Source organism: Anabrus simplex, chromosome X (genome assembly GCF_040414725.1).
Source record: "Anabrus simplex isolate iqAnaSimp1 chromosome X, ASM4041472v1, whole genome shotgun sequence".
NCBI classification, from domain to species: domain Eukaryota; kingdom Metazoa; phylum Arthropoda; class Insecta; order Orthoptera; family Tettigoniidae; genus Anabrus; species Anabrus simplex.
In genome coordinates, this window is record NC_090279.1 from 120,621,715 (window position 1) to 120,752,704 (window position 130,990).

Sequence of the window (130,990 nt, forward strand, 5' to 3'; positions counted from 1 at the left end):
AAAGGTGTTATTAGCCCATCAAAGTCTTCCTGATTGTGATGTCGTTATCCCTGCAAGTGGTTTCAGTTCTCTTCAGAATGCAATCGACAACAGATTTATGTTAAATGCACTGGAACTGGATCATGACTATTTTAGTCGTAACTATGATTCAATTAGTATATATGTTGATAATGTAGTTGAGTACGGTACATTGCAGGGAGTGTAGTTTGTCAGGCATCTAAGAAGTTGAAATGCTTACAATGTTTGGAGGTTCTATTGGCTAATAGTAGTACATACGGAAGTAGATTAGCAGTAGAAAGGAATGTGAATGGTTCTCTTGCCATCTCAAGATGTAGTAAAACTATGTAAAATTGCTGAAACAGTTTTAGAAATAATTATGAACTACTGGGAAAGCAGGAAAGAAAAGTAATGTTAAAACTGCAGACTGAGGTGTTAAGTTTATTGCCGAATTGTTTATTTTTCGAATTTGACCATTTGTTCACTGCCGTGGAACCAGGTGAGGAATCTCATTATGCCTCGCTCATTAAATTAATTTTGCATCAGTATTTTACCTGTAGACTGCATCATGTTTGTAGAAGCAGATCTGAGAAAGAAGGAGGAAAGCAAGTGAGACAGATGTTTACAAAATTAATATTATTTAAAGGGCAGTAGCTTGGCCTGTACCATGTGAAATGAGATAGATTTTCTTTTTCTGTAATATCTTCTATGCTTTTACAGTCTTTGTTAAAATACAGGCGAAGTTTATTAATTCTTTATGAAATAAACTGTTACCAGTCACAAGTTCTACGGAGGATCCAAAAAATGTAGAAACGTTTTGATAGTTAATACCTTTGGAACAAATGACATATTGCGATTCTTGCACAGTAGCTAGTCCATTGTATTCTCAACAGATGATGATCACGTGAATGGCGCAATAATCTTGGCGCGCGTTTTCCAGCAGATGACAGTGCAGCAATAAATGAAGTAAGATTGTCGTTTGAACAACGCGAGGCCATATTGAAGTGGTACTGGAGGTACAGCGGCAATGGCGTACTCGGCCGCCAACACGTACAGCAATTTATCGCACTCGGGATAAATTTGAAGCCGACGGTACTGTTCAGGATGTGCATAAGAAAAGGTCTGGCTGACAAATCCAGCTTCCAGCGCTGCTGTGTTGCAACATTTTACCAGGTCTATGAAGCAGGGTGCACGTGGAAGCGGGGTAAGCCGATTAACCGTACGATGAATTCTGAAGGCTGTAAAGTGGAAAGTGTACGTTCCAAGATCGTTGCATGCTATGAACGAGGGCGACCCGGATCGAAGTATGGAGTACTGCGAGTGGTTTGAAGGCATGCTTCATGAAGATGAACGGTTTGCAGGGATGATTGTCTGGTCAGACGAGGCGCAATTCAAACTGAACGGTACTGTAAACCGCCACAACTGCGTGTACTGCGCTCGTCACGTTCACGTGGACAACATGTTAATGTGTGGTATGGTCTGTCATCGTGTGGTTTGATTGGCCTGTTCTTCTTTGAAAATACCGTAACTGGTGAGGTGTATCTTCATATGCTACGAACATCAGTTTTGCCTGCCTTCCAAGAGGTGTTTGGAAATGAAAGATATTACCTACAACAAGGTGGCGATCCATCTTTCTACCACAGAGATGTCAAAGCCTACTCACCACGGCCTTCAGACCTTGCACCTCTTCTACGTATGGGGGATGTTGAAAATTGAAGTTTATCGACAGAAGCCAGCTACACTGAACGAGCTACGAGAAGCCATCCTGTGTGGCTATCACACTGGCAACCCTGACGGCCGTAGTTCGGTCAGCAGTTCAGCGGCTTCGACGTGGTTTGGCTGGTAATGGGGGTCAATTTGAACACGGAAAATGAACTTTCCTCCATGCAAGGATTGTAAGATGTGTCATTTTGTTCATTAATATTGACTATCAAAGAGTGTCTACATTTTTCCGGACCCCTCACTCTGAAAAGATTTGCTTAAAGTCTTTGAAATACATAGGGGAGTAAATCATTTAAGAAAACTTGTGGCTGGAAACAGATTTTTATTATTTTATAAGAATAAATTCACGGACGAGGCCTTTCCTAAAAACATGTTTATGTTTAAGATTAAAATTATTTATCTTTTGAAATACTTTGAATCAATAATGGCTCCATCAATTCAGTAGAGCGAATGTATTCACTTTTCATGCCCCTTTTCAACAGAGACTGTCATGTTTTTGCTCACTTTCATCTTTGAATCTGTAGTTTCTGAAACCAATCAATCAATCAATCAATCAATCAATCAATCAATCAATCAATCAATCAATCAATCAATCAATCAATCAATCAATCAATCAATCAATCAATCAATCAATCAATCAATCAATCAATCAATCAATCAATCAATCAATCAATCAATCAATCAATCAATCAATCAATCAATCAATCAATCGATCAATCAATCAATCAATCAATCAATCAATCAATCAATCAATACTGATCTGCATTTAGGGCAGTAGCCCAGGTGGCAGATTCCCTATCTGTTGTTTTCCTAGCCTTTTCCTAAATGATTTCAAAGAAATTGGAAATTTCTTGAACGTCTCCCTTGGTAAGTTATTCCAATCCCTAACTCCCCTTCCTATAAATGAATATTTGTCCCAGTTTGTCCTCTTGAATTCCAACTTTATCTTCATATTGTGATCTTTCCTACTATTATAAATGCCACTCAAACTTATTCGTCTACTAATGTCATTCCACGCCATCTCTCCGCTGACAGCTCGGAACATACCACTTAGTCGAGCAGCTCTTCTTCTTTCTCTCAATTCTTCCCAACCCAAACATTGCAACATTTTTGTAACGCTACTCTTTTGTCGGAAATCACCCAGAACAAATCGAGCTGCTTTTCTTTGGATTTTTTCCAGTTCTTGAATCAGGTAATCCTGGTGAGGGTCCCATACACTGGAACCGTACTCTAGTTGGGGTCTTACCAGAGACTTATATGCCCTCTCCTTTACATCCTTACTACAACCCCTAAACACCATCATAACCATGTGCAGAGATCTGTATCCTTTATTTACAATCCCATTTATGTGATTACCCCAATGAAAATCTTTCCTTATATTAACACCCAGCCATTATTCAACTCCTATTACAATATCTGGTAAATATATATCTATTAAATTACTTAATTCTATTCCTTTCGTTACAATACTTCTACAGTTCAACATTAACAATTTTGTCATCCCTTCTTAATTTCCAGTTTCCTTTTCCCTTATCAACGCTCCCTAGGCCACCCTGTTTCCCTGAATGTACCTCCCTATTACCCTTCCAAACAAATTTCCTAACTTATACGTACCACTGCGGTTTAAGTGAAGGCCATCTGAGCGCAGATCCTCATATACATTAACACAGTACCTGTTTATTTCCTTGACTGTAATGTGTGTGAAATTAGAAACTGCTCTAGATTTCTAACAGTCAAACGTTGAGACTCAGCTGATTGAGAAACCGATTGTGTGTTTTCTTTGCAACTCTCTTAGTACTTTTATGCACTTTTATTGGCAACTAGCTGCTGTACCCGTGCTTCGCTACGGGATTCTCAGAAAGACTGACTTTGTGGGTTTCCTTACTGAAATCAACATAGGTCATTACAAAAACGTAAGTATTAATGTAGCGATTAAAAGCAATGCTATCATATAAAATACTCGATCAAATGGAAAGTCGCACGTTTTATTACTTTTAACGAACAGTGCTGCGGTTAGATTGCGGTGCCAATCTAATAGTCCAAAGTTCCAGAGCTGGGATGACCAGGCCGCAGATTGCCATGAACACTCATCCGCCATTATTCCGCTAAATATGCACACTGTTCATTCCAATCAGTGCCTCAGAGTAGGGATTGAATAGCCCGAATGCTATGATGATCCAGTGTGTTACGTACCAGTAGTATCAGAAAATTTATAAACCAGGGGAATGGCATGCTAAAGAAGAAAGTTATCTAACTCCCCAGCTACTTCCCATCAATATTCAGGCAGGCTGTTACACTCTGTACGACTGGGCGAGTTGACCGTGTGGTTAGTGGTGCGCAGCTGTGAGCTTGCATCCGAGAGATAGTGGATTCGAACCCCCATTGTCGACAGCGCTGAAGATGGTATTCCGTGGTTTCCCACATTCACACCAGTCAAATGCTGGGCCTGTACCTGAATTAAGGCCTAAGGCACTCCTAGCCCTTTCCTATCCCATCGTCGCCATAAAACCTATCTATGTCGGTGCGACGTAAATCAAATAAAAATACTCTGTACACAGCAGTAATCCTATCTACCGGAGATGAGGGGCAACAGAAGACACAAAGCACATCACGACAAACAATGGTCAATGTAATGTTATTGTTAATCAATGTTATGAGCTTTCTCTATTGTAGGCCTACACATTTAGGTTTCTTTCGACTCTGTGATTTGTAAAATATTTTATACCGTAAACTGTAGTTTCTTATTCTCCGACTTTAGATACCGATTTTCATTAAATACTGTTTACCCATTTTCTCGTTACTCGGCGCTGATATGGACTGAGTAACAAAAATCCAAATTCATGAATATCTTTGTGATCATAGCCAGTACGGTAACAATGTATAAGACATGAATAATAGGAAATGTAATACTATATAACCTTAGTTATGTAGCATTCATCGATTACACCTCTAATAAGAAATATTTGAGAATTGCATTTTACGCCTTCCCCTAAACTACCATTTCACTCAGCGTGAATAAAATATTTTACAGCCTAGACTATAGCGACTTATTTCCTGACTTTGCATACCGATTTTCATCAAGGTAGGACTACTAATAACAACAATATTTGAGAATTAAATTTTAGGCCTTCCCCTAAACTACCATATTTCTCAGTGTGAATACAATTATTGACAGCCTAGATTGTAGAAATTTATTCCCCAACTTTGCATACCCATTTTCTTTAAAATACGACCAATAATAACATAAATATTTGAGAATTCAATTTTAGGCCTTCCCCTAAACTACCATTTCACTCAGTGTGAGTAAAATGATGTATAGCCTAGATTGTAGAGGCTCATCCCCCGACTTCACATACCGATTTTCATTAAATTCTCTTCAACCGTTTTCTCGTGATGCGTGTACATACATACATACATACATACATACATACATTCATACATACATACATACATACATACATACATACATACATACATACAGACAGACAGACAGACAGGCAGACAGACAGACAGGCAGACAGACAGACAGACAGACAGACAGACAGACAGACAGACAGACAGACAGACAGACAGACAGACAGACAGAAATTTCGGAAAAGTAAAAAGTGCATTTTCTTGTTACTATGGACATGACCGATACAGAAATACCATTATTTTCAAATTCTGAGCAATGTACAGACAAAACTCTTAATTTATATATATAGATTTTCTGTGACTATTTTGGCATGTTTTTGTTATTCCAACAAGTTGATTTTCACACTTAAATTATTGTTGCCTTTGAGAGGTATACGAAGTATTATGCTGAGGATAAGTGGCCTCCCCCGACATTCTTTGTAGGATTTAATTGGCTTTTGAATATATGGGATGGTTGGTAACAAAGTGAACCAGGTTCATGAGCATTATAGTATTGGTCATACTGATAAATAATATCATATTCCTCACTGTTGTCAATTTAGGAGCTGCCGAAGTTAGCAAATCAATCACGTCATGGGCAAATTCAAATGGGCTTTAGGAGAGGGTGTTACTAAATCTGCACATGGTTAAGGCCAGTTTTGACAGCACCAGTTGATGAATCGATGCTGACTGGACGGCGGTAGACACTGACTAGGTTTGCGTTACAGTGCGAGTCCATGTCCACTACTGCTCAATGAACATTTTATATTGCCCCTCAGGTACCGATGATGAGCAATCAGCATCAAAGACAAACACACCATGGATTCAGCTGGTGTCACTTTAGCATACTTGCTATGGTCCGCTCAGAGTTTCAGGGTCTAATTCCTCCCCTGGTGATTTTTTTATTCGATTGGTGCTTTCAAGCAGTATCAAGTCGTGTGCAGATTTAGCGACACTGCCTCGTATAGCCCATTTGAATTTGCTTGCGAAGTGACCTTCAACAGCTGATAAAAGGACTACGTGAGAGACTGAATTACTTTTTTCAAAATATTTATCAGGTTGACCAACACTCAAATGCTCATGTTCCCGGTTCATGTTGTTTTCGACCACCCTGTGGTATATCTCATGTAGGCATTACCTGGCAGCAGTATAAAGTGTTACCAGAATGCTTGCAGGGAATGAAAAACATTGCACCTGTGAGGAGCTGAATAACTGGTTATTGTACGCCTGTCACCACCTGACCTTTTCCTCTTATTTCGATTGCCTTTATGTCACACCGACACAGATAGGTCTTATGGCGACGATGAGATAGAAAAGGGCTAGTAGTGGGAAGGAAGGGGCCGTGGCCTTAATTAAAGTATATCCCCAGCATTTGCCTGGTGTTAAAATGGAAAACCAGAGAAAAACCATCTTGTGGGCTGCCGGCAGTAAGGTTTGAACCCACTACCTCCCGAATGCAAGCTCACAGCTGCGCGCCCCTAACCACACGGCCAACTTGCTCAGTCCCTCTTTCATTTTCCTGCTTCCTGTATTAGCTTCGCTTATTAAATCAAGAGCAGAAATTTCAACCCGCCTGGACACCAGGCACCTCAATTGCCACAATGTGGTGATTCAATTGCAGTCCAAAAGACTGTTAACTCAAAGCTAGGTGTAACCGAAAACATGCCCGTTTGATTGAAATATTGCCTTTACTGTATTTTCTAGCGGATAATCATGTTTAAAATCAAAGTAAGCTCACAAGTTGAAAGTCCTTAATAAGCTGAAAATAATGTTGTACATTACTGCTTCTTTTTTTTCAAATATTATTTTTGGGAGAAAATATTATTTGAATGTTCGCTCCCCGTGTGCATTTAACAGTTGGTTATTGGCAGGTGTGATATATTTTTTGTTTGTAAATGTATTGTATGTATATTTGAACTTTCATGTTTGCTGTAATATTTTCATTCTCTGTAAATATTGTATTGCTGAATGTACTTAATGCTAGAGTATTCGGATTGCTTTTGTAATTAATTATAATGTATGTATGTATAATATATATATTATTAATGTCCCTGTAATACACCCGTCAAAAATGTTCAGTGTATACCAGTTTCTGTTGCTTTCAAGTAGAACCGATATCATATTGCTTCATGTGAAACTTAGAATAATAAGTACAATGAAAATATACTCAATAACTTAGGATCCAGTGTTAAAATTAAAACATTTGGTATGCTACTAAACCCCACAAATTAGAGACAGTTTTTAATGCACCCACAAGTCAATAGTGTTTTTGTCCTCTACGAAACTTGTGGCACTCTTGAATACAGCGGGACATGTTTAGTACCAAATTATTGAACATTTCTTGAGGCAAACAATCCCACCTCTTGATGGCAGCATGTTTTAGGACCTGAATCGTTAGTGGTGGATGTTGATGGTTTGAAATTGTTACTCTAAGAAGAGTCCTGAATCGTTAGTGGTGGATGTTGATGGTTTGAAATTGTTACTCTAAGAAGGGTCCTGAATCGGTAGTGGTGGATGTTGATGGTTTGAAATTCCTACTCTTAAGAAGGGTACACGCACGCTGTATGCAGTTCATGTCCAGGGAAGATGCTGGCCAGTCCATTCTGCCGATCACATATCCTTCCAGCTATGTTCACAGCTGCTGCACGATGTGGACAAGCATTATCGTCTTATAGAGTAAATACATCTCCTACAGTCTCTGCAAAATGACTTGCTATGGGTCGGAGAGTGTTGCGTTGTACACATCAGCCGTCACGTTGAATGTGAACCAGTGGTGAAACAATGCCTGTCCAGGATAGCGCCGAACCTCCAAGATGTTGGTGACATTCTACCGAGAACAATTCATTGTAGCGTTCCTCTCTTGCCGTCCACACACGCGGGGAGGTACCAATTCTCACTTCATCAGTGAACCATGTTCTGGATCATTGATCTCGTGCCCAACTCTAATTTGCTCTAGCCCATTGAATGCAATCCACCAAGTGGAGGAGTCCTGAGGGGGGTTATCTTGATTAGCTCCCCTTCATGGTGTCTCTTGTGCACAGTTTGGGTACTTACAATAACTCTTCTGTTGTCTCAAAGCTCGTGCCACAGAGTAACAGCTATGTGTATAGGGTGTTTCCATGCTTAAATTCATATATATTGCTCTTGGGGTGGTGGTGTTTTGCGTGAATGGCCTGTGCAATGCACACCTGTTACTGAATGAGGGTCTTGGAACTTTTCCCGCAACTTGGAACCGACACTTTGATTCATGTCAACAATGTTATCGTCAGCTTATCTAGTGTGATACGATCTGCCGTAGACAGTGTAGGATGAGGTATTTCAGTTCATAGAAGCGTGTCACACTGACAAGTTTGCTTGTACGCCACTTCAGTTCTAGTGTACTGGATTTGTTTACCAATTCTGAGTCAAATGCCCCTAGCTGTGAAGAAGGCAGGGCTGCCATGATTCAGAGGTGCCAACTATTACGGATTGTCCGTAATTATTACGGATTTCACCTCACGATTACGGAGTTATGGTCAAAGGGGAAATTATTACGGAAAAGCTGACATTATCACGAAAATATAATTTCCGACGGAAACAAAAGAAAAGGAAAAATGTTGAGTCCTTTCGAGGCTTTCTCCTAAATCGACTTTATTTCAACACTTATGAGTTGGCAACGATACTTATTCGATCGTGACTTCCTTTTGCTACCCATAACCGTTGTAAAATTAATTGTGAATGAAGGAGCTCAGGCGCTGTTCTTCTCCACTACAAATCCTTCAGTAATGTTGTATTTGCTGTGTTAAGTGTATCTGACAGTTGACAGAAATATTGAGAAAGAAGTGAGGCCTACATTAAGCACATCTGCACTGGTATCGCTTATAGTTCAGAAAACGAAAATGTCATCACAGTTGGAAGGATGCTTCAAGAAAAACTACACTGAAAAGCAGCTGCTGCTTGAGAAACAAGCCACAAGGAATGTTTTATCACAGCACCAACAGGTTGCGTGCAAATGTTATTGTGTAATATGATATACTTTTCGATAGATTGCTAGAGGGAAGGGCAATTACTGATAATCCACTTCAAAGTTGGCACCTCTGATGATATAAACAATGCACGTAATAACAATTATGTTGTGTGGCCTCCGAAGAGGCCTGATGCAGGTCTTTTAACTTGATGCCTGTTAGGCGATTCGCGTATCTGCAAGAATGGGGCCTTACCTATGATGAATACTAATGCTGGAGACGGCACACACATGCCCATCCCCCGAATAATGGGAATTAACTGTTGAAGGTTAACACCCCGGCCCATCTGGGAATCAAACCCGGACCCTTTGGATCTTGAAAACTATTTTGTCGTGGAGCTGGACAATGTACTTTATAAATATTTAAATCCATTGCCAGTCACAATTTTTACTGAATCTTCTTCACAATGCATTTCAGAGTCTAACCATAAATACAGCATAAATGTTACATTGGTAGGTAAACTGCAAATATCCTTAACATTTTTGGTGAGTATATTATGATTTTTCTTTATTTAATAAGCAATTTTGTATTGTTACTGCCTTTCTAAAAATATATTAGAGACTTTAGTGATTTCCTAATGAAGAAAATTGAGTACTATTCATTTTTCCTGCACCTTGTGTCCTTGATTCATCACCACGCCCATTTGTTTTAGGCCCTTAAAATACTGATGCGCCTGTGCGTATGGGTAGGTTGTCAACTGTTTCACAGTGTCAGAATCAGGATTAAAGTTGATAACCTTCTTTCAGTAGATTCCAGTCATTTTACCACTGTTGTAATTCACATTTTACTTTGAAATAAGTTCACGGTCCAAATAACACCTGTCTTGGAATATTTTGCTATATGAATATCTGTGTATGAAACAAGCAATTATCTTCCTCTTTCTGAAAAGTACTTTTTGCTTGGACATTGACTGCCTCTGTGGCATTCTCTATGTAAAACTAGCAGTATCTTGTTGAAGTACTAGATAGGTGTACCAAATAAAACTGCATGTCTTTATTAATAATATTTATACATACTTGCAGACAGATGTGTCAGTTGTAAGAACACATGCTGACTGACTTACTTTCTCCTTAATACATTACATTAAAAAATCATATTGATCAATACAGAAAATGTAAAATTTTCACAAGACTTTGAATCTCATGATTGTAAGATCATCAAGCTACAGTTTCATTGACAATCTTGCATGTTACTGGCTCAAGATTTGAATGGCAGCTGCAAAGGTGAGTGAAAAACTTATGTCAAAACTGAGCCAATAGGCACTGCTCAAAATGAGCAGCATGTCCCTGCAATAAACAGCTGTAAATTATGAAATTATGAATATTATGTTACAATTATGGCCATCAGTCTGATGACTTCTGCTTAAGTGGTTTGGGATTTGCTGTTAACTAGGGTAAGTAGTAGGAAGGAAACAGTCATAATGTATTAGCAGATTATTATAAGGGCACCATGCTTTCACTGGGGATGACATTGGGAATCATTCTAATCCATTACATGATGTTATGTGGTCTCTGGAGAGGTCAGAAGCAGGCAGGACTTTGTAGCTTATGCTCATGGGCGATTGTGCATCTGCGTATGACGGAGGTAGGGAGAGGATGAAACCCGGTGTTGGCACTTATCTTACTCCTATCAAGGGGTCTGTGCAAGCCTGACATCCCCATCCAACAGATGAGTCACCATCAGCAGTATCATATGCCCTCACTCCACATACAAACTGCTCTAAATGCAAATTAATGATGAAGTCTCCACAGCCCAGTAGTTGGATTGGTTCATCATGATCTGCACTGCATTGAAATAAATTTACTGAAAGGAAATATAGATGAAGGAATATTTGTTCATGGCTCAAAATGGTTTTACATTGATTTAACATGGTGTAGGTCATGGTACCTCGGACGTATTTACAGTATGTACTATAGGCCAATATCTGAGATACACTGAGAATCTAACCCCAGATCAGGTTTGATATTTGTCTTGTCCATCAGTTTAACATCATTGCTTGTAAGGTTGGTGGTATATAGACAGCATGTGTAGGACTTGGGTAAGCACGGCAAGAGTACCATTTCTGCTACTGACCATATTCAAATTGTGACACGGATGTGAAAGTGTGTGTCGCTAGTGTTGGAGTGAGTGAGAGTGATTCCTCCAAAATTTTAAAAAGTTTCAGCGAGAAATAAACTGTTGCTGGTCGACAAAGTGAAACAACTCGCTGAAAGGATCGGTATTTGTTGCTTTCGGCATGTCAAATGCCCATCCTACTGCCACCTTATTCCATGAGGATCTTCAGAGCTGCACGCGAGTGAAGGTGTTAGATCGCCCAGGTGGCAGCTTCCCTATCAACAGTATATCTAACCATTTGTCCAATGTTTTCAAAGAACTTGGAAATTTATTGAACATTTCCCTTTTGCCCGAGTCCTAACGTGCCGCACATTTCACAGCTTTGAATGTATGAGCGACAGAAGTTTGCCTTTGTAATAAACCACCTAAACCATGACCAGGCAATTTATAATATTTAAAAAGATAGACCTATGTCCGTTTAAGAGATTTAAATATAAAACCATTTTTCTGGAGAACTTCAAAATGAACATGAAACGGCAGTTTTACTTGCGAAGAAGGAAGTACATTCCATATTTTGTAAAAAAGAAAATAAAAATACATTTACGTGTCAGTTATTGACAGGCACAACGAGGTATAAAGAGTTTCCTCTTTCCAAATCGTTGGACTGGCCTAATGTACATTTAACACCGGTAATTCGTTTGTTGCGGGGCGCGCGGCTCTGAGCTCGTATCCGGGAGATAGTGGGTTCGAATCCCACTGTCGGCAGCCTTGAAGATGGTTTTCCATGTTCACACCAGGCAAATGCTGGGGCTGTACCTTAATTAAGGCCACGGCCGCATCTTTCCAACTCCTAGGCCTTTCCTATCCAATCGTCGCCATAAGACCTATCTGTGTCGGTGCGACGTAAAGCCACTAGCAAAAAAAGTTTTATTGCAGCTAATGTACATTTAGAGTGTATGTATTTCGTACCTTCAGTGATTCCTGTTCTATTATTTTCATTCTCCATGTGTTGTAATGCTTAATGACAGAGTAGGCCTAATCTGATTCCTCTTGTAATTATGGAACCGTACTGGAAATTCGTTGATGTCTCTTCTATGTTTAATACGTAATTATGTATGCACTTGTAGAATACATTATGCTCCTTTGAGTACTTTCGCAATGAAGAAAATGTGACGATTATTTTTCGTGCACTTTGTGTTCTCAATCACGAACGAGTTGTAGCCCGATGGCGACGCCCACTTGTTTTGATCGCTAATAGTATGGCGGACGCGGCGTTCAAGAAGATTCAAATGCGGCGGTCGAATAGCCACTCTACAGTCCTCTTTGTAGCTCGTTGAAAGAAATGTAAGAACGAGTTTAGATGTTAGGTTATATTTATGTTTAGACAACTTCAGTTTATATAGAATGAATAGTTGATTTAATTGATATTACTGATTGTATTGGATGCAAGCGATGGGTTATTCGGAGCAGACGAGCAGGCCTAGATTATATATTCAAAAGTGATGGACCAGAACATTTTAAAAATAAGAAACAAGAATTTATTAAATCTGGGGTGAGTATTTCGAACACATTAGGATTTGAGATTATGTAGACTTTTTATAAGATAGCTTTATTACTTTTTAATTCTTAATTGATCTTCTCAGACTTTGGCTTGGATCTGACCCCTCATTTCTGCCATCTGTGAAGGAAATCAATCCCAGGAGAAGCCCAAAGAATAGGAAGAGAGAGGAGGAACTGGAGTCAGAAACAACAGTGGATGGTGAAAGTGATGTGTTGAGTAATGACACTTTCAGGTTTAGGAAGAGTGCACAAAGTGTTCACAAATTGCAAAAAAGTGCAGAGCATTGCAAAGAACGGTGTCCAGATATAAGAAATAGAATTGTGTGTTTAAAGCTAGGCTAAGTAGTTTAAATCATTCTAAATTGAAAAGTAAAACTACAGAAAAGAATATTATTAGTAATTGAGAAGGTAATTTTTGCAGTGATTTAGCTGATAACTTTATAAAACTGCACACTATACTTAAGGGCAGAAAGGCTCAGGGGAGGAGATACTCAGATAAAGATAAGAGTTTTGCTTTGGTCCTGCATTTCTGTCCTCCAAAATCATACAGGTTCTTGAAACTTACCTACTACTAGGTCATTGAGAAGTTGGCTACACAATTCAGAGGTAAAGCCTGGCATGAATGGCATGGTTCTTGATTTGTTACAAATTATGTGTGAAAATATGAAACCCAAAGAAAAAGTTGTATCTGTGGTAATCGACGAAATGTCTCTTAAGTGTCTGTTAACCTATAAAGCTCAAAATGACTTGTTCAAAGGGTTTATAGACACAGGTTCAGAAATCTTGTCTGAATTAAATGTCACTGAAAAAAAGTTATGTAATCAGGCTATGGTCATAATGCTTAAATGCCTGTACCTCAATTTCAAGCAAATTATACGATATAATTTGACAAGAGATGCTATGTCATAGCAGAGCTGTAAATATACCGGTATGTTAATTAACGCATTAGTGAAAATTCAGGACACTGGACTAATATCCAAGACTGTAGTTTGTGATCAAGGGGCAAGCAATGTTAAAATGTAGAAAATTTGGGGGCCAGTTCAGAAAAACAGTACCGTATATTGAAATGAATGATGAAAAAGTATAGTTTTTCTATGATGCCCCTCACTTGATTAAATCACTCAAGAACAATCTAGAGAAGTATGATTTCAATGTAAGGAGGAGACATTTGTAGCAAGTCTCATACTGAAGAATTTTATAACAAAGATTCAACCATTGTTACCAAACTAGCCACAACATTAACAAAACACTGTATTTCACTTGCCCCCATTTCATCAATGAGAGTGTGTTTAGCCTTTCGGACTGTGAGTCATTCTATTGCTTGTGGCATAAAGGTGGATGTTCAGTTTAATTCACTACAACCCTCTGCAGCTATTAGAACTGATGTAATTGAAATATGTGACAAACCTTTTGAGATCTTCAATTCCTCAAAATGTAGTATCCCTAGCCCTAAGCAGAATAGAAAATATCTTTGCAGTAATTTTAATCATTTAGAAACATTGGTAGAAATTGGAAAATGCCTAAGGCAGATCATTGTGTTGAACAGAGGTGCTAATAGTAAACTCAGCCCAAAATGTATTCAAGGTTGGGTAGATAATATTACTGCTATTAATATTTTGTGGTCAGAATTGATGGAGGGGTTTGATTTTCAATTTCTCTTCACTAGAAGACCGACACAAAATTGTCTGGAAAATGCATTTGTCACTGTCGGGGGTAAAGAGGGCAATAATGTCGCTCCAGATGCATCTAAATTTCACAGTGCATTAAGAACTGTTAGATAAATAACTTACTACCCCATCACAAGACAGCAATTGTGAGGCAGATGCTGCAGTATTTCTAACCAAATGAAATTATTTGAAAATGAGTTACACTGTGAATGAAAGATTAAATATTAGTGATAAGAGGCCTAATTGTAATAAAAAATGAGATCATCGACAGTAATGTGCAAACTACACAGGCAAATGCAGACAAGTATGTTATTGGTTGGGCAATCCCAAGACTGCCACACAACGAGTGTAAAAATGTTTTAATGTCCCTTGAACTTAATTCCCATAACCCTGAAAACTTCCTCATATTAGAGAAGAAATATGAAGCAAGTAACATGATTTTCCTCAATGAATGTTCTCTCATGTTGTGTTATAAAATGTACGGTGTTTTCCAGAATAATCTAAATTAATTCATATGTGAAAGTACTCAGGATGTCAAAGACACATTAGTGAAGATCTTAATGAATGAATATGTTAGTGTAGAAGCTATGTATGACAATTATTATTCCTTGTTGGCCCATACATACTTTGCAGATCTCAATAAAATTTTGTAAATAAAACAAATGTTTTCTTCACATGCGAGTAGAAAAAGAAAATGCCAAATTACAGAAAGTAACGCACATAGAATTTCATGGTCACGTACATTGGGATGTACATAATATAATACACACACATATATATATATATTTATGGTATGTGCATGGTCGTCAGTACATATGGTTGCCTGGCCTGTCATTGTATGCAAATTATTACGGAAATCTGTCATGACTAAACTAAGCTGCCTAGCTTTTGCATTATTATTTTTCTCCTTAATAGATCAATAAGGCTTCAATGCTGTAGATCGGAGGAAAAAATAAAGACATCTATCTATCTAAAATGGATATTACTTTGCATGCCTTATTTCGTGACTAATAAAATGCTATAACCACAGATCAAACATATTGTACTTGAAAAGCTATTCCATACTTCGTTTAAAACTTAACACAATACATTTTTGTGTACAGGTGAAATTTCTAGATCTCTGGTTTAGTTATTATGTCATAGCAGCCACAAGGAGCAGTCGACAGCGAGCCGCTAGATAGTGGTAGTGGCGCTGCCTCGTCGAAAAGCTATGCACCTTCGAGAGTGCTTCTGCTATCAGCTTCATATCCTAACTGATATGGCCATGCAATGCGTAGAGAAGCTTCGTCTATTGTACAGACGGCATTTCACATCACACCATCTGAAAACAGGCTGCGTGGTCGGTCCTAGAAACACTGGCTTGATCGCCTTCAAGAAGACATGAGGGATGTTCATGTTGTTTCAAATGATGCTCTCATATAACCAAATGAAGATTGGCTTACAAAAGACAGCAGCCCCTGCTCCATTGCGGGACAAGCGCTAGGACGATGGTGATGGAATCCGTAGAACAGGTATGACTAGCCTATGAAGTGCTCTGTGACAATCAGGATGTAACAATACAGTAAACTGTACACTGGTCCGACATCAGTACCGTTAACACGTAGTAATACGAGCTTGTGTCATGAGCACGAATATCTTACTTATAGAGTTGGCAAGTAATTGAATTACTTGTAACGACTACATTCTTAGTAACTTTTACTAGTAATTTACTTCTGAAAATAAAATTGTAATCCATACATTGTAGTAATCAATATACATCGCATCGAGAGCTTGGTAACTTTGGAGCCTCAGCACCCGTTCATTTACTCACAGCTTGTTGATATTTAGGTAATCGTGAGACGGTGGTGGTGATTATTGTTCTAAGAGGAAGTACAACTGGGCAACCATCCTCTATTAACACTAATCAGAGGGAAATGGAGGAGAAGTGAAGGTATCGGCAAAAGAGAGGGAGAACTCCCTAAGACTCGTGCACCTCAAACCGTGGAGGAGCCTAATACCAGACTCAGCTAGCGGAACCGTTGTCACCAAACGACACTCCCAAGTTGGCAGTTCTTGGTCCCCCTTAAGGTCGCCTCATTCTACGTCGTGGAGAATAGAGCCGGAATAAACACGTGACAGTGAACGTGTTAAGGCACTTCCACTCCCCTATTTGAATAAGTTACCCTGAAAATTCGAAGGTGACATTCTAATTTCGCTCGGGAGCTCTTGTTTTGAATGTCTGTTTAGTCTAACGCACCAATGATAGCCACTTAATGTCCTTATACTAAAAGGTACAAAACAGATTAATGTATTTCCCTCTGGCATACCTATGTGAAAAACTCAGTGGTTCTCTGAAGACTCACGTTCTACGATGATTGTAACTTTACTGATTACATTCAGAAAGTAATTTTTTTCTGGGGTAACTAACTGAGCCCAATCACTTTTATTTTTCACTTCTCCCATCACAGCTTAGTTACAGCATGACTAAAATGTTTCCACAGAACTAATGACCACATAACTGTCGGGAGAAAATGGGATCAAACCCCACCTCAGCAAACTTGAATATTGATTTCTGTGGTTTCCAAATTCCACACCAGGCAACCTAAAGGCCAGAGTGGCTTCCTTCCCTGTCTTATTGTCACCGTAGGACCTGTCCATGTCGGCTTGAGAAAATACTGGGGGAACATCTAATAGTGAACCTGCCACCTGGTGAGTGCCCTAAATGCAGATCAATGGTGACTGACTGAAGGTTGCACCTTCCTTTTCCCATACCATGGTTATTCCTAAATGCATCAAGGAATCAAATGAGGCTTTTCTTGTTGGAAGATTCGCAAAGGATTTGTTGCAAGTAAGAGTTAAAATGTTAAAATGTTTGGCTTGAACTACATAATATCGCATAGTGCAACTAGTGACCCACTCAAGTTTCGTATGGGATCAATAGTTTCTTTGTAGCGACAGGCCTCTTATGTCATTGGCCGTTATCCCCCTGTGCATAGCTCAGTATGACAGCCGTCAGCTCAGTCCGTTCAACCTGTGTTGTGTTCAAACCAATTCTGCCATTTCAATGAAACCACGGCAGAATAATATTTAGCTCGGGTCCCATTCCAGGTATGCGGTTAAAAAGGTATATGCGGCTCCATTGGGGGTGTGCCTGAAATTAGCTGCACTACTTCAGGGTGAGGACGCGAGTTTACTGAGCCAACGGCTTTCAAACCAAATATTCACTGCAAAAGGTATTTTATCGTCATAAGTTAATTGACATCATTAATTATTATTTTGATAAATACTATGTAATTATCTCAGAATATGGTTTCTAATTTCAAGCCTGATTTTATACTCTGGTAAAGTCGCATTTCAAGCACTGGGATAAGTGGAACATTAGTCTGTCTCACTCTTCGCTGACACAGCCACTTGCTTCAACCTTCACTTTCACCACTGTTTAAAAAATAATTCAAATACTTCTGCAGGGATCAATGCTGAAAGCATAAATGTAGTGGTGAGGAGGGAAAACATGAAAATTATAAGATGACTGAAGTGCTTGTCATCTGTGTGATGGGAAAATTACGTACACTACTTCAAGTTTCCCATCTCTGCCTCATCTGAAGGCCACCTATCTTTGTGAGATCATGCTGCATATTTCGTTGCCAGTGTCTTCAACGGAAACGTTTCTCGAGACCACCTACCTGGATGATCTATGGTGCTGACTATCCACACTGTCTTCAGCCTGTAGAGCGGCTTCACCAATTAATTGGACGATACTGTGCAAGTATATTACTCTAGTCAACTCCCAATTAGGGAGAGTCATATGGTCTGCACCCCTCGCGAACAAAGGAGGAGGGAGATGCTAATTTAATCACAAGGAAGATGGGGCTGGGGCCAATACTAACTCACATTTAACAGTTTTATTACCTTGAAATAATTTATTTGCATTGGTACAAACCTTAGCACATAATACCATTCGCTTCCAGGCAACGACACAACACAGAGTTCTTTGTTACCGGCAGGATCCCTCACTGTTGTAGCACCGAACCTCCTGAGAGAATGAAGGGCTCCTCCTCACCTGCAAGGCGAAGGTAAGGATCGTACTACGGATAGAGGGACACACACTAGATTACTGTTGTGTGTCCAAATAACTTACCTGTTCAGTGAGTACTGCTCTAGGAAGCGTACCACCTCATGGTGCCTTCCCCCCTCCGTTTGGCAAGGGTCAGGAGTGCGCAACAATTAGTGTTAGCATTGAGACTAGTAGGGTCCAGTGTGGTGAGGTACTTCGCTACTTCAAAGTGACCTCCAAGTGCAGCCCAGTGTAATGGTGTGTAAACATTACTAGTCTTAACATTGAGACTAGTGGAGTCTAGTGTGCTGAGGTACCTCACTATATCGAGGTGACCCCAGTGAGCAGCTTGTACAAGAGTAGTACCCAGCAACTCCCCAGTAATACCTCCCTCCTCCACCAGGTACATCACCACCTCCACTTGGCCCTCTATGGCTGACAAGGTCAGTGCAGGCACTTCTTGTCTGTGGGTACCAATGTTCACATCAATGTCACTCCTTCCAAAGGAGAGATAGTCCTCTCGACCTCGATTTTCTCCTTTCCTACCAGAGCCTCCACAACATGCAGCTGTCCCCTTCTTCAGCATGGTTCAAATCGGTGCGCTTCAAGTCCACACAGGGATTTCTTGCAAGAAGGAAATTCATCAATTCGCTTAATAAGGAATTTGCTGAAAGAATTCGTGATCTGGTTCGTACTTGACGAGCAGTTCCCGCCACCGTGGACCTTCCCCTCTGTTCCGCCAGCCCCTCTCTCTCTGGGGAGGAAGTTTCTCTCTCATCCCGCACGCAAGCTCTCTCTTCTCAACAACCTTCTCTCCATCCTTAAATGCTCTTTCCATTTCCTCCTCTCTCTGTTTACGTGCTCTCTCCACCTCCTCTTCTCTGTCCTTACGTGCTTTCTCCGCATCCTTTGCTTTCTTCTCAAATGCCTTCTCCCTCTGTTCTATCCCCATCTCACTCTTTTTCAGCATTTCTTCCCATAAACTCGGGCTGTTGTCTGTCTCCTTAAGGGTTCTCTCCAATTCTTCCACCACTCTGGTGTCTTCTCTCAGCTGCAGTTCCCTCATCCCCACATGTTCCGCCATTGACCCATAGAGTGCCGCACACAGTCGCACCGAGTTTGGAACACACAATAACACCACAAATTAACAGAGAGTCCTCCTTAGAGCCGGTTTACATAGGATCATGTTAATGAAACTGGCCACCATGAGAATTACCTGAAAGGAAATTGATTAGGTTACGAAGTGCTGCAGACATGGCAACCCTATTATAATATTCAAGAAACATACTTCGTCAGCTGAGTGGCACTGTAGTCAGGTTGCCAACAAAGAAAGAAAGAACAAATTTCACGATAAAAGGATGACTTAAACATTGAATGTATTTTGTAATGTAATGTAGCCCCTCACCTGCCATTTTGAATGCCACTCGTATTGTATTAAATTACCTGTATTTTTCAATTTTGACGGTTGAATGTTTACTTCCAGGGTTGTTACGACCTGTCAATTATCTATGATCTGAATTTTTGGGAATTTCTTTACTGTGAGAGTAATTGATATTCTTCACTCTTTAATTTTAGTTTTAAGTTATTAAATTTTTATTTAAAAATTGAATATGCTGTCTTAGGTTTTTTGACTGCTCAGTTTATCTAGGGAATAGTTCATCCTTTCAAATTAATAGCAACCCTCGATTCCCTATTCAAAGTAAGTTAAACAACTATAATTAATGCCAGACTCAGCTTGAGGTTCTGTAGCCGCTAATACAACACTCGGAAGCTAAGAGCTCATAACACCCCTTTTTAGTCGTTTCAAACAGCAGTATTCCATCTCCCTCCTACGTATGTTACATCACTCGACCGAGAGTCGCAAGTTAGAAAGGGCATCCGGTTAGGAGAATTCAACCTCGAATTAGGGTAATACGTGAAAGAAGCCCTAGCACAGCCTCCGCCGGGTTAGTGCCATAAGAGCCCATGTATACGTGTGCTTCTACTTACTTGTGTTAGGCCACTCACTTTTATCTATCCTATCCGACCTTCCTCGGTTAACTCTTGTTCTTTTCCGAGCCCCCACGCTATTAGGTTTACGAGGGCTAAGAAGTCTTTAATTTTCACGCCTTTCGTAGCGTTTGCCTTCCTTTGGCTGATACCTTGCGCAGATGGTCAACTCTCCAAGACATAAGGTCGCTTTTCAGCGTTACGCCTCAATATATAGAGCATATGTATTAAGTCTTACACCATCTCCCTGGTACCATGTCAAGTCCTTTGGAGGTTAACGCGTGGTCAACGCAACGTTAGGCCTTCAGGGGCATCGAACGTGAAGTGTAGGTAGGGATTTTATTCTGTATTCGGGATTTCTGACAATACGCGAAATCCTGCAGAGCTAAATTCCGGCACTACATTATTTCTTACGCATTATATCGGGTATTCAGTATGAGGATAGGTTGTACCTAAGTTACGAACTTGTAGAGAAAATTAACTTTGCATTCCATGTGTCAGCAAATACATCCAAAGCTAATCAACTTGCACGTGCAGTTATTTTTTGCTGATATGTGCATGCTAGGCTCTCCGTTTCTAGAACTTCGAAGATGCTTCCCAATATTACACACCCTATGAATAAAGCATTTATTACACTATATCCCTAGTCCTATGTGTAGCCATCAGCTTCCACCAATCTGAGCATCAAAGTCCCTGGATCATGTCTCATCTCGTCTATTGATCGTAGGATCGAATATCAAACTTGAGACTGTAACACCCTTGTAAATTTAAGCCTGGTGTCAAATGTATGGGTTAACCTAGAACTTTTGACCATAATCACGTCAGCAGTTAGGTCTTGAGAGGTTAACGCGTGGATGAGGCGGGGTGAGGTTCCTGGTCACCCTCCTCAGTTGTATCCCCCGACCCCCAGAGTCTGTAGCTCCAGTACACTGCGATTGAGGCGGTAGAGGTAGGATTCCTCGCTAAGGACGATGGAAAAGCCGATCCTGAAGGGTAAACATAAAGAAAAAGGAGAAGAAGGAATTAGGGAATGCTTCCATAAGGCTCTGTGTATGCCTATTTACCTATGTGTCGTAGCACAGCTCTTCCCTGAGTTAGGCCTCACTTTTAGTCACCCTCACGACTGACAGTACACCATTGATGCAATTCTACTCCTCCACCTCACCTCATAAAAAATGAGGATCTGAGTGGAATGACGTCATCATAGTAGCAAGAGTTGTAGTGACGTCACAGCGAACAAGCTTTGACCTGTAGTTGAAGACTCCGAGTTCTCTCAAGTAAGGTGTCTTGCGCCCTAACACGCTGTCTTTTTCCTTTACAACACCAGATCGGAAAAATACAGCTTAGCTCGCAAAGTCAATTTTCTGCTGATATGTACACGTCTCCACATTTACTGAGAAAGTTCACCTTCATCGTACACATATTTCAGTCAGGGTGAGGATATTTGAATTGAACATACGCTCTTTAGTTTTTGAGTTTATGTCAACTCCACGTTCGAATCCTTAGGAGTGGCATTTACTCTGCTCACCTAGGGCTGAAGTGCCCCTTACAAGAGTTAGCCAAGGAGGTTAGATAGACTCAGCTAAAGATCCCCGCAATTTCGCCAATGCAGACACAACAACAGCAAATGTTGCTCGGCTCGCACGTGAGGCAAGGGTGCCCCTGGAGGAGCTTTATTCTGCTCGATCTCCACCACACCAGAATAAAGTGTCCTACAAGAGTTGGCCAAGGGAGGTTAGATAGACAACAACTTAGAATACATAATGCCTAGACTCAGCTAAAGCCCCGTAGTTCGCTAACCCATGTTCTCTCAAGTCAGGTGCCCCCTTATAATAGCCTCCTTCGACAGTATTCCATAAAATAACGGCCTCCTATTGTCTGAAGTTGTCAGAGGACGTAACGCGTGGCTAGAGGTGGATTGCGCGTCGCGGACATCTTGCGCCGTAGCCCCTGGGCCAGCTCCGCCTATTTTCCCTACTCAGGGCATTTGTTATTTTATGAGCCCCAGCGGAAAAGGTTTTCATATTTATTTTCTCGCGTTTATCATACCTTTTAATAATACTTTCCTCTTATCTTTAGACATGGCAGATATAGTTTACACTGTACCCGCGGATACACAACGTAAAATGCCCTCATGTAGGAAAAAGTCGTATTTATTGTTTCTATATCCTTGTTGGATAATGTTTATTTGTATATTCAGTAGTAAGTTTCCCTGCGCAACACGTTCTTTCTTGTTGTCCCCTGTAGGGACGTCTTAACGAAGTTTTTTCTGTCATAAATGTCATAAAAGAATATTTAAACTACACTATTCATAATTCATAAAATGAACACATCTGTAAGTTCAACAGTAAATTTTAGAAATAGTCCAACCTATTTGATGGCAAATTTTATCCAGTTTTTTAAAGAAATATGTTATGTTCACTTTGACAGCTGTACTCAACAACAAAATTGTATTTTGCAACAGAACCAAGGATTCTGAATTAGAGGAAAGTAACACAAAGTAACTTATAAGTAACATAAAAGACGTATGTGCTAACTTATCAATTTCTCAAACAATAGATATAATAAGTGATAGGAATCCGTCTGATGATGAGTAGCAAGAGAAAGATGTGCCTCAAAGTGTTCAACAGAGTTTGACTCTTGTGCAGGCAGCAAACATGGCACGTAGTCTTCAGGATTTTCTTCTGGAACGATGTGATGTGCCAGAACCTGTGTTAAATTCACGTGCAATCGTTGCTGACTGCCTTGAATATTCGTTTGTGTCTGGGAGTGTTCAGAAGAAATTCGCAGACTTTTTCATAATACACTGACTGACAGTGACAATGCAACACCAAGGAGGAGTGGTTCGAAAGGGATGAAAGTTGGGGAAAAACAGAGACGGCACGGATGAATAATTGATGTTTATTTCAAACCGATATGCAGGTTACACAATGCGCACGGCATCGACTCAGTAGGATGTAGGACCACCGCGAGCGGCGATGCACGCAGAAACACGTCGAGGTACAGAGTCAATAAGAGTGCGGATGGTGTCCTGAGGGATGGTTCTCCATTCTCTGTCAACCATTTGCCACAGTTGGTCGTCCGTACGAGGCTGGGGCAGAGTTTGCAAACGGCGTCCAATGAGATCCCACACGTGTTCGATTGGTGAGAGATCCGGAGAGTACGCTGGCCACGGAAGCATCTGTACACCTCGTAGAGCCTGTTGGGAGATGCGAGCAGTGTGTGGGCGGGCATTATCCTGCTGAAACAGAGCATTGGGCAGCCCCTGAAGGTACGGGAGTGCCACCGGCCGCAGCACATAGTGCACGTAGCGGTGGGCATTTAACGTGCCTTGAATACGCACTAGAGGTGACGTGGAATCATACGCAATAGCGCCCCAAATCATGACGCCGCGTTGTCTAGCGGTAGGGCGCTCCACAGTTACTGCCGGATTTGACCTTTCTCCACGCCGACGCCACACTCGTCTGCGGTGACTATCACTGACAGAACAGAAGCGTGACTCATCGGAGAACACGACGTTCCGCCATTCCCTCATCCAAGTCGCTCTAGACCGGCACCATGCCAGGCGTGCACGTCTATGCTGTGGAGTCAATGGTAGTCTTCTGAGCGGACGCCGGGAGTGCAGGCCTCCTTCAACCAATCGACGGGAAATTGTTCTGGTCGATATTGGAACAGCCAGGGTGTCTTGCACATGCTGAAGAATGGCGGTTGACGTGGCGTGCGGGGCTGCCACCGCTTGGCGGCGGATGCGCCGATCCTCGCGTGCTGACGTCACTCGGGCTTAGCCTGGACCCCTCGCACGTGCCACATGTCCCTGCGCCAACCATCTTCGCCACAGGCGCTGCACCGTGGACACATCCCTATGGGTATCGGCTGCGATTTGACGAAGCGACCAACCTGCCCTTCTCAGCCCGATCACCATACCCCTCGTAAAGTCGTCTGTCTGCTGGAAATGCCTCCGTTGACGGCAGCCTGGCATTCTTAGCTATACACGTGTCCTGTGGCACACGACAACACGTTCTACAATGACTGTCGGCTGAGAAATCACGGTACGAAGTGGGCCATTCGCCAACGCCGTATCCCATTTATCGTTCGCTACGTGCGCAGCACAGCGGCGCATTTCACATCATGAGCATACCTCAGTGACGTCAGTCTACCCTGCAATTGGCATAAAGTTCTGACCACTCCTTCTTGGTGTTGCATTTGCTCTGTCAGTCAGTGTATAAAGCCCAGGAGATAATGTACTGATTCAGGGTAAAATTTGAGATGCTGAAAACTTTTAATTGCAACATTAACACATACTTATTCCTGACAGAAAGCTACACAAACACTGCTTCCTACCGAGAGAGACCGGAATAGATTTATGTTTATACTTCTTATCTCTAACATCCTCTATTGGTTTTTCAACTACATAACGGTTGGTTATGAAAATAATTCTCAGGCCCCTCTATAGATGACAGATGTGTACATTAAGTGTCCACTGCAGCATCTGCCTCAGTACTGGTAAGTATCACTTCACTGTTCTCTTCTTCTCCTTGTTATGCTACAAACTCCTCCACACTTCTTTCCTCTGCAGTTATCACAGAATCCTCCCCACGAAAGAAGTCCTCAACAGTGCAGTTTGACTGCAGCATACTCTATATATCAGGAAGCAGGCCTCCTTCTTTCACTGGCAGGCAAGAGTTGAAATTGTAGTCTGCTTCACAACTTTCCAAGACTTTTGAATAAAGTGAAGCGCACCCACGATTGAAACTTAAAATGATAAGGAATTAAATATGCTTCACATGGTTCTCCCTATATATTACTTAAATCCGGCTCACTCCCAGGGGATTTACCCCATTGAATAAAATATGTATTTACTTGCGTAGAAACAATCTTAGACTGAAACGAACTATAGAAGTGCCCTAAGACAAATATCTATTTGAATATAGTGTATTTAATAGTTGAAAAATCCTATTGTAATTTTTCAATCCTTTACGCAAGAAGTTCTAAGAGCTTTCACACTGTGATACAGAGCTTGTTTCTCCATAATAGTTGAGCTCTGTTTTTTTAAATAGTAACTTATACCTAAATATTTTAGGCAGTTTACTAACAATCTACGCATGGAAATAAATTTTATGTACTTGTAAATTGTAGATTTACAATGTTTATATGAACTTGAATGGAATAAATTATAATAGTCACGGCATTTTCTATGTTGGTTAGCTCTTTTGAGGGATCCAATTTATATAGGCCTACCTACAATTCATAAGTGACATACACGGACTATATTACACTACAGGTAATACTTAAAGTATTTAAAGTCTTCACAGTGTTATGTCGTTTACAGCTGTTCATTATGATACACACACACAAGCAGAACATGTTCATCCCGATATCGCATCATTTTTAAGATTCAGTTCCGAAACACGGTCGTTTGCTTGGTACGTGAACTTTCCACCCTGGCCACCATTACCATAATACGTGGTTCTCATCAAATGATACTTTGCCATCAAGAATAAAAGCTTCCAAACATTTTTCTATCAGGTGGTTAATATTAAGGAGTTCAACGACATGAGGAAACTTATACGGTATATTGGTGATAAGATGTCAGTTTCTACCATGACACTGTCAACAACTGTCCAATTACTGAGCAGGAAGCTCTGCATGAAGAAGAATTCTGATCCTCTTACAGAGAAGCTACTTGCAGTTCTTATTTTCTATTCTTAACCTACGGTCAGGGACTATAATTCATTCTTTACAATGTTTACAAGGTCAGTTCTTGATAAGAGAACATGAACCGTATTGAACAATATAATATCCTATAACACGGAATGAACATGCTTGGAGATTTTGTTTGTCAGAACTACAATATGTGCTTTGTTTGTAATCACTTCATAATTCTCTAATTTCTAAATGTTGATTGAAAAGAGACATTGTAATGATAAAATCGAATTAAAAACAAAATTAAGGGACAGGTATGAAAATTTATTTTTCATTTTCTAAGAAAACTCAGTTCACTCGGAATACTGTACGCATCCAGAAAAAAATTTGTTTCCCTACCATCAGGCATGGAATCTGAAATCCGTATTATAGGAATAAATGGCCTTTTACTATTTATAGTCCTCGGACACTCCCGGCACTAAAAGCCATACGCCATTTCATTTACTATTTATATGCAATTTCGATAATTTCAAGCTTCATTCCATTTTGTGTCTCCCCTGTTAAATGTAATTTTGTGGACGTGTCCCCTTTTCCAGACGACCGACTCAGTTTGTGCCAATTGCTCAGCTTGACTTACGTCAGGAGACTTTGCTGTCCACCACAGAAGCTGACACCAGAGATGAGAACTCAGTTCGTTAGCAGTAGAACGAGGAACTCTCAGTAACGTTATCAAGTCTAGCCGTTACTAGAAACGAACAACTTACGGAAGTTCCATGGAAATGTATACATCATCGCGCTAAGGAATGAACAATACCAATTACACTTCGCCAGTGTTGAGTCTCTGCATTTGGGTAATACGTTGAATCAACTGTACGGTATATTAATTTTAGTCGATACAGTACCTAAGTTCTCTTTGAATGACAATCCAAGTGCTTTTAAAAGTTTCCTGTTCGTTGAGATATGGGTATAAATGTGCTCCATCAACAGTGAGAGAAATTTGGCTACAGGTGAACGAAACGCAGAGTGCCCTCCTCATTTCAGCACATTAAGAAGAGTCAATAGTTATCTTTTAATAATATGGGTCAAAACGGACTGAATTCATTCACTGTTTATTCAGTTCGTAAGGACGAATCTAGTGAAATGCCCAACTTCAACAACAGAGTCATTGAAATGTTTGCCAGTCAGAAGAACAGGCGTGCTCAACTGTTGGATAAGTAATGTGCCATTTGGTGAGTTCACTTCTATGTCTTCATTATTAACTACTAGCTACTGTAGCCGTGCTTCGATACGGGATTCTCCGAAAGACTGTCTCTGTGGTTTTCCTTACTACAGTGAACTTAGACCATTAAAAAAACGTCAGTAGGAATGTAGGGATTAAAAACAATGTTATCATATAAAATATTCGCTCAAATGAAAAAGCGCACATTTTCTCACTTTTATCAAACAGTACTACGATGCCGATCTAACAGTCCAAAGTTCCAGTACTGGAATGACCAGGCTGCAGACTGCCGTGAATACTCCTCTGCCCTTGTTCCGTTAAATATACACTCTGCTCATTCCAATCAGTGCCTCAGGGCAGGGATTGAACAGCTCGAATGCTATGATGAAACAGTTAGTTACGTACCAGTAGTATCAGAAAATGTATGAACCAGAGGAATTGCATGCTTAAGAAGAAAGTTGTCTAACACCCCAGCTACTTCCCGCCAATGTTCAGGCTGGCTGTTATACTCGGTACGACCGGGCGAGATGGCCGTGCGGTTAGGGGCGCGCAGCTGTGAGTTTGCGTCCGGGAGGTAGTGGGTTCGAAAACCACTATCGTCAGCCATGAAGATGGATTTCCGTGGTCTCCCATTTTCACACCAGGCAAATGCTGGAACTGTACCGTAATTAACGCCAGGGCCGCTTCCTTTCCACTCCTAGCCATTTGCTATTCCATCGTCGCCATAATATCTGTGTGTGTCGGTGCGACATAAAGCAAATTTTAAAAAAATACTCGGTATACAGCAGTAATCCCATCTATCGGACATGACTCGCAACAGAACACACAAAGCTCATCAAAACAAACAATGGTCAATGTAATGTTATTGTTGTTCAATGTTATGAGCTTTCGGTATTGGAGGCCTTAACATTGAGTTTTCTTTCGACTCTGTGATATTATGGCGCCTTACGAAATTATTTATAGCGTAGACTGTAGTTCCTTATTCCCCGAATTTACATAACGATTTTCATTAAATTATATTTACCCATTTTCTCGTGACTTGGCACTGATATGGACTTTGCAACAAAAATCCAAATTCATGAATATCTCTGTTATCATAACCGGTACAGTAAAATTGTATGATGTAAATGATCGGAAATTTATTACTATATAACTTCAGTAATGTAGTATTTGTCGACAGGATCATTAATAACACAAATATTTGAGAATTAAATTTAGGCCTTCCCCTAAACTACCATTCCACTCAGAGTGAATAACATTATTTACGGCCTAGACTGTAGCGACTCATTTCCTGACTGTGCATGCCGATTTTCATTAAGATAGGACACTAATATAAAAATTTGAGAATTAAAATTTAGGCCTTCCCCTAAACTACCATTTCTTTCTGCATGAATAAGATTATTTATGGCCGAGATTGTAGCAACTTCTTTCTCGACTTTGCATACCGATTTTCATTAAGATAAGACCACTAATAACATACATATTTGAGAATTAAATTTTTGGCCTTCCCCTAAACTACATTTTTCAGCGTGAATAGGATTGTTTATGGTCTAGATTGTAGCGACTTGTTCCCGGACACTACATAACCATTTTGATCAAATTCTCTTCAGCCGTTTTCTCGTGAGGCGTGTACATACATAAAGACAGACAGACAGACAGACAGACAGACAGACAGACAGACAGACAGACAGACAGACAGACAGACAGACAGACAGACAGACAGACAGACAGACAGACAGACAGAGAGAAATTACGGAAAATTAAATAGTGCATTTCCTTGCTACTATGGACACGACCGATACAGAAATGCCATTCTTTTTATATTCCGAGCAATGTACAGACACAACTCTTATTTTATGTATGTAGATTTAGTGTATATATTTAGGCTGATATATTTTGGTATACGTACTCTCTTCTGGAGTTTTGTGGTACAGGATAGTACTGCACACTTCGCAATGTGTTGTCTGCGACGACTCGAACTTCCTGGGATCTGCCACAGCTGCTTCTTAAAAAAGAATATACTCACCGCAGATGACTCTCTTCTTCAGGGGCGGTCACGTTCTCTTGACTGTCTAGGTGCTTCGCTACAAAGGGGATACGCTAAGCTATACTACTGAAATAAATAAACGACTGGGGTTAAATATGTATATCATTTATTATAAAAGAAAACTGGTGATTATCATTCTTACGCGCGCGCGCGCGCGTGTGTATCTCTGTGTGAGAGAGACCAGTGTAAATAGCGGTGAAATCAACCACAAACATAAACAAAGACGAGTGAATCGGTACCAGATAAATTCAAAGTGGAATAATCACGGCTAAAATGACTTTTCTCACTGATTAAATACACTCAAAAGTAATTGAATCAAATGCAAATGTTTTCTATAATATCACGTGATTAGAAATGAATGACACTCACCAACTCAATGGCTACTCACTCATCTGAATCATATATGTAAATTGATCAGAACGCTTTGTTATTCTCCTTCACCATTAAAATGTTAATATTGTTGCACATAAGATCCTATAACTCAGAACATTGCCGGGATTCACATATTTCATGTTATAAATTCAAGTAATCTTTAATGGCTGGATGTCTCTATCGGACATTTAGAATTTTTACTCAGGACATTACTAGCTAACTTATTATCATAATACCTTTACAAATTTACTGCTAACTTTACTGTCAAAATAAAATGGTAGGATGTCAATTACCTTAAGCTAAATTAATTCACCTAATCATCTGAACAGCTATTACGTCTGACATCTTTATTGATAAGAAGTTGTAGATCATACTGGGTCCCTCACGAAACCGTAAATTAGCGTGCCTAAACATGACAAAATACGTCTCTTACTTTCACAATTACAGGATCAACAGATCTTAATCTAACACAAATACAGTTTCCAATTTATAAGGTGCGCTGTTCAGTGATGTTAACATTTATTATGTTTGCTGTTTGCTATGATTTATCCATGAAATGAATCTTACATGTCGCTTGGTTTAGTTAACGCGAGCTCTCGTTACCCTAACATTTAAATTTAAGGCTTCCGTCTTAACCCGCCATCGGTATCGTTGTTAGGTAGCCCCTAACAAAAACATTCCTTATTAAGAAAAGTTTTTTGGTTTAAGACTCAAACTTTTCAAACTCCAGGTATTCTCAAATGAGTTTATGAGTCACATGTTTTCCTTCGTTACGCGATGATTCAAACCAAAAAACTTTTCTTAATAAGGAATGTTTTTGTTAGGGGCTACCTAACAACGATACCGATGGCGGGTTAAAGAAAATCTATTACAATGCGCATCACAGTCGGCCACTGCGTGCCCTACGACAAAATCAAAATAGAAAGAAAATATATCTGAAACACTAATACAATAAATGTGCTAATACCCTTTACTAATGTATTTACATCCGATTCACGCACATCGTTGTAAGCCACAAGATATCTATGTCCATGGGTACCTTCATTGAAATCAGCCGCGACCATGTCCAAGATCAAGTTATTAATGGCTGTCTCCTGCTTCACATAACTCGAGTAACCTCTCATGGTAAAACAAAGCCTATTAATCAATCATACTTCACGCAAGAAAGATCACCGGATGACGCTACTCCACATCAAATTATAGTGGATCACGGCGACATCATATACCCAACAAAGATCACATTGGGAACCACTTGATATTATTTAAAATTAAATGAACTTAGCCATACTGCACGGCCAGTGTGCTTCACTTACGCCTCACATAAGTAAACATCCGATAATTTCTTGTGTAGTTTGTATTATTCAAATTTTGTCTTTATCTAGCACTTTCAACACTACCATATTTTAACATGGATCCTGGCTGTGAACTGGGTCTTTTTGCTAATTTTAACACGTTATTATGGATCAGCGAAACATATTGCAGGCCTAAATTTTGTACCGTATGAAGGTGTCAACCATCCAAAATGAATGTGTTAATCAACAAGTGAATATCTGAAGTAATTTAATTATACTAGTCTTATGAAAAACGTGAAAAAATAGTACGGAAAAAATTACATTGAGGTTATACCAATAAGCTTGCTCAAACAATAAAAAATAATCATTTGATGCGACTACTTGGCCACAAATAAAGACAAATGCAGGGGAATAAAATATTTTTCTATTTAGGAATAGTTTGTTCTCGTATGGTAGTCCTCAAAACATTGGACTATACACAGTCCTTGCACCAACATCTACTCTCTTTTCTGACGCTCTTACCACTTTCCTTCTTGCCCCTGTCTGAGCATACCTTGCAATAACGAGTAGCATTCAGTTTATTGTTCGTTGGAGGAACCTTTTCTAGAAAATGGCGAGTACGTTCCAGCCTTGAGATGTCTCGTTCTCCTTTAGCTGCTAACCGCGAACTGATCACTCTCATGTAATCCACAAAAGGTATCTTTGAGTTTGAGATATCTTTATATAGAATGAAACCATTCACAACAGACATAAGGAACAAATGGAAGAAGAGCTTTTCCCACCATTTCATTGTCTTCCGTGCAAATGGGCAATAACTGTTCAGTTGATCTGCTCTATCAACACCAGTTTTATTTATATTGTAATCGATGACTACGTCAGTCTTTAGTTTCTGTACGACACCATCCTTCGATCTACCAGAAACAAGTGTAGTGGAAGCCTTATGTTTCGTTGAAAGGCATAAAACATCCCGCTTGCTCTTCCACTTCACAGCAAGAAGGTGCCCTTTTCTCAAAAATATCATCTCGTCCTTCTTCAATTTCTTTGCCATTTGCTTTACGTCGCACCGACACAGATATGTCTTATGGCGACGATGGGAGAGGAAAGGCCTAGGAATTGGAAGAAAGCGGCCGTAGCCTTAATTAAGGTACAGAACCAGCATTTGCCTGGTGTGAAAATGGGAAACCCCGGAAAACCATCTTCAGCTTCAATTTCTTTGTCTTGAACTTTGGTAGTAAACCTTTCCTGTTTTTCATGACAGTTCCAACATCCAGGGTTTTCTTTTGCCACAGCATATTCAGTAGGGAGGGGCTAGTATAGTACCTGTCCATGTAAATACAGTGGCCCTTACCGAAAAACTGTGAGCATAATCTATCTACAAGAGCCTGAATGCTGTTGTCAACGTTCCCTGCGGATCCCGTATATATTTCACAATTCAGTACGTAGCCTGTTGTCGCATCGCAAAGTACATACATTCTCATACCGTACTTATTGGGCTTATTCTTCATTTAAACCCTAAAACCTACTCCACCACGAAAGGTACATATTGCCTCATCTATTGTTAGGTTCTCATAAGGCTGAAAACTGGCAATGCATTTGTGCACAAAAAATCAAAGAAAGGCCTGAGTTTATGTAGTGGGTCATGATTAGGTTCCCCCTTCTTGATGAAGGTGGCATTGTCATTTAAGTGCAACATAAATAAAATTCCGGAAAATCTATCACGACTCAACAATCGACTGGCAAATCGTGTCTGATAGAAGGGATCAGTAGACCAATAATCACTAAGTTTGGGTAGCTTCACCACACACATTTGCAAAATTGTTGCAAAAACCAACAAATTTCGTGAAGTTTTACTGCCGACCACCGATGCCATATGGAATTTTCCTTCAATTTGCCCTGACGTTTCATTGCCGCAATTGTCGTACCTGCATTTCTGTTAGTTTCTGTTTTTATATTTTTGATCACATCGTCACTAAAAAGTTACTGAAACAATCCATTTCGTCACTCCCCGCGCAAAACTGAGTAGAACCAGATGCCGATTGGAAGACAGGTAGCTGTGGTTGGTCATCTGTTTCTGACCACTCATCATCAGGTTCAGATGATCTAGCAGATGTTCCCGGCACAGGTGAATCATCAGCCTGCGTCTCTTCGCCTAAACAAAAAAATTAACACAAATTTCTGTAGGCGGAGTATTTCAATTTTTGTATTCGGAGTAAAATAATACATACATATCTTTATTACCCACCCTAGTGTACACCACCGGTTTACAGGTAATAAAGACAGAGACAGAGCGAAACACAAAACAAACAAACAATAGGCACTACATCTCTCCTAAAACTACTTAACTAAATTATCTACCTGTACATCTACCCAGTGTCCTCCCATACGTACGCGGATAGCCAGCATACGTGCAGGAAGCACCGCACTACAAACTACCCCAATCCCCTACTCCAACCTACCACCTAAAAAAGAAAACTAGTAGACTGGTCGCTGCGTCAGCCCTGGTATGGAATACATGCCCACCAACCCGTTGACCGCAGCAACCAGCCTGGCCACATCAGAACTGATTTCATATCTCACCCACACTTGCTGACAATGTATTCCTACCCTACCATGTGTGAGAAGCCAGCTGGCGGAAACCGGACCTAACACATAGCCTGTCACACACTTCCGCTAAGTACGTCACACCTACTCTGTTCATCGTCAGCTGTCTATCTTCCCTCCCCTTTTTCTTCCCGTGCAGACATGCTCGAACATTACTTCTTTGGGTTGGGTCAAGGCCCAACCCCTCCCTCTTCCCTCGATACGTCACCTTCTCCTCTCTCCACATTTACATCAAACTATTACTTATCCCATTTCTTCCATCTTATTAAACATAGTACATAAACATCAAGAATCCAATCAATTTTACACCCCTCATCAAGGCATCTACACTATTTAACTTTTTTTATATGACTTACTTTCATAATGTCCATACTGCCAACATTTTCTCCTTAACTCCAGGCCCACTTAATCTCTCTCAATTCTATTACATACACCTTCTTTATACTCCCTCACACAAATACACTTGAACAACACTTAAACAATATTTTTTTTACTCCTCATTTACACACAAACAGACAGTACTCCATTCCAGGTCCATTAGTTCACTTAGTCATCTCACAATTTTTTTTTTCATTTCAACTATCCACTTAAACTATACACCAGCCTTCTTAAATTTACAATACCCTCAAGCCTACTCTCAACCTCCCCTTTTCTCAACTCTTATCTAATTTTCTCAAGACTTAAACATCAACTACCAACCATTTTACATCCCACATCATAACACTTTAAATAACTTTCTTTTTCATCTCACTTGCACACAACAAACAGTTTCCATTCCAAGTCCATTAGTTCACTGTCTTCTCAATCTACAGCACCACATTTACCTAAAACTGTTAAATTTATCCCATTTGTTCCATCCTATTAAACTTAGTACATAAACATCAAGAATCCAATCAATTTTACACCCCTCATCAAGGCATCTACACCATTTAACTTTTTTTATATGACTTACTTTCATAATGTCCATACTGCCAACATTTTCTCCTTAACTCCCGTCCCACTTAATCTATCTCAATTCTACTACATACACCTTCTTTATACTCCCTCCTCACACAAATACACTTAAGCGACACTTAAACAATCTTTTACTCCTCATTTACACACAAACAGACAGTACTCCATTCCTGGTCCATTAGTTCACTCAGTCATCTCACAAGTTTTTTTTTACTATCCACTTACACTATATATCAGCTTCTTAAATTCACACTACCCTCAAGCCTACTCAACCTCCCCTTTTCTAAACTCTTCCCTAATTCTCTCAGGCTTTCCATTGTTACCAACTCTTCTCATAAACACATCCACTCTCATATTCCTCAAGTCATTAATCAATCACCTCCTCCCATCCTACTACGTCTCTATCTACTTCCCAACAACTTGCCCCAGGCGGGTCTTTTTTCCACAGGGCAAGGTGTTCTCCCCTTTTCCCTAATACTACAGCCCCCTCTTCTGGTACCATGGTTACCCTGATACCCTTCCCGCATCTGCTCAAGGCGGATATCCATTCCTCTGAGCAGAATGCCTACCCCCTTTCTCCCTCGGCAAGAACCACATTATCTGCACAACCCCTGTTACTCCCTCAATTTCTGTATAAATCTAGCTCTGGCCACATTTAAGAATTTCGCTATATTCGTTCCTTTCTTCCACTCTCTACATAACCAAGATGTCATCTTATAGTTCCCCCTACCATGTCAGCTCCTTCTTACTTAGTAATTTGATCTTTATCTCCGCCAAAGCTCGGCATTGATTAAAAATATGCAGGTCCTCCCACTTCTCTCCACATAACACACATCTATCACTATTCTCACTACCTACCCATCCCCTGTTCCTCGGAATATCCAATACACACCAATACAAACCTCTCTTATCCCTTCTACCCTCAAACTCCGTTTTCGGGTTTATTACTTCCACCAATTTATTTAATACTGATAAAGAGACTCTCTCTCTACATTCCCCTATTAAGCTCTGTCTTTCAATAGCTAGTTGTTTTCCCTTTATCCTTTCCCATACCCATTTATTTCTACCACCCCTCCAGACCTCACCATATACCCCCAATCCAAACTTTTGTAACCATTTTTTGCACTTATTCACCCAGTAACCTTCATTCGTCATACTTTTCTGAAAACGAAACTTTTCTTGTACTAATGTTCCCCCTTCCCTTCCTCCAATCTAATCCAATACTTGAACACCCTCTTAGCTATTTCAACCTCTATCGATTCTTTACAGACTAATCTAGCACCGACATTGGCAGTACAGTTCGGAAAGTCCATCATGATCTTACAAAATTTCGCCACCACCTGGTTAAGTTCACCCCTGCCCTCCTCCATTCCCCATACTTCGACCCCAAATAGCATTTTGCCAATTACAAGTGATTTAAACACCGTTTTCTGAATTTTATATTTAATATCTGGAAATTTCTTTTCTAATACCCCTACTGCCGCAAGCGCCCCTCTTCCTTTAAATTTTGCCCTCTTACACTGATTTTTCCAAGAAGCATTCTTAATAATTATTACACCTAGATACTCAATTTTTCCCCCTGGTCTAATTTCTTCCTGATCTAGCCTCCAGACTTCCTTATTCTTTCTCCCACCCCTTTTCCTACACACCATTATCTGAGTCTTTCTTACATTTACTCTGAGAGACCATTTCCTAGTATACTCAACTACCTTGTCCAACCCTTTTTGCAACCCATTTGCAGTCAAAGCCAAAATCAATAGGTCATCTGCGAATAGCAACCCCAGAACCTCCATTTTCCCTACCCAAGGACATTGCCATGCCTCTCCACCATGACCCTCTAAAATATTATTTATAGATAATATAAATAATATCGGGGATAGCTTACATCCCTGTCTCACCCCGCTTTTTGATTCAAAACACTCAACCTTCCATCCTGCAATTTAATAATCACCAACACTTCCTCATAAATTGTTTCTATTGCCACCCTCATTTTCTTCGACATTCCAATCTCCCTTAATCTCAAAAATAACGCCCCCCCCTGCTGACCGTATCGAATGCTTTTTCTAAATCGATTGCTGCTATATATAATTTACGCCCTGCTATCCGCACATACTTTGTAATCAAAGTGTCCAGAATCCAAACATTATCGACTGTGTTCCTTCCTTTCCTGAATCCATTTTGGAACTCAGATATCCTACCGTACTGTTCCGCCCAATTTGTTATCCTATTCGCCAAGACCCCTGTGTACACCTTCGACAACGAGTCTAGGAGTGTAATTCCTCTATAGTTGTTAGGATCACTACTAGCTCCTTTATTTTTATAAATAGGGCATAATATCCCTTTCCTCCATTCTCTAGGAAATTTCCCCGTTTCCAGCAACCTATTAAAGAATTTCACAATCCCCCTCAACATCGGTTCATTCGCCCCAACCTCCTCCATACACTATTGGAAATACCATTCACACCTCCTACAGCCTTGGGTCTAGCATTTTTTTATACTCTAATTACCTCCTGCCTTGTTATCTCCCCATCCAATATTGTAATGACTACTTCCAATTCCTTTCCCATATGTGTCTTGTCTATTTCTCTACCCAATTTCCCCTCCCCTTCTAAAAAGCCTTTTAAAATGCCTAACCCACTCGTTTTCTCCTATTTTTCAGCCTTCCCCACCGGTTTCGTTCTTCTGATCTTGTTTATTGACTCCTAAATCCTCTCGAATTTCTTCTCTCTACAATATCTATTTATTTTTTCAGCTTCCGCCTCCTTCCATCCTTTTTTCTTCTCATTCAATACCTCCTTATATTCCCTTCTCAATCTACAATATTCCTTCCTTTTTTCTTGCACACCCTCCTTCCTAAACTCCGCTAGGGCTCTCATTACAACCTCACTTTTTCTCCTGCAGTCTTCATCAAACCATCCATTCATTTTACTCTTCTTTCCCTCTACCGTTCTCCTCACTTTCTTCCCCACCCTCCATACAGGTTGTTCTATTAATTTTAGCACGTCATCCATATCATTCCCTTCTGCCGCACTTTCAATTCCTACCCTTAATATATCTCCCTCCTCTCTCAAATGCCGTCTCAATTTCTCTTTAGTATTATCATCCCATACATACTTCCATCCTCCATTCCTGTATCTCTCCCTACTTTCCTCCATCTTTCCCTTCTCATCTGCAACCACAGTTCTCAATTTTATTTTGATAGGCATATGTTCCGTTAACCCACATTCTAACACCTCAAAACTTATTATTCTCCTTAACGCTATCTCTGAGCTTATTCCTGTATCCACTACACTCCCTCCATTTGTTGTAATATACGTCAACTCTCCCACACTATCCCCCTTCATCCACCCATTTAAAATAAATAAATGTTCTATAGCACATAACTCTAATAACCTTTCTCCATAACTATTTACACTATTATCATTACTCTTTCTTTGCAGTTCCCCGTCTACTTTTACTTCTTTACCGTACACCGGTACCCTATTGCTCACTCTCGCATTCCAATCCCCCAATAAAATCATCCCATCTTCAACATACATCCCTTTAATTGTGTTTATTTCTTCAATCAGTTCGTCAAAAAATGTTTATTTGCATAAACTGAATCGCTTGGATGGTTATAAAGCAGTGCCAGACAAATTGCTTCCGCTGCCCCCTTCCCCATTTTTACTCTCAACCACACTACCCCTTCTACCCTAGTCTGTAACGTCTCCACCCATTCAGCTATCTCATTTCTTATTAAACCTACTATGCCCCCTGGGTTTCGGCCTCTCTTCCCTATTTTTTTCTTAACACGTTAACTACTCTATAGCCGTCCCATGTAATTTCAACCCCCTTCCCTAACCACGTCTCTACTAGAGCAATAAATTCAAAATCTTTCACTAAATCCACAATTTCCTTATTCCCTAACTTCCCCATCAACCCCTCAATATTCAGCACCCCTATCACCATCTCTAGTTATTTATTTCCTTCCCCTCCCTCCCTATACTTATGCATTTCACCACTTCCCCCCTTACTTCTCGTGATTCTTCCTTTTGGCTCCAACCCATCCTTCTCTCCTTCCCTCTCTTTCTTCTCCCCCCATCTTTCCCCTTTTCCGTGCCAGAGCCTTTTTCCCACCCCATAGATCTTTTAAACTTAACGATCCTGCCTTATTCAACGCCTGCTTTCTTTCCAGGTTTCTTTCTGCATTTCTCTTATTCGGGGAGGTTGAGTCACTAACCTGACTCGTTTCCCTTCCCGCCATCTCTTCACTACCTATATCCACTTCACTTCGGTTTAGTGTCGTACTTGTTGATTCACTCCTTCCTGGGTTGTTCTGACTCACCAAGGACTCTGCTGTCTCCGCTAACTGCCCACTGACACCGCAGTCCCGTCTTCTCTCTTTCTTCTCCGTACTGATGTCGCCCTGCTCTCGATTTCTGCAACTCATTTCCTCCTCACATTTTTCCATCCTCAGCAGTTCTTCTTGTGTCCACGATCGCGACCAATTTCTGCCTGAAGTTACCAGACACCTCCCCACTATCTTGACTCGCAATCCCTGAGTTCTAGCACGCCACATATGCCGTATATAGACATCCAACCGCATCCTGTCTTCTTTCTCTATCTCAGCCTTCAAATAAATGTTCGGTCCTTTCAAATTTCCAGCATTCCTCAGAATTATATCAACCATCAGTGTTGATATTAATCTTAACTTCACCGGCCTATGTCCCTTGTTCCTTCCCACTCTACATATATCATCTATATCAACCTCAGAGAAGTTTATCTTCATTTTATTCGAAACTATGTCTACCACTTTCAATACTAATTCCACTTTTGATTCTGTTCCTTCCTCAGGTACACCATACACAAACACATTTTTTCTTGCTGATTCGTTCCTCGCTAACCTCACTTCTCTCTTCATTGCTGTTAATTACTCTTCCAGTACACCACCTTCTTTTTCAAGCTCCCTACCTCATCTTCTATCTCCGCTAACTTGTCATTTATCCCTCCAATTTCTTCTTTTATAAAAATGTTTAAGTCCTTCATCTCCTTCATTTGGGTTGCCTGATGTTCCTGCATCATTTCCTTTATTTCTTCTCCTTTGCTCGCTTCTTTCACCACTCTCTTGATCTCTTCAAGCTCCTCCCAACCGAACGGTCCCTGGTTTGGACCTGGGTTCTTTTCTATACCTCTACCTCCTACCACCAGCAACGTCGCAATAACCGTCACACACAATATAATCTCCAGCAGTCCTTTATAACCACTAATTTCTCTTCCTCTCTCAGCTCCACCTTCCTTCCAGCACCGCCTTGCACCATGCCATCTTCCAATTCTTAGCCTTTATTGCTGTAGCGTTATTCCCATATTGCGCACCTCAGCTCACTCACACGTCCGCACTTCCCGATGTCTCGTTCGTGACTAAAATAATACAGCTAAACACTTACGTTCCAAACTGACGTAATAAATAATAATCTTACCTGAACTATCGCTTGATACGTTATACGATTCGTAAGCAGAGTCGTCATCCCTTTCATCCATCTCTGAACCCGCTTCATCCCGATAAAATATCAAAAATATTACTAACACTGAGCCGGCACGGCGTGAAGACATGTTTACACAGTAACACAGCTGACAGCGTGACACGGCACACCGAGTGCTTCGGTTGAGATCACGGCAAGGAGAAAGTACACTGTTTATCGTTTCAGTTCGAAATTCTATATAACTGCTGCATTCTAGTGGTCACTAGAAGAACTATTACCTCCAACCAAGGGACGGAAACAGTACCTGATACGTGCAGCTGGATATAAACACAGGAGAAAATCACGTCCAGATGCAGGAAAGCAGCGCGCCCGCATCCCTTACGGGCATAGTGTTGAAAGTGCTAGTTGTAGTGAGCAATGTCTTTACACGTTAACCCTCTACATATTTTATTTATCCTCATTTATATCGTTGAATGCCTCAAATTATTCTCATAACCTCGATATACCATATTACTGCGCTATTCCATCATTTAGCGCACTTTTTGATTATTTCCTTCTACATTCTCATTATTCATCATATACGTCTAAGCTAAACCCACTGATATAACAACACCTCTATTCTTTTGCTCAGGATAAATTTCCCAATAAATGCTCGTAATTTTCCTTATGACGGACAAGTCGACGTTAAACCCATTCACAACCAATTTATCAGCTTCGATGTAGCAACAATGGCTTCATTACTCGTTGCTCTAATAAAATGCAATAAAACAATCTCAACTGGATTTCAAGGGTAACGATGCGGATATGATTAAAAAATGAAATCTCAACAGGCTGAGTAGCATATCACAACAACAACAAAAACATCTCCCTGCACACAACAAATGTTATTATCACCAACTACTTGGTGACACCATGAGAATAAAAACTCCTGCTGATTGCGATACATGAATATGTTGTCAAATAATAACTTCACCAACGTGAACTGTACATAACTCTGCATATTAAAATCTGATCTAAATGCTGGCATAGAAAAATAAATATCACCAACACCTCAAAGAAATAAACACAACCATTGTGCGCGAATGGTAAACAACTCTATTTACAGTGGCGGCGACTGCGATGTACACGTTATACGCCTAAACTTACAAGAAAATTAAACTTACACAGCTATAATTTCTGACAATTCGCGTCCAAAACAAATATATTACATAATTAAGAGAAACAACATGTGAGATTGGTATGATCACTTTGCCGGCTGTTCCTCTGTCGTCCCCTGGCCAGTGGAATTTAAGCCATGGCTCCAGTGATGTAGGACGTGGTCACTAACTTGCTGTATCCGGTCATGATTGATGAGCACCAGTTTTACACACGACACTTGATTCTTCTTATATACTAATTATATCTGAAATTAGCACTATAACTGGCAATATTGGGCTTGGCACACGACTTCATTAATACTCCAATAATGAACTCTACCGCAAACTGCAAGACCCTTTCCAGGAAGTAACGGTATCTCGACTGCACCATCCCTTAGCACGAGATTTCTGAATGTTTGTGGACATTTGAGGTCGACCACTTTGCCATTCCATGAACTGATTGGTAATTACACATTCCCTTCCTGGCCACTACCTAGGCTTAACCAAACAAGTAAGCAAAGTCTGTCCTTCAGTAAATCTCTGCTTTCCCGCCCACTTCGTAATGTATCTGTTTTGTAGTCATTTAAGAAAACTGGCAATGTGAAATACTGCCGCGTCACACTTTATATGATAAGGCCTGAATTCAATAACATGTAAGTCAGATATAATGTTCATTATCCCACTGGAATTCCTAGCTCTGACTCTCACTGAGCACTGCGTTCTAATAATCTATGTTACTCTGAATGTTTGGAAGTTACTGTTTCCATCACTGTCTATGCGTTAACACCGCGGAATCAAAGATATTGTTTCCCATAACATCCAATTCAAGATTTGCAATTGACTTACTCAGTTGGTTGACGACTCAAGATGAACTGACACAGCAAAGTCTGCGTCCGTAGAAATGCAGAAATAACTGCGCGTCCGTTGAATATTGAAGACTACTCGGCACTAATCTTAGCGACTCATGTAATGATTAATGTTGGTGCGACATTACGCGACGAAGAGCTCGCGAACACTGAGAACTGACGTACACTCTGAGTGAGACTAAGAACTGATTCTGCATGACTCCCCTCGAGCTGGGCTGTGAGCTTCCTTATATGGCTGCTAATGCCCATCTGGACTGCACTGAAAATATTAATTTTGACTGCTTTCAGGAGCACCAAGAGTATGTGTTAATATTTGTCTGATGTCGACGATCAGCTATATTATTTTGAGCGCTAGAAATGAAAGAATAATTTTTCGCTCTCTGATTGGCTGGATATCGCCTCAGGATATGCGCTTTTCGTCTGTTCGGAACGAACCATCTCTGTCTGAGGGAGGTCTTTCATCACTCCAACTCTCTCGCACAAAACATGCCTTTTCCCCTCTATTTCTGTCACCGTTGTTCAGTTACTGGGTGCAGTCATGGTACCCGTGAGAAAGCGCTGACCCAAGCACTAAGCTGTCGGCTTCAAAGTTTTACTTGACAGTAGTTTTGAGTGCAATTATCTTCGCTGCACCCTGGAACGTGCCTTAAGCTTGGTGACAGGACTCGAATTTGTGTCACCAACTTTTATTAGACTTGCCGTGCCGCCTGCCGAAATATCTACCGCAGTGGTTGCCTCATGTGCACAAATGTTGCATAAAATAATTCATTACCGTTATTTAATGCTAATTCGTCATATGGGTGCAGTACAGTATAGAAAACCAATTTTCAAAAATGCCTGCCTCAGTCCCACATTCATGGCCAAACACTTTATATCGGGCCCCACTGGCGGAATTGATCACGAGCCGCAACTGTATGCATTCAGGTCTGATAATATTGTACTTGGTCTTGATTCACGCTCGGGGACTGGGTGTTTGTGTTTGTCCCAGCACTCTTCTCTTGATATTTACGCAACACTACCAACACGCAATAGTGATTACATCCCATCACGTAGGCTTGGCGTCGGGAAGAGCATCAGATCATAAAACAGAGTCAAATCCACCTGTGAGAGATATCTCGCACCCACTGGTGTGGGAAAAGCGACAGAACATAACAGATCCATGCCATGGTTACAACTTACTTATCGCCAAGAAGCAACAGCAGCAGGGAATACACAATTATTATTTGCCACGCGTCGCGTATGCTCCTTAGCAGGATGACGACGAAGTGATGTGATTGCACGTATGGAACGTGGTATCGGATTGGTCGGGAATTTGAGTACGTGAAATTAAATGGTTTAAATTCCCTTGCATTGTATTCAATACCTTAGGCACTTGAATGTACACTGAAGCATTACACAAAAAATGGAAGGAGAGGTAACTTATCCGATTACAGGGTTCATCTGTAGACAGAGCGACAACTCAAACGCTTGGATCCGGCTTATTACTTCCTGAGCCACTAAAACAAACATTGTCGTACTTCACTCCTCTGAGACACACGTCAGGTTCCATATGTTCCCAGATGACATCTAAGGGGTTCGGATACGGTTTCCTGCCGACCACGCAAGGGGCCATGAACGCCCATTCCTCCTCTGCAGATAGTTGTTATCCAGGTGCGGGAAGGACACACCAGTAATGTTCTCAGCATTCACCTCACAGTTTGGGAACTGTTCTTCTCTTACACATCCGCCTTATGGAGACCTCGTTTGTGAACAAGGTACAACCGTAGATGGAGCATAGTCTCTCTCAACAGGCTGCAGTGTCCTGCCATAGGATGTTCGTCGGCAAGTTCTGTTGCACGAAGAGAGCGTGTACACCTCCAATCGGAGCAGATGTCATCCCTCCTGTGGGCCCATCGTGTAGGTCACTTGGCACATGTTGTGATGTGATGGCTTTAATATTTCTGTACTTAACTACGACTAAACACTTTGAGGTACAATAATGCGGCTCATGTTCCGAGGTATGAACACGGTGGTTATCTGCCAACACTTGAGAATAATCTGCACTCCTGCGTGACGGTATAAACTACAGGGATGTATCCACTCTGAATGTTCATAAACGAAAACAATTCTTTTATATATATCACAGGAGGCGTCTGTGGATCACCTCACATTTATACCGTAGAGTGTGCTTCGAAACACAGAGCCAGCGCAATAAACGCTCCACTGTTTCGAAGCAGTGAGATTACTTCGTGTGTCGTGTGAACAGGTACCCACACACGTCAACTACGTCGATGCTTCGGAACAGAAAAGCTTTGAAACAGTGCCGGAGCTTTGTTTATCCCCTCGCCTCACACAGCGTGAGACTGCCCTGAAGATGAGCCGATGTTTGTTAATAGGCTTCGTATACCGAATCGTGAGTCAAGTTATTAAAAGAACAATGTACTCCATAATGCAGGGCGTTTCACATGGAAAAAGCATTTATTGTTTTCAAAGCAGGGTCATATTATAACAGAAAGTCGCTTCCATTTGTCAAGTGCAAACGTTTCTAAAATTACGTTTTAAAACTTCAATTTGACGTAAATTTTTAAACTGGAATAGGTCAAGTCTGTTACTGTACACATAATACCGATCCTGGGCTCTTCTGAGATTTAATTAATCATTTTATATTTAATTATTGAAGTTATTCCACTCACTTAGAATAGGTATACATAAAATACATATTTTGAACTCTTCTTAAATTTAGTTAATCATTTAATAATTATTCAAATTAGTTACTGTTTTTGTGTTCATTTAACGGCAAATTTGATTCCTTTTAATACCAATGTAAGCGCTTAAGGAAGGAGGAAACGCTGTTTATTACCTGTACTCTATACTGGTACTATTATACTGTGCATCATATATTTATCATACTGTACGTTGTACATTTGCTCATTAAATATTTCACGAACCTCATATTTTATCTGTATCAGAACATTGAACGTTTTAGTCAGTGAATTGGAAGCGTGGTTCATGTTCCGCCACGCCATCGCGAAGCAATGTTTCTCTTGCATGTGTCGACACACTGCTTCCAAAAATGCGCTACCGTGTGAATGTTTCGAACATTCAGCAGTGACAGTTAGGCCTTGTCTATTAATAAAACTGTATTTGACCCACACGAGGCGGAATAATTCAGGCTTATCACATGCTACGTTGGACAGGACTTTTGCCTTGGCGTTGATGCATTGATACTTGCAAAGAGTGACATCAGATACTCAGGTGTATCAATGTGTTCCAGTAAATTTCCCAATCACTTCACTTGCAACTTTAAAGATGCTTCTTTATTCCTCACACGAAAAGCATGTGCCTGGGTGTTTGATGGATTTGGTTTGAAATTATTATTCTCTAAACGTATAAACCACTTCACTAGCTCATAATTTCGAATGACATGACCAAAGTACTCTACTTTCTGATATTGTACATGAATACTGTAGCCCCACATCTCGAAGGTTGGTGTTCAGACCTCATACAGGACATACACAACACCGAAGTAAACAGGGGCGAAGAACATGGAGTACCTGTGACAGAGGATTTAAATCATTCTCTTGACAGCAGTTCTTAGAACCTAGATTCGACAGAACTGCTCAGGTTGTGATCAAGTACCCAGGTGAAATACCTAAAGCACTGGACTTGCTTCAGTGATGTGCCAGCTACGGTCAAGTTCATAGGTTGAATTACATGTTTTCTTCTTCTTCTTCTTCTTCTTCTTCTTCTTCTTTTATGACCACATAGGATCACTTTAGTCAGTCCGTCGTTCAGGTCTCTTTGAAGGGATTGTTCGGGCTTTGCGGTCCTCCCAGTACTTCTTCAGACGCTCCGATCTTCGTGCCCTTTCCTCAGTTGAAAATGTGCGTGTTGTTGGTTTGTTTTGTGTAAGGGTAAAGCGGAGGTTTGTATTCTTGAGTTTTGTATTCAATTTTATCTTATTTTTGGTGTCTTCTGTTGTAAGGCCTATTTCCTTCAGATCCTCTCTTACTTCTCTGATCCATTTACATCCTGTTGTGGTATTTTTTGAGACGAGATTGTGTTGTACTAGTTGCTTCAGAAGTCTCGAGTCCTGCATCCTCATGATATGTCCAAAGAATCCCAGTCTCCTCTTACGCATAGTATCTGTAATGGGTTCTAGCTCTTTGTACACGACTTTGTTAGGTATTAACCGCCACTGTCCATCTTTCTGATATTTTTTGTTGATACAGGTTCTTCCAATCCTCCTTTCAATTTTCTGAAGTCTGTCAGTCTTTGATTGTTTATTCAGGTAAAAGAGTGTTTCTGCTGCATATGTAGCTTCCGGTTTTATAACTGTGTTGTAGTGTTTTATTTTTGTATTTATTGATAGACATTTCTTTTTGTAGATATCCCATGTTAATTTTTGTGCTTTAGCTAATCTATTTGTTCTTACTTGGATTGAGATTTTTTCATTTAAGTTATGTGTTATTACTTCTCCAAGATATTTAAACTGAGTTACTATTTTGATTTTATTACCATTTATGGTGACTTCTTTTAGCTGTGTTGGTTTTTGGGGCATAATTTCTGTTTTTTCAAATGATATTTTGAGGCCAATTTTATTTGCAATGTTTTGAAGTTCTGATATCTGGGTTTTATTACGATCATTAAATTAGTATTTTTCGTGTTTAAACGCAAAACTGTGTTTGACTACACAGTTCGCTAATATCTGTGGACCTTCAGCACTTATTGCAAACAGAAAAGTATCATATGCATATGACAGATTATTTATTACGATTCCTTTAATAATGCAGATATCCTGTTTCCGTTGCTGTGCTTCAGAAAAAACCACCCTTTCACAGCAGTTATTGAAGAGGAGTGGAGCCTTGCCTCATCCCTTGCTTTATTTCAATAGCACAGGTGTTGGTGTTATCAACCTTAACAAATGCGGGCAGATTTTAATACAGTTTGGCGACGGTTCGTATATCTTTTCCATCAAGATCAATACCACAAAATATAGTCAATTTACCGTGTATACAAAAAAGGTCTCTGGACAACTGGGAATAAAGCAACACCAAGATGAATTAGTCTTTTCTGCAAGGAAACATCCTGCCTTTCATGAACAGTGATAACTTGATCATGACCATTGGTTTCTAGTTTAATATGGAATCCGAACAAAAGGCTGTCTTCTTCATCTCATAATTCACATATTCCGTGGCCGCAACTCCAACCGCAGCCAGCTCAGTGACAATGATACTAGACTATCGTGCCCCCTGATCTTTATCGTCAGATTAGGTCGGCAATACTCTTATGATAGGAACATCGGTCCTGGTCGAAATGGGCTCTACTTTGTGTCGAACTTGGATGTCGTCATCTAAGGCACCATTTGGATGGTCCACTGACAGAACACTAGCAAGGGAGATGTGGAGCTACAGGCAAGAGACCAAGAGTATTTAGAGAATTGGGTAAATGTATAAGGAAGATATTTTAAGATGTCCTTGGTGATGCGGGCAGTCACTTCACCACTGCCTGCTCCTTAGGCTCGATAGCTTCCTGAACTCTTTGAGATTGTCGTTTAGTCTTTCACGGCCGGTGCCTTCACTGAATGCCGTGGTCGAATTTCGTTATTAGCTGCCAATGTTTCGCCAAAAACTGAGCGAGGTATTTCCAAGGAATCCACTCTGTATGAAGGTCAGTAGTGTACTGATGGTGTGGAAGAGCAACCCGAAGCCGCAAGAAATTTCTCTGAAAGTAAACATAAAACATATTGTTGGTGTAGCTCTGAAGATGTAGCAGAATGAAACTGCGGTGAAAGTGTAAATCTGGCAACGCTTGTGGCCGTCGAGTGGAATGACGTGTTCCTACAAGCTGGGGCTCAGCTTACCTCGCCTGTCCGTTCACTACTCAGCCATGTGTAGATACTTGAAACTGCACTCAACATACAACAGCCAAACCCAGAAGTCTCCTGAGCTGTATAGTGACTACCTTCTTCATGACGGAACTACAACGTGTGTAACAATCAGCCAAGTCTACTCCTACACTTCGTGATGTGATGATGATGATTGTTGTTTAAAGGGGCCTAGCATCCAGCTCTTCGGCCCCTAAAGCTACAAAATGTAAAAACAATTAAAAGTCCAAAAATTCATCTACTGACCAGAATTTAAATCTTGATTGTGAATAATGAATGGATGAATACGAATGTAAGATAATCAGCGGATCCAACTCAAAATATTCAAAATTAAAAACTCCAAAATCAATCCTCAGACTATAATTCAAAAAGCACGACGATGAACAACGATTATGAACATAAAACAATCAGCGAAATCGATACGCAACGGCCCACCTTCCCTCATGCTAACTTATAACATTGGTATGTGCTCCAAAGCACATCCCTGAATCAATGGTGCTTTTGGTCTAAAGAGGTAAAATACAGGTCAGCGGCAGCTCATAAATGTACGCATCGCTAGTAAAGCAGAACCATGTTATTTCTCACGTAGCGGTACTCATTACAAGTAACGTAGACTCACGGTGTTTTTTAAACATAAGAGTGCAACCCAAAGGCAACGCAAACCAATGGCTTCCTCAGATAAGTGTACGAATCTTAGGGACGCGTAATATCCCGTGGTGTTCCTCACATTGTGGGTACTAATCACAGGTACCAGTATTATCCCGCGGTGTTCCTCACATTGTGGGTACTAATCACAGTATCCCGTACTATCCCGCGGTATTCCTCGCATAAGGGTACAAAACTCAGGGACTGGTAAAATTCCGTGGTGTTCCTCACATTGTGGGTACTATTGACAGTAACCCGTCCTATCGCGTGGTGTCCCTCACATTGTGGGTACTAATCTGTCCCAGTGGGGACACGTTTTAAGCCTTTCCCTTCAACATTTTAGACCTGACTTGGTCCGCTAGTGAGCCCTATGCTCTGTTGGTGTAACTCGCCTTGTTGGCGTGATTCAGTGCATTGTCGGGAGCCATGCTGTTTGCAAGCTTACTGCGGTCGCTCTTCATAAGAGCATTTGCCCACCGCAATATGCCTGGGTAACGTGTAATGAATAGGGGATACGGCCCTGAAGTGCCTTATTCTTTTAATGTACTATTATCTTCTTCAAAGGAGTGGACATGCATTATTCAATTAACTTGTTTTGAGCTCTTCAAGAATGTATGTAAGCTGCTTTTCTATCTGACGTCATGCGTTAGCTGGGCTTCAAAGACCAAATGTAAGTTATGTTATTCAAATATATTTTATTTAATTTTTCTACTGGAGCTGGACTGAATCGTCTCGAAACCCAAACTTAATTCGTGGACATTACTACGTTCTACGATCTCCTATTGTGGTAATCCTTCATTTGGAGCCTGCTTAAAAATTTCATTACATAAAATATTTTGGCTTACTGATTGCTCGGTTAAAACCGCATCTGTGTGGGAGTAATACCTTTCGGCTAAGTGTTTATCGGACTAAAAGACTTTTCTGTTTCAACGGTGTTAAAGAAGTTTGGAGTAATGTAAACTTTATTTAAAAAAAGGAATTATGTAATGCTATCTTTTATATAGTATGAGATTGCGAGATTATCTCTGTGGAACGGAATGTGTTTCTGCATAATTCTTTTGACCTTGTTTTTCTTGGTGTTAATTTTACTTATTGCTGGGGTAACGCTCTCTCTTGTTTACGTTTGTATGGTTACTGTCGCCCATAGGAACTATTGTTCGAGGTAATTTAAAAATGTTTGAATATTATGGATCTAGAATATTAATTGGTGATGTGCACGTATTTATGTTGAGAGCTGTGGGCTATTTATTCTTCTTCCTAAGTGATCTGTGATTTATTTTCAGGAACTTTTCCTGGTGGATTGAGCTACCTGGCGTTTAAAGCCCATTTGATTTAATGTGTGTTTACTCTGTTATGATTTGAGCTGCTTGCCCTGTTAACTAACGTTTGAACTCTGATTTGGTAGGCGCGTAATCCACCTGGGTGCTATCTTGTCCTATTTTGAAGTGTGGTGGATTTTTGAGGTCATTTGGTGCCCTGTTTCGTGTCTGTTTGGTTTGACGTGTGCCTTCCGATTTGGATATGCCTTTCGGGCGTGTTAATTCTGTTTTCCACTTGTATCCGTTGTGAACCCGTTTAAGAGAAGAATCTCGCGGTCTCACCTTACCATATTTAACCTGATGTACAAATAATTCCTGGAGAAAGTGTTCCTTTTTAAATTATTAATTTTCAAGTAAATCCTTGTACGTTTAAGGTACCTTCTTGAGCCCTTCTGACGGTCAGTAATAGATGTGACCATGGACATTCTTGACTTTTAACTACCTTGTATTTGATTTTCTTTCAAGTTTAACTTTAATTTTGAAATCTAGCGACGTCGCACTACTCCAAATACCTATTGATTTTTCAAATCTAATCTATTTTTTAAACAATTTATTGTTACATTAATTTAGTTCAAAGTTTATTTTATTAATCTATTGACCTTTAGGCAATTAATTGGATAGTGTTTTAGAGGTGCACCTCCTAGTCAATGTAGGTTTGTTCTATTATCATGTGTCAATGTTTTTAAATCACAGCAATTAAATAATCTAGGTTTTTAAAAGTAATTAAGCAGTGTTTTTCTTTCTTTCTTCTGTTATTTACCACCGCGAAAACCGCTGGGTTACGATCCGAGTTGCCTCTGTTTTACAGTCCCGTTGCTGCATTTTGGTGAGTGTTGACGTTTCCTGTTTAAATATTTTTCCTTGTTGTGCTATTTCATGGCCTTGTTTACTTGTACCAGTGAGTGCCGGTACGAGCTGGTACAAATCACATTCCCCGTACTATCCAGTGGTGTTCCTCACATAATGGGTACTAATCAAGGGACTCGTACTATCCCGTGGTGTTCCTCACATAGTGGGTACTAATCCCAGAGACCCGTACTATCGCGTGGTGTTCCTCACATAGTGGGAACTAATGACAGGCAAACCCCAGACCCGTGAAGTTCCCGGGAACGCAAACCCATGGTGTTTCTCACATGGTAGTACTAATCACAGGGACCTGTACTATCCCGTGGTGTTCCTCAATAATGTGTACTAGTCGCAGTCACCCGTACTATCCAGAGACTCGCAGTATTGCGTGGTGTTCCTCACATAGTGCGAACTAATGACAGGCAAATCCCAGACCGGCGAAGTTCCTCGGAACGCAAACCCATGGTGTTCCTCACATGGTGGTACTAATCACAGGGACCTGTACTATCCCGTGGTGTTCCTCAATATTGGGTACTAGTCGCAGTCACCCGTACTATCCAGTGGTGTTCCTCACATAGTGTTACTAATCAAGGGGACCCGTACTATCCCGTGGTGTTCCTCATATAGTTGTACATGTCTCAGGGACCCGAACTGTGCCGTGGTGTTGCTCTCATAATGGTACTAATCACAGGGACCCGTACTATCCCGTGGTGTTTCTCACATAGTCCTACAACTCGCAGTGACCCGTACTATCCCGTGGTGTTCCTCATATAGTTGTGTACGCGTCTCAGGCAGCCGTACTACACCGTATTGTTCCTCACATAGTGGTACCAGTCACAGTGATCCGTACAATCCCGTGGTGTTCCTCACAAAGTGTTACAAATCTCAGCGACCTGTACTATCCCGTTGTGTTCCTCGGAAGGCGGACTCATGGTGTTCCTCACTATGTTGTAGAAATCTCAGGGACCCGTACTTTCCCGTGGTGTTCCTCGGAACGGAGACCCATGACGTTCACAGATGATGCTGAAACACACGAGCGAGATTAGCCAACCTAATGCGGGCAAAGGGATAGCCTCCTCCATAATGGTGCGTACTATACACTGGCACATTAAACCAATAGTCATCCCCCATCAGACCCATGGTATTCGTCTCTTTGTCGTATTAATCACAAAGATAATGGATCAAAACACAGGTAATTTGGTTCCAAATTCAGCATCCCTTGGTGTCGTCTCCCACCCACAGGTGTTTGTGTGTTTGGTACACGAGAGCTATTTTATTTCGCTCATGTCGACCGGAAAACGAGGTGGGACAACCTACTCGCCACCTGGGACGGAGCTCGTGGGAGTCACACCTCTGCCCCCTGCTACGACAGCCTAGCAGGTTCGTGGTTAATCTGATGTTATCTAATGTCGTCTATCCATCCTGGCTCACCGCTCTTACAAATGTCAATGGCTGCCATTCAGAAGAGCCGCATAAGATGACTATACTCTATTTCTTCTGACCGTAACATCTTTAAGTCTGATGGTGAGGTTGTCCCGGGCAGGTTGAACGAGAGGCCGTTCCCAGCTGGATGTGCGAGCACACCGCAGTGCACAGAGCTGGTTCTCTAGTCCCTTCGACTGCTGCTGTTTTGGTTTCAGATGAGGCATAGAGATTAATTCATGTAAAACATCTTGCATTCATATTTCAAAACAATGACGGACTTGGGAGAGAAATGGAATGCTAGGGATCCTTGGAGTTACACGCTTTACCGTATTTTTGAACTATTTCACTCTTCAAGGAAATTTTATCTTCCTGTGCCTGTCTTTACTCCTATCGGAACTCTTTTCGCGTCAATCGTGTCTCCCGGTTCCCTCATTCCCGTCCTGCCTCCACCCTTCATCTTCTTTGAAATTTTGTACGATTGTACGGTATTAGGTATTTGAAATTTACACCCGACTTGTAATGAACTAAACTATCGCTTGATCAATCTCACTGTTGATTATTTTGAATCGTGTTACTCATTCAGTTAAATTTATATCACTTGTTAACGATTTGAAATAAGAGTTTCCATGTCTATGAATCTGTATTAACTATATAATGTATTTAAATTAAACACGTACCATACACTGTCAATATTTGTCCCAGTATACATGGAATTATATTTGTTACGCTTTGTACCCGCTGGTCGGTTGTGTACGCACACGTATATATTGTAACAGGAACGCCCGTACTTCAGTTTATCGGAGAGCATGAGGAACGACAAGGCGTGTACGGCCCATGCTAAGAGAGTAAGAGAGAAGGGTAGTGAAAGAAAAATTCATGATTAAGTGGATCCTTCAGTTTATTCAATAAATAGGCAAATAATTATGTCACCTTTTATAGCTGAATTGTAGATTTGTCCCTGAGGGCGTGAAGAGGACGTTGTCCCGCGGCGGCTGCGTCGTCTTGCGGTCGGCGTCGGCGTCGTCTTCCGTCGTTGGTGTTTGTATTAGTGTTGATGACTCGAACCAGAGGCAGGAACGGGGAAATGTGGAGCTTACACATTTGACGTCATGGGGTACTGGTGTGACACTTCCCTATGGCGAAGCACGCCGAAATAGTTCCCACAGCAGCAAGGATAAAGTTAGAGTCACCGTTCGTATTTGGAATAATACGCAAATGAAACAATCTAGAACCTTCCGAGGTGCGGTGATCAAGCACTTCATAAAGAAAATTAAATTTATCGAGTACAGTCTCTGCACTGTACTCCACCAGCATAATACATTTGTTGAAATAAATGACAGTCCAAGTTCTAGTACGTCGTGATTTTCAGATTATCACTGGCACTTAAGATCATAATGCAACACAGTTCAACGGATAGACACAGTCTTTAAATGAAATTGAGGCTGGCTAGAAATACTACCGCTGCTTTCACACAGTCTTTGAACGAAATCAATGCTGGCACAGTTAATGCAAGAACACAGTCTTTAAATGAAATTAAGCTGGCACAGTTAATGCAAGAACACAGTCTTTAAATGAAATTAAGCTGGCACAGTTAATGCAAGAACACAGTCTTTAAATGAAATAAAGCTGACACAATTAATGCGAGAACACAGTTTTTAAACGAATTCAAAGCTGGCACCGTTTATGTGAGAACACAGTCTTTAAATGAATTCAAGCTGGCGAGAACACAGTCTTTAAACGAATTCAAAGCTGACACAATTAATGCAAGAACACAGTCTTTAAACGCATTCAAAGCTGGCACAGTTTATGTGAGAACACAGTCTTTAAATGAATTCAAGCTGGCGAGAACACAGTCTTTAAACGAATTCAAAGCTGACACAATTAATGCAAGAACACAGTCTTTAAACGAATTCAAAGCTGGCATCGTTTATGTGAGAACACAGTCTTTAAATTAATTCAAGCTGGCGAGAACACAGTCTTTAAACGAATTCAAAGCTGACACAATTAATGCGAGAACACAGTCTTTAAATGAATTCAAATATACAGCCGGACCGAGAGACGAATTATGTCGCGACGTGCTTACTTGCACACACTCGCTGACTCACGGCTTACTGCCGACTCACTCCACTCTCTGCCTTCAGCGCACTGCCGTCGCATACCGCACACTCTCTCTGCTTTACTGCAGGCTCTCTCTGCTTACATTCTGCCTTACCCCAAGCCGGCGACTCGCTTATATTTCGTTCATGCAGCAATGGAACACGAAGGAACCTTCTGTGTGACGTCGCTTGTCCTTGGCCGGTGTTCTGGAACGTCGCGAACTTGCTCGCAGTTCCCACTATGCCTGTGCGCTCGGCGCAAGTTTTAAATGCTTACGGCCGGGTGTTAGCGAGCTTCTCTTAATAAAAGAATGAAACGTGAATGCTCGTAGGGTGTTACCGTTTCATCTCCCCCCCTGCTCGGGAAAAAGAAAATTGCTGGGCGATTTTCTTTTCGCTCATCTCCTAGTAAAGTATTTCTTGAGATTGGCCGAGTTGAAGATTCCCTCAACGTCGCTATCTGCCCTTCCTACTTCGTAGGCACCATTATCTAGTGCGGTAAGTATCCTGAAGTGTCCTATGAACAAGGGACAAAATTTGGCGTAAATTCCCTGGTCAGGGTGTGAAACTGCAGGCTTGCGTATTAATACTAGGTCATCCACTCGTAAGGGTTGTCGAAACTTGTGATGTCGTAACTTCTTTTCTCGGATTTGAGCAGCATGTCGTAATTGCCGAAGTGTCTTGGTAATGCGAGCTTGTTGACTCACTGCTGCGTCAGGTTGATCAGGCAAAACTCGATCCCAAGGTCTGTCAGGGGTGAGGCCTTTATGTACACTCAAAGGGATGTCCTGAATAGACTCATGCATGGTGGTATTGACGATCCTTTGCATAATGGGCAGAACTTCAACCCACTTCCAATGCTGTTGTCCACAATACAATCTACAGAATCTGGCAATTTCGCGCATAACCCGTTCGGCTGGGTTGGCTTCCGGGTGTCGGATGGAGTTCATGATATGCCTTATCCCAAGTTCTTCCAGTGCAACTTGGAATTCCATGGAGGTAAACTGACTTCCATGGTCTGTTAAGAGAAATTCCGGCTTGCCCATCTCGGGAATTATGTTTCGACGAATCCTGCGGAGAATGTTCCCGGTATTTGCCTTCTGAATTGGAAGCAACATAGTGTATTTAGAAAATGCATCTATGGTGACAACAATGTATCTGTTGGCACGTAACGCCTTGGGCAAAGGTCCATATAGGTCCATTGCGAAGATCTGGCCAGGTTTTTCAGGTATTAAAGGTCGTGGATATTCCCGGAGGAGCCTGTTATTGGGCTTGATCCTTTGACAAATATCACAAGTCCTAATGGTGTTACGGATGTCACGGCGTAAGTATTCCCACGTAAACCTTTCTCTAATCAGGTTTAGGACCTTGTCCGTACCGGCGTGTCCAGAAATGGAATGGCAATGCCATATAATAGCAGTCCTTATTCGAGGAGGGGCATAAATACGATCTGTTGTTCTAGCGAGGTCGACGTACTTGTGAAGTAGGCCATCATGGTAGCAAAAATTTTGAGCTATCCTAGATATACGAGGATACTCGTCGTCGTCTTGAGGGATAAATCCTTTTAAAAAACGAATCAGCTCATGGCTTAGAGGATCTCTTCCTTGAGCTTGCGCTAGATACTTTAGTCGTCGCAAGAACTCTTCATCTTCATCATTCATGACTTCAATCGCATGGATCGAAACCTCATCTGTCGGATTCCGACTTAATGCGTCGGCTAGGATATTTTTCCTTCCGGGCCTGTGAACAACAGTGATATCAAATTGCTGTATAAACAGCGCCCATCGGGTTATCCGTTCGCTTGTAATGTCTGACTTGAGAATAAATGTCAGTGCTTGATGATCTGTGCAAATAATCACCGGATATCCAAAGATTATTTTCTTCCAGTAAATGAGAGAATGTACTACGGCAAGGGCTTCTAACTCTGTTATCGTATAAGCCTTTTCATGGGGTCTCAACTTGCGGCTCATGAACGAGAGAAAGATGCGAACTTCAGGTTCCCTTGGATCAATTTGGAAAAGAGCTGCACCGATCCCTACGTGGCTGGCGTCACATTCAATATAAAAGGGTAGCTCGTAATTAGGATAGGCGAGTTGAACATTGTCTTTCAACATCTGTTTTGTCGCCACAAATGCTTTATCGCAGACATCAGTCCACTTCCACCTGTTGTTCTTCCTCAACAACTGCTGCAGGGGTGCTACCGTTTCAGTAAAATTAGGGCAATGCTGCGCGAAGAACTGGCAGAGGCCTAAGAATTGCCTGATGTGTTTCATTCTTGTGGGTTTAGGAAATTCTAGAATACATTGAATCTTAGCCGGATTGGGCTTGATCCCATTCCCTCCAATAAGATGGCCTAAAAACAAAACTTCAGTTTTGAAAAACTGGCTTTTCTTGGCGTTAATTTTAAAGTTCTTGGTCTGTAATTCCTCCAACACCTTATGAACATCTCGTACATGTTGTTCCAGGGACTCGGACGCGATGATGATATCGTCCACATAAATGGTGGTGATTGCCTTTACTTCATCGGAGAGTTGTTCCTCTAAGGCTCTGATAAGAACTGCACCAGAGTTCTTAATGCCAAAAGGGAGTCTATTAAAGGCATAAGTGACATTATCAAAGATGAATCCGGTAAATTTCCGACTATCTTCATCCAATAAAATGTGAAAATATGAAGAAGCCATGTCCATAGCAGAAAATACTTTCATGTTATGAAATCTCCTAATTACATCCCGGAGTAGGGGAGGGTGGTCATATTCTAGCACAAGCCTATCGTTCAAAGCCCTCGCATCGAGGCATATGCGCAGATTACCATTTGGTTTTCTTACTATAGCCAGAGGATTAATGTAAGGTGTGACGCATTTTGATATGATTCCATCATTCTCCATCTGTTTAATGATGACCCGTGCTTCTTCCAAGTACTTCATGGGTATCGGATAAGGCCGTTTCTTATAAGGTGATGTGTCAGTAACATCTAAGTGGTGCTTGAAACCCTTAATGACTCCAGGTTTCTCAGAAAATACATCTGGAAACTTCTTAAAAAGCTCTTGGATTGCCTTTATTACTTTATCATCATCGTAATCTGGGCTTTCAGCTACATTGGCGTAAAGCGTGAAGTTGTAGTGGTCCTCGTTAAACTCATCATCGATAATGGACGCCATCTGGTCCTCTACGGGTCCCACTTCCTCGGGTCGCCTCTCTTCGTGGACGCTTTCTTCGACAGGCGGAGCCTCGCTCATCTTGCCTTCTACTATGCCCACCGGGGTCTCACATTCCGGATTCTTCACGTCATTATAAGTAACCAACTGTATCCCTACAGATTCGACGTGAAAAAATTTAATCACATTAGCGGGATAATCAATGATTCCCCCATGTTGAATGAGAAAGTCTGATCCAAGAATTAAGTCGAATTTCATTTGCGTCAAGATCAAAAATAGATGTTGGAACTTAACACCACCAATTTCTAACTCAAGAAACGCTTGGAATTTGCATTTAATAGCTTTGTCAGGAACTATGCCTTTAACCTTAACTTGAGCAACCGGCAAGATGGAGATGTAGGTCGTCTCCTGCGCCACATCTATTAATTTCTGCGAAATTAGTGAGGCTTGCGATCCCGAGTCTACTAGAGAGTGGACAATCATATTGCCTAACTTAATGATAATGATCGGTAAGCCGCGTTGTATCTGAGGCTGTCGTGGTGTTGAATCCTCATATAGTAAATCTGCATCCTCTAAATACCAATGGTTAATGAGTGCGCTACATACTACTTCTCCTCCCTCCGGGTTTTCAGGCAATCTCTTTATTGCTTCGACAAAGTTTTTTTTTGGTACCCGTAGCTCTTGGATCCATTTCTGTTCTCTCATTTCTTCTCTGCATCTCTGCCTGGTATTCCAAAGAAGCTGCTCCAGGTAAGCCCTCTTCCCTGTTCTTATTCCTTACATATTCCGTAGTCTCTCTCCAACGTTTCTCTAATTCTTCCCGCTGGGAGTTCCTATTATCATTGGGTTGATTAGCTGCCTGCCTCCATGAAGGTCCAGGTTGAAACTTAGCCCTCCCTTCGTAGGGGCGATTCCTAGATCTTCTATACCGAAACGGAATATCTCGGCGAGTTTCTCTTTCTTCTCGCGGTTCTGGATTTACTTGAACTGGAGTTTTCATTTCCGTAAAGTTGGTTGTAGTTTCTTTGGTTCGACCTGCTTTTGCTGCGCTCTGAGTGTGCGCAGTATCGAGTTTCCTCAGGACATCATCGAGCTGCTCCAAGTCCTGGACGTTTGCTGCCACCAATATTTCCTGAACATTTGGTGGAAATTGCAGCGTTATGACCTGAATAAGTTCTTGCTCCGGTAAAGGAGGGTCGAAAAACTGCATCTTTTTAAGCTGAGATATGAGATAATCTGAATATCGCGAGGAATTGACGGACGTGTTATACTTTCTAGAGTATAATTGAAGTTTTATCAGGTGCTGAGCCTCAGCACTCCAAAATCGTCTAAGTAAGGCTTCCTTAAATTCTTCGTAAGTGTTAATACTGAATTTAAAAGCGGTAAACCACATTAACGCCTTGCCTTCTAACAATCGAGATGCTATTCGTAAACGACGGTCGGTCTTAACGTGATTTTCTTGAAAGAATTCTTCGAGGTTGAGGAGAAACTCCTTAGCAGTATACTCCTCCTTCCCCGAAAATTTGGCTGGTTTTTCCTCAGTTATTTTAAAAACTGTGGAAACATTCATGGATTCTCCACTAGTGTTGTGAAGGCTAGATGATGAAACATCCTGTTCGATTTGCGATACTTTGCTGTTGAGAGCTTCTATACCTCCTTGGAGTTCAAGTTTTAGGGTTTTAATTTTCCCCTGTACGGAATTCTCAATTTCCTTGACCTCCTTCTCTATGTCGGTCTTGACTTCTGCTACATCGCGACAGATACGAGTAATCTGCGTGTGAGCATTATCTAACTGAGTCTTGACACGTTTATCGGCCTCCTCTTGCTGACTTTTCAGAAGAGTAATTTCGTTTCCCAACTTCATGAAATTATTTTTAACAGATTCATGAAGTTTGTCTTGAATAGACGCGATTTTAGTTTGCGCAAGAGATAATTGAGCATGGGACTCTTGAAATTCTTCCTTTAAGCTTTCTACTTCTTTAAGGACTTCCTGAGAAGAAGACGGGAAAGCAAGTTTTAAGTCCTCCGCCACTTGTGATTTTATGTCTTGCTTAATGGTTTCTAAGTCACGTGTTAATCTTTCATTTATTTCCGTAAACTTAGAATCCATTCTTTTGTTAGATTCTTTAAATCGTTTTTCAATTTCGGCACCTGCACTATTGAGCCTACGTTCCAAATTACTATTAACTTCTGCAAACTTTTGATCAACAGATTCTGTCAATTTTACAATGTTGGCATCATTAGCCTCCCTAAGTTGACCTATACTAGCCTTAGTGTCTTCCATACGACTTTCCAAGGCCGCGTTAGATTCAGCAATCCTACGCCCTAGATTAGTGTTACTTTCCGTAATCCTGTCATTTAGACTGATTTTTAAAGCCTCAATGGCAGCTAGTATATTTTCCATATTAATGTAGTTATTTTCACAAAATGCAGAAAATACAATCATTCACCTCATACGTAAAATCACCATTATTGTCCAATGGTAAAGTTCAAAATTTCACCAACACAAAATATCAAACACTTGTGCATAAAATTAAATATCACCATTATTGTCCAATGGTAAAGTTCAAAATTTCACCAACATAAATATCAAAATTTATATAAGCCTGTGCATGAATATTATGCCTGAAATGTTTTACATAGCAAGAGAAAGAGAAAAATAATCACTTGTGCCATAAACTTGATCAGAGTTCTGTGCCAAAAGTTTAAAATTTCGTCAAAGTCATTGAATTGAACTTCGTAAAATGTTAACACATTCACTGAACTGGAATTAACGTACGTACTATGCACTTTTATTTGAATTGGTAAGTTAAGATATCACTGATTTCAAAGTTAATTTTTATCACTTTACTCTCTTTAATCTGGCCCCAACGTCACGGGTGCCACTATTCACTACCTTCTCTCTGTAACAGGAACGCCCGTACTTCAGTTTATCGGAGAGCATGAGGAACGACAAGGCGTGTACGGCCCATGCTAAGAGAGTAAGAGAGAAGGGTAGTGAAAGAAAAATTCATGATTAAGTGGATCCTTCAGTTTATTCAATAAATAGGCAAATAATTATGTCACCTTTTATAGCTGAATTGTAGATTTGTCCCTGAGGGCGTGAAGAGGACGTTGTCCCGCGGCGGCTGCGTCGTCTTGCGGTCGGCGTCGGCGTCGTCTTCCGTCGTTGGTGTTTGTATTAGTGTTGATGACTCGAACCAGAGGCAGGAACGGGGAAATGTGGAGCTTCCACATTTGACGTCATGGGGTACTGGTGTGACACTTCCCTATGGCGAAGCACGCCGAAATAGTTCCCACAGCAGCAAGGATAAAGTTAGAGTCACAGTTCGTATTTGGAATAATACGCAAATGAAACAATCTAGAACCTTCCGAGGTGCGGTGATCAAGCACTTCATAAAGAAAATTAAATTTATCGAGTACAGTCTCTGCACTGTACTCCACCAGCATAATACATTTGTTGAAATAAATGACAGTCCAAGTTCTAGTACGTCGTGATTTTCAGATTATCACTGGCACTTAAGATCATAATGCAACACAGTTCAACGGATAGACACAGTCTTTAAATGAAATTGAGGCTGGCTAGAAATACTACCGCTGCTTTCACACAGTCTTTGAACGAAATCAATGCTGGCACAGTTAATGCAAGAACACAGTCTTTAAATGAAATTAAGCTGGCACAGTTAATGCAAGAACACAGTCTTTAAATGAAATTAAGCTGGCACAGTTAATGCAAGAACACAGTCTTTAAATGAAATAAAGCTGACACAATTAATGCGAGAACACAGTTTTTAAACGAATTCAAAGCTGGCACCGTTTATGTGAGAACACAGTCTTTAAATGAATTCAAGCTGGCGAGAACACAGTCTTTAAACGAATTCAAAGCTGACACAATTAATGCAAGAACACAGTCTTTAAACGCATTCAAAGCTGGCACAGTTTATGTGAGAACACAGTCTTTAAATGAATTCAAGCTGGCGAGAACACAGTCTTTAAACGAATTCAAAGCTGACACAATTAATGCAAGAACACAGTCTTTAAACGAATTCAAAGCTGGCATCGTTTATGTGAGAACACAGTCTTTAAATTAATTCAAGCTGGCGAGAACACAGTCTTTAAACGAATTCAAAGCTGACACAATTAATGCGAGAACACAGTCTTTAAATGAATTCAAATATACAGCCGGACCGAGAGACGAATTATGTCGCGACGTGCTTACTTGCACACACTCGCTGACTCACGGCTTACTGCCGACTCACTCCACTCTCTGCCTTCAGCGCACTGCCGTCGCATACCGCACACTCTCTCTGCTTTACTGCAGGCTCTCTCTGCTTACATTCTGCCTTACCCCAAGCCGGCGACTCGCTTATATTTCGTTCATGCAGCAATGGAACACGAAGGAACCTTCTGTGTGACGTCGCTTGTCCTTGGCCGGTGTTCTGGAACGTCGCGAACTTGCTCGCAGTTCCCATTATGCCTGTGCGCTCGGCGCAAGTTTTAAATGCTTACGGCCGGGTGTTAGCGAGCTTCTCTTAATAAAAGAATGAAACGTGAATGCTCGTAGGGTGTTACCGTTTCAATATATTCTAGTAAAAGGTTGTTGTTATGATTATTGTAATTATCATTTCATTTAGTTGCATATCTTGTTATCATCCTTTACGTCCCGGATCCCTCTGGGCTATATCCCACTGCGCACAAAGTGTTTAGTTATTATTATTATTATTATTATTATTATTATTAACATTAATATTAAACCTGTACTATGTCACTGAGCAGTAGCTTTTGCCTAACATACGGTCACCACATAGTGCCAGAACAACCCCAAATGTAACAAGGTTTACCATTTTCCACGAGCTGGCGGGCAATCTGTTTAGCTGTTACATTCGCATGGCCATCTCTAGCTGTTGGGTAACAACTCAGACGCTTAAGAGACCTACAGGATTTCTGGCTACTGTTCCTTAGATCAGTCTCCTCCATCGCTCCTGTTATTAGGTATCGCTTTTAAGAGATCTTCCCCAGCTTGGACTGAATCGGTGCTCAAAGGATCGTTGTCTAAGAGATCACGATAGTTTCTCAATATATCCATAGTTTATGTATAGGTAAATAGTGCGCAGCCTCAGGGAAATGAGGTACGAGAACAATGCTTGATGATATTCACAAAATCATCATACGATTCAGGAGAAGACTCTATATTCAGAAAGTTCTCATCGAGTGAAATGGTACATTTCTCACAATCAGCCTTCTTAACATGATATTTACTTCGAAAACGAAGTCAGATTCTAATGATTTAGAGGTAAGATGTATAGAAGGAGATGCCACAGAACTAGCTGCAAATAGAGGATTGTGGTGGCTTTTTGTAAATTCACAGTGGGTCGCAGACTGAACGCTGAAAAGTATAACAGTCTGTAATGAAGATGTATGTAAAGGAACTCTATGCGGTCAGACTGCAGCATATATCTGGCATATAACAGGACTATGCGGGATTGCTTGACCGATTGATTTCGCTGATGACTGAACCATGCTCATTTTGCATGTTTCTCATATGTCATGTTTATTACTCATACAAGTCTTGTTGACTTCAGTTCGAGGAAAAACCTGTGTATATCCCTTGATAGGCCACAGAGCGCAGCACTCTGCGTGGTATGTATTGACGATCTTTTGCCGTACTAGACTACTCTTTTCATCTTTTGACGCAAATCTTTGCCTTCCTCACTCGTGATTTTTTTTGAACAATGGTGGCTAGACGATGTGAAATCGCTTTCCTTTGCTTTAGGTGGATTTTTACCTTATTTAAACGAGGGTTTACCACCATTCGTGCCATAATTAATGTTTTGATTTAACAGGTATGTGCTTTCTGTTGTCACTTTATTATTATTACGTTTGCATTATTTTTTTACGATCCTTGATGGCCGGTCGATGTGCATCTTCTATTTCGGTTCGTGTAAATGGCGTGTGTGATTGTGAGAGGTTAATATTATGATTACTGCTAATTTGGAAATTTGGTCTCGAACCCATCACCTTTTTTGGTGCACTTGTTCGGGTGCATTTGTTTTGGTTGTACCTGGGCGCGTTCGAAGCAACGACTTTCGTGTCGACAAAGTTTTATTTGAAGTCGTACGAAACTCAAGCTTAATGTGATTTGGTGCACGATCCTGCCTGTTTTGCCCGATTATACAATATACGTATATTCTTATATTGTGCTCCCATAGTGCACGTTATTAGTTGAATATGCGAGATCTGGAACTGTGTTAAGGTGAGTCATGTGGTGTGTATTTGTACCTCGTGTGAATGTTATGAGTGAATGCTGGTGTCTGATGCAAGTAAAAGATGGGCTATCGATTGGTTTATTCATGTTTTATTTCGGTTTCATTTCGATTTCGTTTGGGTACCTCATTTTCTTATGTTGGTACAGAGTTGTTATTTACTTGGCCATGTGTTTGTTTGGGCTCGGCCTAACCGCCGGTCGGCCATGTTGACATTCTTATTTTTCGTATCTCTGCGCATGCCTGTTTTATTTTGCTGGACCAAAGATGGTGTTCTCAGCGCCTTTGGCCGATTCCTTCCTTTCTCCTTGCGTCTTATGTTGATCTCTGTGGTGACGTGGGTTAAAATGTTTTTTTGTAGTAGGCGGTTTTCTATTGTTGTCGTGCGAATGGAGAATGGAAAGATATGCGCTGTGAATAATTTAATCAGAAGTTTAAAAAAAAAGGGAAAAGGATATTGCCTGTACTACCGTGCACACGGCAAATTTAATCGAAATATTAATGGTAATGAGGTCACTACTGTATCAGTGAGCTGATAACGAAATATTTGGTGTGTGTTATGATTATTTATGTTGAGCTCACTCCACGACCTCGGCAGGGACGCTTGTGAAGGTATGTTTATGTCTTGATTTTTCTTTTTCTCTGTTATGCGATTGGCTTCCTTTTTCCATGTTTGAATTCTATTATTAATTTACTAATAAACCTTGTCCTTATGTTTATTCTGCGTTTCATTTATAGTAGTGTTCTATAATCGTCCTCGTTGGTTAATAACGAGGCCAATCTTGAGCTCAGGGCCGTTTTCTGCCTTCCCTAATCGCGGTCCGCACCTCATTCTCCCGTTACGTTTGTTTCATTTTCGTCATATGCTATCCGTAAGGGAGGGGTTTGGCACATAACTGAGATATGTCTCAGATACTGTAAGTTAATATTTGGATTATATCTAAGCCTGATGGTGATGATGCTGAAAGTTTGTTATGCAGTACAATTAGATCACACGAATCTGCCCATTCTACCCCAGCATCTCCGCTTTTGTCTGTAACTGGGTAGCCTCATGTTGTATTATGACTGTTGAAATCACCAACCACAAACTTCACATATTGATGCTGGAAGGCTTCACAAATCTAAATACAGTACCTGGTCGCTTATTAATTGAGCTCTACTGTGAGAGTTTCAATGTGATCACGGGAAAGTATCTGGATGTTGGATAGTACTGAGGTTGTTCAACCACTAAACGCATGCCCTTGATTTTTGGACGGCGAAGATTGTACTATGTAGTTTCCGTCAGTTTCTTGTATGCATATTATTAGTGTGTGGAGAAAACTGCGAGGGTATATATATATTTTGTTTTGTCTTTCAGATTTATAGAATTAAGTCATTAATAGAAATAAAATAATCAAAATGCAAAATATTATTAGGCAAACTTGCGTAAAATAAACGAGTAAACCCATATATACAGACGGCGGCGATGAACAGAAAATGGGAGCTGATAAGAGTGTGTATTCCAGTAACTTCTAGAACGTAGCCAGGTGTATTTTTCTATGTGTAGGGCTGATTTTACCTTGTATTATTTTAGTGGAAGTTTATCACAGATTCAACTATTAATTTTTGTGCTGAGAAGACACGAGGCGAAATTTACGATTCTTGCTTGTGTTAGAAGTGTCACATTTTCATAACAGAAATGTTGCGATATTTTTCCTTAGGACGGGACGTTAAATTTAGCGCATTTCTCAATGAATTTTTTCAGACGTAATGAGGTACATGTTTTCAGTAGGGCAGTGAAATTTAGATGAATTTTATGTACGTTGATTTGCGAGATTTCATGTCCACATACATCGAATCAGTTGTGTATGCAAACTGGAAAGTTTTGGCCAACTTGTAATTTGTAAATATCAATAATTGTTATGATAATTATTTATTTATTTGGCGTATGGATACACCACAAGAAACAATTAATATTTACAATAATTCTCATACTACTGACATTAATAATAACTATAATAGTAATTGAATCCATTATGCTAATAAGTTGAAGACATAGGAGAGTTCGACTTTAATTTATCTCAGCAGTATAATAAAGGTATTTAGCATTAGATGTTGCCTCAAGACATTTTCCGGCAAGCTAGGAAATGATAAAATTCATATTAAATATTTTGGCTTCCCATATGGTCTAGTTATTCTGTCCAGCAATAGGCATGAATGAATTCAGTCCCCGGAAAATCGTCATGCAATTGCATCTAAAACGAATCTAAATCTTATATTAGAAAACCTAATACATGGAAGGATCTACTCGATACTTACACAAACATAACCTGGTAACTCAGTTTGGCAAAATTCCTCAGCTAAATAATTTATAATACTCGGGGAAATCATCCAACCATCTGCATTAAATCATGAAGCAAACAGAGAGAGATTTCTATATTAAGAGTTGGCCATAGAATCACATGGAAAATGTACAACAAAAATCAATACCCCGGAACGCTAAATTAAAATATTATAACACTGTAACTAAGCCTGAAGAATTACACACGTCAAAAACCTTGATCACTGGAGAAAGATCATTATGTAAAATTATCGAAAAACAAGACAGAAGTCCTCACGGAAATCTTTGGCACAGTATGCATAGGAGTGTGGATGAACAGGCCTCCGGAGTTATAACAACATACTGAGAAAATAACAGATACAATTGGAAAAAGGCGATTGAAATTTGATGACTACATTCAAGGAAAAGATGACGAAAGACTCACCAAAAATTATTTAATTATGCCTCCTCAATAAAAGTCAAGAATAACTGGATAATCGAAATCGAAAAAGACCTTCGCGAAATCAGCATACCAGGTGAAATTATATGGGACACGCCTAGCTTTAGAACGTTGGCGAACAAATATAATTTTGCTAAAAACCCAAGATGAGAACACCACTGCATCGACGGAAGAACGGATGAAAAACACAGCGAGGGTTGGAGAGAATCTGGGAAGAGAAGAAAGCACACTCGTCTGCAAAATAAGTACAATCGCGCTCATTAGTCGGGCACAAAATTTTGAAATAATAATAAAGTAAGGGAATGAGTAATAGTTACTATCCGTGTGGTATGCTTTGTTTATTTGGAAGGTCAGTCTGCTATAAATTTGTCAGGAGGTGATAGCACGGGGTTCAGTCTAATGAGGTTTGGGGTCGATGTTGAAGTCAGTGTCATCTGCGTCTGGAGTATTGTATTTCCAAGTGAAATGGGAAACTTCGTAACTGTCCATAACTGTCGGTGGTAGATATGTTCTATTTGTCCATGTAGTTATGAAACCATGTGACTCAGTGAGACATGTTCCTGGTAGATATCCAGGAGGTAACAGTGTGGATAATGCCGAGGTTTCTTTGTAAAAAGGCCCGAGGGAAATTCGTCAGGACGTAATGTTTTGAAATAGGATAAGGTCCATGGTTTGAACATTGAATAGGATCCTACATACAGAGGGACACGTTGTTCACCTAATACCTCCAGTAATACCAGTAAAATGCATATCATATTCCATAGATCCCATTAGACTTGAGTTCATTCGTGAAGGCAATAATGTCAGCTGATAAATTGTCTGATAATACAAGGATTTCGACGTAGATTTGTGCTGTAGTAAAAGGCTGTCCGTGGCGATATGTGTTTGCTCACTTGTAAGCCAGTGGAGAGCGGCAGGGATAAATCTGTTTGACGAGATAACAGGTGTTCTCATTTATATGAGGCGGACCCTGTTCGGAAATAGAAGGGCATGTTACATTATTAGTGATGTTAAAATAAATGGGGAGTTATTTGTATTTCAATTCTATTGCGTAGGAAAATGATTGAGTGGTTTCTCAGAAACAGTTTCGAACATTTGACTTTGTAAACACAGTCAAAGTTCATATTCCCACTGAGCATTTAAATAATTATTTTTGTGTCAGAAGGACGTGCTTAGATATTTAGTATTTCCACTTCTTGATGACATAATATGGAAAAGTGATGTGTGAGGAATTTTGGAATAATATGAGCAAAGAAAAACACATATCTATTATTTTCGATGTAAATGTGGATTTTATTTTGGACTTGGAGGATTTTGGTTGGAGCATGGTAGTAATCATCAATCCAAAATTCTGTCATGTACATGAATGAGAATTTAAGACTCTGCAATCAAGTATTTTGCATTAACAATGACAAATTTCAATAATAAAAAGCTTTTTAAAAATGTAAGCTCAAGAATAATGGTTAATTGAATTAGTTATGGTTCACCAAATAGATCTTGACAATGGAAACACGCTTGGGTGTTATTGGCACAATGTGTTTCAGTATGGAACTATCCTGAAACTTTTATTCAGGTGTAGAATAGAACAATTCATGGACATGTTTGATGTCGTGCACATTCAGGCGCTTGCATTGAAATGCTTGACGTGGCTTCCCACCATGATTGCAAGCGGCAATGATTTTGCAGAATATGTGTAACAATAATAAACATACAATAAACATAGAATGGTGGTTTCATGTATAGCTTTGATTCAAAATAGTACTAACGTAGAGTCTAAGATATCTTAGCTAAACATCTAAACATGCTTGCTTTATCCTCTTTTCTTTCTAACGTTTCTGGTTGCTAGGATACGCTTTTCCCTCCGACCTCACCCTGGATCACATGGAGTTATTTTAACAGAAAAATCTTCCATGTTATTAACCACTTTGTTCATCAGGCACGTTCTATTAAATTCAGTGAAGGATCACTTTGGTCATCAGCCACGTTTAAATAACTTAAATTCAATGAGGCTTAACTTTGGTCATCAGGCACGTTTCCTTAAGGTTAAACATTAATTTTGCCGGGCGAGTTGGCCGTGCGGTTAGAAGCGCGCAGTTGTAAGCTCACATCCGGGAGATAGTGGATTCAAACCTCACTGTCGGCACAGTTGAAGATGGATTTCCGTTGTTTCCAATTTTCAAACCGGCTCTACCTTAATTAAGGCCACGGCCGCTTCCTTCCTATTCCTAGGCCTTTCCTGTCCCATCGTCGCCTCAACACCACTGTGTTGGCGCGACGCAAAGCAAAATAGCAACAACAAACATTAATTTTATTGGATGCCCACGATAGCTGAATGATGTAAATTGGAGGTTACTCAGATTCAACTGAGGGTCCAGGTAACTCATCCTATGCTGATGGTCAGATAGTGGACAGCCTCAATTTAAAAGGTCTGGCGATCACTTCCTGATATTTAGATGATTGTGAAACAGGAAGCATAATGGAGAGTTGTTTAAGGAGATAAGCAGATTGAATATCATGATACTGTTCTCTAGTTAACCACAAAGTGGTTTTCTATAAATAGCCCCTCAAGTTTTCTTTGTGGTGGATATTAATTTCATCATGAAATCGTCCAGCCGCAGGGTTATATTAATGTCACTGACCGCATACCACTGTTTAGGCCATATTTGTAAGCACACCCGCCATCATATTTCATTGTTTTTGATTGAATAAACAATCAGATTATGTAAGCATTTCATTTAAGTAAGTGGGTCTTTCTTGATACCCGATTGTAATATCTGGAAGTGACGAAGAGCCATTAACATCACCTGATTCACAAGAGTTGACAATTCATGCTGAAGACCTAGAACAGGCAAATATAAGTTTGACATGACGAAAAGTGTTCAGTATTCACTATGTCCCTTCAACACATGCAACGCTGAGATGTAAGAGATTTTTAGTGACTTATTTCAGGTTCCATTAGAGAAAAGCAAGTGGCCAATTCTCTGTTACGAGTTAAAAAAATGGAGAAACTTATGCACGAGTATACTGCAACTCTCACATAAGAGTCCTTACTTACACCCGCCTCCTCCACAACTACGCGAACTTCATGAATAGCTACGGTCACTGAAGTTGAACTTTCAATTTGCATTCAGAACAGGTTGACAGACAAAATATTATTGTTCAAGAGTCGACGGAACAGGTACTGTTTTGAGCTACAGGTCTACTCATAATTAAAAGAACACACTAGTGACATGTAGGAAGGGGAACAAAGGAGTGCTCAGTTTTCAGCAACAATTTCTTCAATTGCATACCCCATTTTGACTTGATTTGGCACTTATTTATTCCCTTGAAATATTTATTCAATCGTTTGAATACGTTTTACTGCGCTTCTAGTCTTTTACTACATGTCTTTGCCATATGATTCTTCCGTGTTCATACGGATTATTTCTTATTCTCGCATCTGGACGGCTCTTCAATGAGTGTTAATGAGCACACTTCTGCTGAAGTCCGAAAACAGAGAAAGCGTCGTCCATGGCTGAGAACAAGCGGGTGTCATATACTTCGTATCTATGATTGATGAGATAACTATTAAAATGTCCTTTGATCATTTCGCACAAGGACCAGGCATTATGTCATCAGAAGATTCCATCTCAGCGAAAAGGGCACAAAGGGACGGTCCGCTCTCCGGCGTACACCATGAGGTGTGCCTAAAAAGTGGCGTTCTGGCTGAAGAACTTATTACTTATCTGCTGCTGTGCGATCGCATGTTCCTGGCTATATCTACAGAATTGGAGAAGGTCGTGTGGAACATCGAACTCTCTTGCAGTAGTTAGTGGGATGTAAATCAAAATAACATTATTATTTAATCTCGTGCGGCTTCATACCGGCGTGAATTGAACCTGGCGCGCCGCCTCGCCCGAGTGTACCAACTCCGTGCGAACGATTTGCCACAAAACACGGAGCAGTGCGGCAACTCTCCAGTGTGGTTCAGCTCCCACCCTTCGAGCGCAATGCCGCGTTCAGTTTTAGCAACCGACCCTCAGCCAGGCGTGGTCAGGGAACGGAATCCATGGACCGCAATGTGCGTTCGAAATGTCCTTGTTCATGTATCCTGCAGTTCACAAGTAGACGCGCAATTTCCTGTGTTTTTCATCGACCCACGAGCCGAGTGATCCACCGTTCAGGGTTGTGTTTTTCATTTTTCGATCGTTCTCTCCACGGTGAGTGCAGAAGAAACAATCATTTTCATGGGTTTCTCGTCACAGAGCTAAGAAGCGTTTCGAGCTTGGGCGTTGCGTTCATTTAAAACCAGCACGCCGGCCGAAGCTGCACATGTGAACGGTTGTTACATGATCCTTTGAATATTCGCATTCGGATGCAAACTCTATGATAGACTTTCTGGCTGAAAAATTTGCCACGGACAGTTCACAGTATGGCCTCTCATCTGTGTGCGTCCATATGTGTTGCGAGGGTACAATTCTCCCGAAGAAACACTGCAATAGTGTGGCTACAAGCCCGTGAGAGTCCGCATGTTACCTGCTAGTTTGCCTTTCTGGATGGAATTGCCACAAACATTGCACGGTTCGGCTTTACAACCGTATGAGACCTCACGTGTAGTGCTATGCGGGACTTACTGCTGAATGACTTGCCACATAAGCTGCAACAGTATGGCTTCTCGAGTGTGTGTGTCCGCAAGTGATATGCTAGGTTGCCTTTCGGTGTGAAGGAATTGCCACAGACATTGCGAGAATACGGCTTTTAGCCTGTATGAGTCCGCACGTGCAATACTAGGTGGGGTTTAATGTTGAAAGACCTGCATAAAAGTAAGACTTCTCCCCTGTGTGAGTACTTAGGTGATGTGCATAGTTGAAGTGCTGACTGAAGGACTTGCCACAGACATTGCACCAGAGTTACTTCTCACTTGTATGAATGGGCATATGATCCGTTACGCCAGCTTTCCGGGTGAAGGATTTGCCACATACATTGCAGAATTGTGGCTTAACGCCCGTGTGTGTCCCCACATGACGTGCTAGGTTGGATTTCATGCTGAATGACTTGCCACAGATTTTACAGTAGTATGGCTTGTCACCTGTGTGAGTCCGCATGTGATATATTAGATGAAATTTCCGTCTGAAGAATTTACCACATATATTGCAACAGTATTGCTTTTCGCCTGTGTGGGATCGAATATGAACTGCCACATTACTTTTGATGCTGAAGGATTTCCCACAGATATTGCAAGAATGTGGCCTAAAGCCTGTATGAGATCGCATGTGGTTGGTTAAGTGCCACGAATTCCTAAACTGTTTATGACATACTGAGCATTCATTTGCTATCGTACTTTTATGTAACTCCATATGCTCCGTCAGCTTCGTTCTCTTTGTAAAGCATTTATGGCAAAATTCGCATGCTAAGAGCGGGTGCATCCTGAGGTGCTCCAACAAGCTGCTTCCACTGCCGAATAGCTTTCCACAGTGTTCGCACTTGAAGGCACGGTCATCTTTGTGTCTCTTCAGATGTCGCAAGAGGCCCAACTTCCCAGGCAGGACTTTACCACACACATTGCACCTAAAACAAGGCGCTCTGGCATCCGGAGGTTGATGATCTTCGTTGCTAACTTGGGGACGCGATCTACAGTGACAAATTAAAACCATGTGACCAATAGTTCAACAGCTAACTCCACTACAACTCTCACACAAAGGAATTGCTACTGAACATTCAACTCACTGATATCCCATTCAGAGGGCTCGTTACTCATGAACATTACATTCCTGAGGGTAAACATCATCTGAGGTCAAATTCAGAGTGTAGTCTTAAATTTCGAATACTCTTACTAGGTACCAGGATGTGGTGCATCATTTCTCTCGAATCACGATATCATGCTCAAGAAACTTATGCCCATTTAGGAATGTATGTGCTCAACCTCATTTAACATCATTTAAAGAATGCATGAAAAGAGGTCCAGCCTAAAAAGAAAAATTCAAGCTCTTTCATGGAGCACACATTTATACATTGAAACCTTATATATCTGTTCTCCTGCATAGTCAAAGTACCATGGCGTCGAGTGAGATGGTATGGTAAAGTTGCTCTTGCTACCCCCTGTTTGAATTGCAAGTTAATTAGCCAAAAGCTCCAATCCGTGTTAACAAAGTTATATATTTAAGTGCCTTTTTCTTCAAAAAGTGATCACCATGTCTGTAAAGTAGCTAAAAAGATATTGGCTCTCGAAGATTGCATGAAAGACTTGCAAGCTCGCCTAGACTCCGCAGTCATTGACGCCAACCCACCGAACGTGCTCCAAGAGCCTGGTGGTGAGTTCCAGGCATTCAAGAAACAGGCCAGGGAAGACATCTCCAAACATAAGGAGGAGTTAAATGCGCTGGAAGATCGGCTCCAGAAACAAGATGAAGTGTTGGACGAGGCCGAACAGTAGTCGCTCGAACTGACTTTTATAGCATGATGTCCCGGAACAGCCGTCCGGGGACGTCTACATTAAAACGCTGGAAAACTGAAAAATAAACTTTCGGTAGAACTTTCAATTCTTGATGTGGATCGCTGCCACAGGCTGGGCCGCCGAAATACGTCTGCTGAGGTGGTCTGAGAGAGAAATCGACCTTTCACTATTATGTTCTTTCAATAGCATGATCCTGATCGTGTGTGACGCGGGAAACGAGCTTTGAAGGGCAGTGGGCTTATGCTAACTGAGTCCCTCACAAGTGTGAGAAAACATATCCTTAATCAGGCAGGGGATTTATGAGGGCTGCAGAAATGCCAGATTCAAGAAGGACGAATTAGTGTATTACGACAAGAAGGAAAAAATCTCAAATATCCACGATGGCACAGTTAAAAATACATTGCAGGGAGAAGGATGAACTCGTGAACTTAAGGAGAAGTAATTATGTGCGTAATAATTAGTTTATATTTGTGTGTAAGTGTGTGCTTGTGAAAATCAGTGGATGTACTCACCAGGTTGCTCGGGTAAGCTTATTTTACATCTTACTTAATTTTTGTTTTCATACTGCTTAATTCCATGATTGTTGACCAGTACAACGGTAATGACACTGACCTGCATTCCTCTCCACAGCCCTCACCCTCCCCTTCTCTTTCGTCCCTACTACCTTCAACAGGACTTGTGTTGCAAAAGCAGCTCAGTATCCACCCGCGGGTCGCCACATTATTGCCAACTAAATGGCCAGTCATTATTAGCCCATGTGGAAGAGGTTCAGGCTATTTTTAAGTGAAAAATATGCACATTACCGGAATCAGTGAAAGCTGGATGCGTACAGACATACCGTCATCAGCAGCTAACCTTGACAGATACTCAATAGTACGCCATGACCGCATTGACAAAATAGGTGGTGGGCTTCTACTTTATTACAAAAATGACCTAAAATGTAAGATAATTTCTACTTCTGACCCACGACTTACACTGCGACCGGAATTTATGTTTGCAGAATTAGACCGCCAAAAAAGACATTAATAGGGATCGTATACAAGTCGCCTAAAATAAGACAGACTGATGATTTTCAAGAGGCATTATCAAATCTTATCTCGGCATTATAATAATGGGCGACGTTAACACTGACCTTTTGAAGCAGACTATTGACGTGAACTATATACTGAATTTATTTCTCGCTACAAACACGACAGTTTTACCCCTCAACGCAACGTTCATTACTCTGACTGCACAAGTCATACCTTAATTCATCATCTTGTGACTAACCAACCTCAACAATTAATTAAGCACGGACAGATCCCTTCTGCTGGCATCTCTTCACATGACCTATTGTAACGTGTGTTATTCTACACGAATACCTAAGTACAAACCACGTTGCATTACAATACGAGACTTACGACATACGGACCGGAATAAACTACCCCACGATGCATATAACTTGCCTTGGGACAGTATACGTAATTTTCACAACATTAAAATAAACAAATTCAAATCACTGGTACTGGTAATATTTGACAAGCACGCACCAAAGAAACAGGTATCACCCGCCATTCTTCTGCGTGGCTAACGGCCGAGATAAGACCTGTTATGTACAGTCGTGATAAACTGTACAGACAATAGACACACGCATAGCAGATAATTTCGAACGATACAAGATTCTGAGAAACAGAACCAAGCAGTTAATTAGGAATTCTAAATATAAGTACTTTCAGGAACTGATGAACAGTAACAGCCCGAGTCAAAAATGGAGTAAATTACGCACATTAGGTATAGGTAAATCCGTACAGCAACATGTACCAAGCATATCGCTAGAGTTTTAAATGGTCATTTTGCACGGACAAGAATATCCTCTACTTCCTCCCCTAAAAAATTCAGTACCCTTGTTACAACAGCAGTCTGTGATGAGCAATTCTCTTTTACAAGTGTCAGCTCGAATGAAGTTAAAGGTCTGCTGATATACTCTATTACATCTAATGCCACAGGTAATGATGACATTCCTATGTCGCTTATTCAGGATATGATATTGTGGGAGCTGTTCTGCCTTTACTAACTCATATATTTAACTACTGCCTGACAAATGGAGTTTTCCCAGATTTTTGGAAAGATGTACTAATTAGACCCATCCCGAAGAGCTCCAAGTTTGATTCTCCTTCTCATTATCGTTCAGCGTCCAACCTACCACCCTTATCCAAGGATCTTGGACGTCTAGTTCATACAGATGTTACTGAATACCTTACCAAGCATTCCCTCCTTATTCCCTTTCAATCCGGCTTTAGGAAAGGACATAGCACTGCGACAGCTTTACTACGTCTGACAAATGATATCAGACGTGAAATGGACCAACGGGGCGTGACTGCACTGACATTAATAGATCTCAGTAGTGCCTTCGACACTGTTAATCCTCAGTTACTGCCGCAGAAACTTCGAGAGCTAAATTCTGATAGTGTATCACTTCGTTTCTTTTCATCTTACCTTGACAAACGCCGGCAACGTGTGACAGTTGGAAATTGGTGTTCAGGATGGCAAAGGCTCGGTGTCTCTCAGGGGTCGGTTCTCGGGCCACTGCTATTTATCATCCTAATTAATGATATATCAAAAAATTCTGTAAATTGCAAGTGTACGCGGATGATGTACAGTTATACTATCATTGAAAACCGAGTGATATTGATACTGCAATTAGTAAAATAAATTCCGAACTTCAACATCTTAGTGACTATGCAAATAAAACAGTTCATTAATGAACCCAAATAAGACTCATGCTATTATTATCAGTGCCAGTAAAAACCTATATTCCCTCAAGAAACAGGACATCTCCACAATAATTTTAAACAATAAAATCATACCCCAAAATACGTCAGTGAATAACCTAGAAATTATTATGACTGAGACCCTGAATTGCACTCAACAGGTGATAAGCACATGTAATGAAGCACATAAATGCTTATATCCCCTTAAAAGGTTCACTAATGTATTCTCTGTTCGACTTGAATTACAAATAATTTGCTCTCTTATACCACCTATATTTGACTACTGTGGCACTGTGTTGACTGAAATAACCTGCGATATGATGCTCATATATCACCTGATTAAAAGGAGCTCTCGTGGCTTCGAGTGCACCAGCGCTGTGAACTTTACATGCTATAACTTCTGCACAAAGTACTTTCTACTAATACACCCGAATATCTGTCTCCATCTTTTTCTTACCTCTCATCCTATCATGAACATAATACAAGATCTGGCTCCTGTCTTGCCATACCTGTAAACCGCACTGCTGTGTACACATGCTCTTTCATAATCTCTGTACCTAGGTCATGGAATTTGCTACCTGCGTACATTAGAGACAATCCTTCGCATCACAAGTTTAAAGTGGCTTGACACGAGCATTTGCTGGGTAGATCCCGCTGACTTGCTGGATGTTGAGTGAATGAAGGAATGAATGAGATGAATGTATTACTATAGTTTCATAAATTAAGTGTTCATTATTTTGTGTATTTTAAAATTAAGGATTCTTTCATTATCATTCTTCTGCTTCTTCTCATATTATTATTGCTACTGCTAGTAATATTATTTGTTTTATTCGTATTCCAAATTATGAGTTATGTAAATGTATACTCATCTAGTGGTTAAGTGTAAGAGAGGGCCTTGAGCCCTATCTTCGCCACCAATAAAGACATTATCTATCTACATAAAAGACGGCGTATGCTTTGGAGTTTTTATCTTGTTCAACCACTCTGTGCTTTGTGGCAAGCAAGTAATAATTTTTGTAAAAGCAGTTGTTGTTGTTGTTGAGGTTTTTGAGAGGATCACAGTGTTGTAGATATTAATAATCTTGAGAACATTGATTGCCGACAGTCAGCAAGATCAGCTGAACCATGGCTAATCAATTTTGAATGATATTTGGTGTCATGCAGCCATACATATTGTATTTGTACATTGTTGTCATGTAAGTGAAGTATTCTATTATGCCAGAGCGTGGTTATTTTTAACTACATAGATACAGTACTTTTGCATCCATCTCTTGGCACAGGCCAGAGTAAAGTGTAGCTTCCACCGAAGTCCCAGTCTCATCCATGGCTGTGACAATATGGAAGTTGCTGGGGTATGGGTAGTGCTGAGTAATGACATTCAGAGCACGACTAGTGCATCTGAGTGTTATGAAAGGTGCTACTCATAGGGTCAATCGTGCTGTAATAGTACTTTCTGACCCAGTGAGGAAAGCAATGGCGAACGACCTCACTTTTCATCTTGCCTAGTACGCCTCATTTTGGTACTGCCATTGGTTTTTGGGGTTTTCTTATAACCGCATAACCTTTGGTGGTGCTATTTGAGGATCCAACCAGCCTCTGGGCTGATGACCTAACAGACAGCTTTGATGTGCAATCAAAAAGAGCCGACCTACATAGAGGGCGGTAAGTTTATACAAAGAAGTTCATACTTACTACCATGTATTACATCAGTCTAGGTGCTAATTCCTGTCTTTATCACAGCCGGTATCCAACATGGAAACCACTAATCCTGATGAAATCCTGAAAAAGAAGGATTATAACAAGCATATTATGGCTCTTTTCCTAACACTGACGCTTTCTCTTCTCCACCAGATACTGCTGTCATAGACATAATGAAGGTGACAAAGGATATAGCTTTGGTAGTAGTGCTTTATTACGATGTTCTGATATCCTGTATTTGAACCTAAATGCAAGCTATCATGCCCATGGATATTCTAATAGTGTTCCTTTAACACTTCAGTTAGAAGGAACATGATAATCAAGGCTTGAGAGAAATTCAAGATGACAGGGCCTTGAATTTCACCGGAGGACATATTATTGCTATGTAAAAGAAGAAATGAGATTCCTTTTATTTCAAAAGATCACAGACAAAGTGATTATTTTAGTGGAATCATGATATCGTTGAATAGCATCCATGTCTATGGCTGTCTCCCCACTGCAGGGTGGTTCTACATATTCTACGAAAGAAGAGCAAGAAATACAAATGTCTAGGTTAAAGGTGAGATCAGGCACATGGGAAAAGTTCAGGCTAAAATACATTTTAACGTGAAGCGGCACTTCCCAATTCATGCTGTATGCACTGAATTCACATGACCCAGTCGAATGCACGAATTCCTTACAAGCAAAGTAGTGGGAGGCTCGACCACGTGTTGTTACTGCAATTTTAGGAAAACATAAGTGAACAAATACAAGGGGGAAATTGATTCCAGATACGGCAGGCTAGACCTCGTGATCATCATACAAGATATTGATGTAGACACCACTAGAAAACAGGGGGCAGAAAATACGACACTGGATTGTATGTCATACGTTTCATGGCCTATCACGCCAAGCAAAAAAAAGGAGCAAAAATTGTGTGGCCATTCTTCTTTACATGATTATGTGATTTTTGTCACAAGTGATTTATCAGGTTCACAATTAGTTTTACAGTAAAAGGGTATTTTGTTTTGGCCTGATAGATATTCTCCACGAACAATCTACATTGCTGTAACACATGGCGCATCCCAGGTGACGGATATGGCTTCCCCACTTGCCTGCCGGCAGACTTGAGCTAAATATAATAGCTCTCGCGGACCAAATACGCACAAAGTCCTCAATGGAAACTTTGGCGGATATTGAAACGTTCGGTACGAAGCAGTTGAAAGAAGAGCATAGCGTCTCTTCTCTAGAGGAGTGGCTACAAGAGGCGTCAGTTCCCCATGTCCGGAGTGGCGTAACTACCTGCTGCCATGAGCTCTAAAATGCTTCAAGACAAGACGGCCGTAAAATAATACCGTCACATGATTACAGAAATATGTCTCATGGAATCGGAATCAAGGTTAGGGCGTCCTCTGGAAGGGACGCGCGTTGGCAGGGCCCAGTCAGCATGAATATTATGAAAGGTTTACCGCTGCATGGGCTGTGACGGCTAAGCAAGCAATTACCCCCATTCTGTATTGCATCACTGAACTATGTCTGGATGAAGTAGCAAATTAGCCACAGCAATTGAGAACAGGCATACAGGCATCTGTGAGGCAAAGGAAAATTTGGAGTGGAGAAATGTCAAGCAAAATGGGGTGCAGTTACTGAATGATGTACAACGGAAGCCAAAGAACAACTAATGGGGTTGGCATTGTCATATAAGCAAAATTTGACGGCTTAATCTTCGAGGTACGAAAGTATGAAAATCGCTTGATGTAACTCGTCTACATTGGGGAGAGAAGGAAATTCTATCTTTTCAGTGGAACGCTCCAAAACTGGCCAGGGCGCGGAAACCAAAGATGCCTTCTGGGCACAGCCTGACAAGAAGACCGCTGACTATCTTATCGTTGCTGGTAATATGAATGGATGTGTCGGACGGAGGAAAGAAGAACGCACAGTCCATGCCGGACATAGATATGGACAGAAGAACGACGATGGCAAACAAATTCCCGATTATGCAGAAACTGACCATCGCGAACACACGGTTCAAAAAGCGCAATATTCATCTAGTCACGTACTACAGTGGCTCCCATCCAACTCACAATAACTAAATCCTTGTGAGAGGAAGGAATCTCAAATATGCTCTAGAGACAACAATTGTTCCTTACGAAAGCATTGCGATGCAACATCGACCAGTCATCTGTAAGCTGCGGATAACGTCAGCAAGAGCCCAATAATGTGCAGGAAGTGGACCAAATGGGATCAAATGATGGCGTTTGGAGAAGGAGACCAGCGTAGTTGCCAAACTTACAGTGCCACAAATCACCATATTTGAAATGAGCCGGACTAAACTTAAAGACGCCGCATGCCCTATCCTTCGAACAACCAAGTCAGGACGACGACATCAAAGGATAAACTATGACACGTGGCTTCGCACTGATGATGCTAAGTATGCAGTACGGTTGAAGAAACAGCTGTACCACGAACTCCTTGCTCGTTGGAATGCCTATAAAGCAGCCAATAGTAATGCGAAGATATTTTCTGTAACAAAAGCAAACTCATGAAATTTGACACGCGCGAAAAATTGCGGAATATTTAACGGCTAGTCAAATCGAGGCATCGCTAAACGGAAGAAGTCCAACGTTTTTACGGCATCAATGAGGAAACAGATGATTTGCTATTCGACTGGCGGTAAGTGCGAATACACTGACGGAACTACTTTGAAAATTTTCAATCTTGGAATTTCCATATCTACCCATCTCAATCACCTCCGCTGTAGAAGGTCCAATGTAGGAAATTCACGTCACCGAAGCCCAGGCTATGCTAAAGGAAATGAAACGAGGGAAAGACATCTGTCCTGATTTCCTTCCGGCAGAGTTTGTTTCTCACAATAGGGGAATGCAGCAGTGTGGCTAAAATAAGCTTTTCTGCCAAATCATCAAAGGAGGTCAAAATCCAAAAGACTGGCGACTGAGTGTCCATTCAAAAATAAGGAAAGTCCAGCCTATTTTTCTAATTACCGCCCGAGCATAATTCTGAGCCACGCAATGAAATATTTTTAACAAATCTTCAACAAATGGATTAGCGATTTAGCCAAACATACAACAAGCCAAGCTTGATTTGTGTAAAATTTCGGCGTAACAGGATCAACCCACGCTGCAGGGCTTGAGAGACACTTTCTGGACCCTGGAAAGGCCTTCCGTTGGGTACCTCATAACTTAAAAAGTCAGCGCCACAAGAACATGGCATTCCAGAGCACTTTGGTGAGAGGGTATAATTGCTCTACGAAGAAACAAGAAGTTATGTTCAAGCTGCCGCAGGAGCATCTAATGAATTCCGCATAACTGTAGGAGTCTACCAAGGCCTTGCTTTATCACCACTGCTATTCATTCTTGTGATGGACTCCGTTGCGTCAGAACTGCACAGTCCAATGCCATGGACACTTCTCTATGTAAATGATGTCATTTTGGCTGCAGCGAATAAGCTTGATCTCCAGCGTCAAACAGAAGACTGAAACATTCGACTAGCACAATATGTCCAGCACCCGAACCAAAAAATGACAGAATACATGACATTACATTATCGAGAATTCGGAACCATGCATGTTGACGGTGAAGATATAGCACAAGTAGAGAAATTTAAGTGTCTTGGCTCCACAATGTCTGATGATGGCCAACTTACTGATGAAGTAAAATTCAGGATATACAAAGCTTGGCTGAATTTGGGAATGACAACGGGCACCCTTGCAACCGTCGGATGAAGGACCATTTGAAATCTAAGATCTACCAAACTGTTATCCGTCCTGTCGTTTTCTAGGGCAACGATTGATGGCCAACTAAAGAGGATGTAGAATGCGAACTAAGCATCATCGGTACGAATATGCTTAGGTGGAAGGCTGGCATAACTAGACTGGATCACATTTCAAATGCTGTTTTAGAAAACGTTTTGGCATGGCACCGATACAAAAGAAAATTGAGGAAAGGCGTGTGTGCTGATTTGGGCATGTGTTGCATGCACAGGATGATATATTGGCCGATACACAGAAAGCCGGTGAAAAGAGGCACTAGGGACGAACAAGACAGAATAGGACAGATAAAGTGCACAACGACCTGAAAGCTGTGAGACTACACACAGACATAGCCCAACACCGAACCGACAGGAGGCAATGAATCACAACACTGCACCCTGCCACCAGGCAGGAATACACTAAAGATTCAGAATAACAACAAGCAGATTGATGAATATTCTGTTATAAAAATGGGATATGATGGATATTTTACACATCCTATCATTTAACATAGTATGCCCAAATTCTCTCCCCTAAAGCCTATGTCCTATAATTATAAAGACTTATTCTCACAAAATAGTGTCTGAATGACAGAACGCTCCTGGATTTCACATTTAAGTGACTCCTATAAATGCATTATAAAGAAAATTATATAACTCAACAAAATAAAAATTTCAGGATTATCTGTGTTAAACAGGAGTGACAGTTTGACTACCCGCTGAAATTTTCGGAGTACCAGCAAGAGGGCATTCCGTCAGTGTATTCTTGCCTGAATGGAATTTGCAATTCATATTTCTGCTTACATCCATCAGAGATAGCATATGATCAAAATAACTAATTTGTTATTTTCATCCCGATCACGTCTATAAATATGAAGACCGTGGAGAAGTGGCACAGACTGATCAGTTCAGGGCCATGCAACACTTGACACTCTACAAGTCGAAGGTAACATCATAATTAAGCGGTTAGTTCAGGACCAAGTCTCTACACAAATGGAAATTTGCCTCATCACTAATTATTTAGCTCAGAGTGATATGTCTCTCCACAAATAGAAGGTAATCTCATCACTAATTGGTAAGCTCAAAGATATGTGTTTTTCCACAAGTCAGCAAATAGAAAACTTTATGAATCTTAAAACATTTTCTTATGTAATTCAGTACCAAATTGACAAGGCAATTCTTTCACACATTTTAAAAGAAGAAACTTAAGTTGCTACATGATATTTATAGACTGCTGAAATGAGAGTTAGGATAACATAGCGCTTGAGGTGAGGTATAAAACGAAGTGGGAAGCAGTAGATAAGATCCGGTCGACTGAATCCTTCAGAAGCATCTAAAATCTATGATATACGATAGATTAAACTACGTAAACAATAGACTGTCCTCTGCGTAACATACCGAGGATAAAGAATACAAACGAAAAGCTTGTTGCTTTGCTGATTTAGAGTGCCTTTGCACAAGATATATTTAGGAAGGAGAAAGCTAATTTAAACTCCATCCAAGAATAGAAATATGTATTTTTTGTGTGAAAAGTATTCATAAGCAACATTTGGTGGTCATAATACGAGATTGTACTCTAACGTAGCCTATTGTGTCCTGTTACACAACAATTACAAAGAAACAGCAGAATATGAACCTCAAATAGTTGACATATTATACCCGGAATACGGTTCTAAGTTAGAGTCCCCGATGTGTGAAGTTACGTTACCCGCCGAGGGAGCTTATCCTGCAGTCTGCAAGCATGCCAGCTGAGAGCGGCGAGGAAGTGTGACGTCACGAACCGGGGAATTCGGTCAAGGCGATATTGGGACAGCCGATAGAATGTTCGATTCTTTCCATCGTTAATTTCTTTTGAGTGAATTAAGGTGCAAAGAAATGAACAACATCGTCGTCTAGCCTAATTCTTTATGATTATGACTACCAAGTTTGAAAGAGATCTGTTAAGAATTAAGGGAGATATTAGTAGTCACAATTTTGGGGGATAGCGTATAATAGGGCAGGCATTTCACCTGTCAAGCCAGTCTGCTTTGTACCACAGTCAAGGCCGGACGGTCGGCTGTTGGTCATTCTGCTGCCGTGATGTAAGTCGCCAGTTCGACTCTCCGTTGAAAGTTTAAGTCCGCGTACTATTGAACTTTGATTCTACGACGCATCATAAGACTTAGAATATTTGCAGTATCGTTTGCGTGTGGTGATAGGAATTGCGCATAATTTGAGAAGTGAACAGGTGAGGTGTCTAACTATTTACAAGAGCAGTGTGACTCAAATTTACATTTCCTCACCAGTACGATATTACGCTACCAATTACTTAAACGTAATTTGATGTTTGTATTAAAAGAGAAGATAGGATTTGAATGAGAGTATTTAAAATTTACAGTGTTATTTAACATTGAATGCTAAAAGTGATAAAACGTTGTCGTTAGTGAAACGTCAAAACTGTCCATAAATTTTGTATTTAACCTTCACAAGTGATAAACTGTGCTAATAGTGAAACGTAAGTCAGTGTTTCAGACTCTCCAGGGGATTGAATTTGCGGTAGTAAAGTATCAATGTGCACGATTACTCTACCGAGGTGTTGGAACATTATAACGAACTAAACATTTGTGTTACGAATGGCTGATACAATTAGTTGTATTTAACAGTGCTGTCGAACTTAAGATTTATTTTAAAAGTGACCAGATTCTTGAGTGAACATAGACTCAGTAGATGAATAATCTGGCGCAGTTAACATTCCTTGATTATTACGACTGAAACTATGTTGAACCCAGGACGGCTCGAGGAAGGATAGTGTTTTCTTTTCTGCCATTATTCAATCGTTAACAGGACTAAATACACGGAACTTATTATTTTCCATTTTATTTCAAGAATGAATTCGAACTTGAATTGTGTAAGGTTTGAAAGTGGGATATCTCATTTTCTACGTTGTTATTCGGCCGATGTTCTCACATTTAACTTTGATAAAATGACATTTATTTTACGTAGTTGATACATCACAGGTTTAATTATGAGTTCAATTAATTTATTATTTAACCCAACCCAGGAGTAACGAATGTGTACGTCAAATTGTCTAGTGCAATCACAATGTGAGGACAGTTGATCGCCGCTTGTGATTTGTTAAAAATCGCCATTAACAATAGCTTTATTTGTGCAGATCAATTCTTTTTCGAGTCCATTTCGAATCCTAGTGCAGTGTTACAACAAAGACCACGAGTGCTCCTAGATCATCCAGATCTTCTAGACAGTCTAGATTTTCGAGACCTGCTCGGAAGATGGTGCCATTATGAACGAACAATGCGATCCTGCAGGTTACCAGGACCGTTTCAATCCCAGGAGAAATACTCATTGTATTGAGGTGATGTTAAATTCTGATTTCATTTTATGAATAAACTTTTGAACAAAAATAAAACATTCCATTATAATAATTTTACTTCCCTCTCCTCTGTAACAAATCAGATAGAGACCGGACACTCTGTGTCGAGTCTCGTGTTCAGCTAGCCGTCGAAATCAACTTTTACTGTTACAATATATGGGCGATCTTCAGTTGTGTCATGGTTCTACTCTGACTAATGAGAGAGTGTAAGCTGGTACTGGGTAGTTCTGAGGACTGAAATGAATATTTCCTGCCACTAGTTGTGAATGTACAGTAGGAACAATTCAATGCATAACATAACAGTCGAGAAGACTAAAACCACCAAAAGAATCAAACAAACGTATCAGAATCTTTTGTTTCCATTACTAATCTGGTTAGAAGTCAAACCTTAGGCTATGACTAGCCATTGCACGACCTGCCGATACAATGGCTTGGTTAAGAGCACCAATCCGAGATTATACAATCATTTCACAGATATTATTAAAGATCGTTTCACACGGTAACCGACAAAGGTGTGAGAGCAAAAAATTAATTAGCAAATAGTCCAATGGCTCACCTAATGTTCAAAAAACACTACTGCAAGAAATGTTTGAAAACAGGATATACACTTGTGGTACATTGCAATGTCAGTGAGCAATATTACAAAATTACATCATTACATCATTATTTACTTGCTTTTACTTGAAGAATTCGGAATTTTAGGCAACCTGTAGAAATTTAAATCTTCACTTGTAGCTGTCCATTTTATTAGTTTATACTAATTGTGTAAATGTGTTTGCAATGAACACCCTACGAGGACTTGACTGACAATGAGCACTAAAACGAAAAGTGGAAATTGGTGACAATCAGCAAGTGTGACCACAACACTCGATGAAACAAAGTCAATACCACAATTTTTTATGCTTACAACAATGTGGAAATTTTCTTTGAAAACTACGATATCTAAGATGCAGCACTAATGATCTGAACATTTCATGTCAACAACACATTATCTGCTTTAACATCCACAAATGGAGGAATCTGACTTAACACACAAAAGACCAGAAAAGGTCACAAAAAAGAATCTAACCAAATAAATAAATTTAAAATGATATTCTTTGAGTTATCACACTACTTAACTCAACCATTTTATCGATTATCCTAATAAAGTTAGTTTGAAATTATTACGTTGTTTGCAATGTACATAAAACTTTAAAATTTTGAATTTTTAGTTTTAGTTTATAATCTACAAACATGGCTTCTTCTGTGTGTCACTGTTTGTACGAACGTACAAAATTACTGAGAATATCTGGAGGTAATAGTTGCAGATGGCATTTCATACGATGACAATGTGATGAACAAACGATGCAGTGACAGTGAAAGAAAACCAATTTTTCATTGTTCCTTAAAGGTATTGTAAACAAAAACACTTCAAAAATATCGAGCTTTACCGGAGATTCCTTTTGTAGACATATAGTCAAAAAACTACATGACAGAACATTAAATATGATCTTAAAGTTTCTAAATTTTTGAGACAATTTGAACCAATAGAATTTTAAAATATTACTGTTTAAATATAACCTCGTAAAGAAGGTATTAAATGGATGAAAATGGCCAGATTTGGATATAAACCAACCACTAATGAACACCAGTGTGAATAGGTGAAAAATACTCCATATTGCATAGGATTCTTAGTGTATTTACTTTGTTTCTTCTTTGATGTACGGCAATAACTGATCATCAGTATGTTCTTCTATGAATACTTCCTCCTTAATATCATCGGAAGGCTGTAAGTAAAAATTAAGAACAGTAGAATAAAGAAGTATGGGGATAAAAATATATAGGCCTAAACAAGAAACAGCTGAGAAAATATATTTCATAGTGGCACAAGAAGAGTACAAATAACTTACCTCCCATTTTAAAAATAATAGAATGGAAATGAACAATCAAAAATCATTTTAAATGAAAAAGAGGTGGCAAATGGTACACAAAAATACGTTATCAATCACTAAATATTAAATGAGGAGAGAAGAACACAAATTCATGAAATACAGTATTATACAATTTACACTTTTTCCTATTAAACACACAGCTCGTCCTTAATAAATTTATATTATTGACGAATTTCTACTCATATTATCTTCTGTGCTTAAAAACAGAGTCATCTCAAATAGAACATCTGGAATTACTTCAAATCATACTACACAACTGCTATTACATTAAAATTTACTTTGGGGCTGATGACCTTAGATGTTAGGCCCCTTTAAACAACAACAATCATCATCATAATCATCATCATCATCACCACCACCACCACCAACAAAATTTACATTCCAGGTATTTATTTAATATTTTACCCTTTTTGGGACCTAACTTGCAGAACGACCTGCTGCGTCTTAACCCAAGTACCTTTTACCACCATTTTCCGGACAATTGATAAGAGAGATAAAAACTTGAAAAGGAACACACAGTAGGATAGCAGTAGACAATATAGCATAGAAAAGGAGGACCATTTCTGAAAATGTAAATTTAAAACTGCCTACATATTGGTGAATATTCAGCAGAATATATGTACACATAAATGTGGGGATGGAAACGCAGCAACTCCAGAATAGGGAATTTAATGCATTTGGGCTTTAAGCCCCTAATTTCCAACTTTACAATATTGCCAATTAGTGCTTACGTAGACCAGGAGAGAAATCTCCCAAAACAGAGCACCTTGCTCCAACTGATACAAATTTTACAGCCTTCCAGAGGCACTCCTCAATGTTACAGTATTATTGGCACTCTCAGAAAAGAGTTTGCAAGCTCTCCAACTTTACCCATGAGACTGCGCTCCCAATTCCTTACAGCCCACTCAAAGCAACATTATACAAAAAAATCTTACTAAATGCTGGCCTCTCTAGACCCCATTTACAATTATACAATTTTGTACACAGGGTTATTTATTACCCAAGCCACTGGGCCTTCATGGACAGAAGAACAGGTTAAATTACTGGCCCGAACACAAAATGCATGGAGGCGTACACTTCCGCTCCACGAAAATTAAGTATAAAATACTAATTGGGCTCATGGCCCGATGCTGCAAGGGCTAATCCGAAGCTACTGAGGTGACTAGAGTGAAGGTTAATTTAACGCTTTACAGAAAAGAGAAACATTTACATAATCGTAGTCACCTCAAACTAAATTGAAGGGGAACTCAAGAGGGTAACGCACTCTCTATCCCCGATTTACAATTAAAGTCTTTATGAAATTTTACATTGGCCGAAATAAAGTTTACAATTTAGAAAACAGGAGGTTACATAGTTAGAAATTCGAACCTTCCCCTCGTGTAAGTCTGCAGAGGTAGCTACAGAGATATAAAACTGATGGCCATTACCTGGGCTGGTGAACTGCCTGGCAAAGAATGTGGCGCCCGCCTCATGTCTTAACACACACACTCAGAATTCGACGATCAATAAGACAACGTCGCTTGAAAGGCCACAGCTTATATACCGGAGGAGTTTGATCGAGAGGATTCTGGACTAAATCCGAACACACTCTCACAAATTCAAAGGGTACAAGAAACCTTTAATTGCTTTAAAAATCATTACAGAAAATTCGTGATTAGCCAGATTAAAAAACTTGCAGAATGCGAAAGAAGTATTGCAAACTTTGAAATAACAAAATAACTGAACATCAATTTAGATGAGAAAACATAAGAACTCCAAACAACTTTAAATCACTAATTATTTTACCTTGCACCAGAGTGCATTACCTCCGTTTTACGTGACGACATCTATGGGGAAAAGTTTAAACGTCTTTACGAAAATCAAAACAAAACAAACAATTGCAGTCAGTTTAGGCAACTTCAAAATTACACATTACCCAATAATTCAATGGTGATATCTTCTGGTCAATGTCCCAACTTCAAGCCGTAGCTGTTTCACGTTTTGTTTGATAGACAGAGTTCCTTAAGGCACTTCTCTTAAATATGCGGGGATAAGGTGTACCTTCCGGTACAGACCTCCCCCACCCCACCCCCAAAGGTCCTTCCTTGGGGTGACACAGAAGAAATTTGAAAGAAGAAAATATTCAAATTGAAGTTTTATAGATGCCGAAAGATTTGTTGCTGTAAGTTCTTTTCGGAGGGAAAAATGTTTGTGAAACTAGTTAGGAAGTCTATGATATGCCAATTCAGTCTGACGGCAAGACCGGACGCCGCTGCCGATACCGAGGTGAGGTCGCCCGGATCCCCCAAATAACCTTAGATACACCTCTCCCGTTACTATGAGAGGGGTTGTCGTGGTGATGGTCGTCGCAGATCAGATATAAATGAGCAGTCCCCAGATAAGTTGGCAGTAGTGTTACCGCACCTCAGCCCTTGCCGGAAAGATGGAGCTCCAGCGCACCGTTCAGAAGGAGGCTTCACTAGAGTGGAGCGGTATCGCTCGCCGGTGTTGAGACACGGCCGCCGATGGCTGAGGAGGTACTGAAACAATAATATCTGGGCGACAGGGATTGTTTTGTTGGAGTTTTAAAAGTACAATAATTATTTGTAGGAGGCAGGGGGGTGGGCGGCCTTGTGACAGCAATGCGTGGATGAAAGAGACGGAGGCTTGGTAATGGCCACCAGGTACTAGCTAAGAGAAAAATTTCTCTGAGGGGAAGGTTTTACAACAGTACACAAAATACCTACTTATAATAATAGGGGCAGACGTCCACCTTATTTCCACTCAGTATACTTTAAGATGGACGACAATTCTGAAAAGAAAGATAACCTTCGACTCCTGCCAAAATTTAGTAGCTAATGGTAAACAGCAATGAATTTACACTGTTTTCACCTGAGAAACGTGAACCCTAAATATCCTTTCCATGGCTGGGTTACTGACCAATAATGTAACCGGTGTTAGAATATCTAGAATGAAGCACGGCCCATGGAATCTGGGAATAGGCTTGCCCGCAGGAAAAATAATTTTAACCATGACCTGATGTCCGACCTTTAAATTGGTGGGCCTCCGTCCACGATCATATCTTTCCCTAACCTTTTCGTGGGAAGACTCTAGGTTGCTTTTAGCCTTCTTCCAAACATTTCTAATATTATCGGGATCTATTGTCTCTGGTAATATGTCGTTAAGTGACCAAAGATTAGAGCGCGGCGTGTTAGGAACAACCTTCAACATGAGAGATGCTGGAGTGAACTTATATGACTCATGAACCGCCGAATTTAGAGCAAAAGCTAACCAATGCAGGGAAGTATTCCACCTGGAATGATCCTCATCATGGAGTGCAATTAAGGCAGAGAGGAGATTACGTCTGACCCACTGAGCCGGAAACGGTTGAGGGTAATAAGCTGAGGTGGTCGTTACGTGTGAGATAGACAGGTCAAAACAAAATTTGCGGAATAAGTTAGATGTGAAAGCCTTAGCATTATTAGAAACAATATATTTACAAGGGCCAAAAGAAACAAATATAGTATTCAGACAAGAAATAGTAGACTGAGCGGTAGCCAGCTTATTCGGAAACAACCAAGAAAATCTCGTGAAACCATCAACACACACCAGAATACATTTATTTGCGTTGCCTTTGGATTGTGCGAAAGGTCCGACGTCGTCTATATATAGACGTTCAATGGGGCAAGACGCTTGATGAGATGACAATAGCCCTAGCTTAGAGGACTATGCGGGCTTACTAAGGAAACAAAATTTACAAGCTTTTACCGTTTCTCTAATTTCACCCTCCATGCCTTTCCAAATAAACATCTCTCGGATATTTTTCCCAAGTTTTGAAGATGCCTAAATGCCCCCTAATAAGGTCCCATGATAGTACTTGAAGATCCTAGGTACGACCACAGCTGGAACCACTACTTTCATCTTTTGGTCGTGCCTCGAAGGGCAATACAAAACCCCGTTTCTCAACCCATAAGGGACCACATAATCCCCAGAAGAAAGATTTTCCATTATAGGAGCCAGCACAGGATCTTTTTTCAATATTCCGAAATAACATAGGGGCATGAGTTAAAATAGCATTAATCCCCGTATGTATGGGCGTGGGGAGAGAAGACCTATCTTCCTGTTCGGTCGTCTCTACTTCGTGAGAAAACATGCGGCTTAGGCCATCCGCAACTATATTTTCAGATCATCTAATATGCCTCACATCAAATTGGAAAGCAGAAATCCTGAGGGCCCAGCGGGTTATACGACCAGTACGACGAGGCCTACCTAACACCCAACTTAAGGCTCGGTTATACGTTTCTAGGTCGACTTTGACATGTTCCAGATAGAGGCGGAACTTCTCTAAAGCAAACAAAACTGCCTAACCATCAAGTTCATGCACGGAATATTTGGCCTCTTGAGCCGAGAAGGTCCGAGAAGCATAGGCGATGGGTCATCTTCCGAGTTCTGTTTCGTGAAGGAGGACAGCAGCCACTCCGATGATGAGGCGTCTGTTTGGACAATGAATTTCTTCGAGAAATCTGGTATTGCTAATACAGGGGAGTTACAAAGAGCTAATTTCAGATCATCAAAAGCGGCTTGCTGAGACGGTCCCCATTCAAATTTGACGCCTTTCCTACGGAGTAAGTTCAAGGGCGCCGCTCTTTTAGCGAAGTTAGGAATACATTTCCTGAACAAATTCACCATACCTATAAACCTAGCAATGCCATTGATGTCCTTAGGAGGTTTGAAATCACGAATAGCCTGTGTTATTGAATGATCGATGGAAAAACCATCAGGCGACACAATATGCCCTAAGAACGACATCGAAGGTTTAGCAAAAGCTACCTTAGACAACTTCACGGTCAACCCAGCCGTACGAAGGCGATTGAGTACTTCCTTTAGATGATCTAGGTGTTCTTCAAAGGTCTCAGAAAATACAGCAACATCATCGAGGTAGTGAAACAGGTATTCAAATCTGATATCCCAGAATCCTATCTAGCAGTCTAGTAAGAACTGCTGCTCCCGTGGGGATCCCGAAAGGCACGCGATTGTACTCATACAAGTTCCAATCCGTGGCAAAATATGTTAGATGTTTTGATTCTTCAGCTAGAGGTATCTGGTTGTACGCCTGATTAAGATCAAGGATGATAAAGAACTTGGCTTTCCGAAACCATGAAAAACAAGAGTGAAGATCAGGAAGGGGCCCAGATCGTAACACCACTTTACGGTTCAAAGCCATGTAGTCAATGACAGGCCTGAAGCCACCTTGCGATTTCGGCACAAGAAAAATGGGCGAAGAATACGCCGACTTAGAAGGTCGAATTTTACCATCCTTTAGCACCTGATCGATGACTTACTTAAGAGCCTTCATTTTAGGTTGAGATAGCCTATAAGGCGGAAACTTAACTGGAATCGAATCCGTGATCTCAATCTTATATTCGATAAGGTTAGTAACACCAGGAGTATCCGAAAATATATCGGCAAAGGACTGACACAACTTACGAATACTTACAGCCTGCTCTTCTGGTAGATGTCTAAGATCTAACGACATCTCATCCCGGGTAGGCGAAACAGAAGAACATGATGCACAATTCATTTTAAAAGAGGAATCTTACAATTATTAGCAAATTTGAAGGTGCACGACTTGCTCTGAATGTCGAGCACCAGACCAGTATAAGACATGAAATTGGCCCCCAAAATTACAAGGCAAGACAAGTGTTTAGCAACAAATAATTTTATTCTCCAGGTAAATTTTGAAATACGAATTTTAGCAAAAATGAAACATAAAATGTCTTATCGAGAAGAGTTAGCCGAAACACATTTAACAGAAGACGAACAATAATCAGGAAACTTACTAACAGTTTTCAATTTTGAGTACCATTCTCCCGAAATTATGGAACACACACTCCCTGAGTCTAATAGAGCGGTAATGGGTTCATTATTTGCTTCAATTCTAAGGAATGGCACAAATGCAGGGGTCTCTGCCGCAATTCTGAGACATTATCTGGGGCCTTCAAATGATACATTAGAAATAATTTCACCCTTACTAGAGATTGTACTGGGTTAAACAGGGGCTGAGCCTCCGGAAGATTAACATACTGACTCAGCCGACGACACTAGTCATTTCCTAATATCACAGTTCGCTGAGGTTGCACCAGAAGTTGAGCACGAGGGGGTGCTAAAGACATTAGTGCAATTCTTGGCGAGGTGAGTAAACGAGCCACTTTTAAAGCAACCTTGAGATGACCCTGCTCCATTGTTTGTCCCACTCGGTTTTATCAATGGGCATTTACTTCGAAGATGTTCCGTTGACCCACAAGCATAACATTTGAGGGTGGTGAAAGTTCGGCGATGTGGAGGCCGATTACTCTTAGAAGACGGAGGGGGCTCCTTCGCAATTCGTAAGGTGTCGGCATACCATACTCCTTCAGCTGATACAGCCATAGCCTCTAACACTGAAAAGGTTTGAGGACGAGACGCGAAACATAGGTAACACCTATAGGGTGGAGAGATACCTTCAACAATAGTTTGCACTATTTGGTCTTCGGAAAAACGCAGAGCGAACACCCGGGTATAAAACATGATATCTTGGATGAAGTCCGCAAGATTTTCATCCAATCGTTGTACCCTAAAATATAACTTTTGGATTAATGATGACATGGCTCAGGCCGGAATGAAATTTACCAGGAGGTGGGCACGGAATTCTTCTATGGATGATCTAACAGCTATAGGTTTAACTATTTTGTCCAAAAGGACGCCTACGGAATATGGATGCATAATATGAAGTGTTCGAGAATGCAATAGGGAGAACACTAGTGCGTGATCTTGAAATTCTACCAAGAATTTTAGGAAATAAATTACTTCATTAGTTGAGTTGGCAGAGAATTTTGAAATGCCCTTCAGCAACATAGCCAATGGATGAGGCAGACTACTGAAACCGGGTGACACGACTGGTGACGGCATAGAAGGTTGAGAGTTCTCTAACACAGCATTATTTAAAAACTAAGGTGGAATTTGTCTAGGATGACCAGACTCAGTTTCCAATGGGGCAGAAGTTTGTTGAGTTGCCACAGATTTCCTACTTTCTACACCTTTACAAGAATCCTTCTCAGTAGCCAAGTACATTAAAGGGACTTGGCCGGTTTTGGGAGCAGCTGCCCCAGTCAACAATTGACTAACTCCATTAGACATATCCGGGGGATGTTCAACCAGATTACTAGCCCCCTTAGCATGATTCTCATTTAATATGAGAGACAATAGGTCCCTAGCCCTGTTATAGAAATGGAACAGTCTAGCCTGGACTCTCTTAAGTCGATTAGCAGATGAATCACTTACATCAAAAAACTCACTACAGACACTAGCTCAGTGGTATTGTATGTGATGGTGGATAGAGCCTCATCGAAATCTTTTTCACCAAAGACTGAGATGGAAATAGGAAATTCCAATGACTCCTTGACCTTGGCAATATCTGCCACAACCGTGCCTCTAACCGTGGACCTTTCTAATGAGTAACTCATAAATCAATTCCTCCTTGTGCAAGTACCCGAGAGCAAGGACTTCGTGACGACCTGATGTTGAAAGAAAGGTTAACAATATGGAAAAATTTCCAGCAACCGAGAAAATTCTTAGAGGTCAGAGATGATCGTACGTTTAGCTGACAAAAAGGACTTAATCTAGATCCATTCAACCACACACTGCTACCACTTGTTAATGGGTTTTTGTGGATCACAGACAGGTGAAAGAAGGGGTGGGCTGAATGGGTATATCATTTTTATATTTTAAAATAATAAAGGATATATTTCTTTTCAAAAATCAAACTTAACAACAATCTATCAGCTACAATGACAGTTTTGATAAAAAGTAGAAATGCCAGAATAGGGAATTTAACAGATTTGGGGTTCAAGCCCCTAATTTCCAACTTTACAATATCGCCAATTAACTTTTACATAGACCAGGAGAGAAATCTCCCAAAACAGAGCTCCTTGCTCCAACTGATACAAATTTTACAGCCTTCTAGGGGCACCCCTCAATGTTACAGTAATATTAGCACTATCTGAAAAGAGCTTACATGCTCTCCAACTTTAACCAAGGAGACTGCGCTCCCAATTTGTTACAGCCCACTCAAGGCAACATTATACCAGAAATCTTACAATATTCTGGCCTCTCTAGGTCCAACCTACAACTTCACAATTTTGTACACAGGGTTATTTATTACCCAAACAACTGGGCCTTCATCGAAAGAAGAACAGGTTAAATTACTGGCCCGAACACTAAAATGAATGGAGGTGTACACTTGCACTCCAAGAAAATTACGTATAAAACACTAATTGGGCTCACGGCCTGATGCTGCAAGGGCTAACCCCAAGCTACTGAGATGACTTGAACGAATGTTAATTTAATGCTGTACAGAAAAGAGATGCAGTTACAAAATCGTAGTCACCTGACTGCCATGGCGTTTCATCCCTCCTGCAGCACCACACTTTGGTGGAATCTGGGAAGCAGCTGTCAAGAATCTAATATATTACCAAAGAAGAGTGATGGAATCTTATCGCTTCACGAACGAAAAATGGACCACTCTTAGATGACATATTCACATCCTCTCCCCAAATATATTTAGATGTGTTGTAATAGTGTAAATTGTCATTTGTAAAGTTACAACACGTTTCCTCATTTTTATAACAAACATGTTTCTCTAAGTAAAACTCTGACTAGAGTAAGCAAGATCCTGATATTTATAATTTAGGCATGACATCACTGCTGATGATCCCCATGCAATGGACAAAACATGTCCCGTTAAATTAGTATGACAAGATGTAAATCTTAATTTTCAGAATCCAATGTGTATTGAATAGGTGGATCTCAATAAACTTTTGTAACATCGTTGAATTAATGTACATTTCAATATGGACCAGTCATGAGATTTGTAACATATTGTAACTGTAACATATTCGTATTGAGTTGAACCCTGTACATAAATGTCATATTAATGTTGTATAGGAAACTACCAACTCATATTATGACTATAAATCCAAGCATAGACCAAGAAGGCAATCTTCTTGTTGGTGGAAGACTGCACAATACTCCAATACTAGTGGAATGGAAACATTAGAAATTCTCTATCATATCACCTCATAAATATAATTATGATCGCAGGACACCTTCAACTACATTATGCTGGCACACAACTTTCTGAGAGACAAGTTTAGGATCTCATCAGCAAGGAGGATGGAAATAAGCCACACTCATGCACATCTCAAGCGTTATAAATTGAATGCAGATACCTTAGAACTATTAGTGCAACATACACAAATGGTGCATGTAATGCCAATGTAACCATTCCTTAAAACTAGCATAGACTATGGTGGTCCAATTCACATAAAAAATGGTGTGAGATTGAACAAGACCAGACTGTCTAACTACCAAGGCTGCCTACATAGACATGATACCTGATCTCACCACAACAACATTTCTCTCTTATCGACATAGTTCTCATAGAGGTCAACCCCTTACCATTTATAGTAATAATGGCATGAACCACTTCAGAGCAGCTAAAGAAATCAAGGACTTTCTGCAAAACAACCCACAGAAAACCAACTCTTCACACAACTGCTGGCATGGGACTGACATGGCATTTCATCCCTCATGTAGCATCACACTTTGGTGGAATCTGCAAAGCAGCTGTCATGGGTCTGATACAGCACCTCAAATGCGTGCTCAATTCGTATCACTTAACCAACAAAGAATGGACCACTCTTACAACACATACTCACAAAAAATGATTTAGAAATGTTGTAACACTTGTAATTGGTTAAAAGATCTTTTTTCATTTGATTAATTTGATTGTACATATGAAAACAGTTCATACAATTTAGTCTTTATACCTACGGCTGCTTCCTTCCAAATTTTATGCGAGATGGCCCCAATTCCATTCCTGGTAGTATATCTTCTGATTTTGGCTAGAAAATGTTTCTCACTTTATATTTTGTTCTCAGTCGCATCCTTTCTCTGACATCACGAGTGCGCAAGAATAGTAACACCATCCCCAGTACAGCCTTTGGTTATAACGATCCTCTGCTGTTAGTGAAATTTTGAAAGGAATGCTGAGTATGAATTGGAAAGGAATGGAGCTGGAACACAGCAATACCCCAGTTTACCTTGGTGTTACCCTTTATCAATTGCTGACCTTCACCACACACTACACGAAACTGAAGGCAAACGTTTCATCACAAAACTTCCTACTGAATATGGTAACAACTGGTTCTGGATGGGGTGCCCATCCCCAGACAGTAAGGACAACTGCTCTAGCACTCTGCTACTCTGCTGCTGAATATGCTTATCCAGTGTGATATAAGTCAGCTCACACAAAGAGTCGATATTGCCTTGAATGAAACCTGCAGGCTAATTGCAGGCTGTTTAAAACCAACACCCATACAGAAATTGTATTCACTTGCAGGTATAGCCCCTCATGATATTAGATATTAGGTGGCCACTAATATCGAGAGATGAAAGGTATGCAGAATCTCAGCCCATCCTCTTCATGAACATCAGCCATTACCAACTCGACTGATGCTGTGTATACAATTACTTACCCCGTCGACCTTTCTGGTGTTAGTGCACGCGTTCATGAACGTGCCATTTGATGATAATTTTCGCTGTTTTCGGTACCTTTCATATTTCTCTAAATTTAAGTTACATGCTGTTCTTACCTTAATTACTTTTTTCTATCTGGCTACTTTTCGTTGATTGCTTACAAGTTTCCTTCGACGTGCACTCATGTTACCGGTTGAACGAACTCTGTTCACGTATTTTCCTTCACTTTGCGCTGCCCTACGTCATTCCTTCTTGGTTTCTGATTGGTTGCAGCACCTTAACATGAGTGCTTACGTCACTGGCAACTTTTCTCTTGATTGGTACCGAAAGTGTATCCTTCCGCGCTTTCTTGTTCCTTTATTGATTCTTTTCGTTATTTGCATTTAGTATTTATTATATTTATTAATTGTAAATTTTAAGGATATTCTTTCTGGGTTCCCCTTTTCTTAATGTTTGGTTATTTTTTGTTAAGATTTCCATGCACAGTTTGTAAATTACTTTTGTTAGTTTTCCAGTACTATGTTGCGTAGCATCTGGAATCTTCCTTTGTGCTATTTAAGTGACATGCCTGCCTGTATGCTTCGCCTTATCATTCCGGATTTGGCCGGAATCGCCGCCTGGTGTTCCGCAGCAGTTACTGTGCTGTACCTTCTTGAGAAACATATTCGCTGCACGCATATGTAATAGCAACTTCTCTTCAGCGTGCATCTTAGCTACAGTCAACTCGAGGTTGTTTACCTCGCCTTCATCGCTCAGGTCTGGTTTGCTCTAAGCATGTTAGCCAGCCAGCTGCACCGACGTGGCCTTGTCGGCCTCGTACTTTTCATTTGAACATGATAACACCGGCTTAGGCATGGTCTTCGCACCGGTATCTATTCAATTATTTTTTAATGACTGGTTTTACCTAATTTGTGTCTATGGACTTGTTTTACCCAGATGTCGGCTGGTTCGTCTGCAAACTCATTTACTATAGTTCCTAAACGAATAATGAAGATACTAGACAAAAGGTCCCCTTTTTTCTGAACTTATTACTCCCCGGTGGAGACTTGTGTGTTAAGACTCAATTTCAGTACTGTTGCGCTACACCGTAAATTTTCTCAAAATTCCTATCTTTAACCTTGTTGTTTTGATAGCTTTACTTTTCAAGTATTTATAATTATTCCACTTATTTGGTCTGGTTTCTTAACCAGCCTTCAACGTAAATTAATTATTTGGAGATTGTAATCTCATTTCACAGCTATCGTAAGACACAGTCTTACCTATTTGTTCTTGTTTGCACAGCCTGTGGCAACTTTTAGCTCAAGGCCAAGTGCTGAAATATAATATATTAATCATTGTTAGAATTTTCCATATTTTCTTGTTATTTCTACATTATTTATTTAATAAACATTGTAACTGTTGATTTCCTTTCTTATTTCCCGAGAAACCCTGGAAACACCCCTCCGGCTTTCCACTGTTTTCTCCATATGGTGCCGAAACCCGGGATCAGGAGATTTTTTTCCCTATTTTGCACTAATTTTGATTCCTACTGTTTCAGAAGATTGTTTTTAAGTCACTTCATACTGGTTACTGATGCAGCCTGCAGTTGCCCCAGTTAACTCGGATGCCAGCATGCCGCCCGAGGACAAGCTGATACGAGCTCGCGCTGCCTACAAGGGGCAGCTAAGCCTGTTTCGTAAGTTCCTTTCCAGTTGGGAAGACGAAACTTGCAATGTTGACAATCTTGTCCAAAGGTTGAAAAATTATGAAGTGGCGTACAGTCGTTATGATGAAGCCCAAACCAATTTGGAAATTCAATGCCCGGAGCAGTCAGTAGATCGGGAGGAGGTTGAGAATCTTTACTATGAAGGGCACGCTCAAGCAGTTCAAATTATTAGACGTCTTACTCATTCCTTGAAGCAGGAAGAGCTTTCAAATTCCACTCACCGTTCAGGATTGCTGAAAACTCCTGATAGTTCTGCTCAAGCCTCTTTGCCTAAAATTCAGCTTCCGCAATTTTGTGGTAATGAAGACGAATGGGATTCCTTTTTTGAGTTATTTGACTCTTTAGTTAACCAGAATGAGACACTTCCTGATATTCAAAAATTTCATTACCTTCCTTCTTCGGTACAAGGTTCAGCGTTGAAACTCATTGAGTCTCTTTCGCTTACTGGTGATAATTACAAAGTTGCTCTAGGGTTCTTGAAGGAACATTATGCGAACCCCCGTCTGAGGATACATCGACATATGCAAGCCCTATTTAATTTACCTGCTACTAGAATAGATATGTTTCAAACATTCAGAGCACTATTGGATGTTGTCGAATTGCATGTTAAAGCTTTGGCGATTTTGAATCAACCAGCTGAGCACTGGGATACTTTTTTGGTGTGTTTGATTTCTTCCAAATTCGATCAAGATACTTTAAAAATCTGGGAGTCTGAGATTTCCAATTCTCAAACAGTTACTTATAAAACTATTATTCAATTTTTGAAGCAGAGATGTCAAATTCTTTCAGCTGTTGATTTTCAAATGAATGGCCAGCCTGTGAAATTGACGAACAAATTTTGCTGCCGTCAAAGGTTTCTAAGTTCAAATCATTTTCAAAACCTCAGGTGTTGAATGTTCAGACCGAACTCTCGAAATGTGGATGTTGTTCAGAGAGACATTTGTTGTATTTATGCCCTAAATTTAAATCGATGTCCATAGATGATAGAAGGATATTTCTTCAAGCAAACAAGCGTTGCTTTAATTGCCTATCCAGCGACCATTTGCTAAACAAATGCAACTCTACTAATTCTTGTAAGCATTGTGGCTCTAAACATCATTCTTTAATACATCGCCACAACAAAACAGGAGTTAATACTTCATTGGCGGACTCTGCTCAAGATAGTATTCCATCTGCTAGTGCACAAACTTTTACTCAGGGTTCATCCTCTTTGAGAGGTTCTCAGTACTGCTTTCCACAGCTGTTGTTCAAATCAAGGATTCGGGAGGCCAATGGAACTTGGTTCGATGTCTGTTGGATAATGCCGCCACTCACGATTTTATTAGTGAAAAATCTGATAGAGAGGTTAGGATTGCAAAAAAATTCCTACCGATGTGGAAGTCACAGGCATAAATAACAACAGAACATCTTCCACTAGTTTTATGAGGATCTGTATTAGGGATTCTGTTCAAAACAATGTTCTGTTTAATTTGAATTGTTTAAATATGAAAGTTATCAGTAGTAACACACCTCATCTTTCCTTTGATATTAAAGACTGGACCATTCCCCCTCAAGTTAAACTAGCAGACCCTAACTTCTTTGAGAGTGCACCTATAGATCTTTTATTGAGTGCTGATATTTTTTGGCAAGTATTATTACCTGAGAAGGTACAAATTATGCCTAATGTGTTTGCCCGTAAAACTAAGTGGGGTTGGATTCTTACTGGGAGTCTTCCTAAGAATTCTATGACTATTAAACCCCAATGTCATTTTATTTCTGCTCAGGATCAATACAATTTGGAAAGGTTTTGGAAATTGGAAGAGTGTTCTTCAGATTGCCTTCAAATCTCTGAGCAGGAGCAAGTTTGTGAACAGCTTTATAAACAAACTACTTTTCGTAATTGTGATGGTAGATTCGTGGTCCAACTTCCTCGCGCCTCCAATCCCCCTGTTTTAATTAATACTAAGCCTCATGCTCTTAAGGCCTTCATGGCTATTGAATCAAAATTTAAAAATGATTCCTGTCTCAAACTTCAATATACTCAATTTATGGAAGAGTATGAAGCTCTAGACCACATGGAAGTTGTAAAGAAAATTGAAGACACTAGCGTCGTAGATTCTGTTTATCTTAATCATCATCCTGTTTGGAAGAGTGAAAATGAAAAATCTAAGAAAATTTGAGTAGTATTTTATGGTTCAGCCCTGGATGATCAAGGAATTTCTTTGAATTATACTCTTTTGACTGGTCCCTCTATTCAAGTTGATTTATCTATTATCTTGTTGAATTTTAGATTATTTCCTGTCGCGGTGATGGCCGACATTCAGCAGATATATAGACAAATTCTGATTGACCCTGCTCAGCGTGACCTGCAAAGTATTCTCTGGCGTGATGATCCTAAGAAGCCGCTAAAGGTCTTCAGGTTAAAAAATCTAACTTATGCCTTCTGCCTTTTTGGCGATCAGGACTCTTCACCATCTTGCGAAATTGGATGGTCATCTCTTTCTTCCTGAGGTAAGTCAGGCGCTAACTACGTCCTTTTACGTGGACGATTTCTTGTCTTCTTTTTCTTCAATTTCAGAAGCCACCCAGGTCGCTAAGGGTTTGGTTCAATTACTTGGACGTGGTGGATTCGTCTTACATACGTGGTGTTCCAATCACGACCAATTTCTAAACGTCTTTAAGGATAGAGATCGGATTAATGGTTGCGTAGAATTATTTAAGGAAGATACTACCATCAAAGCTCTCGGTGTATATTGGAGTCCTAAGCAGGACATCTTTACTTATAAATTGACACTCTGCAGAGCCACCTACTACCAAACGTCAAATCCTTTCGGAAATTGCAAAAATCACTGATCCTTTGCAATATTTAGCTCCCATTATTGTCTTGGCTAAACTATTTATGCAGGAGTTGTGGACATTGAAAACTATTTGGGATGACATTGTGTCCTCTAGTTTTCTTCAAAAATGGATCAAATATAGAGACAGCCTTCATGAACTTTCTAATATTCTCATACCTAGAGTTCTCATTAAACATCCCCCCGCTGATATTTTGGAACTCATTTGTTTTCTGATAGTTCTGAAAAAGCATACGGGTGCTGCGCTTATCTTGTCTCTCGAAATGAACCATTTTTTTTCAATCTTGTATCTTCGAAATCCAAGGTATCTCCTCTGAAGGTCATTTCATTGCCTCGGTTAGAACTTCGTGCAGCCCTACTCGCCATAGAACTGTCTGATAAAATACAACAAAATATAAAGGTCCCCATTTCTCAAACATTCTTCTGGACTGATTTGACTATCATTTTGTCTTGGCTTGCCAAGCCTTCATATCATTGGTAGCCTTTCGCGTCTCACAGAGTTGCTAAAATTCAGGAACGAACTTCAGTGGATTCCTGGCGTTACGTTCCCACTCGCGAGAATCCTGCTGATGTGATTTCTAGAGGTTGTAGTCCTAAGCGTTTAGCTAACCTTGCTTTATATTGGCACGGTCCTATGTAGCTTATCAAATCTACCTCTCTATGGCCTAGCCATCCTAATTTAGAGTCTGTTGAGCAAATTGAAGTTCGCAGAACTTTAATTTCTGCGCATGTGGCTATTACGACCTATCGATTGCTTCACAAATTTTCCACTTTTCACAAGCTCGTAAGAGTTATGGCTTATGTTCTCAGATGGAAATTTTTTGTGCTAGATCAACCTTTAAGGCCTCGAGAATTTCTAACTGCCTTGGAATTGAGAACTTTCAATTCATCTTTTCTTTCTTATGAAGAATTTAATTCGTTACTTGTTTTGATTGAAGGTGTGATAAATTCTAGACCACTCACCCCTTTGACCCTCAAGATCTTCTTCCCCTTACCCCTTCACATTTTTTGATAGGACAATCCATGGTCTCCTCTCCTCCGGCGCTGCTCCAGAGACTCGATTTATCTTTGCCAATTTTGTGGAGGAAAGTGGAGGCTGCTCGTGATAGATTCTGGCAGCGCTGGCGCCTGGAATACCTGGGGCAGCTTCAGGTAAGGAGTAAATGGAAATTTGAGCAACCCAACATCAAAGAAGGCGATTTGGTTCTTTTGCGGGATCCAAGTCCTCCCTTAGTATGGCCATTAGGCAGAGTTGTTCAAGTTTTTTCAGGACAGGATAAAATAATTAGGGTGGTAAAGATCCGCACTAGTAACGGATTCTTTGTTAGACCCATTACGTCAGTATGCCTTCTATCTCTTTGACAGTTCTTGACGAGTTTGTAATCTTGTTTGTAAGCCCCGAAATAATATTTTTTCTTTTCTTTTCTTGCCCTCCCCCCAGTATGGTTCATTCGATCATGAACGTGCCATTTGATGATAATTTTCGCTGTTTTCGGTACCTTTCATATTTCTCTAAATTTAAGTTACATGCTGTTCTTACCTTAATTACTTTTTTCTATCTGGCTACTTTTCGTTGATTGCTTACAAGTTTCCTTCGACGTGCACTCATGTTACCGGTTGAACGAACTCTGTTCACGTATTTTCCTTCACTTTGCGCTGCCCTACGTCATTCCTTCTTGGTTTCTGATTGGTTGCAGCACCTTAACATGACTGCTTACGTCACTGGCAACTTTTCTCTTGATTGGTACCGAAAGTGTATCCTTCCGCGCTTTCTTGTTCCTTTATTGATTCTTTTCATTATTTGCATTTAGTATTTATTATATTTATTAATTGTAAATTTTAAGGATATTCTTTCTGGGTTCCCCTTTTCTTAATGTTTGGTTATTTTTTGTTAAGATTTCCATGCACAGTTTGTAAATTACTTTTGTTAGTTTTCCAGTACTATGTTGCGTAGCATCTGGAATCTTCCTTTGTGCTATTTAAGTGACATGCCTGCCTGTATGCTTCGCCTTATCATTCCGGATTTGGCCGGAATCGCCGCCTGGTGTTCCGCAGCAGTTACTGTGCTGTACCTTCTTGAGAAACATATTCGCTGCACGCATATGTAATAGCAACTTCTCTTCAGCGTGCATCTTAGCTACAGTCAACTCGAGGTTGTTTACCTCGCCTTCATCGCTCAGGTCTAGTTTGCTCTAAGCATGTTAGCCAGCCAGCTGCACCGACGTGGCCTTGTCGGCCTCGTACTTTTCATATGAACATGATAACACTGGCTTAGGCTTGGTCTTCGCACCAGTATCTATTGAATTATTTTTTAATGACTAGTTTTACCTAATTTGTGTCTATGGACATGTTTTACCCAAATGTCGGCTGGTTCGTCTGCAAACTCATTTACTATAGTTCCTAAACGAATAATGAAGATACTGGACAAAACGTCCCCGTTTTTTGAACTTATTACTCCCCGGTGGAGACTTGTGTGTTAAGACTCAATTTCAGTACTGTTGTGCTACACCGTAAATTTACTCAAAATTCCTATCTTTAACCTTGTTGTTTTGATAGCTTTACTTTTCAAGTATTTATAATTATTCCACTTATATGGTCTGGTTTCTTAACCAGCCTTCAACGTAAATTAATTATTTGGAGATTGTAATCTCATTTCACAGCTATCGTAAGACACAGTCTTACCTATTTGTTCTTGTTCGCACAGCCTGTGGCAACTTCTAGCTCAAGGCCAAGTGCTGAAATATAATATATTAATCATTGTTAGAATTTTCCTCAATTTTCTCGTTATTTCTACATTATTTATTTAATAAACATTGTAACTGCTGATTTCCTTTCTTATTTCCCGAGAAAACCTGGAAACACCCCTCTGGCTTTGCACTGTTTTCTCCAGGTGTGAACCAGTTGCCTTTGCAGCATCAGAATGTATGACACTTGCACTTCTTGTAATTGTATCTTTGTGGTATTGAGGGAAGGGGTGTGTCGGAGGAGAGGAGATGGCACAAATTTCTTTGGAGCAGCTAAAGAAATCAAGGCCTTTCTGCAAACCAACCTTCAGAAAACCAACTCTTCACACAACTGCAGGCATAGGACTGACATGGCATTTCATCCCTCCTGCAGCACCACACCTTGGTGGAATCTGCAAAGCAGCTTTCAAGGATCTGATATGTCACCTCAAAAGAGTGATGGATTCTTATCGCTTCACCAACAAAGAATGGATCACTCTTATAACACAAACTCACATCCTCTCACCAAATATTTTTCAGACGTGTCTTAATTGTGTAAATTGTTGTTTGTGAACTTACAAAAAGTTTCCTCATTTTTATAACACACGTTCCTCTATGTAACACATTCACTAGAATAATCAGGATAATAATTTTTATCCCTTAAGGGAGGCTGGGACTGAGTTTTTAGTGGAACAAGTAAAAATGATCGATTTTTCAATTTGTGCACATTATTATTGTACACCGGACTATTGCGGATGATTTGCGGGTGATATTTTCCGGGTTCCGCCATTTTTGAAGTGCTAGCGTGACATTTAAATGTCCGGTTGAGTCCACATCCACTAGCTTTTACTTACGAAAATGTTTTTTTTTCTTTTCATATATACATTATTCGGTATTTAAAATGTTCCAGCTGAACGAATTTGGTTTCAAATTCCATGATAATTTCATGGGTTGTAACACCTGTATTGTCTTGATATTAACAGGAGGAATTTTTTATAATGTTGATACTTTAAAAGGTAGTAGCCTTCAAGGGGGTATGTTTTTAGCATCATTTTAGGAAAAACATAAACACAAAAACCACATTTTCCCTCAAATTCATGGACTACAGATGCAGACTTTCTCCCTGTTAAAATTGTTTCCATACCTTGAAGTGCCTGTACACCAGTTTTCAATGTGATATTTGAAGTAAATGTTCAGCTGGAGCATTTTTTATGCTTATCGATTTTTAAAAATTTTAAATTGTAGGTGTTAATTTCTCATCAAGTTCTCTTGCTATCTTCATGAAAATTGGTATATGGCCTTACTTCACCACTAGGAGACAACAAACCAAATTTCATTCAATTCTATCAATAATTACTATTTTTTATAAATTCAGTCCTAACTTACCTTAAGCATGAGATCACAGCTGATAATGCCCATGCAATGGGTGAAACATGTCCTCTTAACATAGTATAACAAGATTTAAATCTTCATTTTAAGAACCAAATGTGTATTGAATACATGGATTTCGATAAACTTTTGTAATACTGTTGAATTAATGTACATTTCAATACGGACCAGTCATGAGATTTGTAAGATATAATTATCTGAGATAGTCGTAAACAACCCACGGAGTGAAATTAAAGTCCACTGTTCATATCAGACTTGAACCCTGTACACAAATGTTACATTAATGTTGTGTAGGAAACTATCAACTCATATAAATACTATAAATCCAATCACAGATTAAGAAGGCCATCTTCTTGTCAGTGGAAGACTGCACAATACTCCAATACCAGTGGAGTGGAAACATTAGAAATTCTGCATTGTCTCACAAATATAATTAAGATGGCGGAACACCTTCGACTACTGCATCCTGGCACTCAACTCTCTGAGAGACAAGTTTAGGATCTCATCACCCAGGGGGCGGAAAGAAGCCACATTCATACACGTCTCAAGTGTTCTAAGCTGAATGGAGATACCTCAGAAAAATTAATGCAAAATACACAAATGGTGCCTGTAGGCCCAACATACCAATTCCTTAAAACTAGCATAGATTATGCTGGCCCAATTCTAAAAAGAATCATGTGAAATCGAACAAGGCCAGACTGCCTAGCTACCAAGGCAGTCTACATAGACATAATAACTGATCTCAACACAACAACAATTCTCTCCGCACTTTATCGACTTAGTTCTCATAGAGGTCAACCTCTGAACATTTACAGCAAAAACGGCACAAACTTCTTTGGAGCAGCTACAAAAATCAAGGCCTTTCTTAAAAACAACCCTCAGAAAACCAACTTTTCCAACAACTGCAGGCATGGGAATGACATGACATTTCATCCCATCTGCAGCACCACACTTTGGTGGAATCTGGGAAGCAGCTGTCAAGAGTCTGATATATTACCTCAGATGAGTGATGGATTCCTATCGCTTCACCAACAAAGAATGGACCATTCTTACAACACATCCTTTCACCAAAGCTAAATGATGACCCTTTTGACACTTCTTAACTAACTACATCCCATTTTCCTTATAGAAGAGCCAATTACTACACTCGCTGATCATGATTATACAATACTTCCCCTCTCATTACAACCATGCCCACAAGGCTATATTTTCAGCAGCTAACCCAGAAATCCTGGAAGAGATGGCGACATGAATATCTCAATAAATGGGTAATGAAATACCCCATAGCAACATAGTCATACTGAAAGAAGATGACATGCATGCTATGAAGTGGACGATGACAGTGATCAAATGTGTATCCTGGTAATGAAGAATTCATTCATGTAACGAATGTTAAGGTAACTTACAAGGCCTATTCACAAACACTATCCCTTACGAAGTATGAAACAGAAAGGCAAGACAACTCTCAAATGGCTCATTTATTCCATTGCATGTGTAAGTAATATTGTAAGTCACAATGGACAAGTAACACCACAGACCATATTAGGAAGAATAAGAATATTTTTCACTGGGCCGATGACCTCGAAGTTAGGCCCCTTTAAACAACAAACATCAATAAATCATCAATATTTTTCACCTGCATCGAGATGGCTACAATTTGTGTAGTACATAAGTGAATGCTCACAGCAAACAAGCATATCAAATGCAACTTGCATCACAAATTACTGTATTATCCAGAAATCAATAATTAATATAATCAATAAGGTAACAAAGGTGAATCATGTGGAAGCAATTAGTAAAATATCTTGTAACAGTAACAAAACAATGTATCTTATAACTACTTTGTGTACAAAACTATTTACAAATTCAAAAGTATTAGTAGGAATGATACCAGCTCCCAAATGATATAGAGCAGTGGTCTTTGGAATAATAATAATAATCATAATAATAATAATAATAATAATAATAATAATAATAATAATAATAATAAATGTACCGGGCGGTACACCTCCACGCCGCTAATTCAAACTTTGCGCCAGTTGAAACTCCTCTACTGGAGGAAGTCTGAACTTTATCTAATGTGTTAATTTTCAAGTTTCTCAGAAGATGTCACTACTTGTAAATTTTGAAGTATCTGAACTGGGTCGTTTTCGATGACTTTTTGTTTTGCCTGTAGTAAGAAGTGTGGACATTCTCTTCCAGATGGCACTACCGAAGAATTACAATTATGCACCCTAGTGCGAAGTGAAAGAACTATGTTTTTGTAGAAATTTTGTGTTCATAAGTTTGGTCTTTGTTAAATTTCCTTCAGTCATTGTTTGTGTTGGCAATGTTAATCCTTTCGTTCCGCCAGGTTTGAAATTAGCCAATCCCGAATTTCTTTAATTAATTTATGACCAATCAGGTGTATCTTCTTCAACTTGGATATGTTGCTTAACCCTAACCAATAAAATTCTTGTGGGAGGGTGTTCTCATTCCTGAAACGCCTCGAACTTTCCGCGAGGGTTTATAAACTGCTGATTTTCGGGTCTCCGGGCCACTTCAGTAACACCTATCAGTGTGTAAAGTACGTAGCAGGGGGCGGGAAGCGCCTCTTTCTTCGGGCAGCAGTTCAACCACAAGGTAATGGCCGTTTATTAACTTCTTTTCTTGCTAGCTCAGCAGTTTAACTCTCGGGGCAGGTCCGAAGCCTTTCACCATGTAACTTTCCTCTAATCTGTAAAGACACTTAGTGTCAATCCTATCTTTGTAAACTACAAACTGGGATAGAGAGTGCTTAACCCTCTCGAGCTCCCATTCGTATTGCATTGAGGTGAACTTATTTTCTCAACCGTTTCTTCCTTAACGTAATGTAAATTCTCATATAAGTCACCTCTTTAGTATGAGATTAGCCCTTGCAGTAACGGCCTAGGGCCAAGTAGGTTTTATATAAAGTATATTAGGAGTGCAAGAACGCCTCCGCTCAAGTTGGTATTCTAGAGGCCATGTAATACTTCTGTTTCTTCTCTGAATAGGCCTCAGTAGGTTGGGTATTTTTACCCCTGAGTATGTGTCCTTGGAGGACAACTTGAAGGTGGAATTTGGTGTGGCCTTTGATAGGCTTGAACTTAAAAGAGTGGGTCGCTCTTTCTTAAAATTTGATTATGCGTGCCTCAAGGAGGCGTTACTGTTTAATTGGGAGCAAGTGCTCCAGGGCATGATTGGGGTCTTCTGCCCCTTTGTTGAATTCTGTATATCGTAAGGTTGAGCTTATAGCTCAAGAATTGTGTGTCTGGCTCTCGGAGGCCAAATCCTGTAATCACTGTAATTGTACATTTTCAAATTGTGTTTCGGCTACTAAGTACCTGTTCTATTTGTTTTTTTCTTAATCTTGAAAAGAAAATATAACTTTGTTAAATTTTATCTTAACTTTAATTTCGTATTTTGAGACCTGTTCACCCCCGCACCTTCTTTCACCTCTGCTAATCCACCAAAACGCGGTAACAAGTGGTAGCAGAGCGTGGTTGAATGGGTCTCAATTTAGCCCCTTTTTACGGCTAAACATTGCTTTGATTCGAACTCTAACAATTTTCTCAGTTGCTGGAATTTTTTGATTTTTCCGTTTGTTTTCAAAATTGGTTTGTCATCATGCCCGGCCCTCGCGATGTTCTCCATCTTAACTATTTGCGCAAGGAGGAGCTGATCTATGAATTAACTATTAGAAATGTGCAATCTGGAGGCACGGTTGTGGTAGACACAAATAAGCTTAGAGAGTCCCTTGATTTGCCCATTTCCATCCCCACTTTGGGAGAGAAAGAAATTGACGACTCTCTTTCCACGATCACTGACAATACTACTGAGCTAGAATCTGTCATTACCTTTTTTGAAGAAAATGATCCTTCTCCCAATCAAGCCAGGTTATTTCATTTTTCTAATAGAGTTAACTATCTGTTGTCTCTGAAGTTGAATGACGTTCAGAGGAAGGAAGCTAGTGTGGTTCTTGAAAATCTCTCTGAACTGTCCAGTAAGGTTACCCAATTGTTAACTGGGGAAGTTCCTCCTAAAACTGATCAACCCACTACGGTGAATGTAGGTAGCGAGGAAGAATCTCCTAAGGGAGAGGTCAATAGGAAAACCGTTGGAGCTCAAACAATCTCTGCCCCATTGGACAACGAGTCTGAACACCGTACCTCGTTGAATAATGTACGTTCTGAATTAACTTCTTTGCCACTTAAACCTTTACCTACTATGTCACCTGGGTTCAGCAGCTTGCCTCATCCATTAGCAATGTTGCTCAGAGGGATCTCTAAGTTTTCTGTTAATACCACCAGTGAAGTAATTTCATTCTTAAGGTTTTTAGTTGAGTTTCAGGACCATGCTCTTGTTTTTTCTCTTTCCCCATGTCAAATTTTACAGATAATTTATCCTTATGCAATTGGTGTTCTCTCAGACAAAATAGTAAGAGCCATTGCCGAACAATCTTCTATTGAAGACTTCCACGCCCACTTGCTAGCTAACTTCATTCCGGCTAGGGCAAGGTCCTCACTTATTCAGAAGTACTATTATCGTGTACAGCGGTTGGATGAAAACTTGGCAGATTTCATCCAAGATATTAAGTTCTATACTAGGGTGTTTGCTCTTCACTTCCCTGAAGATCAGATTGTACAGGCTATTGTGGAAGGTATTTCACCGTCTTATAGGTCATATTTGTGTTTCGCGGCGTGCCCGCAAACCTTCTCTGAACATGAAGCATTGGCCGCCTCAGTGGAAGGAGTTAGATACGCTGATTCCTTGCATGTCGCGAAAGAACCCCCTCCTTCTTTTAGTAATCCTTGGCCTCCAGCTCGCCGACCAGTAACACCCCGTAAATGTTATGCTTGCGGGTCGCCTGACCATCTTCGCAATAAATGTCCATTGGTCAAATCTAGTAGGGCAAACAGAACGTACATTATTCAACGAGGTACGGCGTTCAGACTCGTTGTCCAATGGGGCAGAGATTGTTTGAGCTCCAACGGTTTTCCTATTGACCTCTCCCTTAGGAGATTCTTCCTCGCTACCTACATTCACAATGGCAAACAAAGGTTGTTTTAAATGTGGAGCTTTCTCACATATCGCTAAGAATTGCCCAAATTCGAATAGCACCCCTCCTGCTCAACTTCTAGTGCAACTTCCACCAATGTCACTAATAATAAGTGACTAGCGGCTTTGGCTGAGTCGACTAATTCAGCTTCCCAAGGCTCAGCTCCTTGTAAACAGGTCGAAAATTCAGGGAAAATTCAGTCTTCAAATTCATCTTTTGAATGCCCCAAAGAATGTCTTAGGATTGCGGCGGACTCCCCCGCACCCGTACCTTTTCTCAAAATTGAGTTAAATAATGAACCTGTAACAGCTCTTTTAGATTCAGGCAGTGTTTGTTCAATTATTTCGGCTCAATGGTATTCGAAATTGAAATCTATTTGTAAACTTCCTGACTATTGTTCATTGTCTGTTCAATATGTTTTGGCTAATTCTTCTCCATTAGAAATTTTAGGTTCCTTATGTGTCAAAATTCGCATTTTTAAATTTACTTGGAAAATTAAATTGTTTGTGGCCAAGCACTTGTCTTGCCCCATTATATTGGGAGCTGACTTCATTTCTCACACCGGTCTAGTGCTCGACCTTCAGAGTAAGTCGTGCACGTTCAAATTTGCTTCCAATTGTAAAATCCCCTTGTTAAAGTGTAATTCTGTATCATGTTCCTCTATTTCGCCTACCCAGGATGAGATGTTGTTAGACCTTAGACATCTACCTGAGGAGCAGGCTGATAGTATTCGTAAGTTGTGTCAGTCGTTTCCAGAGGTGTTCTCCGCTACTCTTGGTGTTACTGACCTGATCGAATACAAAATTGAGGTCACGGATTCGGTTCCTGTCTGTTTTCCACCTTATAGGCTATCTCCACCTAAAATGAAGGCTCTGAAAGGAATCATTGATCAAATGTTGAAGGATGGTATTATTAGGCCCTTTAAGTCGGCGTATTCTTCATCTATTTTCCTAGTCCCGAAACCCCAAGGGGGCTTCAGGCCTGTCATTGATTATAGAGCTCTCAATCGTAAGGTGGTGTTACAATCTGTGCCCCTTCCTGACCTTCATTCTTGTTTTTCGTAAGGCCAAGTTCTTTACCATCTTCGACCTGAATCAGGCCTACAATCAAATTCCCCTAGCCGAAGAGTCTAAACACCTTACAGCGTTTGCCACGGATTGGAATTTGTATGAATACAACCGCGTGCCTTTCGGGCTCCCCACGGGAGTAGCTGTACTCACTAGACTGCTAGATAGGGTCTTCACCGACATCAAATTTGAGTACTTGTATCACTATCTTGATGATGTCGTCGTATTTTCGGAGACTTTCGAAGAACATCTAGATCATCTGCGAGAAGTTCTCAATCGCCTTCGTAAGGCTGGGTTAACTGTGAAGTTCTCAAAGGTTGCCTTCGCTAAGCCCTCCATGTCATTCCTAGGGCATATTGTGTCGCCCGATGGTGTTGCAGTCGATCATTCTAGAACACAGGCCATCCGTGATTTTAAACCTCCCAAGGATATCAAAGGTATCGCCAGGTTCATTGGTATGGTGAATTTCTTCAGGAAATTTATTCCAAACTTCGCTAATAGAGCGGCGCCCTTGAACCTTCTTCGTAGGAAAGGCATTAAATTCAAGTGGGGGCCTTCTCAACAAGCCGCTTTTGAAGATCTTAAATTAGCTCTCTGTAATGCCCCTGTCCTTGCTATGCCTGATTTCTCGAAGAAATTCATAGTCCAAACCGACGCGTCGTCGTCGGTGGTAGCTGCAGTCCTTCTTCAAGAGACTGAACTAGGGAGGCGACCCATCGCCTTTGCATCTAGGACTCTATCGGCTCAAGAAGCCAAGTATTCCATTTATGAGCTCGAGGGTTTGGCATTCTTATTTGCCTTAGAAAAGTTCCGTCTCTATCTGGAACATGTCAAATTCGACCTGGAGACGGATAATCAAGCCTTAAGCTGGGTCTTAGGTAGGCCGCGTCGTACTGGTCGTATAGCCCGTTGGGCCATCCGAATTTCTGCCTTCCAATTCAACGTTAGGCATATCAGAGGTACCGAAAATGTCGTCGCAGACGGACTCAGCCGTATGTTTTCCAACGACGTCGAGACCCATGAACCGGTCGATAGCTCATCACCTCCCGACTCCATACTTTCTGAGGTTAATGCCATCTTAACAGATGCTCCCATGCTCTTTAGGGACATTGAGAAATATCAACGTGAAGATCCGACGCTGGCTTTGATAATGGAAACCCTTTCTTCTGGGGAACATGTTGTCCCTTATGTACTGAAGAATGGAGTTTTATGTTGCCCTTCGAGGCATGATAAGATGATGAAAGTTGTCATTCCAGCAGTTCTTGTACCTATGATCTTCAAGTACTATCATGAGACCCCATTAGGGGGGCATCTAGGAATCTTTAAAACTCGAGAAAGGTTCATCTGGAAAGGTATGGACGGTGAAATCCGTGAACTAGTAAAGGCTTGTAAGTCTTGTTTGCTTAGTAAACCCACCATGTCCACCAAGGTAGGCCTTTTGTCTTCTCATCAGGCTTCGCGCCCAATGGAACACCTGTATATTGATTATGTAGGACCCTTCCCCCAGTCAAAGGGAAATGCCAACAAGTTCATCTTTGTATGTGTAGATGGTTTTACGAGATTTTCCTGGTTGTTTCCGACTAAGCTGGCTACCGCTCAGTCCACCATTACTTGTCTAAATTCAATCTTTGCTTCTTTTGGTCCGTGTCAATATATTGTGTCTGATAATGCTAAGGCTTTTACATCTAATCTATTTCGTAAATTCTGCTTTGACCTGTTCATCTCTCATGTGACAACTTCTGCTTATTACCCTCAACCATCTCTGGCTGAACGGGTTAATCGTAATCTCAGGTCCGCGCTTATTGCCTATCATCATGAAGATCATTCTAGGTGGGATACGTCCCTGCATTGGTTAGCTTTTGCTTTGAATTCGGCGGTTCATGAATCTCATAAATGTACTCCAGCTTCGTTGATGTTCAAGTTTGTTCCCAACACGCCGCTCTCTAACCTCTGGTCTCTGAGTGACATTCTACCCGAGACAATAGACCCAGATAATATTAAAGATCTTTGGAAGAAGGCTAAAGCCAATCTTAAAGTGTCTCATGAAAAGTTTAGGGAAAGATATGATCGTGGACGGAGACCCACCAATTTGAAGGTAGGGGACCAGGTGATGGTCAAGAATTTCGTTCCCGCGGGCAAGCTTGCCCCCAGATTTCATGGGCCGTGTACTATTCTCGATTTCCTTACTCCCGTTACCTTATTGCTAAGCAATCCAGCCACCGAGAGGATATTTAGAGTTCACCTGTCACAGGTGAAACCGGTGTAATTTCTGTGTTAACTTGCTTCATATAATTTTGAAAGAAATATGAAGGTTATATTTTTGTTTGAGGGGTTTCACTTTTAAGGCCTTCTGCCCTTGGAATCTGTTTCCTTAGTGTGTAACCGTTTATTGTAAACCTTCCCTGACCAGTTAAACTGCCATCCTGTCCTTACCACGGCCATTACCACGCTCCCGTCTCCTGCCCAACAAACACACAGTGGCTTTCAAGTGAAATAAATATTTCTACGCCGCTGGCCCCTCAGTTCCCCCACAATGAATGTACCCTAAAATCATTCTGGTCAAACAAAATTCTGCCGCCGAGTTTTAATGTTTCAGTGCCCCCGCAGCAGCGCGGCGCCGTGCCGCTACTGAGGTAGGGTATGGGCCCATGAGGCCAACCAGCGTACGGCGAGCCGGAGTCCTTCTCCCGGCCAAGGCTGATGTGCGGCGCACAACCTGTAACTGGCCCGCGACCTGCATGTTCGCCGCGGGCGAGGTGTGCTTCAACTCCACTACTCCTCTCATAGTGCGGGCGAGCGGTATCTCAGGGTACTTGAGGGGTCCGAGCGGCCTTCCCTGGACACAAGCTGCAGCGGCCGGTCTGGCCGTCTAACTTAATCAACCTTGGATATACGTAATCAGCTACATGGACATTTAATATCAACAATTACTACAGTTTTGAATCCAACTGAAATATCTGCTGGACTTAGAAAAAAATTTCCTCAACTTTAAAAACTAAAAGTTCCCTTCTGAATTCAACCTCTACAAGCATAAAGACTTTACATCTAAAGTTACTATAAAGAATTCTGAAACCGAATCAAACCAAATTTAGAAAATTTTTATAAATGCTCCGGCAATTAACTTCTATATCAACATCATAACTTGGACCTTATTTTGAAACAAAAGTTTATGTTCTTCTGTGTCACCCCTTGGAGGAACTTTTGGGGGGGAGGTCTGTACCGGGCGGTACACCTCCACGCCGCTAATTCAAACTTTGCGCCAGTTGAAACTCCTCTACTGGAGGAAGTCTGAACTTTATCTAATGTGTTAATTTTCAAGTTTCTCAGAAGATGTCACTACTTGTAAATTTTGAAGTATCTGAACTGGGTCGTTTTCGATGTATTTTTGTTTTGCCTGTAGTAAGAAGTGTGGACATTCTCTTCCTGATGGCACTACCAAAGAATTACAATTATGCAACCTAGTGCGAAGTGAAAGAACTATGTTTTTGGAGAAATTTTGTGTTCATAAGTTTGGTCTTTGTTAAATTTCCTTCAGTCATTGTTTGTGTTGGCAATGTTAATCCTTTTGTTCCGCCAGGTTTGAAATTAGCCAATCCCGAATTTCTTTAATTAATTTATGACCAATCAGGTGTATCTTCTTCAACTTGGATATGTTGCTTAACCCTAGCCAATAAAATTCTTGTGGGAGGGTGTTCTCATTCCTGAAACGCCTCGAACTTTCCGCGAGGGTTTATAAACTGCTGATTTTCGGGTCTCCGGGCCACTTCAGTAACACCTATCAGTGTGTAAAGTACGTAGCAGGGGGCGGGAAGCGCCTCTTTCTTCGGGCAGCAGTTCAACCACAAGGTAATGGCCGTTTAATAAATTCTTTTCTTGCTAGCTCAGCAGTTTAACTCTCGGGGCAGGTCCGAAGCCTTTCACCATGTAACTTTCCTCTAATCTGTAAAGACACTTAGTGTCAATCCTATCTTTGTAAACTACAAACTGGGATAGAGAGTGCTCAACCCTCTCGAGCTCCCATTCATATTGCATTGAGTTGAACTTATTTTCTCGACCGTTTCTTCCTTAACGTAATGTAAATTCTCTTCTTATATAAGTCACCTCTTTAGTATGGGATTAGCCCTTGCAGTAACGGCCTAGGGCCAAGCAGGTTTTATATAAAGTATATTAGGAGTGCAAGAACGCCTCCGCTCAAGTTGGTATTCTAAAGGCCATGTAATATTTCTGTTTCTTCTCTGAATAGGCCTCAGTAGGTTGGGTATTTTTACCCCTGAGTATGTGTCCTTGGAGGACAACTTGAAGGTGGAATTTGGTGTGGCCTTTGATAGCCTTGAACTTAAGAGCGGGTCGCTCTTTCTTAAAATTTGTTTATGCGTGCCTCAAGGAGGCGTTACTATTTAATTGGGAGCAAGTGCTCCAGGGCATGATTGGGGTCTTCTGCCCCTTTGTTGAATTCTGTATATCGTAAGGTTCGGCTTATAGCTCAAGAATTGTGTGTCTGGCTCTCGGAGCCCAAATCCTGTAATCACTGTAATTGTACATTTTCAAATTGTGTTTCGGCTACTAAGTACCTGTTCTATTTGTTTTTTTTTTCTTAATCTTGAAAAGAAAATATAACTTTGTTAAATTTTGTCTTAACTTTAATTTCGTATTTTGAGACCTGTTCACCCCCACACCTTCTTTCACCTCTGCTAATCCACCAAAACGCGGTAATAATAATAATAATAATAATAATAATAATAATAATAATTGTTTCCTAATTCATAACGCAAGATTGTGGAACAACTTGAAGGAAAAATGAAAATTAGGAAAGTAAACAGTCAATCCAATGAAAAAGTAAATTTTCTGTAGGGCTATCAATCATGTGCACTGAAATGAAGGATCAAACTCTGGTATCTCCAGAGCCATTTTCTAACCATTTCCTTTACCTGACGAAGGCTTATCAAATTATAAACATTACCTCAAGAGAGTTTTCCTGCATCGACCCTGGCTCTGTTAACTCTGATTTAACTTCTTCTTTCAGAACTATCACTTCCGATACATGTTCAATATTTTCCTGCGGAAAATAAGATATATTAGGTATGCTCACAACACACATCTACACATATAGTCACCAGCAAATGAGCATGTTAATTCATTAATTTCCAGTATTACAGTTACTTTCAGAATTTCACAAATGTTTAAGGAAGATTTCTACCAGAAGAGGATTGTTATAACCAAAGGCTGTACTGAGAATGGTCTTACTATTCTTGCTCAGTCCTTATGTCAGAGAAAGGATGGGACTGAAAACAAAATATAAAATGGGAAACATTTTCTAGCCATATCAGAAGATATACTACCACGGATGGAATTGGGGCCATCTCACACAGAATTTGGAAGGAAGCATTCATAGGCACAAACACTAAATTGTATGAACTGTTTTCATATGTACAATCATATCAATTGAATCTTTAAAGTTGTTTGAACCAATCAGAAGTGTTACAACTGTTTTAAAGAATTTTTTGTACTCAGCATAGAGTTTGTTTATAAACAGATTAAAATAACTTGAAAGAATGGAATCACATTCTCTATTCTGGTTTTGCTGAGATCACAGGGGCTACATAAAACACTAAGACAGTTCTGTTTCAAACAACATATTTCAATGCTTCCAAGTGTAAAATAAAAAAATAAACATGAAAGAAGCAGGCTTACCACAGTGATATACCAGCAAAACATGTGATGTAGCCCAAAGTCAAAGCAACCAGAAATGAAATATTTTACTACTACAAGCATGTTATCTAGTGTTCTGTGAAGAACTGTGGGGATGAGGACACTGTCAGTGGAGAGTCAGCAGTGTTGGAGTGTACATCTGCAGTTACAAAAGATCTTTAATGATCTACTACGAGACATTTAAATACTCACTTGGATTCATAAAAGCTTGTCGGCACTAAACGAGGAGGGGAGCGGGGGGGGGGGGAGGGGCTATGATCCAAAGCTTTTGTTCTAATATAAGTTAACTTACTAAGTTCTAGAATATACCGACTTAACCCATTCAATATAGAAGAGAACAGTAGCTGAACTAAGGAATCAATGAAAAGGATGCACAAAAAAGGGAGGGAAATAATGAAAAAGAGGGAAGAATTTTTTTTGTTTAATGTGCCTTAAGTCCTTAAAGTGTTAGAGACCACAAAGAAGGAACACATTAAAGAAATTATTCTCAGAAATTGTGCATTCTAGAGCCTATACACATGGTTCTCTATATAACATAAAATCTGACCCGCAATTCAAGAATAAAATGCGCTAAGCACTATTCTGCCCTTCTAAATTAATTCAACGTCTATGTAAAATACTTTTGAGAGAATGTACATTCAGATTTTGAGCTATTTTATTCCTCATATGCCATGGGCAAATTTGCTCTTTCCTTAATACACACATTTGCAGCACATTGTGGATCTGAGGGTAACACAGAATAATCACACCTGTGTTGACTTTTTGTTTAGCAGACTGGAGTATCCAGTCTCAAAAACACGAACAAAATATTTGTGATTGAACTTCTTCTACACTAATTATGATAGAAGTAAATAATTTTAACATGTGGTACTAATGGTGGTGCAGTAGTGTTGGAAGATATTAGATCAAAAATAGAAGAGGTGCAACCCCTAATCCAAAATAATTTTGATATTGACAGTAAAGAGTACAGACTTATCCAACCCCAATCTTAACTTCCTAAGAGCTGGCAGCTTTGTGTAGTGCATTGTGGTGTATTCCTAGACAAGGAAACAAAAAGAGTCACACTACGCATAAATATTCATGCAGCAATTGGTGACTTCTGGTGTTAATATTGAGGAAGCACATAGAAAATTATGCTCCTGCCAAACTTATTCAGCTATTAAGGGTTAATTTCTACACTCTATAACGTTATCTGGAATGAGACTTACAGGTGATGCAGTTGTTGTTTCTTCAAGCCAGGCTGGTTCCTCTTTGATCTTTATTTCCGGATCCATTTTACACTACAGCTGAAGTAGTTGGAAGGTACTGGGATTGTTGATTTCTTCCAATGACCTTACACTGAAACATAAACCAGAAAAATATATTACCTTATTGCTGTCATTGCTACTTATGTTGTTTGTCAACAGACTAAGCAACAAGCTTGTAATTTTAAATGACCATCAATATGATGATCATACTGAAAATCTCAAAATTTTACATGACTGTTGATATTGTGATCATACCTATAGGACCTCAAGTTTTCTATGACCGATACTTCGATGAAAGCTAAGGACCCCAGTTTTACATGACTTCTATAACATTGATCACTTTCATAGGAAATATGATTTAATACATCTGTCAATATCAAGATCATAGTGAAAGGACCCCTAGTATTACATGCCTCCTTATATCGTATTAATAGCTATCTCAAACCATTCTCCTCTCATCAAGCTGATTCAGTGTCTCTTTATTTGAGACATGTTCTGTCAATATGATCTTCAAGTTCTTCTGAAAACACAGCCTTTCAAAGGCTTCAACTCTGTTTTTCTTGGCACCAGTTATTATCTGCTTCACTTACATATGGTGTCATACTCCATACTCAGTGCAAACATAATTTTTAAGTTTTTTAATCCGTTGAACCTAAAGAATGTGATGGAGGACAGATGGGAATTTACGCAGGATTCAGTGATTACATTTATCGATATTCAGAAGGCATATGTCAGTGTACCATGGCAAGTGATCTCGGATGCATTGATAAAAAAAGATAAAAGCAGGAAGAGGAGAAGAACCTAGAAGCCATGAACAAAAAGTGCATAGGTAGTATGAATACTACGATAGGACAAACAAATTGGTTCAAAGTAGAAACAGGACTTCAAAAAGGATGTGTTTTATCCCCTCCAATCTTCATTGCAGTCATGAATGAAATCCACAAAAGTATACAACAAAAAATGGGAAACCAAGGAGACTAAGGCCTAACTCTTTGCAGATAACACAGTAATATGTGGAGAAGGTGAAATGGAAGCACAAGAACAAGGTACTGTATGGAATCAGGAGATAGAGGAATATGGAATGAAAATAAGTAATGAACAGGGTATGATAGTAGTGGTGACGTGAGGTAATAGAGAAGGAATTGGGAATATTAAAGTAAATGGAAGACCATTAGAAGTTGTGGAAAGCTTCAAGTATTCGGGGAGAATAATTGCAGAAGATGGGAAAATAAATTAAGAAATTAGAAAGTGAATTTAACAAGCCAATGAGTTTTACCAATGTGTGAGATATATAGTCTGTAAGTGGGACGTCCCAAAGGAATGCAAGAAAATGTTGCACACAATGTATTACACACCAATTTTGACATATGCATCAGGCACATGGATAACAATAAAACATGATGAAAGCAGAATGCAAGAGGCCAAGATGAAATTCATTAGAGAAATAATAGGGAATGCATGAAAAGATAAAGTCAGAAACATAGAAATCAGGGAGGGAATTGGATTCCCTGAATGAAAGGCAAGATGGAGACCCATAAGCTGAAATGGTAATGGACACATGATGAGAATGGAAGAGGACAGAGATCCAAAGTAAGTATTTATAGAGAAAGTCATAGGAGAAAGGCATTGGAGAATGCCCAGAAAGGGGGGAATGGATACGGTAAGGAGAGTACAGAGAAGAGTGGAGTAAAAGTAGAAAAAATATTTAAGAAAGAGAGTGTTGGAGAGAGAAAAACTGAGGAGGTACTTGATTCACATTTCAACCCAGAAGACCCTAATGGAAAATGAAGAAAATTCTGTTGAGATGAAGACATAAATTTATACAATACTTCTATCAGCTCATTTCATCGAACAATGCCACCAACCTTGACTTAAGTGTCCTTCCTTTATTTTTCTGTGCATGCCATGTCTAATGACCCAACCTAGTGGTGCTTACCAGAGCGCCCCTTGAAGGGAGTTCCATGTAAAACAATTGGTTTAAATATTTAGCAATTTTTATTGTTCCCCAGGCGGTACAAAACTTGTCTATGTTGAGTACCTCAAGCAGTGCCTCAGAGAATTCATTTCACCCAATAGCAGTGTTCGTTAGTCACTTTGTGATATTTTACTGTAAATGTAAACATACTGCACTAACAATGAATGCTACAATTTCTCCTACAGTTAATACAAGCTTCGTACCTGTGGCTAATTGAGTCGATTCTTACACATTGCCAGGGAACAGATTTCTATGTAAACACATATCTATTTGGCAAACTATGCTCAATTCTACTGTATTTTGTATATTTCCACATATATTTCAACAATACTGAAGTGTGCCGTGTTTACTTGTTCTCTCCATCACAGGTTATTCTATTAATATATTATTGGTTTTACTTTCAAGTAACAACCTTTTACAGTTTCTACATCCAGAATTTATTCCTGAAGATTGTTCTTTCATTCCTGCAAGCAGTTTAATATTGCACCAACAACTTCAAGGGAAAGGGACGAGATTAGGTATGCAGCGGCAGGTGAATTTATTATAAAATGGGCAAACCACAGAAACGTTTTTCAGAGCTGGTGATCCTAGGATTCGGCCCCATGCAAACTCTCCACCACTCGTCCCAGGAAGTCTTTTACACACCTATAAATCAGCGTTACATAAATCATCACGAATAAATACCGAATACAGCTGCTGTGAGGTAATGATGTGATACAGAAGAATCTCCATAACAACATTGATATAACAAGACACAGAATCCTAAATGGAAACCTGAGAATAGTTACTTGTAACCTCTCAAGATTTCAAACGCTACTACCATATGTCGCAGCATACAGTGTAAAGAACAACTCAACATTCACAGCGACACTATAAAATTGCACACAGAGGTAAATAACACGGCATAACAATAATTAAAATTACACACTACACATTGCAATTTATTTTTGAAACTACCATCCGCAGCTGTTCGCCTGCGTAGCTCTTCAGGAAAATTCTCCACTCCACTAAATTTAGATATACGACATATTGCTACTACCGTACACACAACGCGAAGGCTGGCAGTTTTCTAAAAAGCAAGCTAGTTATATGCGTAGGGTCTATTCATTTTTCATGCTTAATAAGAAATAAAATCTAAGAAACTTAATAACATTAAATATCAAAAATATGTAGAATGCTAAAACTGAGAAAGATTAGTACGGTATTAACTTCTAATAATCTCAATTGAGATCTATACATTTCGCAACGGTAAATTATTGAACATGAACATTACGGACAATATGATAGAGGTTGTGGACACAGTGTAAAGTGATAGAAATCACAATTCCTCAATGAAGAGAATTCGTAAGTCACTTAACGGAATAAGCTGTAGTATTGGATAATACGCGCCTTATACGAAGCAACATACCAGCCACTTCGAAACCAAACCGGATATTTGAATGTTTAATCACTGAAAACAAATTCTTGAAGAACAAATTTGGTTTCTAACAGTCAGTAGAACAGGCTGAATTTAGGAAGGGGTGTATTACCAGTAACAACTACAGAGTATGCGACACTTACTGAAAAGATACTTACAATGATCCCCAAAAGGAACTTTCACCCCATCAACGCAGTAATTAAAACTGAGAGGACTTTTCTTATTTCTGAAACACACAACCTGACTTTTAACGCCGTTTATCAACATACCATTGCCTGCTGTCCATCTCACAACATTTTCGAGATCACGCTGCAGTTGCTCACAATCTTGTAACTTATTTATCACTCTATAGAAACAAGAAGAGCTGCTCGACTAAGTGGTATGTTCCGAGCTGTCAGCGGAGAGATGGCATGGATTGACATTAGTAAACGAATACGTTTGAGTGGCGTTTATAAAAGTAGAAAAGATCACAATATGAAGATAAAGTTGGAATTCAAGAGGACAAACTGGGGCAAATATTCATTTATAGGAAGGGGATTTAGGGATTGGAATAACTTACCGGTACCAAGGGAGACGTTCAATAAATTTCCAACTTCTTTGAAATCATTTAGGAAAAGGCTAGGAAATAAACAGATAGGGAATCTGCCACCTGGGCGACTGCCCTAAATGCAGATCAGTATTGATTGATATTGATTGATAAGAGCACTGGCGGCAGTGGGTGCAATGTCCTGGCTCAAAAAGCATATAAGTTATAAGGGAGAAGGAACATCTCCGAGTGGAAAAAAGAAAACGAAAGCAGGTCCATAAGTCTTAACGTAGGCCTAAGTGGACAGCCATGAAAGGAGGGATCACTGACTGAACGTTACGATCCAATTCTTCGTACGGTTTTCTTATACATAGCCTATATCAAATACAGTAGAGACAATACGCGACACTTACGGATTTCGCCTTGCTAAAATGGGAAACAATTCGACGGTGGCGCTCCTAGTGACTTGACCTGAACAAATCGCGCTAAATTCAAATATGAATGGAAATGTATATACGGAAAAGGATAAATAAATTACGTCTAGAAAGGAAGTGGTATTGAGATATTAACTTCGAAGTTGCTTAAAGCAATTCTGGATAAATGAATGAAGAATTATTTAAAAGGTTATTATTCAAAGACTGAAATTAGACACAGAAACAAGATATGAAATGGGCTGCTGTGAAATGGCTTGATCTTTCATTTATGCATTACTTTTTTAGCTTTAGCATTCCTGTCTGAACTTTTACGGTTGGATTAGTCTTTTTTCTCGTTTAAAAAACATTGTATGATCACATTAAGACACTTGTCAATAAAAATATCGGCACATTCCTTACACACATGACGCAATGAATTAACATTTAAAAGCTGGACAATTTTCCTCTTAACATGGAGCCTACTAACAGAAAGAAAATCTATAAAATTCCGGCTTAAATCTGAGAAGAGGGATTAAGGAAAGAAAAGTATGAAAATGTTGTCGATAGTGATGCTTTGGGGAATATTTACATACAATTAGAGGGAAAATGTAACATACCCTTGACTGTATAGTCGAGGATTTTTAAAGTCGCTGGCCTGAAATGATCTGAACAGATCTTGTAATTCTTATATAAGCGTAACGTCCCTTCTTTCTTGTACACCTTATCCAAATCACTTCTGTGACATTTCAAAACCTACAGATCACACCAACAACAACACATCGGTATTGAAGGTTAACTGCTGCACTATACAATAAAATATGCGTATTACATTTTATGCCAGTTAAAATATGGGTCGAGCAGGTCAGAAGATTATGAAGTACTATAAAAATCTCTGTCACTGGAAGAATATATATGCAAACACAGTATTACTCACATGTTCTTGTCACGAGGGTACCTGAAGAACGAGCGCGCATTTTTCCGTACTTCGTAATTACTGCAGCCAAACACATCACATACCTTTCCCCTCATGTTGAGAGGAGATATCAAGGAATGACACACGCTACTATTTAATTATGTCAACTCACTGAATACGCATAAATAACACCAAAGACTTCACACAAAAATACACGTGCTCTTATGAGAGAATCAGTACTGTTCAGGTCTATCCGCTAGAGTGAAATTTAATAGCTGTCCCTCGATATCTCGCTCAGTGTCGCGTATTGTCTCTACTGTATTTGCCTATATACAAGCATTTTCATTATAGTCCGTTATACCTTTCAGCGTTCAGTCTGCTAGCCTCTGTGAATTTACGATAACGGCACGTCGCGACAATCCTCTATTTGCAACTAGTGCCGTGGCCTCATTTCGTTCGATACATCTTATCCTTAAATCTTTCGAAATTGAGTCAAAACATTGTGACTTTGGTCTCCCTCTACTCCTCTTGCCCCCGATAATAGAGACTATTTTTTCTCCTAGGTAATTTATTCTCTTCCATTCGTCACACATGTCCCCACCACCGAAGACGATTTAATTATGCGGTACCGGTACAGCTTCATCCATCGAGTTCATTCCTAACTTAGTCTTTATCTCCTCCTTCAGAGTACTCCGTAGTAAAAGCAATAATTCTCGCTACTTACATGTCAGTTACTTCTAACTTATGAGTAGAGTACCAAAAGGAATTCTGGACCACGGGGATTCTGGACAACCGCAGTCTCTGCGCTAGCGCGCGGGCTCCCCCTGCGGGAGCCCTCGGCAGAACCACGGACAGCAAGGCCATGCGGGGTCCTTATGTAAGGGGATATTATTTCTTGAAGGTTATTGTGGCAGTGACCATGGGGCAACGACTGGATTTGCTTTAAAGTTCACTTCCTGGTGACAGGTGAACCGAGGGGTGCTATGCAATATAGCTGCTGTATACTCTATTCGTATAGAACTAGATCCTTAAGTGTGATAACCGTCTATATGCAATCGGGTACGAGCATTCGAAATTTCCAATAAAAATACTAGGTTTTTATGGTGGTCAGCAGACGTCAGTTTTACAGCTCGGTACCCTTCTTGACATAACATTCTACCAACCGTTTTCGAGATATTGTCTATTTAATCCAAGAATTTTGAAGTCGGAACACAATATACCAACTTATCGATATATTCTGTGACTGAAAACAGTGGAAACATCAAAGCACGTAAATGTCGAATCGAACCGTCGACCCTTCAGGTAATTAACATAACTTATTAGGTTCGTCAATACTCGTGTGGCGTTACTGAAAGGGTGGTAAAATGATTGCTCCTTTTTTGCTCTAAAACCAACCGTTTATGAGATATTGTCTATTTAAACTAAGAATGTTGAAAAATTCAAGTTGGAACACTTATCGATACATTCTGAGACTGAATAAAGTGGAAATGCTAAAGGGTCCAAATGACGAATCGAACCCTTGACCCTTCCAGCTCTTAACACAACTATTTTCGTAGTCAATACTCGTGTGGGGCTACTGAAATGGTGGTTTAAAATCGCTCCTTTTTGCTCTAAAACCAAAACTTTTCGAGAGATATTGTGTATATAAACCCGGAATTTTGACAAATTCAAGTTAAAACACAATTTATCAGCTTATCAATACATTCTGAGATCGAAAACAGTAGAAATGTCAAAGGACCTAACAACATTAATGGTTCCCTTTGATGAGACGGTATGGAATTTGGGAGATGCTACTAAGGCAATTCTCTTCCGTTAGTAACAGGGGAACAGGAGATATGAAATGGCCTCCTGTCTTACCTTCAACAGAGTAAGGGAGATGTAATGTGTTTATGAATATAGTACATCTGCAGAGGAATCTCGGGAACATGGAGGCTTACGACCATGCTGTAGATAACTCTCAGAGGTCGGCGGCTCTGTAGCCCTTAGCCCATATTAGGGAGATGGCAGGTCGATAACTCTTGCTTAGTGGCTACGCCAAGACGCTGTGCTTTAACCTGGGTGTAATGCGGTAGGGTACGCGTGGGTGTCTCTACCTGATCGAGCGACCGCTGCTCGTCTAGAGTTGGCCCTAGTTTCAGGAAAGAAAATATTCCTGCTCTATAGTCCCGTTCTCTTATGCGTGATCGGGGATGAGGTGGGATGAATATGAGTGTTTGACGCTAACCTCAGATGAGGATAAAATGAATAACGGCAAATAAAACTGGGAAGAGAGAGAGTGTGCCGACACACAGCCTACTCTTGCCGAATAAGACCAAGGCGGAACTGTTGGACACTTTATGCCCCTCTCCGAGGTTACCGTAAATTTTTGTTGTACACCCCATTGCGAAAAGGTTTGGAATTTAATCGAGGCTTGAAACTGTGCAATACTACCGCTCTTACCTTGCCGACTAATATTCCGATAATGAACATATTTTTTTTCTAGTATTAGGACTCTAACCAGCTAACTCACGTGTTAGAGCGAAAATAGATTAATTAATTTTCACGGTTTCATTATTATTACCGTTTCTATGGGATCGGAGGTGAGTAGTCATGCATTCGAACTCAGTCACAAGAGCCAAACAAAAATGGGTTCACAGATACAAGACTGAAGTAATGCTCGTTAGGAACAGGAGAGCAGGAGGTGTGAGACGGCTTCCCCGGATTCTGCTGTACTAATACATGCTCGCAGTGCTCTTCAGCTTTGTGTTTGCGTAAATCCGGTTTAACTGCTAACGACTTGGATGGCCTAATTTCGGTGGTAGGACGATAAAAAAACTCTTGACAACTATGACTACGAAAAGAATTAATGAATTATTTTCCTCCCTTAACTATTACCCATTTCAGTATGGTCTGACATGAGGTGACATGCATTCGAACGGATATGAACCTAGTCTTCGTTCACACGCCCGCTTGAATTCTTTTTTATGATTGTTATTAACAAATCCATCACAGTTAGGATATATCCCGGTAGCAGTTGTTTTGTGAGAGTTCTGGATCCTCCTCCTCCTCCTCCTCAGCAGGCTGCCCTTCCCGACGTCAGACCATTAGAATTAATGTTATAGGGAGCACGTAACAGGTGTTCAACCAGAAGGCTACACGTTTTCTACACCAAACTATTGGGACTAATGGGCTAGGGAGCGTTTAACAACCGTTAAACTAGCAGGCTTCCCTTCCCTATACCAGACCTATCTACGATTTCATAGAGCTTTAGTATTTCTGGTGCTTAACACTACGGCTTACGATACTACTATAGGTTGAGCTCACTACTTACTAGCTTAGCATTTATTACAAGTGGTAATAAAGTACTTTCGCCCCTGTGGTGTAGTGGTTAGCGTGATTAGCTGTCACCCCCGTAGGTACGGGTTCGAATCCCGGCTCTGACAGGAAATTTGAAAAGTTGTACGAGGGCTGGAACGGGATCCACTCACCCTCGGGAGGTCTACTGAGTAGAGGTGGGTTCGATTCCCACCTCAGCCATCCTGGAAGTGGATTTAAGTAGATTTTCGTGGTTTCCCACTTCTCCTCCAGGCTAATGCCGGGCTGGTACCTACGAGTAACATAAGGCCAGGCCCACTTCCTTCTCTCTTCCTTGCCTGTCCCATCCAACCTTCGCATCCCTCCACAAGGCCCCTGTTCAGCATAGCAGGTGAGGCCGCCTAGGCAAGTTACTGTTCATTCTCTCCAGTTGTATCCCCCGTCCCAAAGTCTAAAGCACCAGGACACTGCCCTTGAGGCGGTAGAGGTGGGATTCCTCGCTGAGTCCGAGGGAAAATCCGACCCTGGAGGGTAAAGAGATTAAGAAGCGGAAGAAGAAGGAGATAATAAAGTTAGAACCATGGCTCGGTAGGAACAGGAGAGCAGGAGATTTAAGATGGCTTGGTCGTTCACTTACTGATGTGAGGTCGAACTGTATGACTTTAATACACAATTTTGTTAATGTTCGCGGTAGTCTTGAGCTGTTTGTCGCGTAATTGATATTCTTTCTAAAATGACTTCGAATCCTATTTGTATCACTACCGGAGTGAGTGGCTCAGACGGCTAAGGCACCGGCCTTCTGACCCCAACTTAGCAGGTTCGATTCTGGCTCAGTCCGGTAGTATTCTAAAGTGCTCAAATAGGACAGCCTCGTGTCGGTAGATTTACTGGCACGTAAAATCAACCGTTTTTGAGATATTGTCTATTTAAACTAAGAATTTTGACAAATTCAAGTTGGAACTCTTATTCGATACATTCTGAGACTGAAAAAAGTGGAAATGCTAAAGGGTCCAAATGACGAATCGAACCGTTGACCCTTCCAGGTCTTAACACAACTTAATTTGTTAGTCAATACTCGTGTGGGGCTATTGAAATGGTGGTGCTCCTAAGACCAACCCATTCGAAATATTGTCTACATAAACTGGGAATTTTGACAAATTCAAATTGAAGCACAATATATCAGCTTATCAATACATTCTGAGACCCAAAACAGTGGAAATGTCAAAGGACTTAACTACATAAATGGTTGTTCATTTGATGAGACGACATAAAATTTGGGAGATGCCACTAAGGCAATTCTCTTCCGTTAGTAAGAGGGGAACAGGAGATATGAGATAGCCTGCTGCCATACCTTCAACACATTAAGGGAGGTGTAATGTGTTTACGAATACCGTATATCTGCAGAGGAATCTCGGGAACATGGAGGCTTAGGTCCATCCTGTAGATAACTATCAGAGTTCGGCGGCTTTGTAGCCCTTAGCCTAAATTATAGCACTTTATCCTTAATATTCCAACCTTCTTTTGTGTTGTCTATCAAAGTAGTCTTGAGCTGTTTATCGCGTAAATGATATACTTTCTCAAATGACTTTGAATCACTGCCGGCCTGAGTTGTTCAGACGGTTGAATGTTCGATCCTTACTCAGTTCGGTTTTCTTTTCTATTTGCTTTACGTCGCATCGACACAGATAGGTTTTATGGCGACGATGGGAGAGGAAAGGCCTAGGAATTGGAAGGAAGCGGCCGTGGCCTTAATTAAGGTACAGCCCCGGCGTTTGCCTGGTGTAAAAATGGGAAAACATCTTCAGGGCTGCTGAGAGTGGGCTCGAACCCACTATCTCCCGATCACTGGATACTGGCCGTACTTAAGCAAGAGTGTGTTTTAAGGTCCTCAAATGCCTCGTGTCGGTAGATTTCATGGCACGTTAACGGAGGAAAGTAATTCATTAATTTTTTTGTAGTCATACTTGTCAAGAGTTCTACCACCGAAATTAGGCCATCCAAGTCCCGATGTTAAAAATGAACGTTCATTATCAGACGGTTAGTAGGCAGAGTAATTTCAAATCTGGATTAAATTCTAAACCTTTTCGTAGGGGAGTATACGACAATGTAACCTCGGATAGCGACATAAAGTGTCGAGGGGCTAGCACCCTATTAGTATTCGACAGGCAACGTTCAAATTCAATCTACTTCATTCCCGATCCTGCATAAGAGAACAGGACTAATGAGCAGGAATATTTTCTTTCTTTCCTCGTTCTAGATCACATAAACTTATTTCAAAATCGTTAGCAGTTAAACCGGATTTACGCAAACACAAAGCTGAAGAGCACTGCGAGCATGCATTAGAACAGCAGAATGTGCAGAGAAGTCATACGTTTAAGTAATCGGAGGAAGCCGTCTTACACCTCCTGCTCTCCTGTTCCTAACGAGCCTTACTTCAGTCTTGTATCTGTTAACCCATTTTTGTTTGGCTCTTGTGACTGGGTCCGAGTGCATGACGCCTCACCTCCGATCCCATAGAAACGGTAATAATAATAAAACAGTGAAAATTCAATAATCTATTTCCGATCTGGTTAGAGTCCTAATACTAGAGAAAAACATGTTCATTATCGGAATGATAGTCGGCAAGGTAAGAGCGGTAGTATTGCACAATTTCAAGCCTTGAATAAATTCCAAACCTTTTCGCAATGGGGTGTACAACAAAAATTTACGGTAACCTCGGAGAGGGGCATAAAGTGTCCAACAGTTCCGCCTTGGTCTTATTCGACAAGAGTAGGCTGTGTGTCGGCACACTCTCTCTTCCCAGTTTTATTTGCCGTTATTCATTTTATCCTCATCTGAGGTTAGCGTCAAACACTCATATTCATCCCACCTCATCCCCGATCACGCATAAGAGAACGGGACTATAGAGCAGGAATATTTTCTTTCCTGAAACTAGGGCCAACCCTAGACGAGCAGCGGTCGCTCGATCAGGTAGAGAGACCCACGCGTACCCTACCGCATTACACCCAGCTTAAAGCACAGCGTCTTGGCGTAGCCACTAAGCAAGAGTTATCGACCTGCCATCTCCCGAACATGGGCTAAGGGCTACAGAGCCGCCGACCTCTGAGTGTTATCTACAGCATGGTCGTAAGCCTCCATGTTCCCGAGATTCCTCTGCAGATGTACTGTATTCATAAACACATTACACCTCCCTTACTCTGTTGAAGGTAAGACAGGAGGCCATTTCATATCTCCTGCTCCCCTGTTACTAACGGAAGAGAATTGCCTTAGTAGCATCTCCCAAATTCCATACCGTCTCATCAAAGGGAAGCATATGTCATTAGGTCCTTTGACATTTCCACTGTTTTCGATCTCATAATGTATTGATAAGCTGATAAATTGTGTTTTAACTTGAATTTGTCACAATTCCGGGTTTATATACACAATATCTCTCGAAAAGTTTTGGTTTTAGAGCAAAAAGGAGCGATTTTAAACCACCATTTCAGTAGCCCCACACGAGTATTGACTAAGAAAATAGTTGTGTTAAGAGCCTGAAGGGTCAACGGTTCGATTCGTCATTTGGACCCTTTAGCATTTCCACTTTCTTCAGTCTCAGAATGTATCGATATGTGTTCCAACTTGAATTTGTCAACATTCTTAGTTTAAATAGACTATATCTCATAAACGGTTGGTTTTAGAGCAATAAAGGAGCAATCATTGTACCACCCTTTCAGTACCGCCACGCGAGTATTGACGAACCTAATAAGTTATGTTAATTACCTGAAGGGTCGACGGTTCGATTCGACATTTACGTGCTTTGATATTTCCACTGTTTTCAGTCACAGAATGTATCGATAAGTTGATATATTGTGTT

General features: G+C 40.4%; 1 protein-coding gene and 1 non-coding gene across 2 annotated transcripts; both read right to left on the reverse strand.

The window, feature by feature from the left end:
• Positions 1-70,395: 70,395 nt before the first annotated feature.
• Positions 70,396-70,550, reverse strand: LOC137503392 (5.8S ribosomal RNA). The gene has a single exon (XR_011019118.1). It is a non-coding gene; the product is annotated as a 5.8S ribosomal RNA (ribosomal RNA).
• A 1,315-nt stretch (positions 70,551-71,865) lies between these two features.
• Positions 71,866-121,572, reverse strand: LOC137503073 (uncharacterized). Its single transcript, XM_068230506.1, has 6 exons — positions 121,532-121,572; positions 118,561-118,690; positions 116,604-116,699; positions 86,065-86,147; positions 77,259-77,345; positions 71,866-71,993 (listed from the first exon to the last, which is right to left on the reverse strand). The coding sequence occupies exons 2-5, from the start codon at positions 118,624-118,626 to the stop codon at positions 77,285-77,287; spliced, it is 306 nt and encodes a 101-aa protein (XP_068086607.1). The 5' UTR covers positions 118,627-118,690; positions 121,532-121,572; the 3' UTR covers positions 71,866-71,993; positions 77,259-77,284.
• Between the last annotated feature and the right edge of the window lie 9,418 nt (positions 121,573-130,990).

What these genes read in the sequence shown, in the direction of transcription:
- LOC137503073 (XM_068230506.1), bottom strand. Translation starts at nt 118,626, where the DNA reads ATGGATCCGGAAATAAAGATCAAAGAGGAACCAGCCTGGCTTGAAGAA. An exon ending in AAACAACAACTGCATCACCT is followed by an intron (nt 116,700 to 118,560) that starts GTAAGTCTCATT and finishes TATTTTCCGCAG; the next exon opens with GAAAATATTGAACATGTATC. An exon ending in TACATCAAAGAAGAAACAAA is followed by an intron (nt 77,346 to 86,064) that starts GTAAATACACTA and finishes CTTCTTTTTCAG; the next exon opens with GATTTCATCAGGATTAGTGG.